At 42.9% G+C, this 144,179-nt stretch overlaps 3 protein-coding genes across 5 annotated transcripts; 1 reads left to right on the forward strand and 2 right to left on the reverse strand.

Moving 5' to 3' along the window:
• Positions 1–3,759: 3,759 nt before the first annotated feature.
• LOC112214567 (astrocytic phosphoprotein PEA-15) lies at positions 3,760–66,243 on the reverse strand. 2 transcript variants are annotated; one of them, XM_024373411.2, is made up of 4 exons: positions 65,742–66,243; positions 13,624–13,798; positions 12,512–12,667; positions 3,760–12,351 (listed from the first exon to the last, which is right to left on the reverse strand). In XM_024373411.2, the coding sequence occupies exons 2-4, from the start codon at positions 13,793–13,795 to the stop codon at positions 12,287–12,289; spliced, it is 393 nt and encodes a 130-aa protein (XP_024229179.1). In that variant the 5' UTR covers positions 13,796–13,798; positions 65,742–66,243; the 3' UTR covers positions 3,760–12,286. The 2 variants fall into 2 exon arrangements, with proteins under 2 accessions (XP_024229179.1, XP_024229177.1); XM_024373409.2 differs by lacking the exon at positions 65,742–66,243 and adding an exon at positions 13,963–13,984.
• Positions 66,244–103,186: 36,943 nt separating this feature from the next.
• On the forward strand, positions 103,187–133,368 carry casq1b (calsequestrin 1b). 2 transcript variants are annotated; one of them, XM_024373412.2, is made up of 12 exons: positions 103,187–103,732; positions 125,004–125,036; positions 127,691–127,784; positions 128,969–129,069; positions 129,387–129,498; positions 129,799–129,872; positions 130,180–130,310; positions 130,584–130,629; positions 130,859–130,913; positions 131,139–131,239; positions 132,134–132,208; positions 132,427–133,368. In XM_024373412.2, exons 1-12 carry the CDS (start codon positions 103,496–103,498, stop codon positions 132,706–132,708), a joined length of 1,341 nt encoding a protein of 446 aa, XP_024229180.1. In that variant the 5' UTR covers positions 103,187–103,495; the 3' UTR covers positions 132,709–133,368. The 2 variants fall into 2 exon arrangements, with proteins under 2 accessions (XP_024229180.1, XP_024229181.1); XM_024373413.2 differs by lacking the exon at positions 125,004–125,036 and having other exon boundaries at positions 103,189–103,732.
• A 5,970-nt stretch (positions 133,369–139,338) lies between these two features.
• LOC112214953 (endonuclease domain-containing 1 protein-like) lies at positions 139,339–141,814 on the reverse strand. Its single transcript, XM_024373983.2, has 2 exons — positions 141,447–141,814; positions 139,339–140,188 (listed from the first exon to the last, which is right to left on the reverse strand). Exons 1-2 carry the CDS (start codon positions 141,747–141,749, stop codon positions 139,676–139,678), a joined length of 816 nt encoding a protein of 271 aa, XP_024229751.1. The 5' UTR covers positions 141,750–141,814; the 3' UTR covers positions 139,339–139,675.
• Between the last annotated feature and the right edge of the window lie 2,365 nt (positions 141,815–144,179).

Here is a 144,179-nt window from a genome sequence, read left to right on the forward strand (position 1 = left end):
CTGCTCAATCCAAACTTACAACAAACTGATGGCATGACTACAAAAATGGAGGAGGCAAGTGGAAAAGGGTGAAGGTAGGGAACTTGTTTGCCTGACATATATTAAAGATACAAATTGGCTGAAAGGATTTGGCACATTCATGAATGCAATTTCAGAAATGGAACAGTTTAGGCCTATGTATTGTTTACACCAGTTAATAAATGGTTGCTTTGTTGTTGTATTTTAAACTAAAATGCTTGATTGAATTTCAAATCATGAATGACTCCTATGCTGTGTGATGAGAAGAACAAATACATTATTGATTGATACAGTAGCCTACATAAGTATTGAAAAATAGGCCTAACTAAGTTATGGTATTAATAAGACTAAACAGGATGTGCTCTTAGGCCTACAGCTCGATGGTGGTTAAACTAGTCTGCTAAACTAAGCCTACTAATGATAATGACCTATTACCTATTATTATAATGATGATCATAATGAATATAATAATAATAGTGTAACGCTCCGGGTGTCGTGGGTGTGGAGTCAGACGCAGGAGACAGAGAGTGCAATGCTGTGCTCTTTAATGCACAAACGCACCACAGGGTGCTCACAAGCAAACGGCCCCAAACACGGGGGACGAAAAATGTACAACTGAAATACACGACCAGGAACAAACACGTTCCTCTACTACAGAACCGAAGGTCACAATAATTAATCCCGCACAACAAACAGGCAGGCCGGCTGTCTAATAAAGCCCAACTAATCATTCACAAACAGGTGCTACCAATAAACATACAAGGAGGGGGAGGAAAGACAATCAGTGGCAGCTAATAGGCCGGTGACGACGACCGCCGAGCGCCACCCGACCGGGAAGGGAAGCCACCCTCGGTCGGACTCGTGACAAATAGTAATAATAAAAATAAGGATATCAAGGAAAAAGCAGGGTTATTATTATTATTATTATTTAAAAAATGTAAACAACACGGAATAAATTATAAATAATAGCAGAGAGGCTGGTCTAACGAATTTGTGAAATTTCTCAAAAACAGACGAGTTTGTGAAATTGTTTCTGACATGTTGTCTTGCCTGAGGCTTGGTGCTCACGTAACCAATAGTCTATTAAACAAATACTCAAAACATGCAACAGAAGCAGGATCTGTCTTATTTCTGTAGACATATATGGATGCTTTATAAAGCCTGTGTAACGGCTTTCTTCCGTCGAAGTAGAGGAGGACCAAAATGGAGTGTAGTTAGAGTTCATGGTGTTTAATAAGAGAAACTAAACATGAACACAATTACAAAATAACAAACGTTGCAAAACCGAAACAGTCCTATCTGGTGCAGAGAACACAAAGACAGGAAACAACCACCCACAAAGTGCCCACAGAATATGGCTGCCTAAATATGGTTCCCAGTCAGAGACAACGATAGACAGCTGCCTCTAACTGAGAACCAATCTAGGCAACCATAGACCTACAAACTACCTAGAAAGGAAACAGCCCCATAAACATACAAAAAACCCTAGACCGGGGAAAACACATAAATCCCCCATGTCACACCCTGACCTAACCAAAATAATAAAGAAAACAAAGATAACTTAGGCCAGGGCATGACAGCCAGGCATATTTAACAGTTAATTTGGGGTTTCCTCTCTCCTCGATTTTCTTTTACAATTAAGTCAATTGCTGTTTTCTTGTCTCCTAAATATGGATATTGAATAGCGATTGTCAAGGATGCACAGAAAGGGTACAACATCTATTCTAGCTCTTAAAAGGGCAGTAGCCTACCTTGGGCATACAAGTTTAAATTACAGCATTATTTATTCTGCAGTTATTCTATTGCTATGTAGATGTTAATAGTGTCTTCTGATTACAATTATTATGTCTCATATTTGAATGAAATGCAATCCAAAAGGTAAGCAGGTATATCTAAGCAGGCTGTCCGATAACACATTCTGATTGAATGGCTTGTCCTACACTTTGTAAAAACCCAGAATGCATGTTACAAAGAAATCTTGGTTCCTTTCTAAACATGGCAATGTGAATGCAAAGAGGACTAGGTGAAGTGAACTTGCAGAAGAGTCCTCATTCAAATGCAAGGGCAGTGTGAATACAAAAGAGAAACTGAGTTATTTTGCAATTATTTTTTTGTTTTAACCCAGTTCACTTTCTTGAGGACTGAGATCACTTATTTTAAAGAGGACTATATGTGAAATCACCCTTAGACTGATGGACTGTACCATCCCCATGGCCTCCACAATGGATCAGTCCACTCAGACAGGCACGAATCAGACAGGTGTCTTGTACATCATGATTTTTTACTTACTGTCTACTAGTTACGTGGGTTATTGTAAAATTCCCTAGTCTCTGCAGCTGAAAAACATCCACACAGCATGATGGCTGCCACCACCATGCTTCACCGTAGAGATGGTGCCAGGTTTCCTCCAGACGTGAAGCTTGGCATTCAGACCAAAGAGTTAAATCTTGGTTTTATCAGAGCAGAGAATCTTGTTTCTCATGTTCTAAGAGTCTTTAGTTGCCTTTTGGCAAACTCCAAGTGGGCTGTCATGTGCCTTTTACTGAGAAGTGGCATCCGTCTGGCCACTCTACCATAAAGGCCTGATTGGTAGAGTGCTGCTGAGATGGTTGTCCTTATGGAAGGCCCTCCCATCTCCACAGAGGAAATCTAGAGCTCTGTTAGCGTGACCATCAGGTTCTTGGTCACCTCCCTGACCAAGGCCCATCCCCCCCAATGACTCAGTTTGGCTGGGGGCCAGCTCTAGGAAGAGTCTTGGTGGTTCCAATCTTCTTCAATTTAAGAATGATGGAGGCAACTGTGTTCAAGGGGACCTTAAATGCTGCAGAAATGTTTTGTTACCTTTCCCCAGATCTGTGCCTCGACACAATCCTGTCTCGGAGCTATACGGACAATTCCTTCGACCTCAAGGCTTTGTTTTTGCTCTGACATGCACTGTCAACTGTGGGACCTTATGTAGACAGGTGCGTATCCTTTCCAAATCATGTCCAATCAATTGAATTCACCACAAGTGGACTCCAATCAATTTGTAGAAACATCTCAAGGGTGATCAACGGAAACATGATGAACTTCAGCTCAAGTTCGAGTCTCATAGCAAAGTGTCTGAACAATTATGTAAATAAGGTAGTCCTGTTTTTTATGTTTAATACAGTTGTAAAAATGTCTAAAAACTTGTTTTTGCTTCGTCATGGGGTATTGTGTGTAGATTGCTGAGGATTTGTATATATTTTTATCCATTTTAGAATAAGGCTGTCATGTCACAAAATGTGGAATAAGTCAAGGGGTCTGAATACTTTCCGAAGGCACTGTAAAGGCCAATTATTTAATTGTACGACCGCATTCTGTCCTCTATCAACACTTTTTTTAAAACCTTTGGTGCCAGCGAGAATGACATAGGAAAGTAGTCAAGACAACTAGCTTTATTGAGCCTTATAATCTTTGGATGGGTGTATTAGTACACACAGTCACTACAAAAGATACAGGTGTCCTTCCTAATTCAGTTGCCGGAGAGGAAGGAAACTGCTCAGGAATTTCACCAATCTGCAACAGATTAGCCAACAACACCCACCACTTGAAGTGGCGGGAAACAAAAGAGAAAGTGGCGACATCTCCCACAAAAATCACGGACATTTGCTGGTTGATAATATCTGGTTGAAAGTTACTGAGGTATTAAACTGTATTGAATTGCTTGAAAATCTAGCCAATTGACTAGGAAAGAAAAGATCACTCAAGACAAATCAGTAGGTTAGCAAATATATTTTAATATATAATATAATATTTATAATAATTTTAGCACAATGACAAAATGGCATCATTTCAGTTTAGTCTCATGTAAATCAGGACAAAAGCCACATCTGTAGGTCGGTATTTATTTTAATACATATTGTAATACCTTATATTTTATTTATTTATTTGTTGCTGTCATAAATCCTTTTTTTTTTCTTGGTCCTGTAAAATAAGAATTCTAATAAAATCTAACAGCATATAGCCTATGGCATCCAGTGGGAGATATGATAACAATGCAAGGTGTGGATGCAGTTGTAATAGTTTGCTTTCCAGGCCGAGTACATTGCAGGCATTGAATTGAATCAACCAATGGTTCTGTGCTACGTCATCGAGTACGCAGTAGGGCATTAAATTGCTATCATATGATGTGGCTAGTTAATTGTTAAACACCTATCCAGTCGTGAGATCTGGAAGATGTCTGCTATCTAGTCGGTTTGGAATGCGGCCATCCTCTTTACCACATGGTGAGAACAGAGCTTCAAGACAAGCAACTCCTTCAGACTGATGCAACATCCTGTCATTTTGGTAAGATTGAGACCATTTCATTGGCTAATCAGAGGAAACCTGACCTTTGACCTGCATTTATCAAATGTTTTGTTACCACGGAGATGTTGTGGTTCCGTTATGCTTATGAGTACTACAGTATGCAAGGTACCGCAGGTTGACTAATACTTTTGAACTTACTCACTAAGAACATAGTGGCCTATTGTGTTGTGGCTCAGTGAAATCAGTCTCAGTCTGTGATGTCATATTTAAACAGGTTCATAAATACAACACTTTCCAACACCCAGATATGATATGCAGTGATCCATTAAGAAATACCTTCTCTTACTTTTCTTCACGTCTGAGGGTCAAAATTATGAATAGGGGGACATGATCATGTATTTAGATAGGCTACTTCTTGCCTGCTTTAAACCCCTGGTGGAATTCCGCCAGAAATCTAAAGTTCCTTCATGTTAAAATCAAACGGTTAGATGCCTATATCTAGGCTACATCCCAATGACCTATCCTTCCACCCAAAGTGTGCACTTGTACACTTCCCTTCGCTGCTTTGAAAGGAAATAGCTGTTATACGAAATATGGTGGAAACTCCCTCTAGCTAGCCCATACCTAGCTACATAGAATGCATTTACGTATGTGTGGGAAGTAGTGACCAGTGTACACTTCAGAAGAAAGGCGATATTATTAGGACATAGACCCTAGTCTATCCTTAACCAAGCACAGGAACGTCATGACTCGTGACCTTACGATGATGACCTCTACTCACGTTGACGGGACCACACCACTGCAGTTACGATGATTAACACTGACCAGCGCCATATATTTAGAGTTCGGCCAACTGTTAGAACGCATAGTGATTTCAAGTATTCCATTTATCCATTCATGATGAGCGTTTGGATTGTAATTGTAATTCTAGATGTTCAGTTAGATATAGCATTGTTTAAAATGTCAGAAATTCAATGAACTCAATATTGCCAATGTAATAATGGGGAGCTAACATGACTGCCATATGGAATATAAGTGCATTATAGAAACACAATGTCCAAACTCTCTAAATATATGGCCCCGACACCGACCTGAGGGGAGTTCAACAATGTTAGAATACCTAGTAATAATCTCAATTGAACAATAAACATTCAAAACTGTAACAGTGAAGCCGCAAATAGCCACTTTTTAAAAAGTTTAGACCCAAAACAGACTCTTATTATGTTTGCTGCACACTACCTTTTTAAGCTGTTAATGTTAGCAAACGTTTGCAGCTGGCACAAACCAAATGGAACGTGTTAGCTTCTGTTAGCAAACATTCGCATACGGTTCGCCTTGTTGAACTCACCTCTCGCAGAGCACCTTAAAACACGGCACAACAAATGCTGCTAGCTAGTCTCTACTGCAAAAACACACACTGAAAATGGCTTCTTACTGCCGCCAAAAACGGCCTTCAACTTCCGTCTAAAATAAAGAGTCTCCATCCCGATATCCACACTAGCATACATACTGCTGCATTCTAAATAGTACGCCAGTGTGGATTTCGGGACGTAGCCTCTGAGAGATTGTTCAGTACACATACTGTACACTTGTTTTTATTATTCTGTCATGTTAACAGCACATACAAGCATCAGGATTTGTCAAGTCTCCCATCCGCCTCCCTAGCGGTTTTGCAACTAAACTATAAAGTTGGCACTTTTACTATATGGTGTGAAAGCTTGCTTCTTGTGCATATTAATGTAAATGTTTATTTGAAAATTGTCACGTCACATTTTGCTATTTAGTGCTAGAAGGTTGAATAGTCATGCATTAAAAATGCATGGTCACAATTTCAATTGATTTTTGCTCTTTCACTCTATCTGTCACGCAATGAACGTGAAAATATATATGTTTGTCAATGTTGTTTCTGCTGTACAAATATCTTCCAACTTCAGACATTCAAAATCCCCAACCTCACTAACTTCTTGCCAAGCACACAAAACTCCACATAAAAATACTCAACACAACCTCTCTAGCCTACTGTACAGCATCATGTGTGAGTCCTGAAAACATTCAACACCTTAAAAGGATAAGTTTGTCATTTTGCTACTTAATGTCGAATGGTTCCTTACCCTGAACGTAGTCTATGAGCCAGGATAAACTGTAATGGATAAGGAACCATCAAACATTAAGTTGTAAAATAATGAACTTATTCTTTAAGACCTTTGTAATGTATAGTTCACCAGCCACTTCAAATCCAACTCAGGCCCCAAATTCAATCTACCTTAGATAAAGGAAATCACAATGCAGGTTCACATACTATGTTAACACTGTTGGAATTGTGAGCGGCTAACCAGTTGAAACCTGTTAAAACCGATAAACTTAGCAAGTTGTTAGTCTCAGGGAAATGATTTGATTTGCAATTAGTGTAATTTGGGCCTGGGTTTTCATCTACTGCTACACTGCACTGACTCCAAATTCATCCCTCCTCTACCTCTCTATCACAACTGCAAATCAACACTTTTTTTCCACAGCTAGAAAAAAAAAGAAAAGAAAATGAACAGGAATGGAACAAACTCTTCTGAGTGAGACTTTTCTACCCAGCGGCCTGCTTTCAGATAGTTACATTTCACGGCACAACAAACAAAAGCATCTCTATCAAAAACAAAGACAATAATCCAATAAAAACAACCACAATGAAAAACAACAACAAATGACGTGAAGAGATAATCACAATGGATATCCTGTTGCAATTTAGCAACTGTCTGGATAACAGTTTGTGTAGTTGGCGTGTGTGTTGTAAAATACATCCGACGATAAGAAGACAAATGAAATACAATAATAGAATACAATCAGTTTTTTTTTTGAAGGAAGGATGGTTATATCTCCTAACTTAATAAAAACAACGAAACCCCTAACTCCATATTTAAAGATAAAAACATGGATAGAGATACAGAGATTAAAATCTAAATTGAAGTGTGGTCTCTGATCAATCCTTACTTAATATCAGATAAGTGACACGTTTTTACCCCATTTAGTGAACATATCAGAATACTTCAAAAATACAAAAACAAACAATACATTGGCATAAAATAAATTAATCCATTACGAAACCAACATATTGATATAAATTCATCATATATATGTACAACCTAATCCCCCCCCAAAATTGAAAAGTAAACATAGGAAAATTAACTACTGTAAAATCCCTTCCATCATAACTTCAGTATGTTGAATGTAAACGAAGGGATAAAGGGAAAAGTCAAACTCCTGTAGCTTGAATAGTTTGAATTTGAATTGTAGTTTGATGAGCTCTCTATAACGGTTAGCTTTGTCTTACGTCTTAAAATGATCATTAATTTTAGGTCTATTGTATGTCTTGGTTATATTGTTACATATATATTTGTCATATAGGCTATGTTTATTTTTTACTTAGATTTGATTATTTTTCTAATACACATTTTTTTGCAGCATTCTTTTGTAACTTGATATGTAATTGGTACACGGAATTCCAAATTGACATCATTTGTGAGTGATATGTTGTTATTATTTGTGCCAATGGCCACATAAAAAGCACAGCGATGTCATACACGTGACTTCTAACCAATAAGAAATATATCAAACCCACACCGAGCGCCATGGGTTGGACCCTATTTAGAGTTTTACCATAGATATAGAAAACTCGAAAGATAGGCTGATTCATGGGGGGGGTCTGAGGAAGACAAAGGGTAAAAGGGGGGAGAGAGAGAAAAAGGGTATGAAAAGGGGTTTTCATTACACCTTTTCACAGGAAAAGGGGTTTGCATTCTTAGTAACGAATATGGCAACTTCCTCATCGCTTGAATGATTTTTCTGGGTGTGAGTTGGAATATAGAATTATGTATATACAGTAGCTGCAACCAAACAAACATGGATAACCAAATACATATGTGTTTAGACATGAGAATAATTTGAATGTTGTAAAGTGAAGGTTGATCCTTATTGGTATCTGGCCATTGATTTGTATTATGAGTGTTTGTGTGTGTATGTGTGTAAGGTTTATCCATTTCTCTACTGATATTCTACCACACAAATGCTAACATGACACAGTCCATGACCTATAATGGAGTTCTGACTTGAAAAAATGGTCACTTGTACACAAACACCGAGATTCACAATTCCCTACATACTGTAAGCATGAAAAAACAACAACAACAACACGCAAGACAAAAACAAACAAGAAAACACCTCCCTTGCGATCCTCATAAGAATCTACACCAAAGAATTGATCAAAAAAACTAAAAACAATTCCCCCCCCAAAGTTTTACAGTAAGGACAATTCCTATGTTTATCTCCAGAACTCTGTAAGTGGTTAGTGCGATAGTAGGCCTAAGAGGATCTACAATGGTCGTCTGATGCAAGCTCCCCAGCAAGACGAGCACCTACCTACCTACCTACCTACCCTGTCGACCAGCACCCACAGATCATAGCGGTTAAGTACAACTGAGTGCCGTTGCCTGCAATACTGTACTCCTTCTCCCTAGCAACAGATCCAGGATCAGGTTAACCCAACCCTGATTATAACCATACTTTAATGCTGCCCCTAGCAACATATCTCGGATCAAATAACACATTTCAGCACAGGGTTTGTTAGCAGCAGCCACCGCTAACAAATAAAGTTAAATGCATAGGATACAAATCAGTTCCAACACTACGATAAACGGCGAGCTTTACAAAAACAGATCACAAAATCTGCGATCGAAATAAAAGGCTTGGTCATTGGCACTGGGGGGAGGGAAAGAGGGAATGGGGGGAGAGGTGAGGGTAGGGGTTATAGGAGAGAAAAGTGTTTTTGTTTGTTTGTTTTTTTCAGAGAAAGTGGTGGCCATTGTGCTGTGACTATACAATTATAGAAAGGTCTGTGTGTAAGTCTTTCTGAGCTCTTAGGACATCAGAAAAGGTTCCATTTGGCTCAAGAAACCCCGGGAGCCTTAAGCTCACACACAGGTGATCACTGTCCCTGCCTAGACCCTTTAGTTTAGCAGACATCTACACGGACCACTCGCGAAGTGCTCAGCAAACTTACAATATAGTCCACTTCTTTACGCGTGAGACTGAACTTGATGTGTGCGCCAGTGGAGGTTGCTGAGGGGAGGACGGCTCATGATAATGTCTGGAACGGAGTATAATGGAGTCAACGTGTTTGATGCCATTCCATTTACTCCAATCTGGCCATTTTTATGAGTCGTCCTCCCTTCAGCAAGTCTCCACTGGTGTGCGGGTGCAACCACACTTCAACACATACATTTTCACATTTGACACATTAGTTGTCACATACACCAATTCTGCTAAGGCTTCTTCGCAGGGATGAAACACAGTGTAAATATACGTAAATGAGTAATTATTTCATTTGAATCAACAGTCTTGATTTTTTATTTTTATTGATGTACAATGGCTGAGACAGCTCAAAATGTGTTAGGGATTAGGGATGAGATTATTCAGAGTGCAGTTGACTGTTGTGTGTTTATTGATGACTCATGCAGTATTTGGGCATTTCACAAAGGCGATTATGAGCAATTGACTGTATATCATTGATTTATATATTCTACTTTGTTTTCATGATATTGAGCCTGTTTTTTTTCTTTCTGCCATTTTGTTCTTTCCTTACATTTCCTTTCAGAAGCAGTCGTCTTCCCTGCTCTGTGATTGGTCAGTTGTTTTACGTCCTGAAAAACTATTCGGCTGGAATTCCGAGTGGCATTGTCTGAGCAGAAAGACAAATGTTTCTATATTTTGAAGATGGGACGACAAACGGAAAGTTGCCCACACCGACATTGCTTTCCTCTTACCGAAACATTTTGACTTACGTCGGTCCTTTTCTGTGATTTTGATACAGAACGTTCATGTAGATTGTTCTAAAACCATTATTGTGTCAACTGTAATAGCCTATACATTATGTTGATTCCTACTTAGGAAAGTTTGCCCTGTCCCTGTTTCGTTTTGTCGGCTGCTGACTCTCACTCCATCTCCCCACTGTTTGCGCACAGAGGAGGAAGAAATGCATTCGGAGAAGCACAATCATATGTTGCTCAAAAGGCTATCGCGAGAAAAACAAGCAACTACTGTTATTTTAGTTACAGAGAGGAGAGTCACAGCTTTCTGTGAGTATATCATGTACCTCTTAACAATGAGTTCACGGCCCTACTTTACAACCGCAGTAGGCTGTAGTAAGTATGGTTTTGATGCACCCGCGTAGCGGAGCCGAGTGCGCCATTTGCAGTGAATAGGCTTTACATCAAGTAGCCTAGTCTAGCGCTGGAAAGGTTTTTGTAGAACATTAGCCTGCATTTACTGATAGATTAATCAATTAGCCTCCATGGTTAAGTTCCCACTTCCTCAGGTGGTGAATAATAGTTTATACGCCAATATGCACATAGATATCGGCAAATTCTCTGAAGAGCCAATAATCTATCGGATAATTCTGGATCCTATTTTGACAGGTTGCACATCAAAATATCCATCCTGCATTTCCTTGATATGTTAGATGAAATAGCTTACTTTTTTAATCATAGGCTACCATCTCAGGTGTCTGACTTGGCACTGGAGAAAATTGTCTAGAGGCCCTGCCACTAAAGTAAAGTAACTGTCCAATAAACATTTTTGTTGCTGTTGTTATCGAGTAAAATAGTTACGTTTATAGGTAAACCTTATTGTAAAAGCGTATGATAAAACATATACAAAAATATTATATTGATCAACACCACATGAAGCACTATATTAACTATATAAAAAAAACATTTAAATATATTTTATAAGGATATAAAATATATTGTTCACTTTTTTTCACATCATATAGTTCATATACTGCTTCATAAAGTGTTTTAAGTTGATCAATATAATAATTTTGTATACGTTTTTACAATAAGGTATCTTTTTATAATAAGATTTCGCAGCAAAGGAGCATTAAATCTCTGTGTAAAATCGCAATGAGGGTAAATAAGTGTGACTGTTTAAGCGATAACATTTGATTAACGTTGAATTACCGAATACATAAACTTAATATCATAACCTTTTCTTCTTCGATAATTCCATGCTATGGCTGGTCTAAAGGCAAATATTGGCTTTTTTTTTTAAGACTATCTAACAAAATACTTTTTAAAATCCAATGATCTGATGTCATCCGAGTTTTGAATAAAGGGAATATGACACCTGTATTATAGGCGTCTTCTTGCTCAACTCTGATAAAGCAATGCATAATGCTAAGTTCTAACTTCCACTTAAGTCACATTTTCACTTAGTATCCCAATGCATGACTAAGTGAACATTGGACTGAAGTTAGGATTTGCCCCTTAGTGATATAGCAATTCAAGTGCACTGCAAGATTGACTGAATAATATGTTTGCACATCTACAGTATGTAACTAATGACAACAGGTTCATTCTAATGACCCAACACAGGAGATGTAACTACTGGATCTGATATAATGGTGCTTTTCCTGCAACATCTAGGTCGAACTGGAACGGTTCACTCACTCACTCACTCACTCACTCACTCACTCACTCACTCACTCACTCACTCACTCACTCACACTCACACTCACACACACACACACACACACACACACACACACACACACACACACACACACACACACACACACACACACACACACACACACGTACACACACACACACGTACACACGTTTTCTCAAAACAGTGTTACAGGAACACAAACTAACCCACACTTCTTTTAACAAAGAGGGCTAGGATTTTAGCTTTGGCTCTGTCTTTCTTTCTTTCTCTTTTTTGTTCTCTCCATCTTTCTCTCATCTTGAGCTCGTCTCCTCCTCCTCCTTCAGTCAGGGAAGAGGCGATCGCGGCAGACGTGGCAGCAAAGCATCGTGGCGATCTGATTGGTTAATTGGAGAGGGGCTGCTAGTCTCTGTGTCATGTGGTGTCTGTTAGTAGAACGGGGGTGAGGGGGGTCGAGATGGTTGGAGTGCCAGGGGTCAAAGTGCAAAGGTCAGGGGTGATGACCTCACACTTTTTTAGGGGGAGGGGCCAACTTGATGATCTCGTCTTCAGAGGGTTGGCGAATGATATCTGAGGAGAGAGAAAGAGAAAGAAAAAAGGGTCTCAGTAAAAGTTGAATGTTTTTTGGCAGAGGGAATGCGTGTGTGCTTGGTGTCACACACACACACACACACACACACACACACACACACACACACACACGCACACACACATACACACGCACACACACCTTTGTATTTCTTGGCAGAGGGGATGCGTGTGAGCTTGGTGTCGATCTCGTCGTCCTCAGAGATCTTGAGTACGGTGGTGCGATACTCAATGACCCGGGTCAGCAGGTCTGGTCGTCGTGAGATCTCAAAGATGTGCTCGATGTACGACAGGTTATCTATAAAAAGGGCAACATCGGGTGATATTTTTGAGGTGCAAAACAGCAAAGACCTGTGCAAGAATACTATTTGTAATATGAAAGGGATTCAATTTGAAGCGTTATAAGATCTTCGCTCGTTTGCGCCATGAAACAACCCTCCATCCCTCCCTCTCCTCCGTCCCCTTCCTCTCTCTCTCTGCGTCTCTCACACTGTGCCAGTTTGTCATTCTTCTCCTGGTCACTCTCCACTCCTAGAGCCCTATGAAAATCGGTGTTGTGGAGAACGTTGACGGAATCCCATTGAAACGGAATTCAACCATGTTCCAAAATGTATTGACCTTAGTAGGAAATCAACTACATGTATTGAACTTGTTTGAAAATGTATGAATTCACCCAAGTAAATCATAAGACATGAACAAAATGCATCAGTGGTTCGTAGTTTCCTGCAACTTCCCGAAAGGGCACAGGAACGCCGAAGTCTGTGTGCATGTGTGCGGTGCACTCATATACTTTGTGTAGCCGCTAGCGATGATGATGCTAATGATAACATCTTCTGGTAGAGATGAAAAGGTTTCCCAAAAAACCTTCTCAATTAAACTACAATTTAGCCTTATGCCTATCTGGCAGAATGATATCAGGATTATTTGCATCAATCCTGTGGCCATTTGTTTAGCAAACTCTGCAATCATGTGAACACTACAGAAGCTTTACTAACAAAACAACGGTCTCTGGCTGGTGTGCACATGAATTAAAGGGTAACTACACCCCAAAATCTAAATTCCTTCGATTTCCTGGTGTGGTTTAAGCATTGTTGTGGAGTTAAACTAAACGGAATCAGGCAAAAAATACAACAGATTTTATAGGGCCCTACACTCCCCTCCATCTCTCCCTCCCTCCCTCCCTTCCTCCTCCTCCTCCTCCCTTCCTTTCCCAAATGTTGATCTGGGAAACCTGGAAAATTCTCCCTCTCTCACCCTGTGCCAGCTTTTCGTTTTTCTCCAGGTAGTTGAACCACTCCTTGGAGGAGGTGATTGTGTTGCTCTGGTCCTCTGTGATGTCCTCCTTGCAGGCTGACTTGAGTTGGTCCAAGTCCTCGTTGGTGATGTTCTCAGACAGGTCACTGAGCAAAGAGCTGTACTCCGACATGGTCTGAGGGAGGGAGGAGAAGGGAGGGCAGGAAGGCAAAGAGAGAAGAGAGAGAGAGCTGTTAGCTAATTTTGAAACAGTGAACCTTAAACACATACTTTGCATCAAAGCATGAGCGTGTGGCTATATTTCTTTAGTGTGTAAATCTTCTTTTCTCTAGACATTACCCCTAACCACTGTCCTACAGCCAGTTGTATTTCCAACTCCCTTAAGCTTTGGGTTGTGTAATCTGAGCCTACATCTGTGGTTCGGGGAAACATCTCTCTAGAGAGGGAGCGAGAGAGAAAATGAGAGAAAGAGAGTGAGATAGATAGAGAGAGAGAGAGGGGGAAAGAGAGAGCGAGATAGATATGTAGATAGAGAGAGAGAGAAATAGAAATATGAGAGAGAATGGGAGATAGAGAATAGAAGAGTAAGATAAATGGGGGGCACAGAGTCAGTCCTTCTATTCTATTGGATCTCTCCGGTAAAGTCAGGCAACTCTGTAGATGGGAGGCTGGAACGTGGCTATACTTACTACTAAGCCACACAAACATCAATACACATCAATACACTGTATGCGTCCGTGACTGTTAATATGACAATATTTAGCTGTTGAGTGACACTGTGGTGCCGATGTGACAATGCACCTGATGAGATTAGCCTCTTTGTGAAAGAGTGTATTTGATGTGGGTGATCGAGTTTTGAGTAGCAGTGTGACAGTAACTGAGAGTTTTTCAAGTGTTTCCTGTGTGTGAGTGTGTGTGTGTACTGTATGTGTTGTGTGTGTGCTCTTGTACAATGGCATCTACCTACAATAAAACTGCACACTGCACACACATACAGCTGTCTTGCCTTGAAAAGGAGAAGAAGAATTATTGGTGGATCTCTCCGAACGCGACTTGTGTGTGTGTGTGTGTGTGTGTGCATATGTGTATCAGAGGAGGCTGGTGAGCGGAGCTATAGGAGGACGGGCCCATTGTAATGGCTGGACTGGAATAAATGGAACGGTATCAAACACATCAAACATATGGAAACCAGCGGTTTGACTCCGTTCCATCAATTCCATTCCAGCCATTACAATGAGCCCTTCCTCCTACAGCTCCTCCCACCAGCTCCTCTGATGTGTATGTATGATTAACAAGGCTCAGGCATGACCTAAATACTAGAAGTGCCATACTCTCTTCTACCAGGAGAGGGCAGTGATCCATATACAGACCCAATGGTGTGTGTGTGTGCGCGCATCAGCGTCCTGACAGACACTGTTATGCGGTCAGTTTGTGTCATTTTCCCTTAAATGATGAAGGTTATGATAGGGTGTGGGTGAAATGAACCTAGATCTGTGACTAAGGGAGAGCAATATAACAACAGTGTGTTTTACTGCCCCCCCCGCACCCCATCCCTCCAGCCACACATAGTCATTACCTCAAATGTCACATTCATCTCCCCTCAATTCAAAGCAGTTTTTAGTCAATAAAGAGAGAGTGTTGCGTGGGAGAATACACTCCTAGCCCTGGGTGAATGGAAAATGGAATGCAGTGCAGGTGTGTGTGTGTGTGTGTGTGTTTGTTCAGATGAGTGTGAGTGGGTGCGTCAATCTGTCTGTCCTCTCTGCCTTTCCCTGTAACCCTAAAGGGTCTCTCTATTGCAACCCAATAAACCAGCCCTGCTTTTGTGTGTGTGGAGAAATACAACACGAGACAGATTATCTATTCTATTACTTTCTAGTCTATTTCTCTCCCCCTTATCTCTCTCTTTTTCTCCCCATCTCACTCGCTGTCTCTACTCTCCATCTCTCTTTCTCTCAATGCCTCCTACCTCCCTCTCCCTCTTTCTTAACCCCCCCTCGTTCTCTAGGACGAGGCTGACACTGCTTCCACACATAGTAGGGCCACTGTCTCCCTCACATTCTCATGAACACAAACATGCTTTTGTCTGCTGCTCTCTGTCTCTCTCCCTCCACCCCTCCCTCTATCCCAGTGTGTGGAGGGTGAAGGTGGGAGAGAACGTCTGCTGGTATCTTCTGTCTCTCAACCTCCCTCTCTCTCTCTCTCTCTCTCACTCCCTCCACCCCTCTATCCCAGTGTAAGGAGGGTGGAAGAACGCCAGCCTAGCCCAGGCAGCCCCTCTCCCTCGTGAGTAAACTCCAAATCTACCCCCTGGCAGCCATCTGGCCTAGCCCCAAGCAAAACGGGTTCCAACAGTATTCAAAGTCATTTCAAATACTTTATATGTGCTTCATTGAGCTTAACTGGCTTCATGGACCAAGAGAATAGTCTCAAATCTGTAATCCCCACCCATCTGACACTAGGCAGGCAAGAGCAAAGTTATTGGAGTTTTGGAAAAGATTCTAAATAGTATTTGAACCCAGTTCTGGCTGCTCTAGAGCCGAGCACACCATATAGACTGTTCCTTTGACTAAAGAGCAATGCCACTGTGCTATTATCCACCTCGCCAACAAGACCTACTGTTCTCACACATACAGTTGAAGTCGGATGTTTACATACACCTTAGCCAATTACATTTAAACTCAGTTTTTCACAATTCCTGACATTTAATCCGAGTAACAATTCCCTGTCTTAGGTCAGTTAAGATCACCACTTTATTTTAAGAATGTGAAATGTCAGAATAATAGTAGAGATAATGATTTATTTCAGATTTTATTTCTTTCATCACATTCTCAGTGGGTCAGATGTTTACATACACTCATTAGTATTACATACATACATTAGTATGTATGTGGCGTCTATGTATTACATACATACATTAGTATTTGGTAGCATTGCCTTTAAATTGTTTAACTTTGGTCAAACGTTTTGGGTAGCCTTCCACCAGCTTCCCATAATAAGTTGGGTGAATTTTGGCCCATTCCTCCTGACAGAGCTGGTGTAACTGTCAGGTTTGTCGGCCTCCTTGCTCGCACACGCTTTTTCAGTTCTGCCCACAAATTTTCTATAGGATTGAGGTTAGGGCTTTGTGACGGCCACTCCAATACCTTGACTTTGTTGTCCTAAAGCCATTTTTCCACACCTTTGGAAGTATGCTTGGGGTCATTGTCCATTTGGAAGACCCATTTGCGACCAAGCTTTAACTTCCTGACTGATGTCTTGAGATGTTGCTTCAATATATCCACATCATTTTCCACCCTCATGATGCCATCTATTTTGTGAAGTGCACCAATCCCTCGTGCAGCAAAGCACCCTCACAACATGATGCATGGTGCAGCAAAGCACCCTCACAACCCCGTGCTTCACGGTTGGGATGGTGTTCTTTGGCTTGCAAGTCTCCCCCTTTTTCCTCCAAACATAAAGATGGTCATTATGGCTGAACAGTTCTATTTTTGTTTCATCAGACCAGAGGACATTTCTCCAAAAAGTACGATCTTTGTCCCTATGTGCAGTTGCAAACCGTAGTCTGGCTTTTTTATGGCGGTTTTGGAGCAGTGGCTTCTTCCTTGCGGAGCGGCCTTTCAGGTTATGTCGATATAGGACTCGTTTTACTGTGGATATAGATACGTTTGTACTGGTTTCCTCCAGCATCTTCACAAGGTCCTTTGCTGTTGTTCTGGGATTGATTTGCACATTTCGCACCAAAGTGTGGTTCATCTCTAGGAGACAGAACACGTCTCCTTCCTGAGCGGTATGACGGCTGCATGGTCTCATGGTGTTTATACTTGCGTACTATTGTTTGTGCGTGGTACCTTCATGCGTTTGGAAATTGCTCCCAAGGATGAACCAGACGTGTGGAGGTCTAGAATTTTTTTTCTGAGGTCTTGGCTGATTTCTTTTGATTTTCCCATCATGTCAAGCAAAGAGGCACTGAGTTTGAAGGTAGGCCTTGAAATACATCCACGGGTACACCTCCAATTGACTCAAATGATTAGCCTATCAGAAGCTTCTAAAGCCATGACATAATTTTCTGGAATTTTCCAAGCTGTTTAAAGGCACAATCAACTTAGTGTATGTAAACTTCTGATCCACTGGAATTGTGATACAGTGAATTATAAGTGAAATAATCTGTCTGTAAACAGTTGTTGGAAAAATTACATGTGTCATGCACAAAGTAGATGTCCTAACTGACTTGCCAAAACTATAGTTTGTTAACAAGAAATGTGTGGAGTTGTTGAAAACTATTTTTAATGACTACAACCTAAGTGTATGTAAACTTCCGACTTCAACTGTACATGTGTGCAAACACACAGGCAGGCACGCAGACACACGCTGTCAAGCACACACACACATACACACACACACACATACAATTGTCATCGAGCTGAAGGATACAGCGGCCAAACTATGAGGGTAAAAACATGCCTCACACGCCTATTGAGCCATATTTCTCACTGTGAGCCATGCAAGAGGGGGTAAAGTGAGAGCGATTGAGTATTCTCCTCTCTCGGTCCCCCGTTCTCTTTCTCTCTGACTCCCCTCCCCCTCACTTTCCCTTTCTTTCGCTCTCTCTCTCTAGCACCATCCCTCTATTCCAATAGCTACTCGACCTTTGGATGCCTATTTTCTATTGCTGGGTGAGTGAGGGGTGTGCTCGTCAAATAGAACTAAGGGACCTGTATGGTTCATTTGTGTGTGTGAATTTGTGTGTGTGTGTCTGAGTGGGGGGCCCGTCACTGTCTGGCTAAACAGGCGGCACCATACACACCGACACAGACACTACACTGTTGTAAGAATAATCACCAACCTCCCCTTTATTGCCCACACACACATGCACACACACACCACTACTACTACCACCACTACCCAAACTCCATTCACTCTTCACACTGCTGAAGTTGCCATGGAGACCAGGCCCTGCTTTGTCTTTCAGCCCGGAGACTGTTTCCTAGCGACCAGGGAAAGTTCCACTCTACCCCAGAAGCTCCTGGTGCGAGAGAAGGAAAAAGAGAGAGAGCGAGAAAGGGCTAGCGGGATAGAGAGACAGAGAAAGAGTAGAGTGTTGAGCTTTTGAATGTGACAACATGGTGCCAATGTGACAATGTCTGACTAATGTCAACACAGACTAACACACAGGCTCACTGTTTGACAGCTCCATGACAAATATATTTTTTTACTTAAACCGCACCTGTCAGGACCCGGTTACAAACCCGGGTCTCCGGTGTGAGAAACAGTCACTTAGCAAACTGAGCCACTAATAGTGGGCAGAACCCAGAAGATGAGGCAGACACAGCAGTACTGGAGACAGTGTTTTAATCAAGTAGAAGGAAAGTTCAGGCAAAAATATAAATCCACAACGTCAAAAGTCATTCCAGGAGAACAAAGGTAATCCTCCAAGTCAAAAAGGTAAATCCACAAGGTGGTAGGTACAGCAGAAAAAAGCCTCAAAAGATAATCAAAAATAAATAAACAAGAACAAAAACAGAGTACCACCACAAGAGAGTCCAACTGGAGCAACACATGTTCACAGCATCACTGGGGCTGGGTGCTAACATTCACACACAGAGCAAAGAACTGAGGAAAACTAAGGGTTTAAATACAATCAAGGGAAATGAGGCACAGGTGCAAATGAGGCACAGAGGGATGAGGCACTGGGGGAACCATGTGCTTCAAAGCTTGACCAGGCTAAAATGCGATCTTTACATGTAACCATGACAACCACGTTACAGTGAGCTGCAAAAATCACAAAAATGACAGGGATTTAGGAAGGGAATAAAATACCTCCATTTCTCTCTCTCGCTCGCTCTCTCTACCGCTATCTCTCCCTCTCAATCGACCTGTGTTATCTCCTTTTGTCTAATCTGCCTCTCTCTCTCACGCTCTCTTTACTCCCGCTTCCTCTGTTATGTGTTGCTCTCTGTCTGCCTCTCTCTCCCCCTTACACTATTTTGCCCCTATTTTGTTTCACAGGGCATGATGACATGGCTCCCTCCCTCCCTCCGTCCTCCCATCTCACTTTCAGTATCTCTATGCCTGCTTTGTTGTCTGTCGTTCTCTTGAATCTCTCACTCACTATTAAACCTCACTTCTCCGGTAACTTTTCGAAACTCAATCCCTCCATGCCAGCCCCACTTTTCCTCTCGACTACAGTGTTACAGTCACCTCGTAAAAATGATTGGCACCCTTGATAAAGATGAGTAAAAAAATACTGTCTCAAATAGATAATATAAATTCTGAGCTATATTGTATGCTCAAAAAACCTGGACAGTTCTATTATGGTATACTAATCAAATTGTTTAGAGAAAGAGATTTTGTTGAACAAGTAATCCTTTTTTATCTCAAAATGTTAGGTGTCAAAATGATTGGCACCGCTGGTTTCAATGCTTTGTGAAACCTCCCTTTGCTAGGATAATGGCACTTAGACTTTTGACAGTATATAATGTTTTTGAGATTGGAGAACACACTGGGAGGAATCTTAGACCATTCCGCCATACAGAATATTTCCAGATCCTTGATATCCTTCAGTGTACACATATGGACTGCCCTCTTCAATTCAAACCACAGGTTTTCAATGGGTTCACGTCCGGAGACTGGCATGGCCATTTTCAAAATGTTTTTGTTGTTGTTGTCAAATCACCATTTCTTTGTGGATTTTAATGTGTGCTTGGAGTCATTGTCCTGCTGGAAGATCCACCTGAGGCCAAGTTTCAGCCTCCAAGCAGAGGCAACCAGGTTTTCGGCTGAAATGTCCTGGTAATGGGTAAAGTTCATGATGCCATTGACCTTAACAAGTGCCCCAGGACCGATGCAAGCAAAACAGTCCCATAACATCAATGATTCATCACCATATGTTATAGTAGTTATGAGGTCCTTTTCTGCATATGCATTGTCCTTTAAATGCCAAAACCCACCGCTGGTTTGCGTGGCCATAGAGCCCTATTTTTTGTCTCATCTGACCATAGCACCGGTTTCAATCCAAGTGCCAATGCCGCTTCGCAAACTCCAGGTGTTTACATTTGTTGTTGTGCTTAACAGGCTTTTTCCCCCTAGCAACTCTTCCAAAGAGCCTATTGGCATGGGGGTGGCGTCTAATTGTAGTTTTGGAATCTTGGTGACCCCAAGATGCCACCAAGTTCTGTTATTCTCCAACTGTGGCCCTTGAATTTTTATTTGCCTCCCGAACCATCTTCCTCAGTATATGTGGGACAAGATACAAATGCGTCCTCTACCAGGCAAGTTTACCACAGTTCCAGTGGTTTTAAACATCTTAATTACTGCCCTAATTGCAGTATTCTTTTTTTGTTGACGTTGAATTTTTTTTATTTTTACCCATTGCCTGATTTATGAAAATCCACAACCATTTGTCTCTTTTCGTTTCCTTGCCTTTCACAATGGTGATGGTAGACAAATGGATTTTTACATGCGTATTACCTCATTTTATATCCCAGTGAAACAGGAAGCCATGGAAGGCAACAATACAGTTCCTTAAAGCGGCAATCAGCAATAGAAACAATAATTAAGCATCCTTCCCACCACATTTCAGTAAAAAGCTGAGGAATGGGGCTGGAAAAATGTAACCACTCTCAAATAAATGTTACAGAGCTATGGGTGCAAGGACTGACCATCCAGGATATTACAATTATAAGTTTAACCATGTCAGGCTATGTATATATATATATATATTTTTTTTTATACACTTACTTTATTTACAAACATTTTAGTAAAACAAGCTTATAAAGTGCATTTGGAAAGTACAACAATCTACACACAATATCCCAGAATGACAAAGCAAAAACAGTTTTGACATTTTGGCACATTTATTAAATCTAAAAAACAGAAATACTTTATTTACAGACCCTTTGCTATGAGACTCAAAATTGAGCTGAGGTGCATCCTGTTTCTATTGATCATGTTGAGATGTTTCTACACATTTTTTGCAAATTTATAAAAAATAAAAAACGGAAATATCACATTTACATAAGTATTCAGATCCTTTACTCGGTCTTCTTGGGTATGACGCTACAAGCTTGGCACACCTGTATTTGGGGATTTTCTCCAATTCTTCTCTGTACATCCTCTGTCAGGTTAGATTGGGATCGTCGCTGCACAGCTTTTTATAGGTCTCTCCTGAGATGTTCAAGTCCGGGCTCTGGCTGGGCCACTCAAGGACATTCAGAGACTTGTTCCGAAGTCACTCCTGCGTTGTCTAGGATGTGTGCTTAGGGTCGTTGTCCTGTTGGAAGGTGAAGCACTCTGGAGCAGGTTTTCATCAAGATTCTCTCTGTACTTTGCTCTGTTCAACTTTACTTTGATCCTGACTACTCTCCCATCCCCACAGCATGATGCTGCCATCACCATGCTTCACCGTAGCGGTGCCTGGTTTCCTCCAGACGTGACACTTGGCATTCATGCCAAAGAGTTCAATCTTGGTTTCATCAGACCAGAAAATCTTGTAGTCTGAGAATCCTTTAGCTGCCCTTTGGCAAACTCCAAGCAAGCTACCAAGCGGACTACAGGTGCCTTTTACTGAGGAGTGGCTTCAGTCTGGACAATCTACCATGAAGACCTGATTGGTGGAGTCCTGCAGAGATGGTTGTCTTCTGAAAGGTTCTACCACCTCCACAGAGGAACACTTGAGCTCTGTCAGAGTGATCATCAGGTTCTTGGTCGCCTCCCTGACCAAGGCCCTTCTCCCCCGATTGCTCAGTTTGGCTGTGCGGCCAGCTCTAGGAAGAGTCTTGGTGGTTCCAAATGTCTTCCATTTAAGAATGATGGAGGCCACTGTGTTCTTGGGGACCTTCAATGCTGCAGAAATGTTTTGGTACCCTTCCCCAGATCTGTGCCTCGACACAATCTTGTCTCAGCGCTCTACGGACAATTCCTTCAACCTCATGGCTTGGTTTTTGCACTGACATGCACTGTCAACTGTCGGACCTTATATAGACAGGTGTGTGCCTTTCCAAATCATGTCCAATCAATTGAATTTACCACAGGTGGACTCCAATCAAGTTGTAGAAACAGCTCAAGGATGATCAATGGAAACAGGATGCACCTGAGCTCAATTTCGAGTCTCATAGCAAAGGGTCTGAATACTAAAAACCTGTTTTAGTTTTGCCATTATTCAGGTATTGTGTGTAGATTTATGAGGAAAAACATGTATTTAATCAATTTTAGAATAAGGTTGTAATGTAACAAAATGTGGAAAAAGTCCAGGGCTGAATACTTTCCAAATGCGCTGTATTTTGGGTTCTGATTAGGTACGACAGTTGAACTAAACTCATGAGGAATTTATAAATTATATTCTTCAAGAATCATTGGGTACATATCATCAATTTATACGTCCAAAAATCGATGTAGCAACTGCTGATTGCCCCTTTAAGCTGAGATGAAAAAGTTAACCATTAATGCAGATTGGATTTTGTTTGATTTTATCGATAAGAATCTTTAGAGGTGCCCATCATTTTGACACCTATCTTTTTAAGATGCAAAATGATGACTTGTTAAACAAAATCTCTTTCTCTGGCCAATTATGTTTGTATAAAATGATATAATTTTCCATATTTTCTGAGCTTACAATATAGCTCAGTATTTGTATGATTTATTTTATACAGTCATGTTCGCTGATGTTTATGAAGGGTGTCAATCATTTTGGAGGTGACTGTAAACTGTCATGTCTTGTGACGCTACCCAAAACAAACACCCACCCCAAAACAAAGACAGGACACAGGAAACGACAGGGGACATCAAGCCTCTCTGCACGGTGTCACAGCACATCTCTGTTCTGTGTTGATGCACCCTGGTGATCCCTGCTGGGCTAACGTCTAACAGACCTACTCCGTCCAAACTACTATGCACCGGACTTGTGGTCAGCTTAAATTAAAATAAGACTATTATTTGGTTATACTACTGTATATTTGGTGTTGGTTTCTGTCAAATCTGATGAATGATTCTTGATTCATGAGTAATTCCTAACTTAGTCTCGGTGTCTAATTCAAATTCATCAGCGGTTTGAGTTGACTTGGGAATCAATTGGGCCATTGCATCCAACTTGGAATTTAAAAAATAACAATACATTATGTCTGAAACTAACAGCGATGCAATATTTCACTGGCTAAGTCTGTCTGTTCTCTGTTCTACAACAATACGGTGTAGCTCTTTCATGCAGTCAAAATACCTAGTGGCCTCATGGGTGGAATGTTATTAATATTTTTCATAATTTCATCATTATTTATTTGTTTACGGTTTTTTATGTCAAAATGTTGTTATACTGGTAGTGTTATACCCAAGAAGATTTGAGGCTGTAATCGCTGCCAAAGGTGCTTCAACAAAGTACTGAGTAAAGGGTCTGAATATTTATGTAAATGTGATATCAGTTTGTGTAGATTGAGGTGGGAAAAAACAAGTTAATCCATTTTAGAATAAGCATGTAACGTAACAAATTGTGGAAAATATCATGTGGTCTGAATACTTTCCGAAAGCACTGTACACCGTCATGTAACACTGGTCATTTTAATAATGTTTACATACCTTTTAACCCACTTTATATGTATATAATGTATTCTAGTCCAGGCCTATCCTATTTAACTATCCTATGTATTGCACTAAATACAGTACTAGTCAAAAGTTTGGACACCTAGTCATTCCAGGGTTTCTCTTTACTTTTACTATTTTCTACATTGTAGAATAATAGTGAATACATCAAAACTATGAAATAACACATATGGAATCATGTAGTAACCAAAAAAGTGTTAAGAAAATCTAAATATAATTTATATTTGAGATTCTTCAAAGTAGCCACCCTTTGCCTTGAGGACAGCTTTGCACACTATTGACATTCTCTCAGCTTCAACTGGAAAGCTTCTGATGAAGGTGATGCTAAGCTAGAGGACTGTTTCGCTAGCACAGACTGAAATGTTCAGGGATTCATTGGATAACATTGAGGAGTTTACCACATCAGTCACCGGCTTCATTAATAAGTGCATCAATGATGTTGTCCCTACAGTGACCGTACGTACATATCCCAACCAGAAGGCATGGATTGCAACAGTTAAAGGGTTGTGTCATACTGCGGCACACCTTGCGTGCTGCCGCAGCATTCTGTGGCACGTCATTTAATTGTCAGCCATTTTTTTCTGTTACTTCAAGTTATTGCTAGTTTGACCACCAGAGGGCATCCTTGAGAAGCATTTGATAGTATTCCGTATTGGCATTACCAGATAATTTAAAACCTTTTTTGTAATAACATAGTATTTGGGAGTGATTTTAAGAAATTTGGCTCAATTAATTTGATTAATATTATGGTGTTTCTATTCAGAGAAAAACGAAACCCTCTGGGTTTCCGTTAGGATGGAATGGAAAATATGGCGCTGTACAACGTGACGTTGGGAGTAGGCTACAGGATTGGAGGATTCTAAATTGTTTGCCTTCATTAGACAACTTTGTTCCAATATTTCTGTAAATCAGTGATATTTCTTCCCATAGTAATTCGTTATGGATCCATAACTAAATCAACATGGAGTATTTTTATCATTATTTTATTAACAAAATGTGTTTATTTGTTTTATTAGGCTACTGTGCAGTCTACAATACATACTGTAGTAAAACAGGTGGAGGTGGAGTTCCAGAGCTCACATGTGTGCCTGGCATGGATTGGGACTCCATCTCGTTCCTCGCCCTTTTCAATGCGTCATTCTACACCTGACTCTCCGCCAATGCCGCCTGACTCTCCGCTAATGAGTAGTGACTCTTCGCCAAAACCGCCTGGCTCTGGACCAATGCATCAGCTGTCGCCCGTATCTTTGCCCCCAGAGAATGTTTCTCTTCCTGATGGTCTGCCTTCAATGACTCAATCTCGGTCTTCAAAGTTTGAATCTCACCCATGAGCACCTTCATCAGATGAGCAGAATGGTACCGCCCTGAACCCTCTTCGATTACAGTGGCCTACGATAAAAACGGTAGATCAATTAAAAATTAAAAGTGACTCCAACACACAAATGCTGTGTATACATTTTAAGAATTTAGCTTAACTAACCGCTTTCTTGGCAAACATCTGTTTTTTACGGTGTGGCCTGTTGTCCAGCCCTTTGTCCACTGAACTACACGTATGGTTGTCGGCATGGTCGTAAGCTCTGCAAAAACACGTTCACGTTTTTAGTACACAATTCTCTATTTTATTACACAGTATGCCTACACATTGATATACCTTCTTTCTTTAAAAAAAATAAAAACGCTCTGAAACCAAAATACCTTTAGATTTGGTAATCCTGTCAGCTCCGGCTCATTTTCAAGTCCTCTGGTGGTTACAGTCCTAACCCTGGAACGGGTAGCACCATAGAAAGAAGCTGGCTTTGTAACGGTTCTCTTGGGGTGAAGTAGAGGCGGACCAAAACGTAGCGTGATTATATTGATTCATGTTTAATAAACAAAGATAAACAGTACAAAACAATAAACGTGGAAAACCAAAAACAGCCCTGTCTGGTGCAAAACACAGAGACAGGAACAATCACCCGCAAACACACAGTGAAACCCAGGCTACCTAAGTATGATTCTCAATCAGAGACAACTAATGACACTTACCTCTGATTGAGAACCATACTAGGCCGAAACATAGAAATACCCCAAAACATAGAAAAACAAACATAGACTGCCCACCCAACTCACGCCCTGACCATACTAAATAAATACAAAACAAAGGAAATAAAGGTCAGAACGTGACAGTACCCCCCCCCCCAAAGGTGCGGACTCCGGCCGTAAAACCTTAACCTATAGGGGAGGGTCTGGGTGGGCGTCTGTCCGCGGTGGCGGCTCTGGCGCGGGACGCGGACCCCACTTCACCATTGTCTTAGTCCGCCTCATTGTCCGCCTCCGTGGCTTCCTAACCATGGCAACTCTTCTCAATGGACAGAGGGGAGGCAGCTCGGGACAGAGGGGCGGCAGCTTGGGACAGAGTGGCGGCAGCTCGGGACCGAGGGGCGGAAGCTCTTGGCTGAGGGGCAGCGGCTCTGGGCTGAGGGGCTCTGGGCTGAGGGGCTCTGGCGGCTCTGGGCTGAGGGGCTCTGGCGGCCCCTGGCTGACTGGCGGCCCCTGGCTGACTGGCGGCACTGGCGGCCCCTGGCTGACTGGCGGCACTGGCGGCCCCTGGCGGCCCCTGGCTGACTGGCGGCACTGGTGGCCCCTGGCTGACTGGCGGCCCCTGGCTGACTGGCGGCCCCTGGCAGACTGGCGGCACTGGCGGCGCCGGGCAGACGGGTGGCTCAGGCGGCGCCGGGCAGACGGGTAGCTCAGGCGGCGCCGGCAGACTGGCGGCCCGGCGCTGGGCAGACTGGGCTCAGGCGGCGCTGGGCAGACTGGCGGCACAGGCGGCGCTGGGCAGACGGGTGGCTCAGGCGGCGCTGGGCAGACGGGTGGCTCAGGCGGCGCTGGGCAGATGGGGAGCTGGCTCAGACGGAAGCTCCAGCAATGCTGGAGAGGGGCTGGCTGGACTGAGGCTCTGGCGCTGGACTGAGGGGCGGGAGCTCTGGTAGCGCCCGAACAGGCGGGAGACTGGCTGCGCTGGAGAGGAGGAAGGGTCTGGCAGCGCTGGAGAAGCGGGAGACTCCGACAGCGCTGGAGAGGAAGGCTCCGGCAGCGCTGGACAGGCGGGAGAGGATGAACCGGAGAGACAGCCTGGTGCGGGGGGCTGCCACCGGAGGGCTGGTGCGTGGAGGTGGTGACGGATAGACCGGACCGTGCAGACGCACTGGAGCTCTTGAGCACCGAGCCTGCCCAACCTTACCCGGTTCAATGGTCCCGGTCGCCCTGCCAGTGCGGCGAGGTGGAATAGCCCGCACTGGGCTATGCAGGCGAACCGGGGACACCGTGCGCAAGGCTGGTGCCATGTAAGCCGGCCCAAGGAGACGCACTGGAGACCAGATGCGTAGAGCCGGCTTCATGGCACTTGGCTCGATGCCCACTCTAGCCCGGCCGATACGCGGAGCTGGAATGTACCGCACCGGGCTATGCACCCGCACTGGGGACACCGTGCGCTTCACAGCATAACACGGTGCCTGCCTGGTCTCTCCAGCCCCCCGGTAAGCACAGGAAGTTGGCGCAGGTCTCCTACCTGGCTTCACCACACTTCCTGTGTGCCCTGTGTGAAATTTTTGGGGCTGACTCTCGGGCTTTCATCCACCCCGCCGTGCTGCCTCCTCATACCAGCGCCTCTCCGCCTTCGCCGCCTCCAGCTCTTCTTTGGGGCGGCGATATTCTCCAGGCTGTGCCCAGGGTCCTTTACCATCCAACTCATCCTCCCATGTCCATTCCTCTTTTCGCTGCTGTTGCTGTTGCCCGTTACCACGCCGCTTGGTCCTGTTGTGGTGGGTGATTCTGTAACGGTTCTCTTGGGGTGAAGTAGAGGCGGACCAAAACGCAGCGTGATTATATTGATTCATGTTTAATAAACAAAGATAAACACGAACACTACAAAACAATAAACGTGGAAAACCAAAAACAGCCCTGTCTGGTGCAAAACACAGAGACAGGAACAAGCACCCACAAACACACAGTGAAACCCAGGCTACCTAAGTATGATTCTCAATCAGAGACAACTAATGACACCTGCCTCTGATTGAGAACCATACAAGGCCGAAACATAGAAATACCCCAAAACATAGAAAAACAAACATAGACTGCCCACCCAACTCACGCGCTGACCATACTAAATAAATACAAAACAAAGGAAATAAAGGTCAGAACGTGACAGGCTTGATGAAAACGATGTCCATTTCGTCTCTTTGGTCGCAATGTCATTTCTTTTAGAATAACAGCTCGTTTTTGAATGGTAACTGGTTTAAGGGTTTTGGGCGGGGTGAGGTAAGGAGGAAACATCACTCTAATTACAGTCAGAAGACAGTTGAAGAAACTTGCGTGGACTTATGGAAAGGCAAGGTAAGAAATGTTTTATATATATATATATATATATATATATTTTTTTTTAAATGATCAGAACATTAACCATGTGTGTTCGCTTGTTTTGTAGTGTTCTGTAGTTTCGACCCAATGATTTGTCTGACAAAACAAAGAACTTTGCGTCCTGCAAGCCAGGGCATGGATCAAAGCTGGCGAGACATTCGATAATGTCATCTTCACAGACTAATCAACCGTGGCCGTTGAGCAATTTGCTCAAAATTGCTACAGAAAAAAAGGAAGATCAAGGAAGCCGAGTCCCAAGCATCAGCTCAAACTCAATGTGTGGGTGGCAATTTCTCGCCAGGGACCAGGCCCATATTTGATTTTTGATGGTAAGTTTGGCTATTTACAAAGCAAAAGGTACATCAAATATTGTAGCCTACACCTCACGGACTGTTATGTGTTCCACAATAATTCACTCTTGCCTCCTTTTTCAGGTATCATGGGTTGAGATTTCTTTGTAATCAACAAGAGATATGCTGGACCCTATGTCAGAGAGGTGTTTCTGGGTACATATCGGTAGGATTTTAGCAATATTTTGTTAGGTTTAGGCCTATTTACATGTATATTTATATTATTTTACCTAATTTTGGTTGTTAGGCTAAATGTATTTTTTTCGTCTCCAATTGCAGACAATGACCCAAAACACACTGCCGCCCGGGTTTGCATTGCAAATGAGGGCATAAACTGGGTCAAGACGCCAGCGGAGTTTGTAGACCTTTATGTAGTAATATAAAGGTTAAATACAAATAAATAAATAAATAAAAGACTTACAACACCTTTGGTAGGTCTACAGTATATCTAAACATATTTTATTCATCTCTACATGTAGGTTTCCTGATTTAAACCAGATCGAACTTGTTTGGCATCAACTGAAAACATTCGTCAGTAACTCTGCCAATACGACAAGCACAGGTGAACTGGTCAAGGCCATCGAGATGTTTTGGCTTGAGAAATGAACGATACAACAAATGCATAGATCATCTCAGCAAGGTTTTACCTGTGGTCGTGGAGCTGGCTGGAAGTGCGACTAAAATGTACTTCATATAAACATCCGCATTTGAATGTCTTTTTTCTCGTTATTTTATTTTATTAACAAAAGCTGTTGTTTTGCTGTTTTGCGTTATAAATGTAACACTTCAGAGTACTTAAGCATCAAATACATTTCAAGTTGAGGGATTTCCCCAACAGTGGTCGGGTTATAAGAAGTATATTGTCCTGCTAATAGGAAACATTTACATGATGGGCAACACCTGCTACAGTTGTGAAAAACAATTGTTTGAAAACCTGTTTTCAAAACGCCTCCAGTTGTCCATCACTTCTGTAAATAAAAACACAGCATCTTGTTTACATTCTTTATTGTGTCACACATCATTTGTATCTACCTTTCCAATTACTTTTAGAGTTTGGGATTTACAAATGTGCACTTTTAATGATCAGTTACATCGTTTTATTTCGAACGTGCAGACTTTTTTTCTTTAAATGATTGTTTTATGTAGGATGCTACATTTTGGACCAGTTGCAATTGTAAGTAGGCCTAATAACAAAAAACCTACTTCTATTAGGCTCAGTTAAGTTATTTTATATAGGTCTAGACTCCGAAGAAATAGACTCCAATTAAGCCCTCTTGTTGTTTGTAAAGTCCAATTATAATGAAGATTATTATTGAAATGAATTGGTGTAGGTTTGTTGGTGTGTTGGTGTGCAACACTTGCATAACAAGTTAGCTATATTTTCAGCACCAGCCCCTGTTCACCTCCTATTGATTGCGCTGCAGTAGCCGGCAGTTTATTTTATTTTATTTAACCTTTATTTAACTAGGCAAGTCAGGGAAGAACAAATTCTTATTTACAATGAAGGCCTACCCTGGCCAAACCCGGATGACGCTGGGCCACTTGAGCGCCGCCCTATGGCTCACAGTCGGATGTGATACAGCCTGAATTCGAACAAGGGACTGTACTAAAGCCTCTTGCACCGAGATGCAGTATATATATATTTTTTGTTGTTGTTGAGAACATTAACCATGTGTAGGTAGATACGTGTGTAGGTAGATACGTGTGTAGGTAGATACGTGTGTAGGTAGATACGTGTGTAGGTAGATACGTGTGTAGGTAGATACGTGTGTAGGTAGATGTGGAAAGATAGATGCAAATGATTTGTTGCAAGTTGGGGAGGAGAGGGTGGGTTCACACCTAGCTCAAGTTGGGGAGGGGGGTTCACACCTAGCTTGTTTATTAGAAAATTCTTTAGTAAAGGTTGAATAGTCTATTGTTCAGCTCATAGCCCATCCTGCTAGCTTGTGAAAAACTAATAATAATACCCCCCCTTTCCACGTTAAAGATTCCAATTGATAAAGTGTTTTTAGCCACAATCGTCCCCAACCCCAATTAATACATTTTAGCACAGTCGATAGTGTGCTGGATTTCGGGCTAGAATGTTGAGGGTTCAAAACCTGCTCCCTGCTTGTTTCATTACATTATTATGTCAGTCTCAAAGCATTAGCCTGGATTGTTACTCCCATCTCGTTCTTCTCTCTCTCTTCCACGTGTCATTCAGCACGCCTGTGGGCGTACTGGCAGGATGTACTGTTTTTTAATTTGTATATATGAATTACAAATCAGCCTTTACTTAAATCATGCTTCTAGTCTGTTGAATCGTTACAATGTGTAGTCATTGATGTCCCAGGAGCATGAGTGGTAAACACTGTTGAAGTGTATATTTGTAATACATTCATGCAGACACAGCATCATTCAAATAATGGAGTTTGATACACCCGGTATTGGATATGACTGAAAAAAAACCTTGCTAAATAGCGATTTTCGTAAATTAACTTTATGACAAAAAATATGCACAATCGTTTGTCTCTACATTAACTAACATATTCCTCTCAATTGTAAATGTTTTGCTTGACTCGTTATGATGCTATAATTACTTACATTAGCTTCCCCCGTAATGTTTTGTCAGCCATCATTGCTGAAGAAAGTCACACCACTCGATATGATTGGTCATATAAAAACCTTGGGACCCAAATGCATAGTGAGGGCTCTAACTCCCCCTTGTGGTGGTCTGGAGCAATGAAGCCGTGACGCTGGGTACATCAAAATCCCGCGGTTTAAGCTCACAACTTTTAAAGGAGGAACCACTGTACCAGACAAGCTAAATTCCTTCTATACTGGCTTTTAGGCAAGCAACACTGAAACATGCATGAGAGTACCAGCTGTTCTGAACGACTGTGTGATCTCGCTCTCCATAGCCTATGTGAGTGAGACCATTAAACAGGTTAACATTCACACGGCCGCGGGGCCAGACGGATTACCAGGACATGTACTCAGAGCAAGCGCTGACCAGCTGGCAAGAGTCTTCACTGACATTTTCAACCTCTCCCTGACCCAGTCTGTAATACATACATGTTTCAAGCTGAACACCATAGTCCCTGTGTCCAAGAACGCCAAGGTATCCTGTCTAAATGACTATCTGTAGCCTTGAAATGCTTTGAAAGGCTGGTCATGGCTCACATCAACACCATCATCCTAGACACACTGGAGCAGCTCCAATTCACATACTGCCCCAACAGATCCACAGATGATGCAATATCTATTGCACTACATACAGCCCTCTGCCACCTGGGCAAGAGAAACACCTATGTGAGAATGCTGTTTATTGACTATAGCTTAGCGTTCAACACCATAGTTCCCTCCAAGCTCATCACTAAGCTCAGGACCGTGGGACTGAACACCTCCCTCTGCAGTTGGATTCTGGACATCCTGACAGGCCACCCCCAGGTGGTGAGGGTAGGCAACAACACATCTGCCATGCTGACCCTCAACACGGGGGTCCCTCAGGGGTGTGTGCTTAGTACCCGCCTGTACTCCCTGTTAACTAACAACTTCGTGGTCTCGCACAACGCCAACATCATCATTAAGTTTGCTGACGACATGACGTGCTTGGCCTGATCACAGACGACATTGAGAGTCAAATAAAGGTTAAATAAAAATTATTTAAAAAGGTTTGGCATGGGCCCTCAGATCCTCAAAAAGTTCTACAGCTGCACCATTGAGAGAATCTGGCTTCATCACCGCTTAGTATGGCAACTGCTCGGCATCCGACTGCAAGGCCCTACAGAGGGTAGTATGTGCGGCCCAGTACATCTCTGGGGCCGAACTCCCTGTCATTCAGGACTTCTTTAGCAGGCAGTGTCAGAGGGAGGCCCTAAAATTGTCAAAGATTACAGCCACCCAAGTCATAGACTGTTTTCTCTGCTACCGCACGGCAAGCGGTACCGATGCACCAAGTCTGGAACCAACAGGACGCTGAACACCCCTAAGCCATAAGGCTGCTAAATAGTTATTCCGGTAGCTATTGGTTAACTATTTAACTATCTTCATTGACCATTTTTGCACGAACTATTTTGACTCATCTCATACGCTGCTGTTGATTATCTATCTTGTTGCCTAGTCACGTTATACTTACATCTACCTCAATTACTTCGTACCCTTGCACATCGACTCGGTACTGGTACCCTGAGAATATAGCTAAATTATTGTTACTCATTGTGTATTTATTCCCTGTGTTATTATTTTTATATAATTTCTCCTTTGTTTTCTCTATATTGTTGGGAAGGGCCCGTAAGTAAGCATTTCACTGTAAGTCTACACCTGTTGTTTACGAAGCATGTGACAAATACAATTTGATTTGAATTAAGCATAGCATTGTCATATGAATGCATGCATGCGCCCACCCGCACACCAAATTAAGATGCGATCTCACCACAGGTGAAACACCACCCTTCAGGGCACGCCACCCCCCTCTCCTCTCCTCCTTTCCTCTCTTTCTCCACACGTTTAAAGAAAAAATCTCTCCCACATCTATAGCCTCTGACACTCTCTACCTCCCTCACATTCTCCCTGCCTTCCAACCGCCTCTACTCTCCTCCTCTCCTCCTTTCCTCCACTCCAACTCTGATCATCTCTCCCTCTCTCCCATCCATCCCTGCCTTTCAACTGCCTTCCTGCTCAGCGACAGGATTTAAAGCTCCATCCAACCAGTCTTTAAAAACAATATGTTCCCTTTCCCTCCAAACCCATTTCCCCTACAGTAGGACTGTGTTCGGGGAATAAAGAAGGCGTTAGGGAGAGAGAGGGAGAGAGAGAGAGAGAGAGAGTGTATTTGGCCATGCAAACTGCTGTGTAACCACTGAGCCAGTGTGTGTGCTGTCAGCTAGCATCAGTGTAAAAAGATTGTCGGCAGTAGGACGGGCATGTGTGGAGAAAAGAGAGGGATGAGAGAGAGAAAGAGACAAAGAGAGAGAGAGAGGGAGGAGTGAGAGAAACGCACGGAGAGAGAGAAAGAGAGCGCGTGGGGAGAGAGGAGAAAAGGAAAAGGGAGAAGAGACAGATAAAGAAAAGAGAGAGACTGGCCCCCCTGAGTGTAAATACCGGCCAGCACATAGGCATGGGTAGAAGAGAGGAAGAGGGAGTTGAGGAGAAAGGGAGTGGCTGAAAGCAGAGAGAGTGAACACTAATCTGGAGAGAGACGAAGCATAGCAAAGTGCCCGGGAATGTAGGCCACTGGCCCATTTCCTCATTCAAGGGAAAGAATTGGCTATGTACAGTATGTATATTTGTATGTGTCTGTGTCTGTGTGTGTATAAATAGTTGTCTTATTTTTAATATGTACAGTACATCGTTATTGTAACTATGGTGGAGAAATGACAAGATTACGTTATAATGCTGTAATTGCATCAAATGGTTGTTTTATGCAACAGAATAAGGAGTTGTTAGAACCCTCATCTATGCGTGTTCTACTGAGGATGGGCCTTTGGAAGATTTACAATGTCTTTGGGGATACCGCATTCCAGAGCATGAGATAATGTTTCTGTTCTATACGGTACCAGGGAGAGATGACCCCAGGGCCAGACCTTGGTCTCTACACAAATAGAACTGTTTTTACAGCAGATAGTGTCTACTGTGAATTATAAGTATCCTTCATACAATTCTTAACCTTGGGACCCATTCCATACATCTGTTGTTTGTCATGTAGCCTGAAGGGGGTGTATGTTGGCTATAAAAGACCTTTGTACTTTTGTCTCTGGGCTCTCAACGAATCATCTGAGTGTGATTCGTCGACCAGCCATCATTAACTTAGAGCACTCAATCGATTCACTTTATATGTGTGTGTTGTATTGACCTGCTCCCTTATTAATAAGTAAATAAAGATTTAGTTTAAGTATAACTCTGACTTGTGTGATAAGTTTGTCTCTCCTCATTTGATAGTAAGGAAATTAACCACCACATAACGATTATGTTCTTCTCTCTCTACCTCCTGCTGTTCCTGCTTTTTCTCTCTCTACCCCTTCTGTCTAGGTATCTCTTCTCTCTCGCTCTCTATCTTTCTTTGTATCATTTTCTCTCTCCCCCCTTTCTCTATCTCTGTCCTCTTCACTGTTTCCTTTCCTTGACCCTTTCTTCTTTCTTCCTTCCTCTCCCCTTCATAACATTGTCTGGTAATGTGATCTTTGTATCATACACACAACAAAAGGAAACACAAAGGATGTGTCCCAAATGGCACCCTATTCCCTTTGTCGACCAGTATCAAAGGTAGTGCCCTATGTAGGGAATGGGGTGCCACTTGAGACGCAGACAAAGACAGCTGGCCTTCTGATAGTCTAACCTCCCATAGGGCCTTGACAATATCTAAATGTGCCTTTCCTCTCTGAACAGAATGATAGTGAGGGTACACACACACACACACACACGCAGACACTTTGCAACAAAGTTGTAATCAACTGCTTCTCTACCATTCTCCCGAAGGAGAAGAGAAAAACGTGTGTGTCTGTATGCAGTGCTCCATTTGTGTGTGTGTCTGTGTGCGTGGGTGAGGTACATAAATTGGGAGGCCTCCACTGCTGCTCTTTGAAGAGTGAGTTTCTGGAGAACTATCCATCTGGTATTAGCTACTGCAGCTGCATTCCACACCACTGTCTCAGTGGAGAAACACACACACACACACCAGTAAAGGCTGCTGAGGGGAGGATGACTTATAATAATGGCTGGAACAGACCAAATGGAATGGCAACAAACACATGGAAACCACATGTTTGATGTACAGTCGTGGCCAAAAGTTTTGAGAATGACACAAATATTAATTTGAACAAAGTCTGCTGCCTCAGTTTGTATGATGGCAATTTGCATATACTCCAGAATGTTATGAAGAGTGATCAGATGAATTGCAATTAATTGCAAAGTCCCTCTTTGCCATGTACAGTAAATGAACTGAATCCCCCAAAAATATTTCCACTGCATTTCAGCCCTGCCACAAAAGAACCAGCTGACATCATGTCAGTGATTCTCTTGTTAACACATGTGTGCGTGTTGACGAGGACAAGGCTGGAGATCCCTCTGTCATGCTGATTGAGTTTGAATAACAGACTGGAAACTTCAAAAGGAGGGTGGTGCTTGGAATCATTGTTCTTCCTCTGTCAACTATGGTTACCTGCAAGGAAACACGTGCCGTCATCATTGCTTTGCACAAAAGGGCTTCACAGGCAAGGATATTGCTGCCAGTAAGATTGCACCTAAATCAACCATTTATCGGATCATCAAGAACTGTCACGCCCTGGCCATAGAGAGGCTTTTTATTCTCTATTTTGGTTAGGCCAGGGTGTGACTAGGGTGGGCATTCTATGTCCTTTTTTCTATGTTTTGTATTTCTATGTCTTGGCCTGGTATGGCCAATCAGGGACAGCTGTCTATCGTTGTCTCTGAATGAGAACCATACTTACGTACCCTTTTCCCCCACCTATTTTGTGGAAAGTTTTTTTGTTCTTCGTTTTGTCGGCGTCATTTTTAAATAAAGTTCAAATGTATGCTTACCATGCTACACCTTGGTCCAGTCCTTCAGCCAGCCTTGACAAGAACTTCAAGGAGAGCGGTTCAATTGTTGTGAAGAAGGCTTCAGGGCGCCCAAGAAAGTCCAGCAAGCGCCAGGACTGTCTCCTAAAGTTGATTCAGCTGCGGGGTCAGGGAACCATCAGTACAGAGCTTGCTCAGGAATGGCAGCAGGCAGGTGTGAGTGCACCTCCACGCACAGTGAGGCGAAGACTTTTGGAGGATGGCCTGGTGTCAAGAAGGGCAGCAAAGAAGCCACTTCTCTACAGGAACAACATCAGGGACAGACTGATATTCTGCAAAAGGTACAGGGATTGGACTGCTGAGGACTGGGGTAAAGTCATTTTCTCTGATGAATCCCCTTTCCGATTGTTTGGGGAATCCGGAAAAAAGCTTGTCGGGAGAAGACAAGGTGAGCACTACTATCAGTTCTGTGTCATGCCAACAGTAAAGCATCCTGAGACCATTCATGTCTGGGGTTGCTTCTCAGCCAAGGGAGTGGGCTCACTCACAATTTTGCCTAAGAACACAGCCATGAATAAAGAATGGTATCAACACATCCTCTGAGAGCAACTTCTCCCAACAATCCAGGAACAGTTTGGTGGCAAACAATGCCTTCTCCAGCATGATGGAGCACCTTGCCATAAGGCCAAAGTGATAACTAAGTGGCTTGGGGAACAAAACATTGATATTTTGGTTCCATGTCCAGGAAACTCTCCAGACCTTAATCCCATTGAGAACTTGTGGTCAATCCTTAAGAGGTGGGTGGACAAACAAAAACCCACAAATTCTGACAAACTCCAAGCATTGATTATGCAAGAATGGGCTTCCTTCAGTCAGGATGTTGGCCAGAAGTTAATTGACAGCATGCCAGGGCGGATTGCAGAGGTCTTGAAAAAGAAGGGTCAACACTGCAAATATTGACTCCACTGCATCAACCTCATGAAATTGTCAATAAAAGCCTTTGACACTTATGAAATGCTTGTAATTATACTTCAGTATTCCATAGTAACACCTGACAAAAATATCTAAAGTCACTGAAGCAGTAAACTTAGTGGAAATTAACATTTGTGTCATTCTCAAAACTTTTGACCACGACTGTATTTGATACCATTCCACTGATTCCGCTCCAGCCATTACCGTGAGCCCGTCCTCCCCAATTAAGGTGCCACCAACCTTCTGTGACACACACACACACACACACACACACACACACACACACACACACACACACACACACACACACACACACACACACACACACACACACACACACACACACACACACACACACACACAAATGCACACACACATTATAGACCTCATTACTAACAGACACTTCAACCCAGTAGTCAGCACAGTATCTCTGAATCGCCAATCTCAATTCATGGTCTATCTACAGCACCAGTCAAAAGTGTGGACACACCTACTCATTCAAGGGTTTTACTTAATTTGTACTATTTTCTACATTGTAGAATAATAGTGAATACATAATACCACATATGTAATCATGTAGTAACCAAAAAAGTGATAAACAAATCAACATTTATTTTATATTTGAGATTCTTCAAAGTAGCCACCCTTTGCCTTGAGGACAGCTTTGCACACTCTTGGCATTCTCTCAAGCAGCTTCATGAGGTAGACACCTGGAATGCATTTCAATTAACAGGTGCGCCTTGTTAAAATGTAATTTGTGGAATTTCTTTCCTTCTTAATGCATTTGAGCCAATCAGTTGTGTTGTGACAAGGTAGGGGTGGTATACAGAAGATGGCCCTATTTCATAAAAGTCCATATTATGACAAGAACAGGTCAAATAAGCAAAGACTAATGACAGTCTGTCATTATTTTAAGACAAGAAGGTCAGTCAGTCTGGAAAATGTCAAGAACTTTGAAAGTTTCTTCAAGTGCAGTCGCAAAAACCATCAAGCACTATGATGAAACTGGCTCTCATGAGGACCGCCACAGGAAAGGAAGACCCAGAGTTACCTCTACTGCAGAGGGTAAGTTCATTAGAGTTACCAGACTCAGAAATCGGCAATTAGCTGCACCTCAGATTGCAGCCCAAATAAGTAACAGACACATCTCAAAATCAACTGTTCAGAGGAGACTGCGTGAATCAGGCCTTCATGATCGAAATGCTGCAAAGAAACCACCATTTAAGGACAGCAATAAAAAGAAGAGACTTGCTTGGACCAAGAAACACGAGCAATGGACAATAGATCGGTGGAAATCGGTCCTTTCGTCTGATGAGTCCAAATTTGAGACCGCTGTGTCTTTGTGAAACCCAGAGTAGGTGAACGGATGATCTCCGCATGTGTGATGTCCACCGTGAAGCATGGAGGAGGAGGTGTGATGTGTGGGGATGCTTTGCTGTTGACACTGTCGGTGATATACTTAGAATTCAAGGCACACGTAACCAGCATGGCTACCACAGCATTCTGCAGCGATATGCCATCCCATCTGGTTTGCGCTTAGTGGGACTATCATTTGTTTTTCAACAAGACAATGACCCAACACACCTCCAGGCTGTGTAGGGCTATTTTACCAAGAAGGAGAGTGATGGAGTGCTGCATCAGATGACCTGCCCTCAGCAATCATCCGACCTCAACTCAATTGAGATGGTTTGGGATGAGTTGGACCGCAGAGTGAAGAAAAAGCAGCCAACAAGTGCTCAGCATATGTGGGAACTCCTTCAAACCTGTTGGAAAAGCACTCCAGGTGACTACCTCCTAAAGCTGGTTGAGAGAATGCAAAGAATGTGCTGTCATCAAGGCAAAGGGTGGCTACTTCGAAGAATCTAAAATAGATTTTAATTTGTTTAACACTTTTTTGGTTACTACATGATTCCATATGTGTTATTTCATAGTTTTGATGTCTTCACTATTATTCTACAATGTAGAAAATAGTAAAAAATAATGAAAAACCTTTGAATGAGTAGGTGTGTCCAAACTTTTGACTGGTACTGTATATTTCTGAATCCATACAGGGTATCCACAGCAGGATGTGTAAGACTTTGAGCAAAGTGTCTGTGTATGTGTGTGTCTGTGGGTGGGTGGGTGTGTGGGTGTGTCGGGCATACTGATGCCCACGGCCGGCTGGCACAGCAGAGCGGTAGCTGTTGTATAAGACAAGGGATCAAAGGTCAAACAGAAACCATGGGAGAAATCCAACAAACAGACCAACTAGCTTTCTCCTCACACACGCACACACAGAGATGGGAGGGAGTAAGAGGGAGAGAGAAAGAGAGAGAGGAAGGGAGAGACAGAGGATGAGAGAACAATTTAAATCAGAGGAGGCTGGTGGGAGGAGCTATAGGAGGACAAGCTCATTGTAATGGCTGCAATGGATTATTTGGAACGGAGTCAAACGTGGTTTCAATATGTGTGATGTGTTTGATACCATTCCATTCATCCCATTCCAGTCTTTACAATGAGCCCATCCTCCAATAGCTCCTCCCACCAGCCTCCTCTGATGTACTTAGCATGCAGTAGTACACCAACACACAGTGCTGTGTTTCCTTCCTTTTGCAGATAACCACCCCTCTGAGTACAACAATGAGATCCTTGTCATCCCTCTCTTTCCTTCCTCATTTCCTTCCTTTAGCCCGCCTGTCCCCTCCCCCAACCTCCTTCCTTTCCTTACTCCTATAACCTCTTTGTAACTCCCACCACCTTTCTCTTCTTCCTCCGCCCTCTCCTTCTCTCTCACCCTCTCTCCAATTCTCTCTCTCCACCTTCCCTTCCTTATGTTTACTACCTTTCCAAAGGTTTCATTGGGCTTACGGTGTCATGCACGGTTGTCTTGGTAACCCAGCTGTGAGTGACCAACACCTCCTGGCCGGTCGTCGGGAGCAGCGGAGGGAAAAAACAGCAGCTGGATTCACCATCGGTATTAAGAAGCAACTCATCTTTTCAGTTCACCAGTCTCTCTATCTCTCTCTCTCTCTCTCTCTCTCTCTCTCTCTCTCTTTCTCCCTCTATCTCTCTCTTTCTCTCTCTCTCTCTCTCTCTGTCTACATGCCTGCCTTTCTCTCTTTCTCGCCCTCTCTATCTCTCTCTCTGTCTCTCCCTCTCTCTCTCTCTCTCTCTGTCTACATGCCTCCCTTTCTCTCTTTCTCGCTCTCTCTCCTCTACCCCTCCTCTCGCCAAACCTGTCTCTACCTCTTTCTCCCTTTCTCTCTTTAACTCCCTCTCTCCTCTACCCCTCCTCTCTCTCTCCATACCTCTCTCTATTTCTTTCTCCCTCTCTCTCATCTATCTCCTCACCTCTCTCGGTGGGCATGTGTGTCTTTTGTATGTGTTGAATATGAATAAACTGTATTTACATGTATTTACGTATATGCATATGCACAGTGCATAAGAGCTTGCAGCCTCATACCCACGAAGGCTGTAATCGCTGCCAAAGGTGCTTCAACAAAGTACTGAGTAAAGGGTCTGAAAACTTATGTAAATGTGATATTTCCGGTTTTTATTTGTAATACATTTGCTAAAAAAATTTAAAACCTGTTTTTACTTTGTCATTATGGGGTAATGTGTGTAGATTGATGAGGAAAAACAACAATTGTATCCATTTTAGAATAAGGCTGTAACTTAACAAAATGTGGAAAAAGTCAAGTGGTCTGAATACTTTCTGAATGCAATGTATATGTTAAAGTATGAATATGCATAATGTCTTACTGATATGTGTACGTGTGCCTGAAAGTATCCAATAATCTACTGTATTCATCAGTGAGCTTGTCTGTGAATGTGTACTGTGCTCTGCCTGGTTTAATATAAATGGCAATCACCTTACTGTAAAGGGAATGGGGTGCTATTTGGGTTCTAAACGAGAGAGAGAGAGAGAGAGAGAGAGATGGAGGGATGGGGTAAATAGGTTAGTGGAAAATGGCCAAGGGGTGAACTGACTTGCCTAGTTAAATAAAGATAAATTAAATAAAAACCTTAATAAAAACTACCCAGACAAAATAGGATTTTAACCCATCCCCCACTCTCACTACACTTAACCATGAAATATAATGATTAAAATCCTTCAGAAATTCACAAGATGTTAGTTAAAATACACATTTTAGTCGTTGTCTCCAGGTTTTCACTCAGTCCTGTTAACCTGACACATTCCCCCCTCTAAAAATGTGGGACATTCCACAAGTCACATGATCAACAGGAAGTAGCATCACTTGAGCATCATTTTTTTTTAAAATTAGTTTTGGTAAACCACTTGAAGGTGCTAAATGTTCTCATGCTATTAGCATTGATGCAATGTGGCTACATTTCATGCATTTGCTAATGCTATGCTGAAAACTCAGGCTAAATATGAAGGGTAACAGGACTGAATACGAGTAACAGGAGTGAGAGGTTCGAATGAAATAGCCATTTGAAATTTGGATCTGGTATATACATTGATTAATACTATTCTCTTGATTTGAAGTTTTACAGTTGGAATTACTGAAGGTGCTTTCTGTTTTACAATGTGAACACATTACTTACAGGGAGCCAACCCGACTAAGCGCTGCGGAGAAGCAGCGGCGCTCTCGCGTTCGACGCGATGCCGTGCCCAGAGAGGAGAGAGAGATACTTCAAAAAGGAACAGCAGAAATACTGGGAGGACATAGCATCAGGCAGGAAGTGGAGAGAGACTTACGACAGGATCAAGTCCAGGAAAGTAGCCCTAAAGCACTTCACCACACCTCCAGAGAGCCCCCGGCTTTCACCAGACAGAGCTGATAATCCAGAGCCAAGCACTTCCGGGTCAGGATGAGAGTTAAGCTCTAGTGCCAAACTAGAGACTTTCTAAGAAAAGGCAAGTTTTTGTTCATTCATTTTTTTTGCAATTCTATATGAAATGCAATTGTATGTCGTGCTTGCAAGTGAATGTTGTGTTTTATATGCAGAAGAATAGTATTTTCAGGTTAATATTAGGTACTGGTCGTCAATGTGGAGATGATCAGCTTTTTGCATTTGTTGTCTGTCTTGCCTTTTGTAGAGGAAGATGGAGAACCCATACTGTGCAGAGGCAGGAGCCAGACACACATGCTGCAGGGGGAGGAGCGATACTCACACCTTCTCTCTCTTTCCCTCTCTCCACCGCCCACCCCACCCCGCACACACAAGCACGCACTCACATACATGCACACACACTCATGGAAAAGCACGCACACACACTCATGCAAAAGCACGCACACACACTCAATGCGAAAGCACTCACACACACTCAAGCAAAAGCATGCACACACAATTGTTACTGCTTTTATATTGTTATTTAGACTAAGATCTTTTTTTTTGCCAAATATAATGACCTCTGTTTTATCTTTGTTTAATTTAAGGAAATTCTGTGACATCCAGTTATTCTCACACACACCAGCACTCATTCCTGTTACTCAGTGCTCATTCCTGTTACTCAGTGCTCATTCCTGTTACTCAGTGCTCATTCCTGTTACTCAGTGCTCATTCCTGTTACTCAGTGCTCATTCCTGTTACTCAGCGCTCATTCCTGTTACTCAGTGCTCATTCCTGTTACTCAGTGCTCATTCCTGTTACTCAGTGCTCATTCCTGTTACTCAGCACTCATTCCTGTTACTCAGCGCTCATTCCTGTTACTCACTCAGTGCTCATTCCTGTTACTCAGTGCTCATTCCTGTTACTCAGCGCTATTCCTGTTACTCAGCTCATTCCTGTTACTCAGTGCTCATTCCTGTTACTCAGTGCTCATTCCTGTTACTCAGCGCTCATTCCTGTTACTCAGCGCTCATTCCTGTTACTCAGCGCTCATTCCTGTTACTCAGCGCTCATTCCTGTTACTCAGCGCTCATTCCTGTTACTCAGCGCTCATTCCTGTTACTCAGCGCTCATTCCTGTTACTCAGTGCTCATTCCTGTTACTCAGTGCTCATTCCTGTTACTCAGTGCTCATTCCTGTTACTCAGTGCTCATTCAATTTACTCAGTGCTCATTCCTGTTACTCAGTGCTCATTCCTGTTACTCAGCGCTCATTCCTGTTACTCAGTGCTCATTCCTGTTACTCAGTGCTCATTCCTGTTACTCAGTGCTCATTCCTGTTACTCAGTGCTCATTCCTATTACTCAGTGCTCATTCCTGTTACTCAGTGCTCATTCCTGTTACTCAGTGCTCATTCCTGTTACTCAGTGCTCATGTGCTCATTCCTGTTACTCAGCGCTCATTCCTGTTATTCAGCGCTCATTCCTGTTACTCAGCGCTCATTCCTGTTACTCAGCACTCATTCCTGTGACCCAATGTTCATACCTGTTATTTAATTGTTTTTTATTTAAAAAATAAAGACAAACCACTTATTTTTCAATTATGTTTGGTCCATCATTTAAACAATTGTTTGATGAATCACATGATAGATTTTTGATCAAATTTAGGTTGAGGTCTCCCTTAAAAAATGGCTTTGTGTTTTAAAGGGAAATACATTTCACCTGCATATGTTGACTTTTTAGCTACAGATATATATTTTTTGAACATGTAACCAATTATTACCTTTAAAATAACCACTTTATTGAGGGAAAAACAAATGAACTAGTTGGCATGACTTTTAATTGATATTTACTATTAGATACAGTGCTGAAAAAAAGATAAAGAATGAAGTTTAATTTTGAAAAGTTACAACATGCAAATGGCACCGATTCGGCGGAATGACCCACAGACACACAGTCTCCATGTGTGCCAAATTGCATCCTATTCCCTATGTAGTGCACTACTTTTGACCAGGACCCATAGTAGTACCTTATATAGGGATTACAAACATACACACATTTTAAGGAGACGAATAGCCAGGTCTTCAGTCATTCTTTAATCCTCTAAATAATCCTGTGTTCGGAGGGCTAAACAACAACATAAGTAGTCTTCCGCACCTGGTAAACACTCAAATTAGAAGTCATTAAGAACTGCTTACTAGCTGTAAGCCACTAATGTTTACGGTAGCATTAGCGGCTAACGCGAGTAGATAGCATCAGGAGGATTATGAATAGTTGCAAATTAGAAGCAAAAAGTGCAGGTTAGTATTAGCTAGCGTCATAAATTGCATGAATTCCTAGCATTTAGACTGAAGGCATCGCATATATACTGTACGGTGGAATTTGTTTGAATGATTGTGTTTTGTGTAGTGCATTCACAATAGCCTCCTTCTAACAAAGAATCATGCTGACGTTCACTTGCATTGTGAGGGACTAGCATTGAGCTATAGCATCACTGCCAAATCAAAAGCACCTATTGAATACACATAGGCTAATTATCTAGTAATTATCTTATTGTTTTCTCATGATTTGTTTGGGTCTAGTTGTGTTGCTGTCCTGGGGCTCTGTGGGGTCTTTCTCTCTCTTCCTCTCTCACTCTCACTTTCTCCCCCTTATCTCTCTCTCTCTCCCCCCTCTTGCCTCTGTCTCTCTCTCCCCCATGTCTCTGTCCCTCTCTCCCCCTCTTGCCTCTGTCTCTCTCTCCCCCTCTTGCCTCTGTCTCTCTCTCCCCCTCTTGCCTCTGTCTCTCTCTCCCCCTCTTGCCTCTGTCTCTCTCTCTCCCCCCCTCGCTCTCCCCCTCTTCCCTCTCTCTCTCTCTCTCCCTGTCTCTACCTCTCCCCTCTCCCCCTCTTGCCTCTGTCTCTCTCTCCCCCTCTTCCCTCTCTCTCTCTCTCTCTCTCTCTCTCTCTCTCTCTCTCCCCTGTCTCTACCTCTCCCCTCTCCCCCACCCCCTCTGTTTATCTGTCCTAGATGACAATGTATTGCATCAGACAGACACTGTCTGGAGGAAGAAAAAAACAAAACACCATGCACCATGCACACCATGCACCATGCACACCATGCACACCATGCACATCACTTCTATCCCAAAATTCACTGCAACAAATGTAACTTTTTTTGTGATCAACTTTTTATTTATACTGAACGAAAATATGGACGCAACATGCAACAATTTCATTGCTTTTACTGAGTTACAGTTCATATGAGGAAATCAGTCAATTTAAATAAATAAATGAGGCCCTAATCTATGGATTTCACATGACTGGAAATACAGATATGTATCTGTTGGTCACAGATACCTTAAAAAAATGGGCCTCAGAATATCATCACGGTATTTTTGTGCATTCAAATTGACATTGATAAAATGCAATTGTGTTTGTTGTCCGTAGTTTATACCAGCCCACACCATAATCCCACCGCCACCATGGGGCACTCTGTTCACAATGTTGACATCAGCAAACCAGCCAGTCTGCGGTTGTGAGGCCGGTTGGACATACTGCCAAATTCTCTAAAACAACATTGGAGGCATGTTATGTTAGAGAAATTAACATTAAATTCTCTGGCAACAGCTCTGGTTGACATTCTTGCATTCAGTATGCCAATTGCACACTCCCTCAACATTTAAGACATTCGTGGCATTGTGTTATGTGACAAAACTGCACATTTCAGAGTGGCCTTTTATTGTCCACAGCACAAGGTGCACCTGTGTAATGATCATGCTGTTTAATCATCTTCTTGATATGCCACACCTGTCAGGTGGATGGATTATCTTGGCAAAGGAGAAATGCTCAGTAACAGGGATGTAAAATATATTTGTGCACAACATTGAGAGAAACAAGCTTTTTTGTGCGCATGGAACATTTCTGGGATCTTTTATTTCAGCTCATGAAACATCGGACCAACACCCTACATGATGCTTTTATATTTGGTTCAAGTGTAGTTTTGTCCTTTTTTTCCAGAGGGAGTACAGAAACAATTAAATAAATGCACACAAAGATAACCCGAAACCATTTCCCCCTCAACTAATTTCAGATAATATTACAGTAAATGATGTGGCAGAATATGTGTGATGGAAGATTAGTATTTTTATCATTATAATCTTTATGTGAAGTATGTGTGTGTATGTGTCTGTGACTGTGAATGTTGGTTGACATACATGGAATGGAGTACTATAGTGCTGTAGTATGAAATCTAATCCAAATGTATTTCAGTATTATAATGCCTTAATTAGTGGCTCTGCGTTACGCTAGATAAAAATATCCTTCTGCCTCTGGGTGCAGGGAAAGGGAGAGAGACTAACAGAGAGAGGGAGGTGGAAGAGAACGAGAGAGAAAGAGGTAGAAGTGGAGAGAGAAACGGAGAAGGATAAATGCATTGGTAAAAGGAAGGGTGTGTGTGTGTGTGTCTCTCTCTCTCTCTCTGTGTGTGAGTGGGAGAGAGAGAGAAGTGTAAGTGTTTGCCCCACTTAATCATTCGTGAGTTTTCACTGCCGTGTGAGTGAGTGTGTGTGTGAATCATGTGTTTATGACGTCATTTCTCAAGACATCCTGTTGTGAACCAATTGTCAAAAAAGATATATCTTTACTCCCGTCTTTCCTTCTATCGCTTCCTTTCCTCCTTTATTTTCTCCTCTCCCCCTCTGTCTCCACGATGAGACAACACATAACAGCAACGTTTCCTTCTGTCAACAGAGAATGAAATAACTGACAACTACTGCACTAATTAGGGATAGACAGAGCTAGATCCAGAGCCACCCAAGTGACAATGTGACACCTTAGACTACTACTGCTAATGAGAGCTAGATGGAGCGAGAGATGGAGATTGAGAGAGAGAGATTGAGAGAGCGAGAGAAGACAGACACACACACACTGGCAGACACACAGACGCAGACATTTTGAGGACATCTTGCCCTTAAGCCTGCTCAGATAGACATGTTGATAGGTCTTTTATAATCAAGTAAACCAGACAAGTCTGGGGTTATGTCTGGTAGCTCCTAGGCTGCATACCAAATGGCACCCTATTCCCTTTATAGTGCACTACTTTTGACCAGAGCTCTAGTCAAAGGTAGTGCAATATGTAGGGGAAAGGGTGCCATTTGGGATGCCGCCTAATGGGGTGTGGGAGTAGGAGATGAACACACAGGAATCAAGGAGACAAGAGGAGAGATGCCCGGAGGGTAAGAGAGATATACACTACCGTTCAAAAGTTTGGGGTCACTTAGAAATGTCCTTGTTTTTGAAAGAAATGCATTTTTTTGGTCCATTAAAATAACATAAAATTGATCAGAAATACAGTGTAGACATTGTTAATGTTGTAAATGACTATTGTAGCTGGAAACGGCTGATTTTGTAATGGAATATCTACATAGGCGTACAGAGGCCCATTTACAGCAACCATCACACCTGTGTTCCAATGGCACATTGTGTTAGCTAATCCAAGTTTATCATTTAAAAAGGCTAAATGGTCATTAGAAAACCCTTTTTGTAATTATGTTAGCACAGCTAAAAACTGTTGTCCTGATTAAAGAAGCAATAAAACTGTCCTTCTTTAGATTAGTTGAGTATCTGGAGCGTCAGCATTTGTGGGTTCGATTACAGGCTCAAAATGGCCAGAAATGGTATGTCATTTACAACATTAACAATGTCTACACTGTTTTTCTGATCAATTTTATGTTATTTTAATGGACGATACATTTGCTTTTCTTTCAAAAACAAGGGCATTTCTAAGTGACCCCAAGCTTTTGAACACAGAGAGAGAAAGAGAGAGAGAGAGAGAGAGAGAGAGAGAGAGAGAGAGAGAGAAAAGAAAGAGAGAGAGAGAGAGAGAAAGATACAATGGAGAACAGAGAAGCAGAGAATATTGGGTATTTAGCGTGTGGCCTAATGAAAGAGAGTAGTGAGCACTTGTCACATGCTATACATGTTTTTAATCAGCTCTCAAATGTCGAGAGACACTCATTTCCTGGAGCCACATTGAGTTAAGGTTAAAAGGTCATCAAGTCAACAGAGTGGAGGTCAATGATCATCCAGCATCAACAAGAGTATTTCTTAGTATTCATCAGCATGTGCAGGTGTGCATGTGTAATTGTGTGTGTGGTGTGTGTTTCAGGTTTGCGTAACTTGAGTGTATGAGTGAATGGATGCGAGCACAATGATTCAGCTTTGTCTGAATTTATAGGAGACTTAAATCCAATTCTTCCTCGCTTTACTGAGGGCTGGGTACACAGCCTAGTCTTAGACAGGACACACACACACACACACACACACACACACACACACACACACACACACACACACACACACACACACTTAGGTAAGACCCACACACACACACACGTCAAACCTCCGACAAGTGTTAAACACACACACACACACACACACACACACACACCTTCCACATAGTCTTAGGTAAGACCCTCCACTGTTTGACGTCAAACCTCCGACAAGTGTTAAAGGAGGTTCATTCTTTCATTCCTTTCATCACGTTCCCGCTCTTCCAACACCTCTTCTGTTTGCCTCTCCTCCCTCTCCTCCCTCTCCTCCCTCTCTTTCTCCCTCTACACCCTCCCAGTTAAATTCAAAGGGACTTTGTTGGCATTGGAAACAAACAGTGCATTCGGAAAGTATTCAGACTCGTTCAGTTTTTCCACATTTTGTTTACCGTTACAGCCGTACCCTAAAATGGATGAAATTGTTCTTTTTTTTCTCATCTATCTAAAACAACTCAAACAAAACAGAAATACACGACAGAAAAAGAAGGGACAGCTCATCAGAAATCAGCTGGATATAATTGAAGGATCCATTGACCCTAACCACTTCTGGGAAAATTGGAAAACACTGAACAATCAACAGCACAAAGAGTTTTCTAATCCAAAACGGAGATGTGTGGAACAACCAGAAAAAACATATACATGATCAAATACAAATCTTAGAATCAACTATTAAAGACTACCAGAACCCACTGGATTCTCCAATTACATTGAATGAACTATAGCTGGTCCTGGGTCTCTGTTCACAAACACAAATACACCCCACAGAGCCCCAGGACAGAAACACAATTAGACCCAACCAAATTATGAGAAAACAAAAAGATAATTACTTGACACATTGGAAAGTATTAACAAAAAAAACAGAGCAAACTAGAATGCTATTTGGCCCTAAACAGAGAGTACACAGTGGCAGAATACCTTACCACTGTGACTGACCCAAACTTAAGGAAAGCTTTGACTATGTTCAGACTCAGTGAGCATAGCCTTGCTATTGAGAAAGACCACCATAGGCAGACAGGCTATGTGCACACTGCCCACAAAATTAGGTGGAAACTGAGCTGTACTTCCTAACCTCCTGCCAAATGTATGACCATATTAGAGACACATATTTCCCTCAGATTACACAGACCCACAAAGAATTCGAAAACAATCCCATATCAGCAGCAAGATTTGTGACCTGTTGCCACAAGAAAAGGGAAACCAGTGAAGAACAAACATCATTGTGAATACAACTCATATTTACGTTTATTTATTTTCCCTTTTGTACTTGAACTATTTGCACATAATATGACATTTGCAATGTCTTTATTCTTTTGGAACTTTTGTGGGTGCAATGTTTACTTTCCCCCAACTATGCAAACCTGTATGTGGGACAATTTTAGGAAGCACTCCTTTACAAAACAGAGACACACACCCTACTTTCTAAAATCCTCCTATGGAAGAGATACATAGATTATGTCTTTGTGCTCTGGGAAGGAAGTCAGCAGGAACTAAATTAATTCCAAACTCTACTAAACGAGAGCTCTGAATAACTCAAACTCACCATGCAAACTGATGAGAGAAAAATAAACTACCTGAACTTATGGATTATCAAAGAGAGTGATGCATTACACACAGACTTATACACAAAGCCCACAGATCGCAATACCTTGCTGTGTGCAGATAGTATGCATCCCCTTCCCCTCAAGAATGGACTACCATACAGCCAGTTATGCAAGGTTAAACGATTCTGTGTCCTCCAGACTGATTTTGACAGCAATGCTTTAAAAAAATGAGAGGCTACAAAACTCTCGATGCTGCAAATGATGTAAATATCTAAAAAAATCAAGAGAGGAATTACTTAAAACTCAACCAGAGAAAAACACTCAGACACTCTTGACACCCATTGGGTTAAATCCGGAAGAGACGTCTCAGTTGAATGCATTCAGGTATCCCCCCTGTCCCTTTCCAAATGGGAACTACAAATGTGGCTCATGCGCAAAGTGCAGTAGCACTATAAAAACATCCTTCTTCAGACACCCACGTGCAGGTCGGTAAAAATCCCTGTTAGGGCTGTCATCTCATGCAAAACCAAGGGAGTAATGTATCTCATCACCTGTTCATGTGGAAAAGCCTACGTAGGACAAACGAAAAGACAATTAAAACAACGCATAGCTGAACACCGCAGCTCAATCAGGTGTAAGAACATTGACTATCCAGTAGCAGCTCACTATGTTGACGCTGACCATCCCATCTCCTCCCTCAAATACACAGGCATTGAGCATGTTGCTCTACCAAGGAGAGGAGGTAACATCGAGATCCTAATACTACAAAGGGAGGCTTACTGGAGATCCGATCTCAAAACATTGACCCCGAGTGGTCTGAATACTGACTTTGATCTCAGGCCCTTTTTATGTACAATTCTCTCTTTCATGAACTTTTTTTAAAGTCTTATGAATGTATATATTCTTTCTACAGCTTATCGGCGTATACCTAATATGTTCACCCGATTGACGATGCCTATTATGCATTAGGGTTGAACCAAAAGATTACATGTAACAAATATGAAATGAAATAGGAAACAGTTAAATATGTGAAATTGAATTAAACAATAGTGTATGTTGATGCTAATATTATGTACAACATTAAATTACGTTTCCACATGATAACAATAGCCTAATATATTTAATATGCCAAAAACGTCTTCTTTTTTTTAACAGTTTCACTCAATTCATTCTAATTAACCTAATCATTATGACACACCCCTCACTACTGTCATTGGTTGCACTAATTGCACTGTGTGTCTACGTAACCTCTTTCGAGTATTCATGACGTTACCCTGAGGAAGGCACGGTGATGCCGAAACGTTGGTGATTTACCCAATAAATGACTGGGAGTTGATATATGGAGTGTGTGGCTCTCTTTATTTGATGTTGTTTATAGTTTATTCGCCGTTAGTCAGCTCCTCCACACAAAATGATTGTTCTGGGTGTGCGCCAGCTCATGTTCTTTATTGTAATGTTTACTGTATTTCTAAACATTACAAACAATGTTTGTATTGTTTATTTCACTTTTGTTTATCATCTACCTCACTTGCTTTGGCAATGTTAATAATGTTTCCCATGCCAATAAAGCCCTTAGATTGAATTGAGAGAAGGACAGAGAGAGAGAGAGAGAGAGAGAGAGAGAGAGAGAGCGAGCGAGAGAGAGAGAAAGGAAGAACGAGTGCTATAGCTTGGCTGACAACCTCTCACAGGGTGAAAATCAACAACATAACATTCACACTGCTGTCAACAGCCTAACACACAACCAATATTGCAGCCTCCTACACATTCAAATACACACACTGCAATATGCAAACAGGTGCACAAATCCACTCACACAGTTAAGCACGAATGCTTAATGAAGAAAATGAAGAACACGTAGACTGGAAAAATGCTGTGTGTGTGTGTGTGTTGACCCTGTCCAGGTCGAATGGTTGTGCTAGCTCTTGTATCATATGAGGTACCGTTTGTAACATGCTACAATTTTGTCCAAAAGATGTATCCCATGCCAAAACATATGAAAGGGATACTTTAGGATTTTGTTATTGAAGCCCTTTATCTACTACCCCGGAGTCGGATGAACTCACGGATGCCATTTTTATGTATCTGCATCCAATATGATGGAAGTTATTGTTAGTTTTGCAAGCCAATGCTTGCAGTTACCATAGACTTTGAGTCACTGTGCTAACGCTACTTAGCAGTTACGCTAATGCTAGTTCGCAAGTGCCTTCAAACTGCATGCAGAGACAAACATTTTATCCACAAGTTCATCTGACTCTGGGGAAGTAGATAAAGGGATTCATTGCCAAAATCCTGAAGTATCCCTTTACTTCTCTCCATTGGTTGGTTTAGCGTGAGAGTGTACAACATGGCCATTACTGTTACATTCACACCCCATAGGGCGCTGTATCTTCGCTAGACCAAGTGCCCCTTAATAGGCAAAATTGCCTCTGGTAATGTCCTCCAATCTTGCTCCAGGAATCCAGTTCACACACACACACACAGGAAGATGAAGATTGGATGATTGACTGAGTGTAATTTTCTCTGAATCATATTGCTTCTTCCTCCTCCTCCTCACTGCTGCTGGTTCCGCTAATGGAAAATAGCAAAGTGTGCACAGGCAAGTACACTCACACACACACACACACACACACACACACACACACACACACACACACACACACACACACACACACACACACACACACACACACACACACACACACTCATGTGAATCATGATGTAAAGTGTAGAATCACACAGTGATGCTGCTTGGGAGTGAAGTCATTCTCTAATTGATTGTTTATCTCTGCAACATACTGCTTATATACACACAGACTGAAACGCTAAGTGTGGGTTTGAGCTATTACAATATAGATGTAGATGAACTAGAAGGGCATGGGAGGGGTGGTCAGTGGCTCAAATACAGCTATTATAGTATAAATACACTGCTCAAAAAAATAAAGGGAACACTAAAATAACACATCCTAGATCTGAATGAATGAAATATTATTTACATAGTTGAATGTGCTGACAACAAAATCACACAAAACTGATGAATGGAAATCAAATTTATCAACCCATGGAGGTCTGGATTTGGAGTCACACTCAAAATTAAAGTGGAAAACCACACTACAGGCTGATCCATCTTTGATGTAATGTCCTTAAAACAAGTCAAAATGAGGCTCAGTAGTTGTGTGGCCTCCACGTGCCTGTATGACCTCCCTACAACGCCTGGGCATGCTCCTGATGAGATGGTCTCCTGAGGGATCTCCTCCCAGACCTGGACTAAAGCATCCGCCAACTCCTGGACAGTCTGTGGTGCAACGTGGCGTTGGTGGATGGAGCGAGACATGATGTCCCAGATGTGCTCAATTGGATTCAGGTCTGGGGAACGGGCGGGCCAGTCCATGCCTTCCTCTTTTAGGAACTGCTGACATACTCCAGCCACACGAGGTTTAGCATTGTCTTGCATTAGGAGGAACCCAGGGCCAACCACACCAGCATATGGTCTCACAAGGGGTCTGAGGATCTCATCTCGGTACCTAATGGCAGTCAGGCAACCTCTGGCGAGTACATGGAGGCCCCTCAAAGAAATGTGCGGCCCCTCAAAGAAATGCCACCCCACACCATGACTGACCCCTCGCCAAACCGGTCATGCTGGAGGATGTTGCAGGCAGCAGAACGTTCTCCATGGCGTCTCCAGACTGTCACGTCTGTCACATGTGCTCAGTGTGAACCTACTTTCATCTGTGAAGAGCACAGTGCGCCAGTGGCGAATTTGCCAATCTTGGTTTTCTCTTGCAAATGCCAAATGTCCTGCACGGTGTTGGGCTGTAAGCACAACCCCCACCTGTGGACGTCGGGCCCTCATACCACCCTCATGGAGTCTGTTTCTGACCGTTTGAGCAGACACATGCACATTTGTGGCCTGCTGGAGGTCATTTTGCAGGGCTCTGGCAATGCTCCTCCTGCTCCTCCTTGCACAAAGGCGGAGGTAGCGGTCCTGCTGCTGGGTTGTTGCCCTCCTACGGCCTCCTCCATGTCTCCTGATGTACTGGCCTGTCTCCTGGTAGCGCCTCCATGCTCTGGACACTACGCTGACAGACACAGCAAACCTTCTTGCCACATTTTGCATTGATGTACCATCCTGGATGAGCTGCACTACCTGAGCCAGTTGTGTGGGTTGTAGACTCCGTCTCATGCTACCACTAGAGTGAAAGCACCGCCAGCATTCAAAAATGACCAAAACATCAGCCAGGATGCATAGGAACTGAGAAGTGGTCTGTGGTCCCACCTGCAGAACCACTCCTTTATTGGGGGTGTCTTGCTAAATGCCTATAATTTCCACCTGTTGTCTATTCCATTTGCACAACAGCATGTGAAATTTATAGTCAATCAGTGTTGATTCCTAAGTGGACAGTTTGATTTCACAGAAGTGTGATTGACTTGGAGTTACATTGTGTTGTTTAAGTGTTCTTTTTTTTTTTGAGCAGTGTATATACCACAAAGAAGGGAAGATAAGGTGAGGTCACCTATCTTTCCCCACATTGACATCATCAGATCTGAGTGACACTATCCCCTTTAAGCCAATGGGTAAGAGTGACTGCCATGACTTGAATGATAACTTCCTCCTCTCTAGGCTTGGGCAGTATCCAGATTGTCATATCGTCATACTGTACTTTTACATTTCCCAGGATTTACGGTATTACCGGCATAGCACACAAGGGGGCGCTAAAACCTCAAGAAAAGCCCATTGGGCCTCTATTACCAGAACACAAACAAATTTAGCACAAACTAATAGCAAAATCACCGTTACCTAAATTCTAACCAGCAAAAATAAACAAACTAATTGCAAAGACAGGAAAATCCAGCCCATAAAGTTATACAAGCATAGCTAGTAGCTAACGAATGCCATTGTTGGTGAGCGTGGACATTGCAAAGCGAAAGTGAACGAGAGAAATTATGCAAATGAACAAAGATGAGAAGCATTCTTTTCCGAAGGAAGAACACCATGTGTACACGGAGCCGATGTGAGAAGAAGAAGAAAAATGCTTAGTAGGAAGCAGAGGGAAAAAATGGCAGCTGTACAGATAACTCATCCAGAACTCTGTGACTTCAGGCAGAAAGCAATTATAAGATATCCGATGGCAAACATTTAGTAGTGAATTGCATACAAGTGTAACTTCATCACCTTATGTGCACCGCACAACAGAGACTTGCCGATAGATATCGAATGCTGTGGACTCACCAGCTCCCGCTTTCTCCCATTGTGCTACTTACAAACAAACATGTGACTGGCTCAACTGTTCTGGGGAACTACGGTAAGCTTCATAATGTATTCCTAACATATTGCACAAGTTGACTGCAGGTAATAACTTAAAAAGTAGCGACAAATATTTTATTTTATTGAAAAACCTCAAAGAAATAGTTTCAACGGTATTGACGGTATTTTCCAAATACCCCGATATATGGTATATGGTGTATACCGCCCAAGCCTCCTGCTCTCCTCTCGTTTGGTCTCTCCCTCTCTTTTCCGAGGATGTCTGTAACTGTAGATGACTCAGACGCGCTCCTCCTTTTCCCTCCTTCCCCGCCTCTTCTGAAAAGATGCACTCCTTTCCCTCCCTCCTTCCCCTATCCCTCCTTTCTTCCCTCCTTCCCCTCTGAAAGAAAAGTAAAGCAGTGTAACACGCCTGGCTGTAGTGGCCGACAATAATTTTATTGCCAAACTGTCTTCATTAAGGTATAACTACAAACACTAGTCACTAGTTTATATAGTTTGAAAGGACACACACACGCACACACACACACACACACACACACACACACACACACACACACACACACACACACACACACACACACACACACACACACACACACACACACACACACACACACACACACACACACACACACGTGTCTGCAATCCTGGCTTGACTTCATTGGTTGATTTACAGACATAAATAGAAGATATAAAAAAGCATGAATGGATAACATACGATCATAGATACAATTTGGCTATATAGGACTACAAAATATTATTTGCAATGGGTAGCAAAAACACAACAATCACAAGAATGGCTTCAGATCAAACTCTACGTTGAGACCGAAGGGAGCAAGAGCCTTTCAATTGAAGATCCAGGCGGCCTCTCGTTTTAAGAATAAATAATTGTCAAGGAACCACACCCGCTTGCCACTAAACATACAGACCTATAGGATCAGGTTACCCATTAGGAGCCGAGAATCAAAAGCGACCCTGGATTTGTTGGGTATAGAACATACAGGATGTCATTACATAACCACCAGCTGACACCTGAAACCTTGACGTCTGCTGAACTGGGATCAGGTCTTGCAGCAAATAGCCCATTATCCCTTGTTTCGCAACACGTTACGGCTGACTCAGAATCAATGGAAAACAGCCTGAAATAAAGACACAAACAGGTGCCTTCCCCCTCCCCACATACACTCATCTGGCCCAGCCCTCGTTCAGTAACCGTTTGGGCATCTCACAAAGTGCTTGAACCCTCACCATCACCCTTCAGCTTCCTCTTTTCCTGCAGTGTCTTTCCCTCTCTTTTTCCCACTGTCTTCATCTCTACGGTACTGAAAGTAGGAGGCTTTTGTTATTCTCGTCAAAACAAACAGGAGATAATACAATGTCAAAGTCAAAGCCGCTGTCCTGTCCTGTCCTCCCTCTGATTTATTTAATTAGCCAAATAAATCCCCAATACAAAATGTCGGCCATTTTCCTTCCATCCTGTCGCTGGGTTATTTTCAGACAGCAGAGCTGAGCAGGGTGACTATAATCAGGACTTTGGCCCACATTCAATGGGAAGTAGACTGTGTGTGTGTGTATGTCTCTCTCTCTCTGTGTATGTGTGTGTGCGTGTGCGCGCGAGTGTGTGTGTGCGTGTGTGTATTTCCAGTGTAACAGACAAACGGCAGCTGTTGATAAGCTGACAGGGACTGAGCTCGTGGTATATACACTAATCCTTCTGCACATGTGTTTTAGTAACCAATATTATTAACTGGCTTTACAGAATAAAAACACTTGTCCAAACACATGACATAACACACAGTCAACACAATGTAACATGTCTGACAAAGTGCCTCAGATGTAGGATCTTAATTTGATCACTCATTTGGTGCTGCAAATGTTCCTGCACAGAAAATGCAGTACCTATAGGATAAGGAAAGAGACGACACAACAGTGGTAGGCCTGACTACCAACAACAACGAGACAGCCTACAGGGAGGAGGTGAGGGCCCTGGCGGAGTGATGCCAGGAAAATAACCTCTCCCTCAACGTCAACAACACAAAAGAGCTGATCGAGGACTTCAGGAGACAGCTGAAGGAGCACGACCCCATCCACATCGACGGGGCCACAGTAGAGACGGTGAAATGCTGCAGGTTCCTCGGCATACACATCACTGACAATCTGAAATGGTCCACCCACACAGACAAGGCGCAACAGCGCCTCTTCAACCTCAGGAGGCTGAACAGATTTGGCTTGGCCCTCACAAACTTTTACAGATGCACCATTGAGAGCATCCTGTCGGGCTGTATCACCGCCTGGCACGGCAGCTGCACCATCCATGACCGCAGGGCTCTCCAGATGGTGGTGTGGTCTGCCCAACACATCACCGGTGGCACGCTGTCTGCCCTCCAGGACATCCACAACATCTGGTGTCACAGGAAGGCCAAGACGATCTTCAAGGACCTCACCCAGCCGAGCCATGGCCTGTTCACCCAGCTACCATCCAGAAGGTGAGGTCAGTAGAGGTCCATCAAAGCTGGGACCGAGAGACTGAAAAACAGCTTCTATCTCAAGGCCATCAGACCGTTAAATAGTCACCACTAGACGGCCCCCACCCAGTACCCTGCCCTGAACTTAAGTCACTGTCACAAGACAGCTACCACACGGTTACTCTACCATGCAACTTACATAGGGCTGCTGCCCTATGTACATAGTCATGGAACACTGGTCACTTTAAATAATGTTTACATACTGTTTTACCCACTTCGTGTGTATATACTGTGCTCTAGTAAAGTCCATGCTACTTAACTATTGCTGTACATATCCTATTCTTCAGATATACTACATATTCTATCCATATACTCTCCATATTGCCTATAAATCCCATCACATATTTATATATATATATTTCTTCATTCCATTCCATTACTTTTTAGATTTGTGTGTATTGTTGTGTATAGGGCTGTTGCGGTGACCATATCAACGCCACACCGGCAGTCACGAGTCATGAAGGCAGTTAAATTCCACGTGACCATTTAGTCACGGTAATTACAGAGCTGCTGATGATCATTAGTAGCCTACCAAACTTGCTAACTGCCTGGTACTCAGCAATCTATTGTCCCTTTAATCACTCTGGCATCAATGCAAATGTATTCGAAAATCTAATCAAACACTTCACGAGAGCCCATGAGCTCATGTTGCCCAACACTTCAATAGGCTATGCAACTGGGCGAGAAAACAGAGTGATGGCCTCTATATTTATTTCTCAACTTTCCTAATATTAAGCTTATATTTACAACAGCTACCTGGCTGGCATGAAAATAAACCAATGTGCTGTTTAAGTGCATGGATTACATGTATGTTTTCCACTGCCTCTGTTTCGATACAGGTGCATGATAATGGTACATTCTAAATCAAAACAAATTTCACACATATATTAGTTAGTATATGTAAAGGCAAGATTAAATCAAGAATCGTCTGATGGGTGGCAATATTAGCCTGTCACTTGTGAATTATATGTTACCACTTGTGAACGATGCCCAGCATAAGAAACAATGCCTTTTTTTGGCAACTTTTTCAAATCATATTCGCACACCTCATGTAGCGTAGCCCATAGGCCTCTATGTTTTCATAAGATTTGTATCGCAACTAAACTGGCAAATAACTTCTTAAAATGAAGCACATTAATCCGCTTTACAAGGGGTGTAGAGCCAAACTGGCATATATAAGCAGCGCCCGAGTTTCAAGTTTGGGGAAGATAATTTTCACCATAAAAACGCACCTTTATAATAAAAGCATTACATGCATAATTGCATTTGAGGTCACTTTTGATAATGGTGTTTTCCTTTAATGGAACATTTGCTCTTATAACCTACTATACCATGTGCGCATTGCTGCGCTTATAATGTGAAGAAGTAGCTTAATAGTTTATCAACATTTTAAGCTAAATGTTCTGATCTGTTGCATCAGCCACATTGCGTAAAACATTTTTTGATGCTAGTGGTTAAATTAATTTGGGATCTATCGCATCCCACAATTGTCCCAGACTATGTTTGGAATATTTAATTTCTCACACAGAATAGAATAGGTCGACCTTTGTACTACGGGGGATAGTAGCTTGACATAGACTAGTGCTTTTGCTGTTCGTTTGGCCTTCTCATCTTGTTGGCTGATGAACAGTTCTTACAATATCTTCAATATGTACCTCGGAATTGGATAAGGGCGCACGCAGCTGCGTCCCGATGTGTCTGTCTTCACTTGTAGCCTGTGAGAAAGACCCAATCACATGAAGGAGCGCGCAGCACTCAAGGAGAAGGGCACAACGGCCCCTGGCCGCAAAAGGCATGGATTTTTTGGGGGGGATGCATTACGGCCACACAAAGGGGATGCCGCCGTGAAATTCTAGGCATTATCAAGTGCTTGTCAAATTGTGAATGAGTGACTGATGTAGTGTGTACAGCCTGTGCAAAAAAAACAAAAAACAAAGCAGAGCTCATGCCTTTTAAGCAATGTTTTCAAATCATCATTAGAGTCGCATCATGCAGCCTTATAATGTATTAAAAATCTAAACATACAGCGCAACGTTTGTAGAACAACTAAAGTTACATTAATAGCTCTAGGAATATTTCTTTGTCAACTTCTCAACACAGAATAGCCGCATGTGCGCACTCCCTCAAATCGTTTGGAGATTGTATTCTATTTCATTCAGCTTTGTTCAATTGTATTCTTCATACTATAAAATAATGCCACGCAATTCTAAGCAAATCTTGTCTGCTAAATGAACTAGTGTAGCCCACAGCCATTTGGCAGAGCCAGATCAGGACCTAACATGAGGACAACTCAGAGAATGCTATTCTTTTTCTTCATATCACGCATCTTTTGACCTGTCTTTAATAAATGATGGATTTATTGTGAAGGTGTAGACTATATTACATGGATTTTATTCATCTTTTTTCAAATGTAGATGTTCCAAAGGTCAGCATCAGTGTCTTGTAGGCTATGTGTGGAAGCCAGGAGATGCTAAATGTGTTTATGTTATAATTCACGGTCAATTACCGTGAGACCGACAGTTATTGGCTTGTCAATCACCGGTCGATGAGATCTCGTGACCGCCACAGCCCTAGTTGTGTGTTGTTAGATATTACTGCACGGTTGGAGCTAGGAACACAAGCGTTTCGCAACACCTGGAATAACATCTGCAAAATAGGTGTGTGCAACCAATAACATTTGGTTTGATTAGGTATCTTCATGTGGATTACATAAGCAACAGCACAGCACAAGGTCAAACCCATATGCATGCACACACTGACACACACACACACACACGGACGTGCGTATGGACACACATGCATGCACGAACGCATGCGAGCACACACGCACCGACCGAGTGTGTCTCTGCCTGTCTTTTCATTGTGTTATAGCCGGGGGAATCAAGTTAACATTGTTATCTGGCACTGAGCTTCACAACAAGCCACGAAGTAATGGAAGTCTTTTTTCACCTTAGCTTTATAGAAGGGAAACTGATGAAATATGAAGCTTGTGTGTCTGTGCAAACCTTAACTGATGGAGAGTCCCTGCCTGGCCAAGACCCAAATGGCTGGATGGATGGCTAGATTCATGTCTTACTGAGCAAAAATAACGGCGAGAAAGACAAGGGATAGAAAGAATTGAAAACAAAAGACTTTGGGATTTTGTTTGTGTGTGTGTGTGTGTGTGTGTGTGTGTGTGTGTGTGTGTGTGTGTGTGTGTGTGTGTGTGCTCTTTTGGGGAATACAAATCTCTTAACAGCACCCAGGTTTGGTGATATCCACAGTGCCATGGTAACATTCACCCACTTCCATCCATCCATCCATCCACCTCTCTTTCTTTCCATCTGACAGCACACACACTGGCTCCTTGGTTACATAGTGGTTGGCATGGGCAAACTCACGCTCTCTCTCGCTCTCTCTCACACTCGCTCTCTCTATCTCTCCCCCTCTCTCTGTTTCTGTGTCGCACTGTCTCACTCCCTCTCTTTACCCTGTCCATCCCACTTGATCATCTCAACAGCAGATGAAGAGGCAGAGCAACAGGCACAGACCACACTCACTGCCTAGAGATGCAGACTTTATCTCTCTCTTTAAATTTCAATTCAATTATATTTGCTTTATTGGCATGACGTAACAATGTACATATCGCCAAAGCTTACTTTGGAGATTTACAATATTAACATAATTGAAATAAGAATCAATATTGTTAATGGGACAACAGTAACAACAATAATCAAGGGTCAAAATAACCATTCATTTAACAATGGCATAAAGGACATGTGCACGTTTTTCGGTCTGTCAGACACGGTCCCTCATTTTATGTCAGGCAGCAATGTCATGCGATGCCAACCCACAGCTCTCTGCATCCTCCCCCAACAGGATGGGAAATATATTCTCATCAGAGAGATCTTTGAAACCTTGAATAAGAGTTCCAAATTTGGGGAAGTGACACTAATTGTTTCATATTTTTTACATTTTGTCAGGAAATGCAGCTCTGTCTCGGGTTCTGCTGTGGTGCAGTGGTTGCATAGCCTTTCCTCTATAGGGAGCCAGGTTTTTCCTGTGTCTACCCTTCTCAATGGTAAGGCTGTGCTCACTGTACCTTGTCAAGATTTTTCTAAGGTTTTGATTAGTAATCATGGTCAAATAATTTGCCACGGTGTACTGTCGATTTAGGGCCAGATAACACTGCATTTTGCTTTATGCTTGTGCTTGTGTTTCCCAATAAGTAATGTAGTTTTATTTTGACTGTCTTGTAATTTGGTTTATTTTGATTGATTAGATGTGTGTAGTAAGATACAGAACAATTGACTGCTGGTACTGAATGACACACACAGGCCACCATACCCACCACAGATACGGGCAGGAGGAGAGGCAGAGAAAACCAACACACACACAGCTGGACTGATCAGACTGAAGGTACAGATGTAGGATCTTAATTTGAGCCAGTATTCTACAGCAGGACAATAATCCTGCAGCAACAGGAAATGTGAATTATTATGTGGATTATAATTAATGGAAAATGTTGTAGGGGTTGATACATTTTTCATTATGGAAAATCAAGTCTGACATTTTAAAGTGGAAATTACAAACTTTAAAAGCCTTTCTAACCTTTGAATACACTACAAGTTTGTGTTTGCTGCTGTGCAGGAACATTCTCTGCAACAAAAGAGTGATCAAATGAAGATCTTACATCTGTATGAGGAATCTACCAAAAATGTAGTGGGTAGAAGGAGAAATTAATAGGGAGGACAGACAGACAAACACGATAGAGATAGACAGAGATGGAGAGCGAGAGAGAGAGAGAGAGAGAGAGAGAGAGACAGGCAGACAGAAAGAGAGGCAGACAAACAGAGAGACAGGCAGACGGACATGCTAGCATCTAAAGTAAAGAGTGAGACAGAAAGAGAAAGAGAAAAGCAAAGATGAAGAGTTAGAGGTGCCTCTTTCTGTCGCACACAACGATATCACCACACACACACACACACACACACACACACACACACACACACACACACACACACACACACACACACACACACACACACACACACACACACACAATACCTCCATCTGTGCACTCAATCATCCTTCTCCAAACACAGCAGTCCAATCGAATCAAGTCATATCAAATCAAATCACGGCTATTGAGACTTTTCATCTGGAAGCAGAGAGTGGATTACATATAGGAGGGGGGATTGGGGGGGCTGCTGGATGTGTGTGTGTGTGTGTGAGCGCGCAAGCGATTCCAGGAAGATTCCATAATCCATAACAAACCAGGAATAGTGTAGTCTACATTTGGGCTGTGTCCCAAATGGCACCCTATTTCCTATACTGTATAGTCCACTACTTTTTACCAGGGCGCTGACTGCATGGAAGCGCTGCAGCATAGCAACTGTTGGGATGGGTTAATCAGGTTTTTGTGCCGACCCAGCTTAGAGCTGGGTGAGGCTTAAGCCCTCCTCTCAACCACACCACTGGGCTGCCAGACAGTGGATGGTTGACCTTGTGAAAGAGACAGCGAGAGAGAGAGAGGGGGGGATTTGTGTGTGTGTGTGCATTCGTGTGTGTGTGTGTGTGTGTGTGTGTGTGTGTGTGCATTCGTGACATAATGTTCCAGAACCATGGTTTGAAAGAATTTTGGGAGGCACTCCAATTCCAAACTCCCAAAGTTACCTACAGGGTTCAAGTTCAGCACAACACACCACCGACAGCAAAATGATGCAACACAGCACCCACCCTCGAAGGCATAGTTTCCTCTACATCTGGAACTGAGTGAGAAGAACGTGTAAATATTCTGGAGATTTTCACAAGCACATCCCGACTCCCTTACTGTCGTTTCCAAAATACGTGCTGAGACTGCAGACCTCAACACAGAAACACTGCTTAAATGACATGTCTTACATCGTAACATGACAAAGCATTTCATGTGATAGTTCCCTTTGCTTCAGGTACAGAGCGAGACATTCCTGGTTCCACAATTGACTCAGTCAGAAAATGCTCAACAGTAAAGAAAGTTCTGCTCTGATAAGGGAGTCAAGAGAACAGCGGAGTGTGTGTCTTGGACGTGGGCGGTAGAGGACATTGAGACAGCTTGCTTTTTGGTTTAATGATCCCCCCCCCCTCTCTCTCTCTCTCTCTGTCTTTCTCTCTCTGCCGGGCCGGAATGGCTCTCCCATTTGATATATCGATTTTTTTTTTTTGCTCGGCGGACAAAACTGTTCAGCACAGCAGAAATGTGCTTCCCCTTGGCTACGTCCTGTCTGTGTCTGTGGGAATGTATGCGGTCGAGTGTTTCGCCAGTCTCTGAGTCAACACAAAGGGGTTTTCGGGAAGACAAACTATTTCAAAACCTCCAGCACAAAAACGAACGGGTCCTTTTTTAATAGCACAAAGCAGAGTAGCTTTCTTAGTGTGACAGTTGTAGTCGTGGTATCTTCCTACAGAATGACTTGAAACAATGTAAATATAGTCTGGTGCCGAATCGGTGTTTTTAGCCAACTCCTCTGACTATTGTTGGACTAGTACACACTCCGTTTGTACAACAGATGTACAACGCGTTTATTACATCGACTGACATACAACCAATATTTTTGTCTGGGTTTGGTTGTTTAAAAAAGTTTACTCAACCATTGTGTGCGCACTGCACACAGATCAGGAGACTTGTGGAAGTGGTCCTTGGTATATTTGGAATGTAACTTGTGAGAGAAAAGGCAGGGACAGGAAATGCATGCAGTGGCAGCTGTCACCCTGTGCCTAACACAGTTTACACTGTTTAAAAGGCTAAACTGATTTTAGATCAGATCCTCCTCTGAGACGCTTGATACAGCTCCAGCTCCAGTAGCCTAGTAGTGCAAGGGTTATTGTACACCAAATCACTGACAAAAAGGACAAGGAAATAGACTAAAAACAATATATTGATGACAATACATTAGTAATGCATTAGTAATTAACCAACAATAATGGCAATATTAATTATTACCATTATTATTATTATTTCATTATAGTACTGTCACTAATAACACCATTGTTGTCTCAATCATCAACCTGATTCATTACAGTATAGCCTAACAGTAGTTTTCAGCAAGCAGTCTATATGGTCGTTCGCTTTCCCCCAATTGCTCACTCCTGCACACATTCGTGCATGGTGATGCTGGGCTCGGCGCAGCGGTCGGGATTAAGGATGATATGTGCTCAACATTTTCCTCATGTCCATTATTCACAGTCATGATGAGGCACGACTAAACACCGACACATTAGCTAGGTCACAGGTTGTTTAACAGCATCGATTATTAAGCTATTGTTGAACCACTCTCCGATATTGAACGCCACAGAACATTCCAGATAAAGTGGTTAGGGATGTCAATGTAAAAAAAAAAACGAATGGGATTAGGCTACACAGCAACATTGAGAAAGCAGAAGTGACAGTTTACACAATATCATCATAACGATGAATCAATACATCGAGTAAATGAAATGGTCCTTGAAGGATAAGACATTCGCCTATAATGCTAATTCATGGGTTAAGCAGTTCATTCAAGTCGGGTTCTCTTCCTGAGCAACGTCCCATCATTCATTGCCGGCATCGTTCACTTGTTGGGAAGTGGGTTATCATCCAAGACAAAAGACAACCCAACAACCAAACGAAAGTCATATCATGTGTTTTGAAACACAAAACTATACATGTTATGGAAGTAGGGTTTATGGTTCATCATGTAACGGAATTCTCTGATGATGGTGCCAAAAGAATGATAAATCAAGTAGTAGCATACAACCATTATTATATCATTGAATAATGACAAATTCAAAAAGCAAAAACTGAAAAAACACACTCGCATTCAATGACACGCCAACATTATAACCTCCCATACAAATAGTGAGTGAAGCCAGGATATTAAAAACATGTGTTGGCTTACCCCGGGCTTTGTGTAGGCTATGAGTCCGCGAAGAGAGATGCCCTGTTCTGTGGGTGAGATAGTGTTCACTTCTCTACCAGTTATCAAAATGTGATTTGTATTCGATTGACGCACAATCTCGCTGCAAAATCGGCTTCTTCACTCAGCTCCTCTATCCAGAATGTAGGCTAGTTGGTTTAGGATGTTGTCAGCTCTGGGACGCCGTCTAGTGATGGATCTTATTTTATAAACATATAAAAGCAATTGTTATGGCGAAATTCTATTGGCTAGTGTGGATAAGTGCTTTGTTTTTGTTCCAGGCAAGTTCTATCCGTCCGTCCGGTTGTCTGGATACACCGTTTTGCCGGTTCGTTGATGGAAACGCCTTTTCTTTACTCTCTCTCTCTCTCTCTCTCTCTCTCTCTCTCTCTCTCTCTCTCTCGGTTGTCGTTCCCGGTCACACGCGCTGTCTGATACCGTTGTTTCGCAGACACTCGCGCACACACATTTTTCCAAGATGATGTCACCGCGCTATCCGGTTTGCAAATCCCACCTCCTTTTCCACCCCTCGGTCCCTCCTGATCCCGCTGCTCTCCATCACTGCCACACCCCCCGACACGTTATTGTCCTCCAACTCTTTTTCTCTTGTTTCCTCCGATGTAACATCCAGTGTGGCATCGGAATCGCGAGCATCACAATCATTGGCATCTCTCTAGCCAGGAGCGCGAGGTAGATGACATTGAATTCTCTAAACTGAGGGAATAGGTTTCCTTGTCACAGTAAAAACAAGCCCAAATTTTATATAATTTTCGCTCCACTCTGATGCAGTTGTGTATTCAACGACGGGCCTACTATATTAGGTTAGCCTACTATATTAAATTGACATGTTGTGGTTGGATGGTAGTGGGTCAGAGAATTAGAAGAGAGATAGACATAAAAGAGAGACGGAGAGAAGGGATAGCAAATGTTATTATTATTATTTTATTTAAAATAAGTGTAACTTTAAACCCAGACATGCCACACTCACAGCCGTGTTTATGGTTTAGAGGTGTTCCCTATATAGTACACTACACATTCAGAAGCCCTGATAAAAAATAGTGCCCACAGGGGCCAACTTTGGTTTAAGAAGTATGTGTGTGTGGGGGGGGGCATATATATATGAATTATAAACTGGATAGTTCTATCCCTGAATGCTGATTGGCTGACAGCCGTGGTATATTGTATAACACGGGTATGACAAAACATTTATTTGTACTGCTCTAATTACATTGGTAACCAGTTTATAATAGCAATGAGGCATCTTATTGTTCGCGCCTAAGAACAGCCTTTAGCCGTGGTATATTGGACATATATGACACACCCTTGTGCCTTATTGCTTTAAAAAAAATGTTTTATCCAGTCGGATAAACACTCCAAACAGCCTACCCGGCCGCTCGGAGGTGTCTGCAAGGTCCTAAAGCACACTTTTGCTTTGTTTTGTTTCACATTCCAATGATAAAACTGGTGGGCACAAAAATGCAATTTCAGACTGTGGGGGACAAAGTGAAAGCAGAAGTGACAGTTTACACAATATCATCATAACGATTGATCAATAAATCAGGTAAATTAAATGGTCATTGAAGGATAATTCATTCGCCTATAATGCAAATTCATGGGTTAAGCAGTTCATTCAAGCCAGGTTCTCTTCCGAGCAACGTCCTATCATTCAAACCAAAAATAATTGCCGGTTTTGTTCACTTGTTGGGAAGTGGGTTATCATCCAAGACCAAAGACAAACCAACAACCAAACGAAAGTCATATCCAGTGTTTTGAAACACAAAAGTATACATGGGGGGGACATACTGTTGAAGTCGGAAGTTTACATACACTTAGGTTGGAGTCATTAAAACTCATTTTTCAACCACTCCACAAATTTCTTGTTAAGAAACTATAGTTTTGGCAAGTCAGTTAGGACATCTACTTTGCGCTTAACACAGGTCATTTTTCCAACAATTGTTTACAGACAGATTATTTCACTTATAATTCACTGTATCACAATTCCAGTGGGTCAGAAGTTTACATACACTAAGTTGACTGTGCCTTTAAACAGCTTGGAAAATTCCAGAAAATGATGTCATGGCTTTAGAAGCTTTTGATAGACTAATTGACATCATTTGAGTCAATTGGAGGTGTACCTGTGGATGTACAGTTGAAGTCGGAAGTTTACATATACCTTAGCCAACTACATTTAATATCCGTTTTTCACAATTGCTGACATATAATCAGAGTAAAAATTCCCTGTCTTAGGTCAGTTAGGATCACCATTTTATTTTAAGAATGTGAAATGTCAGAATAATAGTAGAGATAATGATTTATTTCAGATTTTCTTTCTTCATATTCTCAGTGGGTCAGAAGTTTACATACACTCAATTAGTATTTGGAAGCATTGCCTTTAAATTGTTTAACTTGGGTCAAACGTTTCGAATAGCCTTCCACAAGCTTCCCACAATAAGTTGGGTGAATTATGACCCATTCCTCCTGACAGAGCTGGTGTAACTGAGTCAGGTTGTAGGCCACCTTGCTCTCACACGCTTTTTCAGTTCTGCCCACACATTTTCTATAGGATTGAGGTCAGGGCGTTGCGATGGCCACTCCAATACCTTGACTTTGTTGTCCTTAAGCCATTTTGCCACAAATTTGGAAGTATGCTTGGGGACATTGTCCATTTGGAAAACCCATTTGCGACCAAGCTTTAACTTCCTGACTGATGTCTTGAGATGTTGCTTCAATATATCCACATCATTTTCGTTCCTCATGATGCCATCTATTTTGTGAAGTGCACCAGTCCCTCCTGCAGCAAAGCACTCCCACAACATGATGCTGCCACCCTCGTGCTTCACGGTTGGGATGGTGTTCTTCGGCTTGCAAGCCCCTACCTTTTTCCTCCAAACATAACTATGGTCATTATGGCCAAAGAGTTCTATTTTTGTTTCATCAGACCAGAGGACATTTCTCCAAAAAGTACAATCTTTGACCTCATGTGCAGTTGCAAACCATACTCTGGCTTTTTTATGGTGGTTTTGGAGCAGTGGCTTCTTCCTTGCTGAGCGGCCTTTCAGGTTATGTCAATATAGGACTCGTTTTACTCTGGATATAGATACTTTTGTACCTGTTTCCTCCAGAATCTTCACAAGGTCCTTTGCTATTGTTCTGAGATTGATTTGTACTTTTCACACCAAAGTACGTTAATCTCTAGGAGACAGAACGCGTCTACTTTCTGAGTGGTATGACGGCTGCGTGGTTACATGGTGTTTATACTTGCGTACTATTGTTTGTACAGATGAACGTGGTACCTTCGGGCGTTTGGAAATTGCTCCCAAGGATGAACCAGACTTGTGGAGGTCTACAATTGTTTTTCTGAAGTCTTGGCTGATTTCCTTTGATTTTCCCATGATGTCAAGCAAAGTTTTCTTGAGTAAGGCAGCTCCAAAATGCAGGTGTTTCAGCTTAGCTCAGTGCCTTCTGTGGTGGTGGGGCAAGCCAGCAGAAAATATGAGCATTGCGCTGTGATTGGCTCAGTGTTCTGTCAATCATGGGGACAGTATGTCATTGCCAAGTTGAAGTCCTTAGTAAGGGTAGACATCCAAAATTTCAGCACTTTGGGGCCTGTCGTAGAGTTATATTACAAGTGCTCTTCAAAGAAGGCTCAATTTCATTGGCCACATATAAAATTACATCAAATCACGTTATATGTACAGTAGCTTTGATTGGACTGATCATGTCAACATCTTACTTTCAAAGTCTTAGCTAGCAGTCATCATCATGAATTAAGTCGACAACCTACTGGCAAATCCTTTTTAATCCTTGTTATATGAAGAGAAATAATGAAGAAAAATTATAGATAAAACGTATCGATGCTCATCGGTCATTGTACATAAAGATTACACAACAAGTTGGAAATCTCAAATTCAACAATGAGTCATTTGGAAGGAATCAGTGGCTAACTGCAAGCATTGCAAAGCAACCACTAACGTTAGCCTGATATTCAATGTAGTGGCCGTGTGTTTTTTCTCGAGTTCCCACCATACAGTGCCTTGCGAAAGTATTCGGCCCCCTTGAACTTTGCGACCTTTTGCCACATTTCAGGCTTCAAACATAAATATATAAAACTGTATTTTTTTGTGAAGAATCAACAACAAGTGGGACACAATCATGAAGTGGAACAACATTTATTGGATATTTCAAACTTTTAAAAAAAATCAAAAACTGAAAAATTGGGCGTGCAAAATTATTCAGCCCCCTTAAGTTAATACTTTGTCGCACCACCTTTTGCTGCGATTACAGCTGTATGTCGCTTGGGGTATGTCTCTATCAGTTTTGCACATCGAGAGACTGACATTTTTTCCCATTCCTCCTTGCAAAACAGCTCGAGCTCAAGTGAGGTTGGATGGAGAGCATTTGTGAACAGCAGTTTTCAGTTCTTTCCACAGATTCTCGATTGGATTCAGGTCTGGACTTTGACTTGGCCATTTTAACACCTGGATATGTTTATTTTTTAACCATTCCATTGTAGATTTTGCTTTATGTTTTGGATCATTGTCTTATCTCCGTCCCAGTCTCAGGTCTTTTGCAGACTCCATCAGGTTTTCTTCCAGAATGGTCCTGTATTTGGCTCCATCCATCTTCCCATCAATTTTAACCATCTTCCCTGTCCCTGCTGAAGAAAAGCAGGCCCAAACCATGATGCTGCCACCACCATGTTTGACAGTGGGGATGGTGTGTTCAGGGTGATGAGCTGTGTTGCTTTTACGCCAAACATAACGTTTTGCATTGTTGCCAAAAAGTTCCATTTTGGTTTCATCTGACCAGAGCACCTTCTTCCACATGTTTGGTGTGTCTCCCAGGTGGCTTGTGGCAAACTTTAAATTACACTTTTTATGGATATCTTTAAGAAATGGCTTTCTTCTTGCCACTCTTCCATAAAGGCCAGATTTGTGCAATATACGACTGATTGTTGTCCTATGGACAGAGTCTCCCACCTCAGCTGTAGATCTCTGCAGTTCATCCAGAGTGATCATGGGCCTCTTGGCTGCATCTCTGATCAGTCTTCTCCTTGTATGAGCTGAAAGTTTAGAGGGACGGCCAGGTCTTGGTAGATTTGCAGTGGTCTGATACTCCTTCCATTTCAATATTATCGCTTGCACAGTGCTCCTTGGGATGTTTAAAGCTTGGGAAATCTTTTTTGTATCCAAATACTTTAAACTTCTTCACAACAGTATCTCGGACCTGCCTGGTGTGTTCCTTGTTCTTCATGATGCTCTCTGCGCTTTTAACGGACCTCTGAGACTATCACAGTGCAGGTGCATTTATACGGAGACTTGATTACACACAGGTGGATTGTATTTATCATCATTAGTCATTTAGGTCAACATTGGATCATTCAGAGATCCTCACTGAACTTCTGGAGAGAGTTTGCTGCACTGAAAGTAAAGGGGCTGAATAATTTTGCACGCCCAATTTTTAGTTTTTGATTTGTTAAAAAAGTTTGAAATATCCAATAAATGTCGTTCCACTTCATGATTGTGTCCCACTTGTTGTTGATTCTTCACAAAAAATTACAGTTTTATATCTTTATGTTTGAAGCCTGAAATGTGGCAAAAGGTTGCAAAGTTCAAGGGGGCTGAATACTTTCGTAAGGCACTGTATATCCAGAGAATGACAGACTTTGATGACAAAGGTGAGTCCAAAAATGTCTTGTATGCTGCTGCATAAATTATGTAATATCCAAGGGAGATATGTATACTGTAGCTAAGAAAGTAATACTAGGCCTCCCGGGTGGCTCAGCAGTCCTTTGTGGGCACCAGAGAACCTGGGTTCACGCCCAGGCTCGCCCAGGCTCTATCGCAACCAACCGCGACCGGGAGGTCCGTGGGGCAATGCACAATTGGCCTAGCGTCATCCGGGTTAGGGAGGGCTTGGCCGGTAGGGATATCCTTGTCTCATTGCGCACCAGTGACTCCTGTGGTGGGCCGGGTGCAGTGCATGCTAACCAAGCTTGCCAGGTGCACGGTGTTTCCTCTGACACATTGGTGCGGCTGGCTTCCGGGTTGGATGCGCGCTGTGTTAAGAAGCAGTGCGGCTTGGTTGGGTTGTGTATCGGAGGACGCATGGCGCATGACTTTCGACCTTCGTCTCTCCCGAGCCCGTTGTAGCGATGAGACAAGATTGTAGCTACTAACTATTGGATACCACGAAATTGGGGAGAAAGAGGGGGTAAAATAAAAAAATAAAAAATAAAGTAATAAGTGTATGTTGTGTAGTAAGCTGCTAGTAGCCCATGTGTCTCACTCTAATAATTTGGTCTATTTTCACCAACGCGGTATTGTGAACACATCATTCGTGGCCCAGTGTGTGCTTGTTTGCCAACTTTTTTACAGCTTTGACAGTGCTACTGGTAGTAATGGCTTGGCTTGCATGTGCAAATTAAGCACAGACAACATTCTATCATAAAATTGTGTTACTTGACGTGTCAAATTAAAAGCTTATTTAACACGTCAAATAGTGTTATTTGATGTGTATCTTTTTTGACACGCAAAGACCCAAACGGCGTTCAATGTGCCCCACCCTAATAATTTGGTCTATTTTCACCTCTTAATTTTGCCTACTGTTCTAACTTGGTGGTGCACATGTGGCCTATAACCAGTTTTAGAGAAATGTAATCATCGAATATTGTAAGAGCTTTCATTGTCTGCTTATATGCCCCCTTTATTTATCCTACGGTTCTGACTTGTTGTACAGGGAGTACGCTGTAAGAACGGCCCATGTTCTGAATTCTGTCACTGTACATATCAAAAGTGCTGAACAAATAGGTATATTGACCACGTCCGTTGTCGCTCACTCATTAATGTCTTAATCGAAATTACGGATTGCCTCTTATCCGCTTGCCGTCCCCTTATGCCATAGTTTGTACATCTCAATTCTCAGTAGAAACCACATTTGTTTAAGCAGGTCAGCTATATCAGCTACGTTTTTTTTAAAGGCAGTAAATGAGGCTGAATGAACTGTTTCGCTGCCAGAAAAGGCTCCGCTGAAAGCCAGGTGTAGCAGTGGTAAGGTGTTGGGACTCTGCTGTTGGCCCCAACAGTTTGTGGGCACCGTTTGTCACGGTTAAAGTTCGATTAATGTATTGTTTAGTGTTGTGTTGTGCAGTGGCTTTGCTGGCATGCATCCCACTTTTTTTTTGCCCCACCAAGATTTACATGCTAAAATCGCCACTGGCAATAAGTACAAATGTTTTATCCTAAAGATATATCTCAAGTTGAGGGAATAATAGTCCCGTTGTGGGTGTGTATTCGGCAATACCATACAAGATGAGGAGAGGACTCCTTTGTGTTTGTGTGTGTGTGTGTGTGTGTGTGTGTGTGTGTGTGTGTGTGTGTGTGTGTGTGTGTGTGTGTGTGTGTGTGTGTGTGTGTGTGTGTGTGTGTGGATGTGGCATAATTCCAAAAACGAGTCTTGAAAAAACAATTTAGTCAACTGAAATAAATAATTAACAAACCTGTTTGAAAAACAAAAATTATACTGCAACTATTATCTTTGACTCCAAAACTAATAAAATAAAATAAAAAAACATCATGAATGATGTCCAGTTTTAGTTCTTTCTATTTTAATTCCTGGGCTTTTTTTGTAATGGGGTTTTAATTTTCAAGTTTCTGAATCTGGCAAGTACATGCTGCCAGGAGATGGCGATATTTCAAATAGGCCTGCCTTATTTAGCATCACTATCACTAGCTATCAAGTCACTCTCGATCAGGGCTGCCCAACCTTCTACCTGGAGATCTACTGTCCTGTGCGTTTTCAGTCCAACTCTAATTTAACAAACCTGATTCTACTCACTAACTGCTCAACAAGATCTATATCTATATCCCTCTAGTGGTGTGGGGGCTGTGCTTTGGCAAAGTGGGTGGGGTTATATCCTTCCTGTTTGGCCCTGTCCGGGGGTGTCCTCGGATGGGTCCACAGTGTCTCCTGACCCCTCCTGTCTCAGCCTCCAGTACTTATGCTGCAGTAGTTTATGTGTCGGGGGGCTAGGGTCAGTTTGTTATATCTGGAGTACTTCTCCTGTCCTATTCAGTGTCCTGTGTGAATCTAAGTGTGCGTTCTCTAATTCTCTCCTTCTCTCTTTCTTTCTCTCTCTCGGAGGACCTGAGCCCTAGGACCATGCCCCAGGATTACCTGACATGATGACTCCTTGCTGTCCCCAGTCCACCTGGCCGTGCTGCTGCTCCAGTTTCAACTGTTCTGCCTTCTTATTATTCGAACATGCTGGTCATTTATGAACATTTGAACATCTTGGCCATGTTCTGTTATAATCTCCACCCGGCACAGCCAGAAGAGGACTGGCCACCCCACATATGCTCTCTCTAATTCTCTCTTTTTTTTCTCTCTCTCGGAGGACCTGAGCCCTAGGACCATGCCCCAGGACTACCTGACATGATGACTCCTTGCTGTCCCCAGTCCATCTGACCGTGCTGCTGCTCCAGTTTCAACTGTTCTGAATTATTATTATATGACCATGCTGGTCATTTATGAACATTTGAACATCTTGGCCATGTTCTGTTATAATCTCCACCCGGCACAGCCAGAAGAGGACTGGCCACCCCACATAGCCTGGGTCCTCTCTAGGTTTCTTCCTAGGTTTTGGCCTTTCTAGGGAGTTTTTCCTAGCCACCGTGCTTCTACACCTGCATTGCTTGCTATTTGGGGTTTTAGGCTGGGTTTCTGTACAGCACTTTGAGATATCAGCTGATGTACGAAGGGCTATATAAATAAATTTGATTTGATCTTAGCTAGCTTATTCAGATATGCTAAATTAGGGTTGGACTGAAAAGCTACAGGACAGTAGATCTCCAGGAAGAGGGTTGGGCAGCCCTGCTCTTGACAGACAGTTTGCCTCCCACAATGTACCTATATTCCAACATACACATCCTTACAAGTACCTAGACAGAGAGGAGGAGTCAGCACAGGGAAGACTGTCACTGCCTTATCCGGTGACGTCACCGCATATCCGATTGTTGCCCTAGTGTGAACATCCCTGCCGGAGATGAAGTAGTAGCTAGCTAGCGATATGGTTCTTTTTAATGAGTGCATTTCGCAAGTGGCTAGTTTGCATAATCTACCTTCACTAAAACCACGGAAAAGGTTTTGCCCGAAAACTTTGGTTTCCAATCATTCGGAGATGTCTGCCTCATTGACTGTACACTATATGAATGGACCAAGCCATCAATGACGTCACACTATTCATTCTTATGTGAAGACTCAATGGCTCATTTGAAGCTCAGGAAGTCGGTTTTAGCTTGGTAAGATGGCGTCTCATGGGGGGGATTCTCAAGACATGACATACCGGTAGCAACTAAATTATCCTTGTAACTCCTTATGTGTGCGATTTTAAAATAATCGGCCCAAGGACATACATCTGGTGTAATAGAATAAATGATTGGTACCATGATTGTCTTCGATTTGTTTATTATTTACAAGAATATTGAAGACAAAGATTGCCATTTTCCCACTGACTATAATGGGGATCCTTCTTTCTGGATACAACAGCCTGCAGTACCCCGGGCAGCCTTGAACTTCATGGAGGGGGCAGTCATTCTCCTCTGGACTGGCTATAGGCTTCGGAAAGAGTTAGATTTTTCAGGCTTGGCCCAACCTACCCAAACTTGTGTTTTGTTGGGAGAGTTGTCTGTCTGAAGAGGACCATCCCCAGAACAGAAAATGTCCAAGAGAATCTGACATCCTCCCCAGACCTAGTGCTGTTGCTCTAGGTCAGGGATTTCTGAGATGGCTAGCTATCACTAGCTAACAGGAAGAAATAGAACCTACAACACATACATGCCTCCTAGCCTCCCATGCAGAGGGTACTTTCTGTCCCTAACACTAAAACTGAAACAAAAATAATATAAAAACGAAACAGAATTTTTTTTCATCAAACTTAAACTGAATCAAAACTAGTAAATCAAGTCAGAAAACAAACTAAGACCAAACTGAATTTCACATAAGAATTAATAGAAATAAAAACTAATATAAAAACACAAAACCATTATAACCTTGGTGTGTGTGTTTGTCTGTGTGTTTGTATTTTTATGTATTTGTTTTGCATAGTGCGATGGGTGTCCGTGTGTGTGTCCGTGTTTGTATGTGTGTGTGTGTGTGTGTGTGTGTGTGTGTGTGTGTGTCTGTGAGTTTGTATGTGTGTGTGTGTGTGTGTGTGTGTGTAGTTGTTCGCCCCCAGGATAGAGTCTAATCGGGAAGTTCTCGTTTCCCATCACAAGATCAGCTTGTTTAGGAAAAATAACAAAAAAGGCTCTCAGAGACAAACACACAGACAGACAGACAGACAGACAGACAGACAGACAGACAGACAGACAGACAGACAGACAGACAGACAGACAGACAGACAGACAGACAGACAGACAGACAGACAGACAGACAGACAGACAGACAGACAGACAGACAGACAGACAGACAGACAGACAGACAGACAGACAGACAGACAGACAGAGGACCTCTTCAAAGCAACCCTCCCTGAGGGGCCATGCTCATCAAGGCTGGCTGAGAAAGAAGGAAGGGAAAGAAATAAAAATAAAAATATATAAATATATTTGATACAAAGAAAAAAAAATGTAAGAGAGATAGCGGAGAGGAAGATGAAATGGTTTTAGGGTAAACTAGATTATGAATCATATGTACAGATTGCTGTTGTAGATACAACAGTATTTTTGTTGTTGTGGATGCTGAAAGCTACTGTACAATATAGCCTAAACAAATTTCTTCTAGTCATCTGATGGCCAGAGAACGATAGAGAGAGAGAGAGAGACTGTGTCTGAGTGTGTGCTTCTGTGCGTGTTCTATCCCTGGGCACTGGCTGTGATGTCGCTGAAAGGAACGCTTGTTGTAAGAGAAGGGGGAGGGGGAAGAGTAGACAGAAAAGAGAAACAATGAAAATGCAGAGTCATTCTGCCCCTCTCTTTCTCTCCTTTTAAACCCCCTGTCGCTTTCTCTGGCTGACACTGATCTGACAGCACTGAGTAGGAACTGGACAGTAGTTTGTGTGTGTGTGTGTGTGTGTTACTGTCTAAGTACCTAGACTGGTCTTTTTTAGATAACACACATCACTAAGTACTAATTGGACATCAATAACAAGCATAAGGAAGTAAAGACTGCATGCTTAATATTGACATGTAATTAGTACTTAGAGATGTGTGTTCCAGTGGTAGGCATGGCAACCCCTGCTCCTGAATTGCCTTCTGAGGTACTTCAGCTTTTTGAGTTGACCTTTTTTGCTTTAAACCCTGGTAGACCATGTTCAATAGGTGGAATATATCCAGTCTGTCCGTTTCAGGGAGAATGTGTTGTTCAGAACTTGCCGTTGAAAAACGTAGCAAAATGTTTTAGCCAACTGAGCGGAACCCATGCAGGTCTGAGCTGTGGTTCTTTAGTTACCTCCATCCTTCCACATCCATTTGTGTCCTCCCTAGTGCTGTGTGAGAGTCAATAAGGCCTGGGCCTTTATCCACGAAGCATCTCAGAGTAGAACATTAGTCGTATTAAAGTGTGGAGAATAAAGATGTTGTACTCCTATTAGAGGTCAACCGATTAATCAGAATGGCCGATTAATTAGGGCCGATTTCAAGTTTTCATAACAATCGGAAATCTGATTTAAATTTTTTTTTTTTTAACTAGGCAAGTCAGTTAAGAACACATTCTTATTTTCAATGATGGCCTAGGAACGGTGGGTTAACTGCCTTGTTCAGGGGCAGAACAACAGATTTTTACCTTGTGAGCTCGGGTTCGTTTTTGCAACCTTACGGTTACTAGTCGAACGCTCTAACCACCTGCCTTACATTGCGCTCCACGAGGACTACCTGTTACGCGAGGGTAGCAAGAAGCCAAGGTAAGTTGCTAGCTAGCATTAAACTTACAAAAAACAATCAATCCTCATATAATCACGAGTTAACTACACATGGTTGATGATATTACTAGTTTATCTAGCGTGTCCTGCGTTGCATATAATCAATGCGGTGCCTGTTAATTTCTCATCGAATCACAGCCTACTTCGCCAAACGGGTGATGATTTAGCACTGTCGTTACACCAAACCTAACCATAAATATCAATGCCTTTCTTTAAAATCAATACACAAGTATATATATTTTAAACCTGCATATTTAGTTAATATTGCCTGCTAACATGAATTTCTTATAATTAGGGAAATTGTGGCACTTCTCTTGCGTTCTTTGCAAGCAGTCAGGGTATATACAGTAGTTTGGGCCGCCTGGCTCTTTGCGAACTGTGTGAAGTCCATTTATTCCTAACAAAGACCGTAATTAATTTGCCAGAATTGTACATAATTATGACATAACATTGAAGGTTGTACAATGTAACAGCAATATTTAGACTTAGGGATGCCACCCGTTAGATAAAATACGTAACGGTTCCGTATTTCATTGAAAGAATAAACGTTTTGTTTTCGAAATGATAGTTTCCGGATTTGACCATATTAATGACCAAAGGCTCGTATTTCTGTTTGTTATTATGTTATAATTAAGTCTATGATTTGATATTTGATAGAGCAGTCTGACTGAGCGATGGTAGGCAGCAGCAGGCTCGTACGCATTCATTCAAACAGCACTTTCGTGCATTTTGCCAGCAGCTCTTCGCTGTGCTTCAAGCATTGAGCTGTTTATGACTTCAAGCCTATCAACTCCCCAGGTTAGGCTGGTGTAACCGATGTGAAATGGCTAGCTAGTTAGCGGGGTGCGCGCCAATAGCGTTTCAATTGGTGACGTCACTTGCTCTGAGACTTGGAGTAGTTGTTCCCCTTGCTCTGCAAGTGCCTTTTATGGAGCGATGGGTAACGATGCTTCGAGGGTGGCTTTTGTCGATGTGTTCCTGGTTCAAGCCCAGGTAGGGGCGAGGAGAAGGACGGAAGCTATACTATTACACTGGCAATACTAAAGTGCCTATACAAACATCCAATAGTCAAAGGTATACGAAGTACAATGGTATAGAGAGAAATAGTCAAATAATTCCTACAATAACTACAACCTAAAACTTCTTACCTGGGAATATTGAAGACTCATGTTAAAAGGAACCACCAGCTTTCATATGTTCTCATGTTCTGAGCAAGGAACTTAAACGTTAGCTTTTCTACATGGCACATATTGCACTTTTACTTTCTTCTCCAACACTTTGTTTTTGCATTATTTAAACCAAAGTGAACATGTTTCATTATTTATTTGAGGCTACATTGATTTTATTGATGTATTATATTAAGTTAAAATAAGTGTTCATTCAGAATTGTTGTAATTGTCATTATTACAAATAAAATGTTTTAAAAATCGTCCGATTAACCGGTATCGGCCTTTTTGGTCCTCTAATAATCGGTATCGGTATCGTCGTTGAAAAATCATAATCGGTCGACCTCTAACTCCTACACTTCTGGGTATATGATCGATCCATAACTGATCTAGACCTACATCCAACAGTATCTCTTATGCCTTTGACAATTATTTCACAAGGACTATTTCACATGATATGCCTAAATACTTATAACAAAAAGGCTAATAAATAAACATGTTTTTTTTTATTTATTATTTAATTAGCTATGAAGGATACCTGGAGAAATTCGGACCTCTCTGAAATGAAAATGGATTGCCCTCCCTTCAGTAAAATATATTTTTACCCGAACACTTGAGAAATAAACTAGTGTTTATGTTGAAACATAAAGTGGATAGCAGAGAACATGACTACTGTTTACCTTCACTCCAGGGACAGACCAGAGCCTTTAGACATGCAGTTTTAGTAACTGTTCTGTGTTTTGTAAGCATTAGGCTACATGACAAAGTAGCTAGAGGTTGTGGATTCACATTCCACCGCAGACAAGGGTAGGGGTAAAAATATATCCATTATAATAAAAGCACTGCTTGAATCTATCATCTTATTTGTGGTCTGATAAAAATAAAAAACATTTTTATAAATGTGCGTTTAATGCATTTGACATGTCAATATTAAGCATGCAGTCTTTACTTCTTTATGCTTGTTATTGATGTCCAATTAGTACTTGTGATGTGTGTTACTAAAGAAGACCAGCCTAGGTACATAGTCAGTAAGACACACACACGCACACACACACACACACACACACACACACACACACACACACACACACACACACACACACACACACACACACACACACACACACACACACACAAACTACTGTCCAGTCCCTAATCAGTGCTGTCAGATCAGTGTCAGCCAGAGAAAGCGACAGGGGTTTAAAAGGAGAGAAAGAGAGGGGCAGAATGACTCTGCATTTTCATTGTTTCTCTTTTCTGTCTACTCTTCCCCCCTTCTCTTACAACAAGCGTTCCTTTCAGCGACACCGCAGCCAGTGTCCAGGGATAGAACAGAATAGTTTTTATTTACATTTTTTACTTGTACCCCTTTTTCTTGATATCCAATTGGTAGTTACAGTCTTGTCCCAGGGCTGCAACTCCCCTAGAGACTCGGGAGAGGCGAGAGCAATACATCCTCCAAAACACGACCCTGCCAAGCCGCTTCTTGACACACTGCTCGCTTAACCCGGAAGCCAGTCGGAGGAAAAACCCTCCAGCTGGCGACCGGAGTCAGCTTGCACCACAAGGAGTTGCTAGGGTGCGGTGGGCCAAGGAAATCCCAACCGGCCAAACCCTACCCTAACCCAGACGATGCTGGGCCAATTGTGCACCACCTCATGGGTCTCCTGGTCATGGTCAGCTATGACACAGCCTGGAATCAAACCCAGGTCTGTAGTGCTGCCTCAAGCACTGCAATGCAGTGCCTTAGCCCGCTGCGACACTCGGGAGGCCCTAATAAGAATCTTGAAATACCACAACAGAGCATGACAACGAATGAGTGCATGTTGATTTCTATATTGGCTATTGTTAAAATAGAGGATAGTCTGGAACAGTGCTGAAGTTGTCTATCAACGGTAAAAATGTAGTGCAAACAGAACCAGTACAACTGAAGTATCTAATCATCAATGAATTAGTGAAAAATACGTTTTTGTTTTTTTAACACAGCAGCTGCATAACATCAGGTAGGCATATATTCACTTGTAACTATTTTTAATTCGTGGAAACTATCCTTTTCTAATTTATTATATTTTATTCGATGACATTGTTGTTAGAAAATAGATTTGTGTTTAGGGCATGGAAATATAAGCGCATCTCCTAGGCTAAATTAACAAACTAGGCATGCATAGCTCACCACATGATCTTCAAACCAAAGACTGGACAAACTCGTGTTTCTAAAACTGAATTCTAAGGCACTGTAGAATGACTGTATAGCCTAATAAGGAAGTTTTTGTTTCATTATTATTTCAATTTCATTTTATACAGCCTAAATGCAAAGTGTATAGGGATGTTGTTGAAGTGCTGGTGTTGATGTGTTGTTGAAAAGCTGAGTGCTCCTGCCAGCCTGTAGTGTGTCACAAAGGCTTCCCAATTAATTTCTGAAATGGCAGGGTATAGCCTGCTCCTGACTGATTTAGAGTTAGTACGTTGTTGAAATATTCAACGCCAATTGACAGTGACAGAATCACACATTACTTCCCAAGCAGAGTGCATTGTTTTGTCTCCTCGGCTATAGAAGGTTGCAGCATTTGAATGTTATAGCGTCAACCCAAATATATCCCATATCCATTGGAGTCACGTCTTTCCCCTGCATTTTACAGCTTGTTTCTAGCATTGCAGCCTAAAGCATCGCTATAGATCACTTTATATAATCAGATCCATCAAAATAAAATAAAAATCTTCACCTAACAAGTGGTAGGCCTATGCTTTTACCCATTTTCTTTAACAAAAGCAACAATACCCTCACACCCCCCCCAAACGGTGAGCTGATATTCCCTTTTTATCTACAGTATGTGGAGTACAGAGGTGAGGTAGTCATTTAAAAATCATGTTAAACACCATTATTGCACACAGTGAGTCCATGCAACTTATTATGCGACTTGGTAAGCACATTTTCACTCCTGAACTTATTTAGGCTTGCCATAACAACGGGGTTGAACACTTATTGACGCAAGACATTTCAGCATTTCATTTTTCATTCATTTGTAAAAATGTCTAAAAACATAATTCCACTTTGACATTATGAGGATTGAGGGATTGGTGTGTAGATTGATGAGGAAAAAAACCCAATTGAATCCTTTTTTAAATAAGGCTGTAACTAAGTCAGGAATACTTTCCGAAGGTACTGTATCTATTGTAGGCTAGCCTATATTATTTTAGCCATGCTTTGGAGGTGTGTAAAACCCCCTCCATGATGTAGACTACACGTGTCCATGCCCATCATGAAACCAGAGATGAGAACATCAGTGAATACCGGTAAACCTTGTGTTTAGAAGTTATTTTCCTGTAACAATTGCTTGTTACATTTTTAAAACCCAAATCCCTCCTTAGGCTACCCGTATCCTCGGCCTACTATAATGAAGGCTGGTTCAATAGCAAGCCGTCGTCTTTTTTCTTTTCTTGCCTATTTTAGGAGATTATACAATTTTACGTACATTTACTGTTGTTGTTGAAAAAAACGACCAGATTGCTTGTTTTTCATTGAATTTCATTCAAATGAAACTTAGAATGATTCACGCTATCCTGGTTTTATGGTGAGAACATCCTTGGTGCGTATGCAATGTCACCTCTAGAGAAATGTGATTTATACAGTATATAAAACATTCAATTTGGGAGCAGTATAATTGTGAGTGGACATTCTCCCTTTCTGATGAATCGCTGGAATAATATATTCCAGCGATTGTGAAAAGTTTGGATGTCTTAAAACACTGCATAGTCTACGTTGTTTTAATATTATAAGGACCCTACTCCATTTTCCTCTGGGTAACAATTGTGTACATTTTGACCACTCTCTTATTGCAATTGGTTATTCCCCATCATTTGCAACAATAGCTACAGTTGAAGTCGGAAGTTCACATACTGTCACGGGCATTGGAAAGAAGAGGACCAAGGTGCGGAGTGGTGAGCGTACATACTTTTAATAGTAGATGTCACCAACAAAACAATAAACAATACCAAAACAAACCATGAAGCTTAAGGCTCTCTAAGGTCAGGGCGTGACAGTACCCCCCCTCTGGACTGGAGGCCATCTCTGGAGGCTCCGGACTGGAGGCTCCGGACTGGAGGGCCTCGTTGGAGGCTTCGTGCCATGTCTCACCACTGGAGGCTTCTTGCCATGGATCATCACTGAGGCTTCTTGCCATGGATCATCACTGGAGGATTCGTGCCATGGATTATCACTGGAGGCTTCGTGCCATGGATCATCACTGGAGGCTTCTTGCCATGGATCATCCCTGGAGCCTTCGTGCCATGGATCATCACTGGAGGCTTCGTGCCATGGATCACTGGAGGCTTTGTGCCATGGATCATCACTGGAGTGGAGAGACACACAGGAGTCCTGGCTCTGGGAGTAGACACAGGACTCACCAGGCTAGGGAGACATACCGGAGGCCTTGTCCTTGGCCAAGGCACCGGATACACTGGGCAGTGGAGGCGCACTGGAGGTCTCGAGCTAAGAGCCTGCACAACCCGTCCTGGCTGGATGGTGACTTTGGCCCGGCACGTGCGGGGCGCAGGCACAGGACGCACTGGCTGTGCAGATGCACTGGAGACACCGTGCGCAGGATATCCTGGGCCGTAGAGACGTACTGGAGGTCTGGAGAGCAGGGCTGGCACAATCCGTCCTGGCTGGATGCTCACCCTAGCCCGGCAGATGCGGGGAGCTGGGATGTAGCGCACCAGGCTAAGAACGGGTACCGGAGACACCGTGCGCTCCACCGCATAACACGGTGCCTGACCAGTACGACGCCCGCCATGGTAAGCACGGGGAGTTGACTCAGGTCTCCAACCTGACTCTGCCACACTCCCCGTGTTCCCCCCCTCAATTCTTTCGCCTCTCAGCTTTATCTGCTTACAATTCCTCCCATGGACGGTGATACTCCCCTAGCTTGCCTCCAGGGTCCTTTCCCGTCCAGAATCTCTTCTCATGTCCAGGAGTCCTGAACACGCTGCTCCTCCTTACCACGCTGCTTGGTCCCTTGGTGGTGGGAAGTTCTGTCACGGCCGTTAAAAGAAGAGGACCAAGGTGCAGCGTGGTGAGCGTACATACTTTTAATAGTAGATGTCGCCAACAAAACAATACCAAAACAAACCGTGAAGCTTAAGGCTATGTGCCATCAAACAAAGTTAACTTCCCACAAAGAAAGGAGGGAAAACGGACTACCTAAGTATGGTTCCCAATCAGAGACAACGATAGACAGCTGTCCCTGATTGAGAACCATACCCGGCCAAAACAAAGAAATACAAAAACATAGAAAAAAGAACATAGAATGCCCACCCAAATCACACCCTGACCAAACCAAAATAGAGACATAAAAAGCTCTCTAAGGTCAGGGCGTGACACTTCCTGACTGATGTCTTGTGATGTTGCTTCAATATATCCACCTAATTTTCCTGCCTCATGATGAAATTTATTTTGTGAAGTGCACCAGTCCCTCTTGCAGCAAAGTACGGCCACAACATGATGCTGCCACCCCTGTGCTTCACGGTTGGGATGGTGCTCTTCGACTTGCAAGTGTTGGCTCCACTTTTCTGGGCACCGTTATTTACTTAACAAATAAGGAATACTTAAAATGTGCACATATAAAATTAAGATATTTTAATTAGAATACAGCCGTAGACAGAAGTCAAAGATCAACATACATCGCAGCCGGCCACGACCAGGTGCATGTTGTTTCCTCCAACACATTGGTGCGGCTGGCTTCCGGGTTGGATGCGAGCTGTGTTAAGAAGCAGTGCGGCTTGGTTGGGATGTGTTTCGGAGGACGCATTGCTTTCGACCTTCGTCTCTCCCGAGCCTGTACGGGAGTTGTAGCGATGAGACAAGATAGTAACTTCTAACAATTGGATACCACGAAATTGGGGAGAAAAAGGGGTTGTTTTTTTTAAATAAAAAAATTAAAAGATCAACATACAATTTGTCTCTCCTGAGTTCTGCTCCGAACAAAAGAAAGACAGCATCGTATATCCCCGGGATCACACCTTATCCTATATCAAACCCTGCATGTGCAGCTAAAAGAACAAGTTATTCTTAACACAAGCTTTCTGAGAACATGTCTCAGCGGTATGCAAATCTCCCCTTGTTTCAGAGAAAAACAGACGCTGTCTTTCTGTGTCTCGCTTATCACCCTCAGTCCCTCTTCTCACCTTTTCTCACAGACATGGGGCTGCGGGTTTTGGCAGAGTGCTAGACACATACAGAGGCCTCAATATTCAGCTATACAGTGAGTATAAGTACAATGGCATGTAAGCAAATTAATAACAACATAATCAATGGTGAGGGTCTTTAGAAGACCCCCAAAATCAACTTTAACCTTACACAAGCCTTCCCTTTTTTCCTCAGTTCTATTTTTGTTTCATCAGACCAGAGGACATTTCTTCAAAAAGTTCGATCTTTGTCCCCATGTGCAGTTGCAAACCATAATCTGGCTTTTTTATGGTGGTTTGGAGCAGCGGCTTCTTACTTGCTGAATGGCCTTTAAAATTATGTCTATATAGGACTCATTTTACTGTGGATATAGATACTTTTGTACCTGTTTCCTCCAGGATCTTCACAAGGTCCTTTGCTGTTGTTCTGGGATTGATTTGCACATTTCGTACCAAAATACGTTCATCTCTAGGAGACAGAACACGTCTACTTTCTGAGCGGTATGACGGCTGCGTGGTCCCATTGTGTTTATACTTGCGTACTATTGTTTGTACAGATGAAATTGGTACCTTCAGGCATTTGGAAATTGCTCCCAAGGATGAACCAGACTTGTGGAGGTCTACAATTTTATTTTCTGAAGTCTTGGCTGATTTCCTTTGATTTTCTCATGATGTCAAGCAAAGAGGCACTGAGTTTGAAGGTAGGCCTTGAAGTACATCCACAGGTACACCTCCAATTGACTCAAATTATGTCAATTAGCCTATCAGAAGCTTCTAAAGCCATGACGTCATTTTCTGGAATTTTCCAAGCTGTTTAAAGTCACAGCCAACTTAGTGTATGTAAACTTCTGACCCACTGGAATTGTGATACAGTGAATTATACGTGAAATAATCTGTCTGTAAACAATTGTTGGGAAAATGACCTGTGCCTAACCGACTTGCCAAAACTATAGTTTGTTAAGAATAAATTTGTGGAGTGATTGAAAAACGAGTTTTAATGACTAAAACCTAAGTGTATGTCAACCTCCAACTTTTTGGGGTCGACATTTAGGGAAGTTCACATAAAAAAAGATGCAACAATTCCATTTAACCATCTTGTGTCGATGAAAACATCTGGAAATAATGATGTCACACCTATAAAAAATTTAAAAATCCACAAAAACCTAGTGTTTCGATTACCCAATCAGACTAACTGCTCATTAATAAATTGGCGACAGCCTGTATACCCTCCCACCTGTCTGTTCCATGTCACAGGTGGCCCACGAAAGCCAGCATGGATAGAATGCAATCATTGACTAATATTTGCCATATTCTAATACTTCTCATGTGCCAACATATCGCCCAGGCGCCGTGCCATGGTGAAACTTGCACTCCTGAAGGTCTGAAATAATTGGATGGTGAAACTTGCCAGCCAACTAGAAAAGGCGAAGCAATTCAAGCATTCTTGAAAGTCAGGAAACTTTTTTTTCTGTAAAAAAAACCTAAACAATTATAGTTGAAAAATATTGAATTTGCAAGACAGGCATTTAGAATGAAATGTGGAGCTTTATAGTTAGGCGGAGACATCACGTACCTTCAAAATTATTTGTCAATCATAATTTATTCAAAAAACACCATTGTCATCATAATTTGTTGCAATAAGAATGGATAAAAATATTGTCGATCTTTAGAAAATGTATCCTATATCTGCGGTTTCCATTACACATGTCGCAAATACTTTTTTTGTGACATTGCTTTTGCTGAATAAACCTGGGTCAATGGAAACTTGCCTAATGTCAATGAGCGTCATCAATATCTTTCCTTTGCCGTACCTCAAACTGTCATGATTACCTGCTGAGATAAACTTTTATGAGTTGATTTCACTCCTGGCTCAGAGTTTGCCTGGGCAGTGTCTTAACATCATCCTTAAACTTACTCTGAGCTTGGATTTGTTTTTTTAAAACAGATTAAATCAGCATTCCCAAGACCTTTTCTGAGATGCTTTGTGGATACAGGCCCTGGTCTAACGTCGCTGTCTCAAATACAACCCTATTCCCTATGTAGTGTACTACTTTTGACCTGGGGCTCGCAGGGCTTGGGTACATTGTTTTCTCTCTCACTTTATAGGAAATAGGGTGCCATTTGGGAGACAAGCCCAGGTCTAAGGTCTGAGTGTGACACTAATTAGTATCTATTACCAGCAGCTCATTAATGAGGCCCCTCCCCCGGGGTAGTCAATTTTCTTCTACTACTTCTATGAGTTGGAAAACAAACTGAAAGGGTGCATACTGCCACCTGTAGTCTGTTTTTTGAACAGGTATAAAGCCAAGGTTGGTGATTTACTGCCACCTGCACTTATGGAGTTGTGTGATCCTTCCTTAACCCATAGGAAGTCGCACCCAGTTGACTACTTCAAAATGGTGAAAGTCCTCAGTGGAGCTGCCAATGCTAAAACTGGCTTTTAGGGCACGTGAGTTCTCTGTACATCTCTATGGGTTTACCTCATTCATTTAGATGGGGTTCAGGCAGAAACTGAGGTTTTGTTTGGAGCTGCTAGTGAGTCGGGTGAAGCTAATTGTACAGAAAGTGAGAATAAGTGGGTTACAGTGGTGAAGAAAAAGGGAAACAAGAGAAGTAAAGCTGTGCTGGAAAATAGGGAAGCACCTAGACTCGTTTTTAGTCGGAGTCAGGGTTTTGGATCAATGCCACTTAGGAAATCTGTTTAACGTCTCCCAGAAAATCTGGAATGTGTCGAAGGAAAGTGTGGAGTCGGTGAGAGTCACAAGAAGTGGTCTTATTTGGATTTTTTTTTTGTGTCTGTGGAGCAGAAGAAGCGTTTTAAGGCAAAACGATATCGGAGTGGAATGTTTCCTGCATGGATTTTCGTAGCAGGGCGCCTATTGAGGGGTTTATTTCTGTGGTGGCGGAAGAAATAAAGGCAAAGGCTATAACTGAAGACATTAATGGAGTTGTTGGTGCTTATTATCTGTGCATAGTCATTTTAACTCTACCTACATGTACATATGGCCTCAATTACCTCGACTAACCTGTGCCCCCGCACATTGACTCCGTACTACTACCCCCTGTATAAAGTCTCCCTGCTGTTATTTTACTGCTGCTCTGCAATTATATAAAAATAAAAAAACGTATCTATTTTTTACTTAACACTTATTTCTCTTAAAACTGCATTGTCGGTTAAGGTTTTGTCAAAAGCATTTCACTGTAAGGTCTACACCTGTTGCATTTGGCGCGTGTAACAAATACAACTTGGTTTGATTTGCACGTCGACTGACCTGTATGGTGGATGGCGAAACATGAGCCTGAATTCTTGGCGTGCCCTGTTAGTGTGAGGGAGAATGAGGTGGCAAGGGTAAAGTAGTGTCCAGTGTGTCTCCTATCTGGAGGCGGTGAAAAGATTGGAAGGAACGAGTGGCGGGGACGAAAGGGAAAAGGGGGGTACCTAGTCAGTTGTACAACTGAATGCCTTCAACTGAAATGTGTCTTCTGCATTTAACCCAACTCCTCTGAATCAGCGAGGAGCGGGGGGGTCCTTAATCGACATCCACGTCTAAGCAGTGGTAGTGGAGCCACCACGACCAGTGAAGGTTTCTCATCAACCAAGGGATAGTGAAATGCTACATGTTTAAAAAGGTGGACTTTGTATTATTTATTGTAATGGTCATAAGCTGTACAGCACAAGCGGAGAACAAGTCTAAGAAAATTGGAATCATTGCGAAATGCTGCTGAATGTTTTTTTGGGTCTTCGTGATTTCACATCCGAGGCGGTGCAAGAAATCCTGTCGGTGAATGTATCCCCATCACAGGCCCCTGAGTAGGGATGTATTTTGGAGTGGACTGCGATTGAAGTGTGATGGGCTTTCTTAGTTGACGTGTTTAATTTTGTACGATGTTGTTTTCCCCCCTTTCCCGAAACGTTTTCCTTTTTTCCCCCCCGGTAATGCTCCATTAACATTGGATGCCAAAAGCCGTTAAACTCCATCGAAGAAGAAGATTAATTTAGATGCCAAAATGGCTGCAGTGTCAGTTTGGCACAGGCAGAGGGAGAAGATCCAAAATGGCTGCAGTTTCAGTTTGGCACAGGCAGAGGGAGAAGATCCAAAATGGCTGCAGTTTCAGTTTGGCACAGGCAGAGAAAAAAACGTAATGGTGGGTTGCAAAACTAGAGCCAGTTAAATTAATGTTCTGTTTCTTTGTGATTTGTTTAATTGACTTTGTAACAATATACAAAAACAAATGACAATACAAATGCATGTTACAGTATCTTTTGAGTGTGAAATAGCTGCTTGGAGTTCATTCAAGGTTGACTAGAATAGAGGAAAGCATTGACATTTGAGGAACTGAAGTGACTGGCTGATTGGACAAAGATATTTTCCACAGAAAGAGACCTCTGAACTGTTCTTTGGTTAAAGAACCTTCTGCCTCAGATCTGGCTCTTTAGAGGTGTGTGTGTGTGTGTGTGTGTGTGTGTGTGTGTGTGTGTGTGTGTGTGTGTGTGTGTGTGTGTGTGTGTGTCTTTAGTGTGTGACATAGTTACATTGACTGAGGCAAATGTATTTCATTCAAGGACGACACACACACACAAACACACACACACACACCTCCACCAATCATCAACACCAACTGTTCAATTGGAGCCTTGATTTTTTTCATTCTGTCAGGTTCTGCAGTTACCAAGCAACATGTTATCCCCGAGTCCCAACTGTCAAAGAATCTTTCCATTTTTACAGTTGCTTTGTTCCAAATGGCAACCTATTCCCTATGGGCCCTGGTCAAACGTAGTGCAGTCTAGGGTGCCATTTAGGATACAAACAGTGACTAACACTGTCATATTATTGTCATCCTGAAATATGAAATATAATGTAAATACAGTGCCTTGCGAAAGTATTCGGCCCCCTTGAACTTTGCGACCTTTTGCCACATTTCAGGCTTCAAACATAAAGATATAAAACTGTATTTTTTTGTGAAGAATCAACAACAAGTGGGACACAATCATGAATTGGAACGACATTTATTGGATATTTCAAACTTTTTTAACAAATCAAAAACTGAAAAATTGGACGTGCAAAATTATTCAGCCCCTTTACTTTCAGTGCAGCAAACTCTCTCCAGAAGTTCAGTGAGGATCTCTGAATGATCCAATGTTGACCTAAATGACTAATGATGATAAATACAATCCACCTGTGTGTAATCAAGTCTCCGTATAAATACACCTGCACTGTGATAGTCTCAGAGGTCCGTTAAAAGCGCAGAGAGCATCATGAAGAACAAGGAACACTTGTTTTTGATTTGTTAAAAAAGTTTGAAATATCCAATAAATGTCGTTCCACTTCTTGATTGTGTCGCACTTGTTGTTGATTCTTCACAAAAAAATACAGTTTTATATCTTTATGTTTGAAGCCTGAAATGTGGCAAAAGGTCGCAAAGTTCAAGGGGGCCAAATACTTTCGCAAGGAACTGTATGTGTCAGACTTGGGTTCAAATACTTTTTGAAGTCAAATACTTTGAGCGTTTGGTCTAGTCTGCCTGGAGTGCCAGATTAGCAGGATCTTTAGTTCGAGGACTATTGGTCCATTAAGCCAAGCAAGCTCAGTCAAGCACAGATAAAGTATTTGAATTGCTTTCAGATAGTATTAACCCAGGTCTAATAGAAGGCTTCTACAAGGATAGTGATTTTGATAGCAATACAAGGCAGTCAAAATCGTCTGTATTCCATCACACGCAATACCCTTTTCAAAATCTCTGTAGAATGACAACGTAATGCTCTACAGGCTGTGTGTGTGTCTGTGGCTGTCTTCCACACTTTTCTGCCCTTTCTGGTTGCCTGGACACCAGTGCAAAAGGCTGGCACAGGTTTCCCGAACCCATTTGGTGAGCTCGCAGCAGAAGAGAATGAGACACACACACACACACAAACACACACATACACTACTTAGCAACGTTTAGGCTAGCATACGGACCGTGGGCGAGCCACAGAGGGGGAGTAGGCACTAAGGCCATTACTGTCCCAGCAGGTTGTTTATTTGTGAGTGCGTGTTTGTGTGCGCTTGCGTGTTTGGTATGTTATATTCTGTGTTCCTGTTTGCTTTCAGAGCAAGTTATGGAGGTCTGATTAGGGGCTGTGGTGGGATAAGGAGAGGGTATGCGGGTTAAATGATCTGATGGATCTGAGGTTCAAGCAGACATCAATACGGAATGTTCTGAAAGGTGTGTCTTATTTTGTATCTATGTGTGTGAGAATGCAGAGCATTTTTGAGCTTGCGTGTGTGCAAATGTGGGTGTATGGATATGTATGTGTGTGTGTGAATATACAGTATATGCGCACGCATGTGTTTGTGCGCACTATACACAGTCGCTGCGAGTCTTTCAGTGTGTCTCTACTGAGTGTAATTACTGAGATACATAGCAAGCCAGAGAGACAATTTATATTTTCTTCATAATAATTTTTGATTCCCTCATAGATTCAAAACTGCAATGTCTGTCTAAAACACATTTTATGGATTTTTCCTCATTTTCTGTTTCTTACCCTCGCCCTCTTTCTCTCTCTCCCCTTCTCTTTCTCCCCATCTCTCTTTCCCTCTTAATCTCCCTGCCTCTCTCTTTGTCTTTCTCTCTCTCTGTATTCCTGCCTCACTCTCTTTTCCTCTCATTTTCACCACACCTCCCTCCCTCCCACCGCTAGCACTCATTAGCACTATAAGTCGAAGTGTCACATTCCCAGTTCCCACCATGCATCTGGTCTTAAGGAGGTGACAGGATGTACAGTACGCGTATCATACTGTGCATTTCACAAGGCTTGATTTAGAAGAGCAGAGTACATGTATTCACTTATTTAAGGATAAATAATTTTAGATCACCTTGCATTGTTTTGGTATCATAGGTTATTATAACTTTAATATAGTATAGGTTGATTGCTTCGCTTATATTTTATCATCCACTTTATTTACCTTGTATACCTCCAAGATTGGTGACTTGACTATCACATTTGTGTAAACAGTGCCATCTCCTCTGTCTTCATTTGTTTGACAGTGTTACAGTATAACTTTAGACCGTCCCCTCGCCCATACCCGGGCGCGAACCAGGGACCCTCTGCACACATCAACAACAGTCACCCACGAAGCATCGTTACCCATCGCTCCACAAAAGCCGCAGCCCTTGCAGGGCAAGGGGAACCACGACTTCAAGGTCTCAGAGCAAGTGACGTCACCGATTGAAACGCTATTTAGCGCGCACCGCTAACTAAGCTAGCCGTTTCACATCCGTTACACTCACTCCCCTTTTGACCTCCTCCTTTTCCGCAGCAACCAGTGATCCGGGTCAACAGCATCAATGTAACAGTATAACTTTAGACCGTCCCCTCGCCCATACCCGGGCGCGAACCAGGGACCCTCTGCACACATCAACAACAGTCACCCACGAAGCATCGTTACCCATCGCTCCACAAAAGCCACGGCCCTTGCAGGGCAAGGGGAACCACTACTTCAAGGTCTCAGAGCAAGTGACGTCACCGATTGAAATGCTATTTAGTGCGCCCCGCTAACTAAGCTAGCCGTTTCACATCCGTTACAACAGCAAACACAATTTACAATGACCACTGCAGCCTACCATTTGACAGACTAGGAGAACCAGACTAGGTGGGAGCGAAGGAAACTGTGTGCTAGCTTAGACAGCTAGCCCTACGGAGTACCCCGGGGGAAAGCAGGATGGGGCGACACTGTGTGCTAATTAGCTAACTAGCAAACTAGCACACTGTGTCGGTAGTACACAGTGTCACCCCTGCCTCCCGCCTGCTGTATACCAGAGTAGCTAGAGGTAGATGGGGGCGACACCGGTAGACAGTGTCCCTGGTATCGCCTGTCGGGCACGGTTTTCTCAGGTACACAACAGGCAGGCTTGACACTATGTGCTAGCTAACTAGCAAGCTAGCACATGGTGTCGCTAACGAGCAAGCGGTGTTGCTCCACTAATGGGATGATCTAGGGAACGCCCTGAATTGTGGGCTGCAGTTGCATACTGTTGAACATTTTGGGCGACTTGACCAAATTAACACAGTCAAGCAATCTCCATAGACAGAAATTGTCAGTAGAATGGCCTTACATTTCCGGTCACAACTTGCAGACTTTCTGTGCGTTTTGTTGCCAACCTTACTTTGCTACCTGGCAACTTTACGTTTTTAACTTTTTAATTACCATTTATATTTTTAGTTTTTCCCTCACTCAACTTTTTTTTCATTCAACTTTTTCACTCCGGACACTTTATCTGGACATGGTTCGTCAGGACTTCCAACAGCCGAAGCTAAGTAGTAACATTAACACGATGCCTTCTAATTGCAGTCGCTCTACTCATAATATACAGGAGAACGATCGCCTTATGGCGAGGATAGCTGTACTGCAAGCCCAGCTTCAGACGTAAGCGTTAGGCAAGGGTAATTTCAGTGTAGGAAAGAATGAAACAGTGTCTGTGCCACCAGAAAGTACAGATAGTAACATTAGTATAAATCTCCTCACACGGTCCCCGCAGCCGGACAACTTTCTCATGGCTTCTGGAGGGAAATGCTGTATGAATGCTCAACCGGTGTCGCTCATTCAGCCGACAGAAACTTTTAACCGGTTTTCCCCATTAAGCAGCTAGTCGGAGTCTGAGGCCGAGCCTTCTCTTGTCTCTACTCCTCCCGTTACGGGGTCTGAGACACCGAAGCTTCCCACCATACGCTCTGACAAATTGAAAACCCTAGTCATTGGCGACTCCATTACCCGCAGTATAAGACTTAAAACGAATCATCCAGCGATCATACACTGTTTACCAGGGGGCAGGGCTACCGACGTTAAGGCTAATCTGAAGATGGTGCTGGCTAAAGCTAAAACTGGCGAGTGTAGAGAGTATAGAGATATTGTTATCCACGTCGGCACCAACGATGTTAGGATGAAACAGTCAGAGGTCACCAAGCGCAACATAGCTTCAGCGTGTAAATCAGCTAGAAAGATGTGTCGGCATCGAGTAATTGTCTCTGGCCCCCTCCTAGTTAGGGGGAGTGACGAGCAAGCTTCCAGAAAATTGGAACGGAAATGGCGCCACACCAAACTGGAAGTCTTCCGACTAGCTTGGAAATACAGTACTGTGTAGTTTCGAAGAGCCCTCACTATTGCTCATCCTATTTTTCCAACTTATTTGAGGAAAATAAGAACAATCCGAAATGTATTTTTGATACTGTCGCAAAGCTAACTAAACAGCAGCATTCCCCAAGAGAGGATGGCTTTCTTTGAGGAAAAGATCATGATCATTAGAAAGCAAATTACGGACTCCTCTTTAAATCTGCGTATTCCTCCAAAGCTCAGTTGTCCTGAGCCTGCACAACTCTGCCAGGACCTAGGATCAAGAGAGACACTCAAGTGTTTTAGTACTATATCTCTTGACACAATGATGAAAATAATCATGGCCTCTAAACCGTCAAGCTGCATACTGGACCCTATTCCAACTAAACTACTGAAAGAGCTGCTTCCTGTGCTTGGCCCTCCTATGTTGAACATAATAAATGGCTCTCTATCCACCGGATGTGTACCAAACTCACTAAAAGTGGCAGTAATAAAGCCTCCCTTGAAAAAGCCAAACCTTGACCCAGAAAATATAAAAATCTATCGGCCTATATCGAATCTTCCATTCCTCCCAAAAATGTAAGAAAAAGCTGTTGCGCAGCAAATCACTGCCTTCCTGAAGACAAACTATGTATACGAAACGCTTCAGTCTGGTTTTAGACCCCATCATAGCACTGAGACTGCACTTGTGAAAGTGGTAAATTACCTTTTAATGGTGTCAGACCCTAGACCTTAGTGCTGCTTTTGATACCATCGATCACCACATTCTTTTGGAGAGATTGGAAACTCAAATTGGTCTACACGGACAAGTTCTAGCCTGGTTTAGATCTTATCTGTCGGAAAGATATCCGTTCGTCTCTGTGAATAGTTTGTCCTCTGACAAATCAACTGTAAATTTTGGTGTTCCTCAAGGTTCCGTTTTAGGACCACTATTGTTTTCACTATATATTTTACCTCTTGGGGATGTCATTCGAAAACATAATGTTAACTTTCACCGCTATGCGGATGACACACAGCTGTACATTTCAATTAAACATGGTGAAGCCCCAAAATTGCTCTCGCTAGAAGCCTGTGTTTCAGACATAAGGAAGTGGATGGCTGCAAACTTTCTACTTTTAAACTCGGACAAAACAGAGATGCTTGTTCTAGGTTCCAAGAAACAATGAGATCTTCTGTTGAATCTGACAATTAATCTTGATGGTTGTACAGTCATCTCAAATAAAACTGTGAAGGACCTCGGTGTTACTCTGGACCCTGATCTCTCTTTTGACGAACATATCAAGGCTGTTTCAAGGACAGCTTTTTTCCATCTACGTAACATTGCTAAAATCAGAAAATTTCTGTGCAAAAAAATTAATCCATGCTTTTGTTACTTCTAGGTTAGACTACTGCAATGCTCTACTTTCCGGCTACCCTGATAAAGCACTAAATAAACTTCAGTTGGTGCTAAATACGGCTGCTAGAATCCTGACTAGAACCAAAAAATGTGATCATATTACTCCAGTGCTAGCCTCCCTACACTGGCTTCCTGTTAAGGCAAGGGCTGAATTCAAGGTTTTACTGCTAACCTACAAAGCATTACATGGTCTTGCTCCTACCTATCTTTCCAATTTGGTCCTGCCGTACATACCTACACGTACTCTACGGTCACAAGACGCAGGCCTCCTGATTGTCCCTAGAATTTCTAAGTAAACAGCTGGAGGCAGGGCTTACTCCTATAGAGCTCAATTGTTATGGAATGGTCTGCCTACCCATGTGAGAGACGCAGACTCAGTCTCAACCTTTAAATCTTTACTGAAGACTCATCTCTTCAGTGGGTCATATGATTGAGTGTAGTCTGGCCTAGGAGTGTGAAGGTGAACGGAAAGGCTCTGGAGCAACGAACCGCCCTTGCTGTCTCTGCCTGGCCGGTTCCCCTCTCTCCACTTGGATTCTCTGCCTCTAACCCTATTACAGGGGCTGAGTCACTGGCCTACTGGTGCTCTTCCATGCCGTCCCTAGGAGGGGTGCGTCACTTGAGTGGGTTGAGTCACTGATGTGATCTTCCTGTCTGGGTTGGCGCCCCCCTTGGGTTGTGCTGTGGATCTTTGTGGGCCATACTCGACCTTGTCTCAGGATGGTAAGTTGGTGGTTGAAGATATCCCTCTAGTGGTGTGGGGGCCTTATCCGGGGGTATCATCATATGGGGCCACAGTGTCTCCTGACCCCTCCTGTCTCAGCCTCCAGTATGTATGCTGCAGTAGTTTATGTGTCGAGGGGATAGGGTCAGTCTGAATTTAAGTATGCTCTCTCTAATTCTCTCTTTCTCTCTTTTTTTCTCTCTCTCAGAGGACCTGAGCCCTAGGACCATGCCTCAGGACTACCTGGCATGATGACTCCTTGCTTTCCCCAGTCCACCTGGCCGTGCTGCTGCTCCAGGTTCAACTGTTCTGCCTGCGGCTGTCCCAGACCTGCTGTTTTCAACTCTCTAGAGACACCAGGAGCCGTAGAGATACTCTTAATGATCGGCTATGAAAAGCCAACTGACATTTACTCCTGAGGTGATGACTTGCTGCACCCTCGACAACTTCTCTGATTATTATTATACGACCATGCTGGTCATTTATGAACATTTGAACACCTTGACCATGTTCAGCCAGAAGAGAACTGGCCACCCCTCATAGCCTGGTTCCTCTCTAGGTTTCTTCCTAGGTTTTGGCCTTTCTAGGGAGTTTTTCCTAGCCACCGTGCTTCTACACCTGCATTGCTTGCTGTTTGGGGTTTTAGGCTGGGTTTCTGTACAGCACTTTGAGATATCAGCTGATGTAAGAAGGGCTATATAAATACATTTGATTTGATACTGAAGTGACTTTCAACGTGGCACTGTTATAGGATTTCACCTTTCCAACAAGTCAGTGTGTCAAATTTCTGCACCGGTCATCTGCTAGTGCTGTTATTTTGAAGTTGAAACGGCTCAGCCGCGAATTGGTAGGCCACACAGGCTCACAGAACGGGACCGCCAAGTGCTGAAGCGCATAGCGTGTAAGAAGCATATTTCCTCAGTTGCAACACTCAACATTCTCTGGAGTGATGAATAATGCTTCACGATCTGGCAGTCTGACGGATGAATCTGAGTTTGGCAGATGCCAGGAGAACTCAACCTTCCCCAATGCATGGTGCCAACTGTAAAGTTTGGTGAGGGAGGAATAATGGTCTGGGGTTGTTTTCATGGTTTGGGCTAGGCCCCTTAGTTACAGTCAAGGGAAATCTTAACTCTACAGCATACATTGACATTCTAGGGACCATTCTGATTTTCCACCTTTGTGGCAACAGTTTGGGGAAGGCCCTTTCTTGTTTCAGCATGACAATGCCCCCGTCCACAAAGTGAGGTCCACACAGAAATGGTTTGTCGAGAGTGGTGTGGAAGAACTTGACTGGCCTGCACAGAGCCCTGACCTCAACCCCATCGAACACCTTTGGGATGAATTGGAACGCAGACTGCGAGCCAGGCCTAATCGTCCAACATCAGTGCCCGACCTCACTAATGTTCTTGTGGCTGAATGGAAGCATGTCCCCGCAGCAATGTTCCAACATCTAGTGGAAAGCCTTCCCAGAAGAGTTGAGGCTGTTATAGCAGCAAAGGGGGGACCAATTCCATATAAATGCCCATGATTTTAGAAAGGGAGGTTCGACGAGCAGGTGTCCACATTATTTTGGTCATGTAGTGTATTTCACAGCAGTTTTGATGGTACAATGATTCTCTACACTGTACATTGCTTGTTTTGTCACATAAACTGAAATAAAGCGAATTATTTCAATTTTAGCAACCAGGGAATGGGGGAACGATTTCTGCATATTGCACCTTTAAGATGCACTGAATGCCATAATATTATGCTATTAATTGCCTGTATATGCAAAGCAACTGACTGATAATCATAGTGATTGAGATGTTTCAACATGTGCGGTGCCATTACTGCTATGGCCAGAGGAGGGTGCTGTTTTCCACTGAGGTACACTACGGTCGTCATTGCCTAGGGGGATTGTCCTAGCACACACACACACACACACACACACACACACCACAAACATTCATGCACGCATGCACATGCAGGTTTGGTTGTCGACCGTCAAATATATACACACACTCACACTCTCTCTCGCTCTCTCTCTCTTTCTTGCTCTCTTTCTCTCACACACCACCAATAAAATAGAAGTTATTCCAACCTTCATTTAACTTCCCCATATACTGTACCTACCACCCTTCTGCCCCTGTCTGCCTGGCATCTAAATAGGCACAAACTGTATGAGCCAGCATATGACATGGAGGAGGAGAGGATCAGGTTGCAAACTGTTATTAATAACTCTCCTCTCCTTTCTACTTGGTAAACTAAAATCTGACATGCTCTCTCTCTCTTTAGCTCTCTTTCTCCAGCTCTAGCACTCTCTCTCTCTTTAGGTCTCTGTCCTTATTTCTAGCTCTCTCTCTGGCTCTAGCACTATCTCTCTTTAGCTCTCTCTCCTTCTCTCTAGTTCTCTCTCTCTCTGGCTCTAGTGCTCTCTCTCTCTAGCTCTCACTCCTGTCTAGCTCTCTCAATCTCAATCTCTTGCTCTAACTCTGTCTCTAGCTCTCTCCCCTTCTCTCTAGCTCTCTCTCCTTCTCTCTAGCTCTCTCTCCTTTTCTCTAGCTCTCTCTCCTTCTCTCTAGCTCACTCTCTCTCGCTCTCTCTGGCTCTAGTGCTCTCTCTCACTCTAGCTTCCTCTCTCTACCTTCACTGTCTCCAAGATCCCCTAAATATATATACACTCACTTGTGCATATACTGTACCTAGGCTACATGTGTACACACACACACAATACTAGCTAACATATTAATGAGTGTACGAACAGTAGGAACACCCACTCTTTCCATGACATAGACTGAGATCCCTTATTGATGTCACCTATTAAATCCACCTCAATCAGTGTAGATGAGGGGAGAAGACAGGTTAAAGAAGGATTTTTAAGCCTTGAGACAATTGAGAGATGGAATGTGTATGTGTGCCATTCAGAGGGTGAATGGGCATGACAAAATATTTAAGAGCCTTTGAATGGAGTATGGTAGTAGGTGCCGGGCGTACCGGTTTAAGTGTGGCAAGCACTGCAACGCTGCAGTGTTATTTATTTATTTCACCTTTATTTAACCAGGTAGGCTAGTTGAGAACAAGTTCTCATTTGCAACTGCGACCTGGCCAAGATAAAGCAAAGCAGTTCGTCACATACAACAACACAGAGTTACACATAGAATAAACAAACATACCATCAATAATACAGTAGAAAAATCTATATACAGCATTTGCAAATGAGGTAGGATAAGAGAGGTAAGGCAATAAATAGGCCATGGTGGTGAAGTAATTACAATATAGCAATTAAACACTGGAATGGTAGGGTGTGTAGAAGATGAATGTGCAAGTAGAGATACTGGGGTGCGAAGGAGCAAGATAAATAAATAAATACAGTATGGGGATGAGGTAGATTGGATGGGCTATTTACAGATGAGCTATGTACAGGTGCAGTGATCTGTGAGCTGCTCTGACAGCTAATGCTTAAAGCTAGTGAGGGAGGTGAGAGTCTCCAGCTTCAGCGATTTTTGCAGTTCGTTCCAGTCATTGGCAGCAGAGAACTGGAAGGAGAGGCAGCCAAAGGAAGAATTGGCTTTGGGGGTGACTAGTGAGCTATACCTGCTGGAGCGCGTGCTACGGGTGGGTGCTACTATCGTGACCAGTGAGCTGAGATAAGGCTGGGCTTTACCTAGCAGAGACTTGTAGATGACCCGGAGCCAGTGGGTTTGGCGACGAGTATGAAGCGAGGGCCAGCCATCGAGAGCTTACAGGTCGCAGTGGTGGTTAGTATATGGGGTGATGTTGTGATTGACAGAGTCGCAAGCCTTATCCAGGTCCATGATTACAGCTGCACAGTAATGTCTCTTATCGATGGCGGTTATGATATCGTTTAGGACCTTGACCTTGGCTGAGGTGCACCCATGACCAGCTCTGAAGCCAGATTGCATAGCGGAGAAGGTACGGTGAGATTCGAAATGGTCGGTAATCTGTTTGTTAAATTGGCTTTCAAAGAACTTAGGAAGGCAGGGTAGAATAGATATAGGTATTTAGCAGTTTGGGTCTAGAGTGTCTCCCCCTTTGAAGAGGGGGATGACCGCGGCAGCGTTCTAATATATGGGAATCTCAGACGATACGAAAGAGAGGTTGAACAGGCTAGTAATAGGGGTTGCAACAATTTCGGCAGATAATTTTAGAAAGAGAGGGGCCAGATTGTCTAGCCCGGCTGATTTGTAGGGGTCCAGATTTTTCAGCTCTTTCAGAACATCAGCTATCTGGATTTGGGTGAAGGAGAAGTGAGGGAGGTTTGGGTGAGTTGCTGTGGGGAGTGCAGGGCTGATGACCGGGGTAGGGGTAGCCAGGTGGATAGCATGGCCAGCCGTAGAAAAAGGCTTATTGAAATTCTCAATTATTGTGGATTTATCGGTAGTGACAGTGTTTACCTCAGCCTCAGTGCAGTGGGCAGCTGGGAGGAGGTGCTTTTATTCTCCATGGACTTTACAGTGTCCCAGAACTTTTTTGAGTTTGAACTACAGGATGCAAATTTGTGTTTGAAAAAGCTTTCCTATCTGCCTGTGTATATTGGTTCGTAACTTCCCTGAAAGTTGCATATCACGTGGGCTATTCGATGCTAATGCAGAACGCCACAGGATGTTTTTGTGCTGGTCAAGGGCAAATAGGTCTGAAGTGAACCAAGGGCTATATCTATTCCTGGTTCTAAATTTTTTGAATGGAGCATGCTTATTTAAGATGGTGAGGAAGGCACTTTTAAAGAATAACCAGGCATCCTCTACTGATGGGATGAGGTCAATGTCATTCCAGGATACCACAGCCAGGTCGATTAGAAAGGCTTGTTCGCTGAAGTGTTTTAGGGAGCGTTTGACAGTGATGAGGGGTGGTCGTTTGACCGCAGACCCATTCCCGATGCAGGCAATGAGGCAGTGATCGCTGAGATCTTGGTTGAAAACAGCAGAGGTTTATTTGGAGGGTGAGTTAGTTACGATGATATCTATGAGGGTGCCCGTGTTTACAGATTTGTGGTTGTACCTGTTAGGTTCCTTGATAATTTGTGTGAGATTGAGGGCATCAAGCTTAGATTGTAGGAAGGCCGGGGTGTTAAGCATGTCCCAGTTTAGGTCACCTAGCAGCACAAGCTCAGAATATAGAAGGGGGGAAATCAATTCACATATGTTGTCCAGAGCACAGCTGGGGGCAGAGGGTGGTCTATAGCAAGAGGCAACGGTGAGAGACTTGTCCCTGGAAAGGTGCATTTTTAGAAGTAGAAGCTTGAATTGTTTTGGTACAGACCCGGATAGTAAGACAGAACTCTGCAGGTTATCTCTGCAGTAGATTGCAATACTGCCCCCTTTGGCAGTTATATCTTGGTGGAATATGTTATAGTTAGGGTGGAAATGTCAGTGTTTTTTGTGGTTTTCCTAAGCCAGGATTCAGACAGGGCTAAGACATCCGGGTTGGCAGAATGTGCTAAAGCAGTGAATAAAGCAAACTTAAGGAGTAGGCTTCTAATGTTAACATGCATGAAACCAAGGCTTTTACGGTTACAGAAGTCAACAAATGAGAGCACCTGGGGAGTAGGAGTGGAGATAGACACTGCAGGTCCTGGATTAACCTCTACATCACCAGAGGAACAGAGGAGAAGTAGGATAAGGGTACGGCTAAAGACTATAAGAACTGGCCGTCTAGCACGTTCGGAACAGAGAGTGAAAGGAGCAGGTTTCTGAGCACGATAGCATAGCATTGGAAGACTATCCATATAGAGGCTTTTGCCTTTCTAGTTTTGTGTTTTACTTGCGTTTCTTAATTTTCTATAGGAAATGTAATAACAGTCACAGAATGCCCAGTAAAGCATTGAAGATTGCTCTTCTTCTTGTCCATCATGGGAACCTACACTCTTAGAAAAAAGGGTTCTGAAAGGGTCCTTCATCTGTCCCCATAGGATAACCCTTTTTGGCTCCAGGTAGAACCCTTTTTGGGGTTCCTTAAGATGTTAAAATGCTCATAGATGACCAGCAGGGTCAAACAATAATCAAAGTGTTTATTGAGTTATAGAGTCAGCACCCCAGGAGTAAATGTCAGTTGGCTTTTCACAGCCAAGCATTCAAAGGTCGAGAGAGAAAGAGAGACGAAACAGCGAGTCCGGGGAAAAGGTAGCACGTCCGGTGAAAAGTCAGGGTTCAATAGGCAGAATTGAAGAAACATGATCAGCAGCACAACCAGGTTGACTGGGAACAGGGGAAGCCAGGAGTCATCACCATAACTCTGAATGTACAGTATTTCAAGGCCTTTACGCTGTGCCAAAGAATCTGTGCCATCCTGTCTGTTTGTCTGTCTAGGCACTCAGCTATGCACGGCACTGGCAGACTACAGTCGGGCCGACCTAGTTCGACATCTATGTGTCTCATGCCGTTTATACTCTGTGCCACCCTGAATATGCCTTTCTCTGTCTGTTTCTCTCTGTCTGCCACCCAGCTAGGCACTGGTAGACAACTACCAAGTTCAACATAATCACCAATGTGCATCATGCCCTATACTCTGTGCCTATGACATTATGCCCCATTCCCAATATGCCCCATTCTCTCTCTCTCTGTCTCTCTTTGTCTCTCTCTCTCTTTGAACTTGCAGGCTACAGTACACCTCCATCAAACCAAGCTCATCGACCCTCAGAATTCCATGGTGGCCATCTTGCTCACACCGTTTGTGTCAGTATTTTTAGCCGTGGTCAGGGTCCCCTACAAAACTTAATATGGGAATGGAATCCTCTCTCTCTCTCTCTCTCTCTCTCTCTCTCTCTCTCTCTCTCTCTCTCTCTCTCTCTCTCTCTCTCTCGCCCTCCCTTTGTAGCCATGGTATCCAACAGGTGGCCATGCGATCCAAAGATAGCCCCTCCCACGTTTCCATCCATTTGCTATTTACTAACCCCCTCAAACCCATTGTCACCAAGCCCCCCCCTCTCACTTTCTCTCCCTACTTTTTGGTTGCCCACTCTCCCCGGGTTGCAGCCTGCTTCTCTCTCCCTCCAACTCGCCCTCGTCGTTGGAACCCCACCCCTCACTCACCCCCTTGGACGGTAGTGTCTGAGCCCGCATGTAAAAGGGGGGGTTCAACACTCCGACCTGCTCTTCTCTGGCCGGCGTCGAAACGAAGTGGACCTTGTTCCTAAGTGGCGTTTTTTATTTTTTATTTTAGGAACAACGCAAAAATATATTCTTCCGCAACATTAAACAATTCAGCAATTGACGTCCAAGTCGTGGGAGACCTGAGTGGGGGGAACCAACAATAACCTGGAACAATGAAGTGGGGTTGGGTGTTTCTGGGGGCCCTGCTCTCTTTGGGGAACATGTCCTGGGGAGAGAAGGGTCTGGAGATCCCTGAATATGATGGGAAAGACCGCGTCCATGATCTCAATGCTAAGAACTACAAGTCTGTGATGAAGAAGTACGATGTCATGGTGATCTACTACCATGCACATGTGGAGAGCAACAAAAACGCCCAGAAAGCATTCGAGATGGAGGAGCTCGCCCTGGAGGTGGGTCCTATGGAGGGAATGGATGGAGGAATGGAGGGGAAGAGGGAGTAAGGATGAGTGAGATGGAGGAGTTGACCCTGGACGTGGGTGTTGGGACAGCATGATGAAATTGAGGGATAAGGGGAAAAGGGGTTGGAGGGATGAAGGGTTGAGGGAGAACTTATGAGGGAGATGGAGGAGAAGATACGTGAGGCTAGATAACATGACCTCTGATGTGGGGCAAAAGGATGATGAGAAAGGGGGCGAGTGGATAGAAGGAAACTGAGGGATGAGAGAATGGAGGGAGGGGCAACAATGAGGGAGAGAGACATAGCATAATTTGCACTGCAGTTACATTCTAGGAAGCCAGCAGCATCATCAACCCAGGGGGAAATGGAGGGAAGAGGGGATGAGGGAGAGAGAGAAAGAGACAATGTGGCCGGGGAGAACACTACACACTGAGAGATGCTAAAAAAAGCACCTTAATAGAAAATATAGTCTGTCTTTCCTAAGAATATTAGGTGCCTGGTTAGTTAGACTGAACCAGGATGTGGAGCACTCCAAATGGTTGGGCCTTGGACACGTCACGTTATTGGTTGTTGGAAAACAAGAGTTGAAACTGGTCTGGTCTGGTCTGGTCTGGTCTGGTCTGCGAAGCTGAGTCCTAAATCCATAGGTTTTTTGCTTCGGGGGTTCTCTGGGCTATTTAGTTCTGCTTGAGGGTGTCCAAGCGGCTTGTGGGTGTATGAGACTGTGTGCGTGCGTACAGGTACAGTATGTGGGTGTAGTGGATGAACTATCAAACTGCTGAATTCAAAGAGGATCAAAATTAAACTATGACATCATAACAACAACCGATATCTACCCCCTGCAGTTCTTCTGCACCCTGCACTGCACGCCCACAGCAGATCAGGGTAAGTCCGGCTCTGTATGTATTAAGCGTCTCAAAGAAGGAGTGCTGATCTAGTATCAGTTTTTTGATCATAGTCTATGAGATTACATGGACAGGAGGGACCTGGGGCTATTTGTATCAAGAGTATCGAAGTAAGAGTACTGATCTAGGATCAGGTCCCCCTTATCCATGTCATCTTATTCATTGTGATCAAAAAGGGGAAATGTATCCTATATCAGCACTCGTACTTTGAGATGCTTGATACATACAGTGTCTTCTTACAGGTCTAGAGTAGCGCTAGCTGTCATAACTACAAATAGCCCTGGACAGGGATGGCGTAGTTACCAAGAAGGCGAAGAGCCTTCCGGGGAGAGACAGAGAGACATATATCACAGCTCTAACTTCTATCAGTGCTTTCAATGCTCTCCCTGCACCATAATACACAAGGCTAGGCCGCAGGTGAACATCTTAACCTTTTACTGCAGTGGGCTAAATCAGGGTCACACAGAGTGTTTCTTGGTAGTCTTAAACAAATCTACTTTGAGACAAAAGTACACAGCTCACACATATGGTTATGAGCTTAAAAAAAAGATATCTGTACCATGTCAGATATAGAGTTGAATTGTGTTACATTTTTAGTTTGCATCTCAATATTACACTTTATATAAATCACAGAAGACTGAAATATAACAAAATCGTTTGACATAGAAACAACGGATTTTCAGCGTTTAAAAAATATGTGTTTATTAATTATGAAATTATGAAAAATATGAATAATATTCCAACCATGAGGCCACTAGGTCATTTGACTGCAGGAACGGGCTACAACATCGTTTATGTACCTACCACACTTTGAATACGATAGATTGACTACAAGCGAGTGTGTGCCCATGTGCAGCCATGTAGCTGAGTTGAGTAGTGTGTGTGTGTGTGTGTGTGTGTGTGTGTGTGTGGGTGTGTGTGTGTGCACGTGTGTGTGTGCGTGTGTGTGTGAGTAGCTAGACTGCTGAGTTGCTGAGTAGCTTGACCCCTCACTGTCTTACTGCTGACTCCTGGTCAATGTGGAGCGTTAGTTAGCCAATCAGAAACAAGCTTTCAGGGGTCTAAAATACATACTGAAAATAGCATTTCCACCAAACAGGATATATTAATTATTAAATGCACCCTGACAAAATCAGATGTAATTGGATTTTTAAGAGTACAAAACTCAATATCCCCCAGTATATAAAAATATGTGAATGGTTTTATTGCAGGAAAGACCCAATATCTCAAGATACTGATCAGAGGACTGGTCCAGCACGACGGTTTGTGTTGTGCGACTTGCCCTGATGCAATTCACAGATGGAAAATATCGTACGATTTCACTTCAACCCTGTAATGTTCAGCAACGCTATTGGACAGATGAGTAGGACAAGGTGTGTAATCCAATGTCCTCTATCCGTAGTAATGAGGCTCCTGAGCTGCCATCTCCTCATGGATGTGTCAAACCATAGACAGTGTGGATGACAACGATTCAGCCACATACAAATGACAGCAGTCCCCTAATTTCTAGATGTATCTTGCTTCTTTAGACAGAGCGTCGTTGAGGTTGTGGCGGTGTCTGCATTCAAAAGCAGAGCTTATGTGAACAACTGGATGAAACGGTAATCTAGAGGTTTTGGGTGACATACAGTAATTGTTATGAGTGTTGAGGGAGAGAGATAGCAAGTTAAAATCCAGATGCACCAGAAACACTGATGGTTGAAGAGATTGAACGGGATCGTAAGCGCGTAGAAATTCATAACGTACTATACAAATTGGAATTTGTAACATATCAAACGAATTGCAGAATTAAAAAATGAGTTACTGATTTAAAAAATAATAATAATAATTAAAAGCTTGTGAGTGCTACTTTCAAAACGAGTGCTACTTTCAAAACTACTGGCTGAAATTATACAAAAACTCTGCTGCGTCACTTTAAGACAGATAGCCTGAGCAAGATCACAGTCCACATAGCATGGCGAGAAAGTAATCCTCCTCGGCATCTTCTTCTCTGAGAGGTCAAAGGTCAGAACGCTAGCCTGTGTCTCCCCGGCCAGTCACACCTGAAATGTCACCCCTCTAAGAGTCAGATTACTGGAGTCAGATTATCTCTCTCTCGGTCAAAGACAAGATAATGGAGATGAAGATGATATATCAATATGCGGTTGGGCGTTGATTTTGGAGATGTATCCATTTTGGGGTTTGCTTGAGGCTTTGGGGCGGCAGGTAGCCTAGTGGTTAGAGTGTTGGACTAGTATCCAAAAGGTTGCAAGATTGAATCCCTGAGCTGACAAGGTACAAATCTGTTGTTCTGCCCCTGAATAAGGCAGTTAACCCACTGTTCCTAGGCCATAATTGAAAATAAGAATTGTTCTGAACTGACTTGACTAGTTAAATAAAGGTAAAATAAAAAATTGTATGAGGTGACTTGGGTGTGAGAGAGTATTCATGCTTGTGTTTCCTCACTCTCTCTTACTATATGTGGTCTTGCCCTGATATTGGACCTGTGTTGGTTTTTGGGTTTACGTGACGCTAAGGAGTGCATGAGGCTACTTGAGGATGATTTGGGTGTGGGAGAGTATCAGTGTTCATGCGGGTGCAGTTTGTGTTTATGAGGTGTAATAATAACAAGTCTGATTGAATGATTTGTGTATTTGCAAGGAGGAGATGAGAGATGCAAAGAGAGAGAGACAGACAGAGGGGGAGAGAGAAATAGAGAGAGTTCTTTGTTCTCAAGGAAAGTCCCATGTCATGTAGCCTACTGTAGTTTGGTCCAAATCGCAGCTGTTTGGTCACTATGGAGATTTGTATTAATCTGAGTCAGTCAGTGACTCATGCTAGCTAAGCTAGCATCGCTGCATTAGGCCTAATAACAGTGACTCATGCTAGCTGCCATTGCTGTACTGTACTAGGCTCAATCAACAGACCCCCAACTAACAACACAAACATTAAGGAACGTTCCTTTAAGAATCGCATTAGGTTTTCATAGGAATGTTCCAGTGATGTGCAAGGACTGTTTCCAAGAGACTATTTTATCGAAGTTACCCGGAACCCAGAACATGGTTACCATGTTCTCAGAATATTTCATATTAATGTTCTGGACACTTCTCATGGGAATGTTCCTGTGTCCAGTTTTCTGAGGGATAGGAGAATATTCCATCAACGTCACACCAAACACACACAAAACGTGGTTACCATGGTCTTAGAATATAAGATATTAATATTCTAGACAAGTTTCATGGGAATATTGCAAGAACATTCCTGTGTCCAACGTCGTTTAAAACATAGGACATTCTGTTGTGGTCCCCCTGAGGTTTTTGTCGTGTTCCCAGCTTCTTTCAGGTACGTCCCTAAATACATTTTTTAAGATGCCGCTTGATGGTCCCTTAGAAACGTTTCTTTACAGACCACCCCTTGTTACTGTTGTCGAGCCTATCAAGGCCCTGATTGGTGAACCACTGATCCATTCACAGATGTTTGTTGGCAAGGATAGGGACACCCAAACAGTGCTTTCAAACATGCAGCGTTTTCAACGTACATATTTGACATATAGTACCTTCAGAAAGTATTCACACACCTTGGCCTTTTCCACATTGTGTTGTGTTACCGCCTGAATTCAAAATGTATTACATTTAGATTTTGTGTCACTGGGCTACACACAATGCCCCATAATGTCAAAGTAAAATGATGTTTTTAGAATTTTTTACAAATTAATAAGAAATTAAAAGCTGAAATGTTTTGAGCCAATAAGTATTCAACCGCTATGTGATGTCAAGCCTAAATAAATTCAGGAGTAAATATTTGCTTAACAAGTCACATAATAAGTTGCATGAACTCACTCTGTGTGCAATAATAGTGCTTAACATGATTTTTGAATGACTACCTCATCACTGTACCCCACACATACTGTACAATTATATGTAAGGTCCCTCAATCAAGCAGTGAATTTATTGGTAGATGGGTAAAAAACAGCAGACATTGAATTTCCCTTTGAGCATAGTGAAGTTATTCATTACACTTTAGATGGTAATTAATAACTGCAGCAGACAGTTAAGCTTTTATGGCTCACTGGCTTTGAACAGGGGAATAGTGAAAAATAGATGCATCTATCAGTAGTGAAGTCCAAATGATAAGTTTTCACAGGTCAAACGTGGGGTGTAGTTTTGGACTCTTCTTTGGGATAGGTATAGAGCTAGCCTGACATGAAATGTGATATGGGGCAGCGGGCTTAAATCATATTTTGACCAACAGGTAAAATACTATGTTAATTGTGTAGGTAATCCTCCAAGAAAACCAATGGTTCAATCCTCATGTCTCTATTGCAATCTGTTCAAAGGTTATTGGTTTTCTACCCCTGTTGGATGGCCAGAGTTAGGGTGACTAAATCAATGGGGGCCAGAGAAAAACAGAGGTACAAAAATCATAAAGCATTGTGTCGTTTAGGCTGGACGCTATGACGGAGAGTAATGGCTACCTGGCAGCCTCACTTTCCCGTTGAACTCATCATCTTTCTTTTCGCATGTACAGGACACATAAAAACAATATAGAGGTAGGATAGATATTGATTTTGAGTCATGACATATTTTAGTATAAGCTTTTCATAATAATACAAGATTCCTGTTTTTAAATTTTTTTTTAGAAGATTTCTCTCAAAAACAAACTGTATCTCTGTGAAATGTCACTGGAGCACTGAGTGAGCATACTGCAAGCTTTTTTTTTTTACTTTCAAAGCCTTTCGCATTTATTTCAGTTCAAAAACCGTTGCACACGGTGTCCCTCAACGGCTAAGATTGATTGGCCACCCCTGAAGCTACCTGTGGATAATACTACATTAGCCAGTTCCTCTACATCTTTCTTGCATGACTAGCTGCATCTTCTACAGTACCATGTGGAATAGACATTCCCTGTAGTATCGAGCTGAACGTTCAGACCATCGTTATGGCAACCGTGTCACTCTTCTGGCACCATGCTGTTGATGCGAAATAACATCATCACTGCTCATTAGGCAGCAACACCAACAACAATACTTGTATTACTGCCAGTTCTCATGAGAGTAGTGATGTAATGCAAGCCCAAAGCTACTAACTAACAAATTAAAAAGGTTTTAGAAGTGGTTGAGTACAACATTTGGGGATGATTACAATGTTACAAAGGATAAAGTATCCTATGGTTAAGTTTGGATAGTGTGAAGGTCAAACTGTGCGTCTTGGGCTTCATAGTTTGCGATTTATTTATTCTATTCAATCCATTACTCTTAATTGTGCTCATTTAATTTGAACACAGTTTCATGGTCCTGCTCTTCCTTATAGCCCTCCACTGTATGCTCCATACTTTTGAGTAAGATGGCGCCGGCAGATATGGCAGCTCTGCTTCTAGCGCCTAAGCAACTTTGCAGTATTTTGTTTTTGTGTGTGTTATTTCTTACATTATTAGCCCAGACTTTTTTTTGTGTTATTACATACAGCCTGATTTTTTGGGGGGATATCAGAGCGGCAGTAACTTACCAGCATTAAAACCAGGAATACGACTTTCCCGAATTGGATCCTTTGTTCGTACCCCCCAGGGCAATTAAACTTATTCCAGAGGCTGCACCAAAACACAGCCGGCGGAGAAGAGGTTTTCGGAGTGGACTTCTAGTCCAACTCAGGAGGCGTGCACACCATCCACCGCTTCCGAGTTTGTTACTCGCTAATATTCAGTCTCTGGATGATGAAGTAGATGAGCTCAGCGCGAGGATCTCCTTCCAGAGAGACATCAGGGATTGTAACATACTCTGTTTCACGGAAACATCGCTCTCTCGGGATATACTGTCCCCGTCCATTCAGCCATCTGAGTTCTCAGTACATCGCACAGTCAGGAATTAAAGAACTCTCCGGGAAGAAGAAAGGCGGGGGTATATGTTTCATGATTAACCACTCATGATGTGATTGTGATAACATACAGAAACGCAAGTCCTTTTGTTCACCCCTGACCTAGAATACCTCACAATCAAATGCAGACCATATTACCGCCCAAGACAATTCTCTTTGGTTATAGTCACAGCAGTGTATATTCCCCCTCAAGCCGATACCACGACAGCCCTCAAAGAACTACACTGGACTTTATGCAAACTGGAAGCCACATATCCTAAGGCTGCATTTATTGTAGATGGGGATTTTGAGGAAAACACTACAGAAGTTCTACCAAAACATTGACTGTAATACTTGTGCTGGTAAAACATTGGACCACTGCAACTCAACTTTTCTAAATGCCTACTTCGGCAAATCTGATCACGACTCCATTTTGCTCCTCCCTTCCAATAGGCAGAGAGTAAAGCAGGAAGGTCTAAGGTCTATTCAACGCTGGTCTGACCAAACGGAATCCATGCTTCAAGATTGTTTTGATCACGCTGACTGGGATAAGTTTTCCCTCCGTAAGGCAATCAAACAAGCAAAACGTCAGTACAGAGGCCTGATTACCAACAATGACAAGACAGGCTACAGGGAGGAGGTGAGGGCCCTGGGAGAGTGGTGCCAGGAAAATAACCTCTCACTCAACGTCAACAAAATACAGGAGATGATCGTAGACTTCAGGAAACAGCAGAGGGAGCGCGCCCCTATCGACATAGACTGGACCACAGTGGAGAAGGTGGAAATCTTCAAATTCCTCAGCGTACACATCACTGACGATCTGAAATGGTCCATCCACACAGACAGTGTGGTGATTAAGGCGCAACAGCGCCTCTTCAATCTTAGGAGGCTGAAGACATTTGGCTTGGCCCCTAAAACCCTCACAAACTTTTACAGATGCACAGGGCTCTCCAGAGGATGGTGCGGTCGGCCCAAAGCATCACCTGGGGGCAAACTACCCGATGTCACAAGAAGGCCAAAAAGATTCTCAAGGACATCTACCACCCGAGCCCTGCCTGTTCACCCCGCTATCATCCAGAAGGCGAAGTTAGTACAGGTGCATGAAAGCTGAGACCGAGAGACCGAAAAACAGCTTCTATCTTAAAGGCCATCTGACAGTTAAATAGCCATCACTAGCTGGTATCCACCCTGTTACGCAACCCTGCACCTTAGAGGCTGCTGCCCTATATACAAAGACTTGGAATCACTGGCCACTTTAAAAATGAACACTAGTTACTTTAATAATGTTTAACTAATGTTCACATATGGCTTTATTCATCTCATATTTGTATACTGTATTATATTCTACTGTATTTTAGTCAATGCCCGTCTGACATTGCTTGATCTCATACTTATATATTTCTTAATTCAATTATTTTACTTTTAGATGTGTGCATTGTTCGGAATCGGGAGCAAGGAGAAGAAGATAGTTTAAGTTATTGAGACACACCCCAAGTAAGGAGGGCACATTCATTCATCACAGCCACAGCGGCAATGGTGGGGCTATGATACCTCGGGGACACACACTCACACAGGTAATTACAGCACATTCGAAAAGTATTTAGACCCCTTGACATTTTCCACATTTTGTTACGTTACAGCCTTATTCTAAAATTGATACAAAATTATATAATTCTCATCAATCTACACACAATACCTCATAATGACAAGGCGAAAACAGGATTTTAGACATTTTTGCAAATGTATAGTACCAGTCAAAAGTTTGGACACACCTACTCATTCAAGGGTTTTTCTTTATTTGGACTATTTTCTACATTGTGAATACTTCAAAACTATGAAATAACACATACGGAGTCATGTAGTAACAAAAAAAGTGTTAAACAAATCAAAATATATTTAGTAGTAGCAACCCTTTGCCTTGATGACAGCTTTGCACACTCTTGTCATTCTCTCAACCAGCTTTACCTGGAATGCTTTTCAAACAGTCTTGAAGGAGTTCCCACATATTCTGAGTACTTGTTTGCTGCTTTTCCTTCAATCTGCAGTCCAACTCATCCCAAATTACTTCAATTAGGTTGAGGTCGGGTGATTGGGGAGGCCAGGTCATCTGATGCAGCACTCCATCACACTCCTTGGTCAAATAGCCCTTACACGTCCTGGAGGTGTGTTGTGTGATTGTCTTGTTGAAAAACAAATGATAGTCCCACTAAGCGCAAACCAGATGGGATGGTGTATTGCTGCAGGATGCTGTGGTAGCCATGCAGGTTAAGTGTGCCTTGAATTCCAAATAGATCACTGACAGTGTCACCAGTAAAACACCATCAGACCTCCTCCTCCATGCTTCACAGTGGGAACCACACATGCGGAGATCATCCGTTCACCTACTCTCCTTCTAACAAAGACAAGGCGGTTAGAAGCAAAATTCTCAAATTTGGACTCATTTGGACTCAGACCAAAGTACAGATTTCCACCGGTCTAATTTCCATTGCTTGTGAGTCTTAGCCCAAGCATATCTCTTCTTATTTATGTCCTTTAGTAGTGGTTTCTTTGCAGCCATTCGACCATGAAGGCCTGATTCACGCAGTCTCCTCTGAACAGTAAATGCTGAGATATGTCTGTTACTTGAATTCTGTGAAGCTCTTCAATTTCTGAGCCTGGTAACTCTAATGAACTTGTCCTCTGCAGAAAAGGTAACTCTGGGTCTTCCTTTCCTGTGGTGGTCCTCATGAAAGCCAGTTTCATCAGAGCACTCAAAGTTTTTTGCAACTGCACTTGAAGAAACTTTCAAAGTTCTTAAAATTTTCCGCATTGACTGACCTACATGTCTTAAAGTAATGATTGGCTGTCATTTCTCTTTGCTTATTTGAGCTGTCTTTGCCATAACATGGACTTGGTCTTTTACCAAATAGGACTATCTTCTGTATATCTTCTGGCTCAAATGCATTAAGAAGGGAAGAAATTCCACAAATGAACTTTTAACAAGGCGCACCTGTTAATTGAAATGCATTCCAGGTGACTACCTCATGAAGCTGGTTGAGAGAATGCCAAGAATATGCAAAGCTGTCATCAAGGAAAAGCGTGACTACTTTGAAGAATCTAAAATCTAAAATATATTTTGATTTGGTAAACACTTTTTGGGTTACTACATGATTCCATATGTGTTATTTGAAAGTTTTGATGTCACTATTATTATACAATGTAGAAAATACTAAACATAAAGAAAAACCCTTGAATGAGTAGGTGTGTCCAAACTTTTGACTGGTACTGTATTAAAAATGTAAAACAGAAATACCTTATTTACATAAGTATTCAGACCCTTTACTATGAGCCTCAAATTGATTTATGGTCAATTCAATTGATTGGATATGATTTGGAAAGGCACACACCTATATATATATAAGGTCCCACAGTTGACAGTGCCTGGCAGAACAAACCAAGCCATGAGGTTAAAGGAACTGTCGTTAGAGCGCAGAGAATGGATTGTGTCGAGGCACAGATTTGGGGAAGAGTACCAAAAAATGTCTGTAGTATTGAAAGTCCCCAAGAACACAGTGGCCTCCATCATTCTTAAATGAAAAAAGTTTGGAACCACCAAGCCACCTGGCCAAACCGAGCAATCGGGGAGAAGGGCCTTGGTCAGGGTGGTGACCAAGAACCAAATGTTCACTCTGACAGAGCTCCAGCGTTCTTCTGTGGAGATGGGAGAACCTTCCAGAAGGTCAACCATCTCTGCGGCACTCCACCGATCATGCCTTTATGGTAGAGGGGCCAGACGGAAGCCACTCCTCAGTAAGTGTTACATGACAGCCCGCTTGGAGTTTGCCAAAAGGCACCTAAAGAACTCTCAGACCTTGAGAAACAAGATTCTCTGATCTTATCACACCAAGTTTGAACTGTTTGGGCTGAATGTCAAGCTTTACGTCAGGAGGACTCCTGGCACCACCCTTATGTGAAGCATAGTGGTGGCAGCATCATGCTGTGGGGATGTTTATTAGTGGCAGGGACTGGGAGACCAGTCAGGATCGAGGGAAAGATGAACGGAGCAAAGTACAGAGGACCTCAGACTTGGGTGAAGGTTCACCTTCCATCAGGACAATGACCCTAAGCACACAGCCAAGACAACGCAGGAGTGGCTTTAGGACAAGTCTCTGAATGTCCTTGAGTGGCCTAGCTAGAGCCCGGACTTGAACCAAATTTAGCATCTCTGGAGAGACTTGAAAATAGCTGTACAGCGACGCTCCCCATCCAACCCGACAGAGGTTGAGAGGATCTGCAGAGAAGAGTGGGAGAAATGCCCCAAATACAGGTGTGCCAAGCTTGTAGCATCATTCCCAAGACGACTCGAGGCTGAAGGTCGCTGCCAAAGATTCTTCGACCAAGTACTGAGTAAAGGGTCTGGAAACTTATGTAAATGTGATATTTGCAAACAAAAAGATTGATGGTGGGGGGGGCAATTGAATCTATTTTAGAATAAAGCTGATATGTAACAAAATGTGGAAAAAGTCTAAATACTTTCCAAATGCACTGTATTTATTTATGTGTGTGTATGTATATATATGTGTGGTTGTTTTTGATTCATCCCATGTGACAACATGTGACCGGACAACAACAACTTTATTAATATCTTGTTATTTAGTTTGATCATTTTAGAACTTCTAGAACTATAGTTCCTCCCTGTGTTTTTGTACGCGAGCAGGTGTAACGTGTACGCTGGGAGTCGTGAAGCAAGTACAGGGAGTGAAAATGTAATAATAAATAAAACATGGAAAGAAACACGAATTGCGTACAGACATGAAACCGAATCAGAATCAATAACGCCCGAGGAAAGTTCCAAGGGGAGTGACAGATATAGGGGAGGTAATCAGGAAGGTGATGGAGTCCAGGTGAGTCATGAGGCGCAGGTGCGTGTAACGATGGTGGCAGGTGTGTGTAATGATAAGACAACTGGCGACGTTCCAGCCGCCGGACGAAACCAACCAGAGGTACAGTCCCAAGGACCAGGAGCTGGCCGGTCGCTTCTGCTGAGGCACAGGAACATGTAGAGCCGGCTGAGGCGCGGGAGCCTGACAAGCCGACTGAGGCGCGGGAGCCTGACGAGCCGGCTGAGGCAACCCCGTTTGCTTCGGCAGTGGCATTTGGAACCGACGTCACCAGTAAAATAAAAAAAAGATCCCTGTTACTTCGCCTTGGTGAGGCGTTATTCTGTAATGTGTACACTGGGACTCGGGAAGCAAGTACAGGGAGTGAATTTCATGGCGAAGCTATGCTACTATCAGTCATAGAAAGTTTATTGTGTTTACTCTAACACTAAAACGAGCCCTAAATGTAACCCTTCTAAGTGGTTACATATAAACAGATATGCAGTTTGTCTTCATAGTTTGGACATGTAGACCTCATTCCATGGAGGGCTGAGTGTCTGCAGGTTTTTGGTTTCTCCTGTCAATTAAGCCCTAGACAACAAGGTGTGGGGAGTTCCTTACTAATTAGCTAACTTAATTAATTAATCAAGTACAACGGAGGCGCGAAAACCCGCAGACACCCGGCCCTCTGTGGAATAAGTTTGACACCTGTGATCTATAGGGTACCACAAGTAAAATGTGACCTAAATAGGTTCCACAGCATAGGAGGTTACACACTATCTAGAACCTAGAAGTGTCCTTCAAATGTCCCGATAGGAGAACCCTTTGAATAACCCTTTTTTTTATCCAGGTAGAACCCTTTCGGTTCCAGGTAGAAACCTTTTGGGTTCCATGTAGAACCCTTTCCACAGAGGGTTCTATATGGAACCCAAAAGGGTTCTACCTGAAACGAAAATGGATTACCCTATGGGGACAGCTGAAGAACCCTTTTAGCAACCCTTTTTTTCTGCGAGTGTACTATTAGTCATAGAAAGATGTGTGTGTTCATGCAATGTCGTCTTTCTTTATTGGGGTCCCCATTACCTGACAACATGGTGACAGCAAGTCTACCTGGAGTTACTATCAGTCATAGTCAGTCAGTCATAGTCATCATTACTGTGTTTTCGTAATGCCAATTGACCCTTGCACTATCCTCACACCAACCAATCAATAAAGACACAATGGATGCATCTCAACTGGCACTCTATATAAAGGTGCTACTTAATCATTATACTTATGTAACCGATGTGAAATGGCTAGCGAGTTAGCGGTGCGTGCTAGTAGCATTTAATCATTGACGTCATTTGCTCTGAGACCTTGAAGTAGTTGTTTCCCTTGCTCTGCAAGGCCAGTGGCTTTTGTGGAGTGATAGGTAACGATGCTTCGCGGGAGACTGTTGTCGATGTATTCAGAGGGTCCCTGGTCCGAGGCCAGATTTGGGCGAGGAGGGGGGCGGAAGCAATACTGTTAAACTCACACCATCCAATGATCACACAGCACTGTGTAAACATGGTAAAACTGAGTAATCACGGCTTTCTATGTCTGATGGTAACCTATCCCATTTAAGCATGTTCGATGAAAGTGACACTTTCCTGCCAAATGACAGAACACCTCATGGTGATAGAAACAAATACTTGTTTGCAAATGTTGACTGCAACAACATGTGTCCGAACTCTGATCCTGGATTGATGAAATACTAGGATGGAAGAAAACAAACATACCCCTCCTACCTCTACGCAGTTTCTACCCTCTATTGAGCTTTCCCTGCACTAAACCTCAGTCCTAGCGATTTGTACAATGTCTGGTCAATTCTAAAAAAGAAAGAGCAGGATATTGGTCTCAGGCCCTTATGAAGTCTTTATCCTCATACATCAGTCAGTTTTCCCACTGCACTACAGCACACCCCAGTTTTAAAAAAAAAAAGATGTATCCCCTTTTTCGTTATTATCCTATTGTGATCTTGTCTCATTGCTGCAACTCCCCAACAAGCGCAGGAGAGGTGAAGGTCGAGTCATGCGTCCTCCAAAGATTACCCGCCAAACCATGCTCCTTAACGCCGGCCTGCAAGCCGCACCAATGTTTTTGGAGGAAACACCATTCAACTGACGACTGAAGTCAGCCTGCAGACACCCAGCCCACCACAAGGAGTCGCTAGAGCGTGATGAGCCAAGTGAAGCCCCCCCTGGCCAAGCCCTCCCCTAACCTGGATGACGCTGGGCCAATTGTGCGCCACCCTACGGGACTCACGGACATGGCCGGTTTTGACACAGTCCGGGTTTGAACCCTAGCCTGTAGTGATGCATCGAGCTCTGTGAAGCAGTGACTTAGACTGGTGCCCCACTCGGGAAGCCCCCCACCCCACTTTTGTAACCTAGCAGATAATCAGACTCCTATCCCCAGATTCTGGACACACATACACACAAATTCTACAGCGTTGGCTGTAGCAGACAGCTATGGGGGTTCTGTACTATACTTGTCAGCAAGTCTCCAAAGCCTTGCCAAGAAAGTCCCTGATAAAGCCAGAGAACCGGTCGTCCAGCTGCTCTCTCTCTGTCTGTGTGGAGCTACATTTAACCTACCTACCATGCCATCTCCACTAACACATGGTGCAGTTGATGGTGGCGACTAGGTTGCTGAGCTTTAGTTGATTTCTACTGTCTTCTCTTTCATTCAGAGCCTACGATGTCTTTAATGTCTCAAAGGGAAGACATTTTCATTGTTGTGCTTCCATGAGGTGAATTTGACCTCAGTGCAGGTTCCTTGAGGTTGTGGTTCCCAGATTTAGTCACAAGTGACAGGCAACGTGACACACTGTTGCTCCATTGTGTTTGTACTGTAAGGACTAGACTCTAGAGGACACACACACACACATGCACAGACACACACACACACACACACACACACACACACACACACACACACACACACACACAACGTTGCTGTCGTGTTATAATAGCCTGTGCTTCATGTTGTGCCTAATGATTAATAGATGACCCTCTGCTCTCTCAGTAGGCCTCCTGAATGTTGGAATGTATTTTCATATCTTATTCATAGGAGAGGTAATGTCAGGGAAAGAGGTGCAAACACGCACGCAGAGAGGGGCAGTATTTCTGATCCCTCAACATAACTGTCATTTTATGTCATTTGCATTTTAGTTTGATACACTAGTCTTTAGAGTGTCTTGTATTTCTAACAAGGTACATGTTTATGTATATTTTACCCATCTCCGCATGCACACACACACATGAAAAGACAAACTAGGAAAAGAAGTGCCTGGTTAAAGTTTAAAACTCACATTTTTGAGTTTTGTCGAGCACACGGTTTGCATTTCCTGTTTTATCCCCTCGGGCTAGAACTAGAGAGAGAGAGCCAAAGTAGGAAAGGCTGTAAGGGTTGTCACTTGTTGGTGTCGTGGTTACTTTGGAGTATAAACATTATAAACACCTGTTCTTTCGCGTATCATGTGGTTACGTCTTGGGCTTAATATATCAACTATCTGGGGCACCAGTGGAGGCTGCTGAGGGGAGGACGGCTCATGATAATGGCTGGAACGAAGTGAATGGAATGACTTCCAACACATGGAAACCCTGTGTGTTGATGTATCGGATACTAATCCGCCTAATCCACTCCAGTCATTACCACGAGCCCATCCTCCCCAATTAAGGTGCCACCAACCTCCTGTGTTGAGCACGTTTGGAGTGATACACAATAAAAAGTACAGATTGTAAAATAAAGGAGCTGTAGTTCTAAGTAGTATTGTAGGTCCTGGAGTTTTGGCAGTTCAAGTCATGTGGTCTGGAAAAACTCATGGTCCCACCTATAAGTAGTAAAGTTGAACCGAGTTCTGTGCATTATTTGACTTCTGACATCTGGTTAAAACAGCCAGAATGATGTACTCCAGGAGAAGGGACCGTTTCTGATCAATCTTTGCCACAAAGCCTCACTGATCTCTCCGATTGATTTATCCTGCTTGGCTAAACAGCAGCTGATGCCTGCAGAGTGATGTGCGATGCGATGAGAACATTGGCTGGTTCCTTGTGTGACATATTTGCAATGGAGTTCAAACTGTATAGGGAGCATGAGTCACTCACAGTCACTGTGACAGACAGACCTGCTTAACTCCTCCACACTCCTCAGCTATCTACCAGGAGATACTGTAGTATGTGCTGGTGTGAAGTCCGACAGGACTTGGAATGGACATTCAATATCATGCAAAACTGGTGTGATAGGTTATTAAAGGTGCATTTGTAACTTTCAATTCGTTTGAATTCCACAGTGGAATGAGATAGGACTAATACAAAAATAGCCTAAATTAGGCCAAGACCGCAACAATCATCAAAACCCAATACCTACTACAAAGAACAGGGGCAACACTTTTGACCAGAACTAAAAGTTTCAGAAATCACATATTTCATACCCGGACAGCTTTTTTATTACATATATGTAGGGCATTTGTTTATTTTAGGGCATTTATTTTAGCCACACCTAGAGTATGCGACTGTAGCAATGTGTATACATCTGTTGTTTAACTCTTTAATGCCCACCCTGCTCAGTGTTGTTGGAACATGTCGGTGTAGGCTGTAGGGACGTCCTGGTGTGTTAAAGCTACATCGTCACACACAAACACAAACACAGGCACACAGGCACACACACACACACACACACACACACACACACACACACACACACACACACACACACACACACACACACACACACACACACACACACACACACACACACACACACACACACACACACACACACACACACACTGGTGTTTTACAGTTACGCCCATTAATTATTGACACTATAGCTGGAAGCGGATGCAATAGAACAGGAAGGCTACAGGAAATGGGGAGAAGAGCACTCTGAGTTTCTTTGTGTCTCAGGGTACAAAGATTGAATTGTGAAAAGCCTTTGTGATATTTGGGGTGTGACGTTGAACTGAGGCTGAGTAAGAGAAGCTCTGACAATACAGCAGGTTGAGACGGAGTGAGAAAACAGACATGGTGACCAAATGGGAGATTCTACATCTTGGTAAAAACGTTGGATGTTACTTATAGCTGTGCAGATGGTTCTGCGTTTGAATGATGAGGATGGTTTGTAATTTGAATAAAGCTGCGAAACGTTGCAACAGTAGTCATAGAAACAAGGACGGATGCACATGCAGCCATTCCCACACACAAGCTACAACCTCCTTCCTCCCAACACACACACACACACACACACACACACACACACACACACACACACACACACACACACACACACACACACACACACACACACACACACACACACACACACACACACACACACACACACACACACACACACACACTCCTTTCTCACTCTATATACTGGCGCAGTCAATAAATAACCATACAGACTATCCCCGTTAGTGGCTCACAGGTGAAGCACACACAGATGTGTGGTGACTCATCGAACAACGTGCACTTACAACCACACTGGCAGCGTAAAGATACTATACAGCTCCCAGAACAGTTTTACTGCACTGCCACACAGCAAGGTTGAAGTGACCTGATAGAGCTACAGCTGTACTGTAACCATGAGTTATTTTAGCTTATGGACATGATATGAATGCATGATTTACAGGAAATTACGGATCTACGATACTAGCTGTGTTTTCCATGCACTTAGTCCGTCCCTCATTCAACCATAGAATATGAATGAGGTTGCCTCTAAACATTGATACAGAGGCTGACACTTCTTCAACCCGCTTAAGGATGATTAAAAGTTGGGTAATCTGATCCAAGATCTGTGATTAGGAGGAACTTCTTCACCTGTGGCTGGACAGTGAGAAGTCACACCTTCTCTTGGCACATACATCAGCAGAGCATGGTGGAGAGAAAAACAGAGAGGTTGTGTGAGAGAGAGACAGACAGAGAGAAATATTGAGAGAGAAAGAGAGAGTGCTAAAGAGAGAGGTCACAATGAGTTAGATATAAGCTGCAGTCAGAGACAAACAGAAAGTGAGACTAATCTCTCTGTGAGGAGATGATTGATAGTCTGACAGACTAGAGTGAATGTTAGTCATGTATTAGCTATCCTTCTCCCTCCCTTCTCCTCCCTCCTGTCCCTCCCCCTCCCATATGTATCAAAGCTTAACATTTTCTCCCGTCTCCTTCCCCTCCCTCCCTCTTTCTCTCCCTTCTCCTCCCTCCATTTTCTCCGGTCTCCTCCCCCCCCTTCACGTTTTCCCCGGTCTCTCTCTGTGCTCCCCAGAAGGCCTTATATAGCTGTAGGACTGTCTTGCCCAGCTCCTCACCGCAACGCCAGTTCAGTTTAGTCTCAGTCTCTCTTATAAATACCCCTGCTCAGACTAATATGGAAGTGCCTTGGCGGTATCGGATGGATAGCCTGTGATGGAGGAGGAGAAGTTGGAGGGGGCTGTGGAGGGGGGGGGGCCTTTAGGGGGGCAGGTGCCTTAATTTTCTGCAAAAACACAGTCATCACACATTGTAGGCTAAGCAAGCTAGAAAAACAGATTAAAGAGGGCTGAAGCGTGTAGTGCGTAAAAATGGTCTGTTCTCGGTTGCAACACTCACTTCCCAACTGCCTCTGGACGCAACGTCAGCACAAGAACTGTTTGTCGGGAGCTTTATGAAATGGGTTTCCATGGCTGAGCAGCCGCACACAAGCCTAAGATTACCATGCACAATGCCAAGCATCGGCTGGAATGGTGTAAAGTTCGCCGCCATTGGAGCAGTGGAAACACATTCTCTGGAGTGATGAATCACCATCTGGCAGTCCAACGGATGAATCTGGCTTTGGCGGATGCCAGGAGAACGCTAACTGCCCGAATGCATAGTGCCAACTATAAAGTTTGGTAGAGGAGGAATAATGATCTGGAGCTGTTTTTCATGGTAGGACTAGGCCCCTTAGTTCCAGTGAAGGGAAACTTCAACGCTACAGCATACAATGACCTTCTAGATGATTCTGTGCTTCCAATTTTGAGGCAACAGTTTGGGGAAGGCCCTTTCCTGTTTCAGCATGACAATGCCCTGTGCACAAAGCAAGGTCCATACAGAAATGGTTTGTTGAGATTTGTGTGGAAGAACTTGACTGGCCTGCACAGGGCCCTGTCCTCAACCCATCAAACACCTTTGGGATAAATTGGAACGCCAACTGCGAGCCAGCCTAATCGCCCAATATAGGTTCCCGACCTCACTAATGGTCTTGTGGCTGAATGGAAGCAAGTCCCCACACCAATGTTCAAACATAGTGGAAAGTCTTCCCAGAAGAGTGGAGGCTGTTACAACAGCAAAGGGGGACCAACTCAATATTAATGCCCATGATTTTGAAATTAGATTTGCGACGAGCAGGTGTCCACATGCTTTTGGTCATGTAGTGTGTCTTGAACCACTACTGGAGTGGGCTATATCAGCTAATCATCTCTAATGTGTCAATACAAGCTAGTCTTCACTTTATTTAAATTTGTCCTGCTAATGACAAGCAGTAGAACTGCAGTTGCCCCTTTCCCTCACTGTGACTCCACACATGCTAGCAACTACAAAGTAACTTACTACTGGCGGTATTTATTTCAAACTCACTGCTGTGAGCCGGTGGGTAGCTCATGCATGCTACCAGGACGCAATGCACTGGCGCGTTCGCGGTGGCAGAAGGGCAGGGGATGAGACTTTTTTCAAGATTCATGAGTTCATAAGAACTGATCTACTTTAAACCTCTACAGGATCGGTGGGTCCCCGGCGGGACGGTTGAGCCAACGTAGGCTAATGTGATTAGCATGAGGTTGTAAGTAACAAGAAAATTTCCCAGACATAGACATATCTGATATTGGCAGAAAGCTTAAATTCTTGTTAATCTAACTGCATTGACCAATTTACAGAAGCTATTATAGTGAAAGAATACCATGCTATTGTTCGAGGAGAGTGCACAAAATGTATTAATAAACCAATTAGGCACATTTGGGCAGTCTTGAGACAACATTTTCAATGGTTCATTGGATCAGTCTAAAACATTGCACATACACTGCTGCCATCTACTGGCCAAAATCTAAATTGTGCCTGGGCTGGAATAATACATTATGGCCTCTCTCTTGCATTTCAAAGATGATGGTACAAAAAGTAAATACAACAGAATTGATGTTTTTTTTCTTTGTATTATCTTTTACTAGATCTAATGTGATATATTCTCCTACATTAATTAAACATTTCCACAAACTTCAAAGTGTTTCCTTTCAAATGGTATCAAGAATATGCATATCTTTGCTTCAGGTCCTGAGCTACAGGCAGTTAGATTTGGGTATGTCATTTTAGGTGATTTAAAAAAAAAAGGGGCCGATCCTTAAGAGGCAAGCAATTTGTCGCATTTAAAGTTACAAGGGATAAGAGACTAAACATTTTATACAAAGTAATTCCTTTTTTTTTTAAACGCCACCAACAAAAGTGCACTTTGTCCTTAGGAGGGCAAATACTGTGAATATGGGCCCTGAACTATAATCTTTCAGTCTGTTGTTGAAAGAGCAGTTGCCCTCATTCTGAATCTCAGTTGTCTGTTGAAGTTGGATTATTCTGTACTCTGCGTCTTGACCTGTCAGCATATCTGTGTACTATTGACAGTCCTGTATGGTGGAAGTATTCTGCAATCTATATACTGTCCTGTTATGTCATGACCAAATGTCCTAATATACACCGAGTCTACAAAACATTAGGAACACTTGCTCTTTCCATGACATAGATTGACTAGTTGAATCCAACTAGCTATTATCCCTTATTGATGCCACTTGTTAAGTCCACTTCAATCAGTGTAGATGAAGGGGGAGGTGCAGGTTAAATAATGATTTTTAAGCCTTGAGAGAATTGAGACATGGATTGTGCTTGTGTGCCATTCAGAGGGTGAATGAGCAAGAGTTAAGTGCCTTTGAACGAGGTATGGTAGTATATGCCAGGCCCTGCGGTTTGAGTGTGTCAAGAACTGCAACGCTGCTGGGGTTTTTATGCTCAACAGTTTCCCGTGTGTATCAAGAATGGTCTCAACACCCAAAGGACATCCAGCCAACTTGACCCAATTGTTGGAAGCAATGAAGTCATCATGGGACAGCATCCCTGTGGATCGCTTTCGACACCTTGTAGAATCCATGCCTTGACGAAGTGAGGCTATTCTGACTGCAAAAGGGGGTGCAACTGCCATACTAACTTCCAAAAATGAATGACGACGTAATTCAATTGACAAGCATAGTAGTGGATTAGTATCCAGATTAGATCACACTATTAAAAGTACTATTGTGACTAGGCACAATATGTTAGTCTGGATATTGGGACACGTGCACTCGGTGTTATGCTTAGTTTAAGGTCTTTTTTTTTTACAGTCCTGTTCAATGAGGGTCTTGATATAGTCTTGTAATAGTCTCTGAAGGTGAATGACTATGGCCAGGATTCAGTCCAAAACCCATTGTCGACAATGCACCTTCTAAAGGCAACTTCCAGACGTTCGCGGAGATTGCATTCACGGTAGCTCTGCGGAAGTTGGCTCAAGGGTAAATTACCTTTAAAGTCAAGTGCAGTGTGCTTGTCAAGGATGCACCTTTGATTGAATCGCAGCCTATATGTGAATGTCCTGTGCTAAAGCAAGACTTCTCTCTACAGCTACTCACCAGTCCAGCCGCCCTGACGTACCAGGTATGTTCAGGCCCTGAAAACACCCCTCTAGAAAGCTGCTGCCCTACAGCAACCCCTCAGCAGCTTTCTTTCAATGCTCTGTGACTGTGTGTGTCCCAAATGGCACCCTATTCTCTAATTATTGCTCTACATTTTACCAGAGCTGTAGGGCCCAGGTCAAAAGTAGTGCACGATATAGGGAATAGATTGCCATTTGGGAGGCAGACTAAGATTGTGCACAAATGGACTGCAGTAATGAATGTAATGTTGCAAGTAAAGATGTCCTATACTCACCACAGCTGAGAAAGAAATAAGCAAAACAAATGAAATAGGTTATAGCTGGTCTAACCCCTTCATTCATTTGTTCTTTCATTTGTTTGTTCATCCATCCATCCATCCACCCATCCATCCACCCATCCATCCACCCATCCACCCGCCCGCCCACCCACCCACCCCCACCCACCCACCCACCCACCCACCCACCCACCCACCCACCCACCCACCCACCCACCCACCCACCCATCCACCCACCCGCCCACCCACCCACCCACCCACCCACCCACCGACCCACCCACCCACCCGCCCGCCCACCCACCCGCCCACCCACCCGCCCGCAGACTAAGATTGTGCACAAATGGACTGCAGTAATGAATGTAATGTTGCAAGTAAAGATGTCCTATACTCACCACAGCTGAGAAAGAAATAAGCAAAACAAATGAAATAGGTTATAGCTGGTCTAACCCCTTCATCCCTTCATTCATTTGTTCTTTCATTTGTTTGTTCGTCCATCCATCCATCCACCCATCCATCCACCCATCCATCCACCCATCCATCCACCCATCCACCCACCCGCCCGCCCGCCCACCCACCCACCCACCCACCCACCCACCCACCCACCCACCCACCCACCCACCCACGGCCACCCACCCACCCACCGACCCACCCACCCACCCGCCCACCCGCCCACCCACCCACCCACCCGCCCGCCCACCCACCCACCCGCCCACCCACCCGCCCACCCACCCGCCCGCAGACTAAGATTGTGCACAAATGGACTGCAGTAATGAATGTAATGTTGCAAGTAAAGATGTCCTATACTCACCACAGCTGAGAAAGAAATAAGCAAAACAAATGAAATAGGTTATAGCTGGTCTAACCCCTTCATCCCTTCATTCATTTGTTCTTTCATTTGTTTGTTCATCCATCCATCCATCCACCCATCCATCCATCCATCCACCCACCCACCCGCCCGCCCACCCACCCACCCACCCACCCACCCACCCACCCACCCACCCACCCACCCACCCACCCACCCACCCACCCACCCACCCACCCACCCACCCGCCCACCCACCCACCCAATCCTTTAACAAATGTTTGCAAAACAGAGATGCTGGCCGCACTTGACAAGAGAGCAGAACTTGTACCATTGGCTTTACTGTTAACCAAAGCAACATGATAGCAGCCATCTAGGTTTAGCGGTCATCTTGCTGCCAAATTGAGGGTTGCTGTGGGAGGCTGGTTTGGCTGAGGTGGAGTAGAGGCTTGTGCCGAACCATGACATGGCTCGAAAGGGTGTAAATATTGCCCAGCTGACCGTTTCCCTGAGTTGGTGTTATCTGAGCTGGACATATTAACAAACCGTTTGTTATGGATATTGGCTGCTTTTAAATTATACATATTCCGCAATTAAAGAGTACAATGTTTTTTCTACTGATGAAATGTGTTTCACATATTGCCATGGATTGGTGGCGTCTAGTGGATAAGAAGAGAACAAAATGTGTGTGTCTCTGTGGGTGTGCGTGCGTGCGTGCATGCGTGTGTGTACAAGTGTGTGTGTGTGTTAGTGAGTTTGCGTATGTAGGCAATAACCCCACAGTATGTGAGTTTACTTTCCCATAGCCTGAGCCCTTCTCCTTTCCACTGCCCACTGCACCTGTCGTGACCACGTCTCTACCCGTCGACACACTCACACTATGTCCCATACCACCCCCTCCCCCTCCCCCTTTTCATTACTCTGCCCTCTCGTTGGCCGGGCTAGCTGTCCGTCAATGGGTCCAGTTTCACACAGATTTAGAAAGTGCAAGGCAGCGCTCTAAAGCTGTTGCTTTTAAGGCCTTGAAAGTAGGAAGAAATACCATGGGATGGGGGGTGGGAGTGGGGGGTCCTTACACAGAGTATGTGGGAAATATATTTTTCATTCAGGCAAGCGGAGTGCAGTGCGGTCATATGTGTCTAGGGCTGGACTGGAGTGCTGAGCACCCCATTCTTAAGTGAGGTCACGGCACAGCTTTAAACATAGACTACAGGTATAAGTTTAGCCAATACGAACCTCTTTCAAGCTGAACAGGCGGGTTGGGGGTGGAGGATTGTGTTGGCTCACACACATATCTACTCAGTTCTAAATCAACCCCATGCCCCTATAGGCACTTGTGTAGATCTGAAATGATAAGATAGGCATAAGCAATATGGCGAAGATTCCACTTAGCCTATCAGAGGGCAAGGTTGAGCTACTAAGATATTGCTAATAACTATCAGATCTATTCAGGATTGTTCAGTGCGCAAACAGGGCTAGTGATCTATTTGAAATGGAGCGATAAACAGACGTTAGGAGGCGGGCTCTGATACTGCTCAGACTGCTCTTACACTCTCTTTCTTTCTCTCTCTTCTCTGCAGCTTGCAGCCCAGGTTCTGGATGATCTCGACGACGAAGACATTGGATTCGGCCTTGTGGATGAGAAGAAGGACCTCTCTGTCGCCAAGAAGCTGGGTAAGACCGCACTCATCTCTTGACCCCTTTTCCTCATCATTAAAACGCCAGCTCTTCGGTCTGACTTCGCATTGGAATCCTGATCTTTCCTGCCCTCTTCTGCCTGAGGAGTGGTATCACTCCCGTTGGAATAGACTGAAGTAAAGACAGGCATGGCATTTACAGTATCTTGGGGCCCAAAATACAGGCAATGTTTTAACGTATATTTGCAGCTTAAACTTGAATACGGAACATATTATATGAGTTTTTCCTGACAAGGAATGTTCTTGGCCCTAGTTGCTATAGTCATGAAAAATGCTGTTCATGATACGTGGTTAGGAAATACTCAGGGCCCTAGAGACCAGACACATACAGTAAACACCTCGGTATCACCCACAGGACATCATTCAGCCACCAGAGAGCTGTAGTGGTCTGAAAACATGCCTAGCAGAGATCTAAGGCTCGAGCAGAGATCATCCCTAGCAGAGATCTAACTGGCTGCTTCTCTACACAACCTATGTCTCTTTGTCATATACATCTTATCCTTTTCTCATACTGCCACGCCCCTGGGTGAATATAAAAGTCAAAGAGGGTCAGTCACCGCTCTGCAAAGAAACAATAAAAGCATTCTACTTCAAGAGGGAGGCATTCACATGATGGTTATACTGTGTATGAAAAAAGAATACATTGTTTTACAAGCGAGGTCAAGTCATGCAACTGTAAATTGTAAAGCCTACTGGGGTAGAACTTGGTTCAGGCAATAAACAACATTGTCTGGATGGAATTCATTCAATCACAGATAACGTCGTTAACCACATTGCAGGTTTACTCTGAATTTTTTGCACTCTATTTTAGTAAGGCCAAGTGTGGTTTCAAGCCCATATTCAAAATCCAATGAACAAATCCTCTGCAAGAAGAATGGCTTGCAGTTACCAACTAACTAGCCCCATCGCTTCCCTAGCCCCAATTTCTGACCTCCTAGCTAGAAATCCTTACCTGTCGCCCACTAAACTTCAGCCCCTACCCAGAGTTCCTAACCTGTCCGCTAAACCCTAGCCCCTAAGTAGAGTTTCCTAACCTGCCCACTAACACCTAGCCCCTACCCAGATTTTCTAAACTGCCCCATTCCTCCCCGAGCCCCCATCAGTTTCTTAGTCCCTAGCCCCTAAAGAAAGTCCCTAACCTGTCCTTCTCTTATATCCCAGGTCTGGATGAGGTGGAGAGCATCTATATCTTTGTCGATAATGAGATAATTGAGTACGATGGCGAGCTGGCCGCTGACACCCTGGTGGAGTTTCTCTATGATGTGAGTAACTATAACAACATTATATAGTTATTTGGTTGTCGTCACTCTGTGTAAACCCCAAATTGTAATTACAATGCTGAACATTTGGCATTATTACAATCTATTTACTAATGTAATTTCATAATAATATCAATACTTAGAAATATTGTTTGAAAAAGAGTTTAATTTGTCAAAGAAGGCAAAAAATGATTGCCTAATACTATATACATTGTCAATGTCAAATCTCTTCTAATCCGCTCCTCACGTAAATCTTCTCTCTTCTCTCCCTCTTCCTTCACCTCTCTTCTCTCTCTCCCCATGTCGCTTCCACTCTGCAGGTGATTGAGGACCCTGTGGAGATCATTGATAATGAGCGTGAGCTCAAGGGCTTCCACAACATCGATGAGGACATCAAGCTGGTCGGCTACTTCAAGAGTGAGAAATCCCCCCGTAAGTACAGCCAATCACCTCTGCAGGAAAGACCCGAGAAATCATGACTAAAGTTGCTTGGATATGAAAAGCTAGCCTGGTAACATAACTGTTTGTGCTGTCCTGCTAACTCCTGTGGTCATTGTCACACAATTGGCACAAACAGATCTGGGATCAGTCTAATGGGATGCTAGGCACAACACCTACAGTGTATTTGTGAACCACATACAGGTACTCGATGCTGTATTCTGACAATTTCCTCTTATCAAGTATGTCAAGGGGATTCTCACATTAGGTTAATGTTGTTTTTCTCTTTTACAGACTTCATTGAGTATGACGATGCTGCCGAGGAGTTCCACCCCTTCATCAAGTTCTTCGCCACCTTTGACGCCAAGGTATGGAACCACAGAGGGCTGAATTAGATTCTTATATTTCTAAACTCCATTCTGGAAAATTGTCATTGATCCCATTGCAAACGGACCCTTCTTATGCTGTATCATTTTTTGTTTTTTCAAATTGAATACATAAGTTACCAAAATGCCTTCACGTTTTAAGTTAAGTCAACTCAATAAATTAAGTGGAGTTACATTACAATTGAAGTTACATCACAAGAAACAACTTTCGTCCGTGAGGTAACTCAACGTTTTAAAATTCAAACACAAATTATTTACAGCCTAATTAATGGTCTTTGTCCCCATCCAGATTGCCAAGAAGCTAAAGATGAAACTGAACGAGGTTGACTTCTATGAACCCTTCATGGAGGAGCCAGTGACCATCCCAGGACAGCCCTACTCCGAGGCTGAGCTTGTAGACTACATCGAGGAGCACGACAGGTGAGTTTGGCCCTACAGTACAGCTGACGTACAATGCAAAGCTGGAAGTCCCATGGTAGGTTATGAGGAGATTTACTTCACACAATGTAGACAAAATGCGGCTCAAACTACATTACTTGTTTTTCCTGGCCACTGTGCTCTTGCTTCTGCCTTTGCTTGCTTGCTCTTTAGGGTCTAGGCCCGGGTTACTGTAACAGTACTTTGTGAAAACTGATGTAAAAAAGGGCTTTATAAATTAATGTGATTGATTGACTGATGTCATTCTCCTTCCAGGCCCACTCTGAGGAAGCTTGAGCCCCACAGCATGTACGAGACCTGGGTAAGATTTCTTCACTCACTATTGAACTGGAACTATACAGTAAGCCTACTTTTCATGGAGATGTACAGTAGGCCAGAGTCTCATCCCTTTCTTTCTTTCTTTCTTTCTTTCTTTCTTTCTTTCTTTCTTTCTTTCTTTCTTTCTTTCTTTCTTTCTTTCTTTCTTTCTGTCTGTCTTTCTTTCTTTCTGTCTGTCTGTCTTTCTTTCTTTCTTTCTTTCTTTCTTTCAGGAGGATGACATAGATGGAGAGCACATTGTTGCCTTTGCTGAGGAGGATGACCCTGGTAATGTACATTGCATTAGTTGAAAGTAAAGCTGAAAAAAAAAACGGAAGTGGGAACTTCTGTTTTTCAGGCGTCATTCTACAGCTGCTACATGTGCGTTATTTTAGGTCATAAAAGGATTGCTAGAAAATAGTTTGAAAGGTTGAGAATTAAATTGTCTTTCAATGAGGAAAGGTAGCATGGCGGGGAAAAAACAGCAGTACCTGACCTTTGACCTTTCCCCAGATGGTTATGAGTTCCTGGAGATCCTAAAGGAGGTGGCCCGTGAGAACACTGACAACGCTGACCTCAGCATCATCTGGATTGACCCCGACGATTTCCCCTTGGTAAGACCTGAAGAAATCGGATGCATATGTGCCTGGGCAATGGAGTAAACGGAGCAGCTGCAGACCCACTTTAAAAATAGGGATTCAAAAGTATGCTTTTGCACACCTACTTTTTTAGCAAAAAATGATCATGATCTATTGGGTAATTTGACATTTAAAACGCAATCTTCGAAAATGTATGCGACAGTATAATGATTTGTGGTTTTAAGAACCAAAACGCAATTAGATTATGTATGCCGTGCCGTTCTTTGTTTCTATCACAGGAGCTTGGTGCCACCTAAATTGGAGAAGACGGGCTCGTGGTGATGGCTGGAGAGGTATAAGTGGAATGGTATCAAATACACAAAACATGGTTTCCATGTGTTTGATGCCATTCCATTCGCTCCGTTCCAGCCATTATTATGAGCCGTCCTCCCCTCAGCAGCCTCCACTGGTTTGTAATCATATTCATTAAAATTAGGCCTAAACAATTATGAAATATGCAGGCTGAATATGAGTAGCTCTCAAAAACATGTATTGGGTATGAAATAACTGTTATGAAAGAAAATATTGGAGACCCCTGCTCCAGCCTAAACCAAAATATTTGTTATTCTATTGTGGATTCTGGGCAAATAAATTAATAATACGTTTGCAATATTATTTTTATGTGAACACAATCTATGTTTTTGTTCAATGCCCTACCAGATAACTGTACAAAATGAAGTGCAAAGTTCTAATTCAAGTCCTTATTGGATAAAACAATATTATTCCTTCCATCTTGATTTCCTTTGCACATTGTCATGTGTTATCCTGGCCACATCCTGGCCGCAAGACCTACGAAACATAGCAGGAAAATGATTTTCAAAATTCTGCATTTCCTTAGCCTTTTTCTCTTTATTTCCTCCTCTCCTTTAGCTTGTGCCCTACTGGGAGAAGACATTCGGCATTGACCTTGGTTCTCCTCAGATCGGTGTCGTGGATGTAGAAGATGTAAGTCTAATATTCTCATCCTTCCTGGTCGCTCTGCTGTCTTTAGTACAGTAATCTCATTATGCTGTTTCATCAAACTCAACTGTACCTTTTCCTCCTTGCTCCCTGGGGATTGTTGCTGGTCTATTTTCAGTCTCTCGTTAGCTTCAATGCCTATTTGCCTTTAGCCTATTTTAGTGTCCATCTTGTGTGTGTTCTCACTGTGTATTCCCTCTCAGGCTGATAGTGTGTGGATGGAGATGGATGATGATGAGGACATGCCCACTGCTGATGAGCTTGAGGACTGGATCGAGGACGTGCTGTCTGGAAAGATCGACCCAGACGATGATGATGACGATGATGACGATGATGACGACGATGACGATGATGATGACGATGATGATGACGACGACGATGATGACGACGATGACGACGACGATGATGACGATGATGATGACGACGATGATGATGACGACGATGATGATGACGATGATGATGACGATGATGACGACGACGAATAAATGATCGCTTGCCATCCTTGGGTTTACTCGGCTTTAACCAACAGTGGCCAAAAGCCGGCACCAATATTTAGTTTCCTAACATCTCGTCGTTAACACATGCTGTGTCTCTTCCTGTTTGCTTTCTGTATCTCTTTCTCAAATCCCTGGTCAGATAGTCAAGTGACACACCCAAAGGGCAACACCTAAATCAATTTCACTGGGTAAGAAAAGACACGAAAGCAGGGGGAAGTTTTTGTCTGTGAAAAAAAGAATGGGTTGTGGTTGAATTGTAAGTTCTGTGTTCTTTGTTGTATGAAATGTTTGTCTCTCGGGGTTATAACTGTCTGTGTGTATGTGAGAACTAAGCTGAGGAAAACTAGCATGTTTGACCTTGTTTTGTTTATCTCGTTTAGCACTAGTCAGGGATGCCCCCTTTCCCCTTCCTCCTTTATCCCATTTTTCTGTATTCTGGAACCACTACATGTTTTCTACTGGTAAAGAGAAGCAACAACCAACTTATTGTACCATTTTTTAAAGAAAAGGAAACTTAACCTCTCTGAAACGTCTTAAGAATAACATAGTTTGAGAAAGTGATAAAGATCTTGGAATTCACAAAAAATGCAAAATCATTTGATTGTTTCTGGTCCGATATTGGAAAAAAAGAAAATATTTAAAAATCCATTCTTGTTGTTTGTCATACTTTCTTAATGAATGTGAATGTGTGTGTGTGTGACCAACTATCAAACAAATACATTTCCAATTCATAACAATTTCTAAACTACATAACTGTGAACCCATAAAAAACGAATTCATATTGATGATGATTACAAATCAAAAACAATCCAATTCAAACATTTGAGAATGTCAGAGAGACAAGACTATGTAAGCTTCATATTTCTGGGCAAAAATAAAAGGTGCAAAATTCCCACAACAGCAAACATTTCATGAATCTGGCTCAGAGAGTATGTTACTGCCGTGATGACAGGAGGCATAAAACACATGGTATACAGGTATGTGTTATGATATAGCACACATAGAGTATGCATTATGCTTGCAGTAACTTAACTGGCCATGGTGAGGCAGCTTTCCTATAAAGTACATTACTGAGTAAGACTATAAAATACATTCCGTTGTCTTGATAAAACCTGAACTCTCCCAGGTTCGCTACATGGTTCTTGTTGGAAGGTTCAACTGACTGATTCCACAGTAACCAGAGGAGCTACAGTATTGTATGTTGACTCTTTTAAAATCTCAGATGGCCATTCAAATCAAATCAAATCAAATGTATTTATATAGCCCTTCGTACATCAGCTGATATCTCAAAGTGCTGTACAGAAACCCAGCCTAAAACCCCAAACAGCAAGCAATGCAGGTGTAGAAGCACGGTGGCTAGGAAAAACTCCCTAGAAAGGCCAAAACCTAGGAAGAAACCTAGAGAGGAACCAGGCTATGTGGGGTGGCCAGTCCTCTTCTGGCTGTGCCGGGTGGAGATTATAACAGAACATGGCCAAGATGTTCAAATGTTCATAAATGACCAGCATGGTCGTATAATAATAAGGCAGTTGAAACTGGAGCAGCAGCACGGTCAGGTGGACTGGGAAGAGCAAGGAGTCATCATGTCAGGTAGTCCTGGGGCATGGTCCTAGGGCTCAGGTCCTCCGAGAGAGAGAAAGAAAGAGAGAATTAGAGAGAGCATATGTGGGGTCCTCCAGTCCTCTTCTGGCTGTGCCGGGTGGAGATTATAGTATTTTGGTAAATGGGTACTTGGTATGAATCCTTTTTGACAGTAAAAGGGGTAAACTGTATATACAGCAAAATTCTCTCTCTCTCTCCCTCTCTCTCTCTCTCTCTCTCTCTTTCTCTCTCTCTCTCTCTCTCAATTCAATTCAATTTAAGGGCTTTATTGGCATGGGAAACATATGTTAAGTAAAGTAGATAATAAACAAAAGTGAAATAAAAAATACAAACTAACAGTAAACATTATACTCACAAAAGTTCCAAAATAATAAAGACATTTGAAATGTCATATTATGTGCAAATAATTAAAGTACAAAGGGGAAAATAAATAAACATAAATATAGGTTGTGTTTACAATGGTGTTTGTTCTTCACTAGTTGCCATTTTCTTGTGGCAACAGGTCACAAATCTTACTACTGTGATGGCACACTGTGGTATTTCACCCAATAGATATGGGAGTTTATCAAAATTGGATTTGTTTTCAAATTCGTGGTGGGTCTGTGTAATCTGAGGGAAATATGTGTCTCTAATATGGTCATACATTTGGCGGGAGGTTAGGAAGTGCAGCTTAGTTTCCACATTTTCCTCATTTTGTGGGCCGTGTGCAGATAGCCTGTCATTTCTTGAAAGCCAGGTCTACCTACAGTGGCCTATCTCAATAGCAAGGCTATGCACACTGAGTCTGTAAAAAGCTTTCCTTAAGTTTGGGTCAGTCACAGTGGTCAGGTATTCTGCCTGTGTACTCTCTGTTTAAGGCTAAACAGCCTTCTAGTTTGCTCTGTTTTTCTTAATTCTTTCCAATGTGTCAAGTAATTTGTTTGGGCCTAACTGTGTTGCTGTCCTGGGGCTCTATGGGGTGTGTTTGTGAACAGAGCCCCAGGACCAGCTTGCTTCGGGGACACTTCTCCAGGTTCATCTCTCTGTAGGTGATGGCTTCGTTATGGAAGGTTTGGGAATCACTTCCTTTTAGGTGGTTGTAGAATTTAACGGCTCTTTTCTGGATTTTGATAATAATTAGCGGGTATTGGCCTAATTCTGCTCTGCATGCATTATTTGGTGTTTTACGTTGTACACAGGGGATATTTTTGCATAATTCAGCATGCATTGTTTCAATTTGGTGTTGGTCCTATTTTGTGAATTATTGGTTAGTGAGTGCACCCCAGACCTCACAACCATAAAGGGCAATGGTTTCTTTAACTTATTCAAGTATTTTTAGCCAAATCCTAATTGGTATGTTGAATTTTATGTTCCTTTTGATGGCATAGAAGGCCCTTCTTGCCTTGTCTCAGATCGTTCACAGCTTTGTGGAAGTTACCTGTAGCGCTGATGTTTAGGCCAAGGTATGTCTAGAGGGAATTTGTATTTTTGTTCTTGGCAACAGGACCTTTTTTGGAACACCGTTATTTTTATCTTACTGGGATTTACTGACAGGGCACAGGTCTGACATAATCTGTAAAAGATCTAGGTGCTGCTGTATGCTCTCTTTGGTTGGGGACAGAAGCACCAGATCATCAGAAAACAGTAGACATTTGACTTCAGATTCTAGTAGAGCGAGACCGGGTGTTGTAGACTGTTCTAGTGCCCTTGCCAATTTGTTGATATATATGTTGAAGAGGGTGGGGCTTAAGCTGCATCCCAGTCTCACCCCACGGCCCTGTGGAATGAAATGTGTGTTTTTTGCCGATTTTAACCGCACACTTGTTGTTTGTGTACAATGGTTCTTCCTTTAAAAGTTTTGAGCTTATGTCGCCACCATTAGTGGTAGATGGTGGCATCCTGTAATTGCACCACACTATCACAAGGGGGAGTTCGAACACTGATCTATCGGTAGTCTAATCTGTGGCACAAATTGACGATCTATTCGTAAATTAATTGAGCTGTTTTCAATCTGAGAGCCTCTCTTCTCTGGCACTAGAGTCCTGCATCAGGAAACAACAAAAAAAAGTGTTGATGATCCTGGAGTTAAGAGAGAACTTGGGAAAATATAATGGGGGAATTACACTTCACATGTGGACTGATGATTTTCAAAAAATAGGCACTGTGGGCTTTCGTTTCTCTCCCTCTAAAAACAGAAATAAATAATTCTATATAACAAACTGGCTTTATTTACCACAGTGTGAAAGACTGATAGCCCCTCTATATGAAGTGAGTTTCTGAAACACGGAGTCCTTCTTTGTTGATGTGAAGAAGAAACGGAATGAAAGAGTCCATCGAGGGTTTGTCAGCATAAAGCTGAGTGACACACTCATTCATGGCTTTGGATCAAAATAAATAAGTACCAACATTCTTTCTGATTGTCTTTAATAAAGAAATGTTTTGACTGTTTGACCAAGTTAATCTGCTCATGTTGTGTGTGTTCAATTATTTTTGACATTGTGGTTACTCTGAAGAATGTAAACAAAATGTATCAGAATTGATGGACGCCTAAGGGGAACGCAGGAGTGAGAGGAGGTCTGAAGACTGTTTTTCAGAGAGGATCCGAAGCCACTAGAGCTCGCTCGAGAATCATCAACGATGGGTGAGTCGGATACACCGGAACCTATGCGACTGGGAGGTGCTAGATTATCGCCTAGGGAACGTTCAAATAGGCTAAGCTCCAAGAGTTGTCTGTATTGCGGTGCTGCGGGGCATTTCATTGCTTCCTGTCCAGTGAGGAGACCTAAATCATTAGTAGGTACAAGTAGACTGGTGAGTCAGACTGGGAATTCTCTAATTCCAATTACCCGTACCCCTTTTGCTGTTATTCTGCGCTGGGGAGATCATTCAAAATCTTTTCGGGTGCTCATTGACTCTGGGGCTGATGAGAGTTTCATGGCTGCTACCCTGGTATCAGAACTAGGTATTCCCACTCAACTCCTCTCCGTTCCCATGGATGCCAGTGCACTGGACGGCCATTCCATTGGCAGAGTCACGCACAGCAGAGTTCCCATGACTCTGCGGATATCTGGCAATCACAGTGAGTCAATACAGCTTCTTCTCATTGAGTCCTCTCACATCCCTGTTGTTTTGGGATTTTCTAGGTTCCAGAAGCAAAATCCCGATATTGAGTGGACCACGGGTTCAATCCTGGGTTGGAGCACGTTCTGCCATTCACACTGCCTAAAGGAGGTGCAGCCTTCCCCTCAACGTCTGCCTCCTGGGTTAAGTATGGCCTCGGATCTCTCTGCCGTTCCCACAGAGTATCATGGCCTCTGGGAGACATCAAAACTATGAAATAACACATATGGAATCATGTAGTGACCAAAAAAGTGTTAAACAGATTAAAATGTATTTTATATTTTAGAATCTTCAAAGTAGCTACCCTTTGCCTTGATGACAGCTTTGCACACTCTTGGCATTCTCTCAACCAGCTTCACCTAGAATGCTTTACCTACAATCTTGAAGGAGTTCCCACATATGCTGAGCACTTGTTTGCTGCTTTTCCTTCACTCTGCGGTCCAACTCATCCCAAACCATCTCAAATGGGTTACGGTCGGGTGATTGTGGAGGCCAGGTCATCTGAAGCAACACTCCATCACATTCCTTCTCGGTCAAATAGCCCTTACACCGCCTGGAGGTGTGTTGGGTAATTGTCCTGTTGAAAAACAAATGATAGTCCCACTAAGTGCAAACTAGATGGGATGGCGTATCACTGCAGAATGATTTGGTAGCTATGATGGTTTAGTGTGCCTTGAATTCTAAATAGATCACAGAAAGTGTCACCAGCAAAGCACCCCCACACCATCATACCTCCTCTTCCATGCTTCACAGTGGGAACCACACATGCAGAGATTTCATGTGGGCTTTCAAGCATGAACTGCTCCTTTCAACTCCTGCCACAACATCACAATTGGGATTAGGTCTGGACTTTGACTATGTCACGCCTGCTCCAGCTTCCCCTCTTTGGTGCTCGAGGGCACCAGGCTGCCCTTCATTACGCACACCTGTCACCATCATTACGTGCAGCTGTGAAACACTGGACTCACCTGGAATCCATTACTTTGTTGATTACCCCCTGTATATCTGTCTACTCCTCACTTTGTTCCCTGTGTCAGCATTGATGTCAATATTTTTCCCCTGTCCAGACGCTGTTCCTGTTCTGTTTCATGTCTGTGTTTCATTAAATGTTCACTCTCTGTACCTGCTTCTCGTCTCCAGCGTTGACCCTTAAATACTAGGCCATTCCAAAACTCAAAATGTGGTGCTTTTTAGCCATTTTCATGTAGACTTGTGTGTTTTGGATCATTGTCTCGCTGCATGACCCAGCTATGCTTCTTCACATACGGATAGTCTGACATTCTCCTATAGAATTCAGTGATACAGAGCAGAATTCATGGTTCCTTCTATTAAGGAAAGTTGTCCAGGTCCTGAGGAAGCAAAGCATCCCCAAACCATCACTCTAATACCACAATGCTTGTCCGTTGGTATGAGGTTCTTATTGTAGAATGCAGTGTTTGGTTTTCGCCAGGCATAATGGTACCCATGTCATCGAAAAAGTTTACTCAAGTTTGACACAAAGCACCCGGAAGCAGCTGGAGGATCATCAAGACTTGGAAGAATGTTCAATGGACAGGTGATTCAAAAGTATAACTTTTAGGATGACACACATTCAGTCTACATACACATCACAACTGCTGCTACCAGACTCTTATTATTATTGCTAAATAGTGCACCATTTAAACACTTGCCCCCCAATCCCCCCCTTCCCCAAAACACGTGTATATATTGGACTAAAAATAGTGCCTTCCTGTATTATACTTATGCTAACCTATTTATTTTATTCGACTGAGCCATTTACTTTATGTTCATATTCTAATCTTTCATTATTTGTTATAGTTGTTGCATTGTCGAGAAGGAACCTGCAAGTAAGCATTTCATTGGACGGTGTATACAGTACCACGTGTATCCTGTAAACATGACTAATAAAACTTGAAACTTGATAGTATGTCAATTGACATATAAAGGAATTTAATCTACTGAACGGTACACATGATGTCATAGATAATAAAATGTTAATGATCATTTACTGATATTTACAGAATATTTATCAAGTTTTTATGTTAAATATGAATTTACATCAAATCGCATCCTTGTCATTATCTAAGTCAACTAATTCACACATATTGGAGGTACAGCTGTCTTATTATGATGAACATTTGGTATTTTATTTAACAAAAATACAATTTGCATGTGTTAAAAACAGTAAAATGTACCATTGTTACAATTATAGTGTTGTTCAAGATTAAATTAGCATTAGCTAGCTGATATAGCATTAGCATCTGCCTTGGAACACATAGAAAGGTGAACCATAATATCCAGGACCACTGAGTCTAGTCTCCAGATCTTTCACAGTCAGCGTTTGCACTCTGCCATTGTTATCAGGACCAACATACCCTGCAGACTCTGTAGTGTGACTCTTTCTAATACAACAGTATGCGCTCCAGTAGTACTTAGCCACTTTTACACCATCACCTATCTGGGTATCACCAGGCACTACACCTGTGACCACATAGGCCTTGGAGCAGGCGTTATTCAGTAATTCAGCGAGGTCCTCTTCATGTACCCTCCACTGGCCCCGGTTGAAGCCTGGGTCTTGGGGTGCGGCGTTGGTCAGGGTGAAGGTGGCTAACATGGAGGAATGGGTGGAGGTGTGATGGACGGGGTAGAGGTGGCCCTTGTCGTAGCCAGATCTCTCGTAGTCTTGGTTCAAGGCCTGGTGATCACCCCTATTGTTGGACGGGATATGGTTCAGTCCACTCATGCAGAGGTGACTACCACCATCGAGCTGTGAGAGTCAAGAAAAGTAATTGATTACAGGCAACACATTTTCTTATCAGTCTGTAGATACCTTTGGCAAAGGGAAATTCATGAAGTTTGAATTTTACAGCGATTTGCCTGACGTGCACGTAAAACTTAAAATACAAAATATATACCATTGTTCTGTCTCTGTACCTTGTTGGTGAATGCACAACATACAGTGTGTTTCCTAACAAATATATAGACATTAATATATAGACATTTAGGTTACACTTTACTTGAAGGGGGTACATTCAAGACATTAACACCTTCATGGGTATTGCAATATCATTCATAACAAACTTCCTAACACATTTATTCAACATCATTCATAAGGAGTTTTCAAAAAAGAATAGTCCCTTCAAGTAGATCTTTATGTATGTATTTAATTTTTATAACCACAGTACCCAACCTCCCAATATACCATAAAAACATGTTTTTGGCATATCTTGGCAGAGAACATGCTGTATACCTAGTGCTTCAGAACTCGCTCTAGGCCAGGTACTCTGTTTACGTTTCAGATCCGCCTTCTCCCGGATAACACAGAATTGAACACAATAATTCATGATGATTCTAAGGAATGTTTACCCAGTGGCATTCTACCAAATTGAAAGGTTATCAGAGAGGATGTACAATAGTCACTAATCGCTAACCCTCTGCTAACCCTGTGCTGCTCCCAACCTGTTAAGTATGTTGACATTTATTGTCATGAATATTGCCCTGGAGGCAGAATTGAGCAATTTTCGCTGCAAACTCAGAATTGGCTATATTGTAAAATTCATGAAAACATAAATGTGCTTATTGGTCTTAATTTAAGGTTAGGGTTAGGCATTAGGGTTACTATTGTGGTTAAGGTTAGGGTTAAGGTTGGGGTAAGGCTTATCATCAGATTTTATGACTTTTATGCCAGCTAGTGACAACTCTGCAGAGCTGCCTCCAGTGCATGAGTCATCCCAATAAATGCCAACCTGTGCCTGTTACATTATTATGTGTCAGAGGGTTGGGTACCGTGGCCGTAAAAATAAAAATGAACATTGTAAAATGGATAAATAAAAATCTAATTTGAAAACTCCTTTTTGAATGATATTGAATAAATGTGTACTGAAGGTTGTTATGGAAAATACTGAAACACTGATGAAGGTATACTGCCTTATGTACAGTATACCCACTTCAAGTAAACTGTTACAAACATGTTAAGGTGTGAAAACAAATGTTATACATGTCAGTAAATACAATTCTGTACCTACCTGAGGTTCGACATACCAATAGTCCTTTCGTTCAATGTCTGCATGTTGAAGCTCATAGGCAGAATACACAGGAATCTTATTGTTGGTGTCGTAGAGTGTGGCATAATAATATTGCAGTTTATTATTATTGTCCAGGAGACACTGGCATATTTGCTGGTAGCGATTATTGTTTGTAGGATCACTGAGAACCGTAGGAGGAACATGGTTCAGAAAGAACTGACTGCATTTTACGAACGAGGTTACTTCCCCCTGGGAGAACAGAGGAAACAACAGCAAAACAAAAACTTCACACCGGAGCCCCATGGTGAAAGACGTTTGGTCAGCACTAGTGGAGATAAAATGGTGACTGGGCTGGGGTTCTCTGGTGAGAAGTACCACAGGCTTTCCACTTACACTATATAAACAAAAGTATGTGGACACCCCTTCAAATTAGTGGATTCGGCTCTTTCAGCCACACTCATTGCTGACAGACGAAAGTCGATCACACAGCCATACAATCTCCATAGACAAATATTGGCAGTAGAATGGCCTTACTGAAGAGCTCAGTGACCTTCAACTTGGCAACTTCATAGGATGCCACCTTTCCAACAAATCAGTTCGTCAAATTTCTGCCCTGCTAGAGTAGCCCCGCTCAACTATAAGTGCTGTTATTATGATTTGGAAATGTCTAGGAGCAACAACGGCTCGGACGCGGATTGATAGGCCACACAAGCTCACAGAACGGGGCCGCCGAGTGCTGAAGCGCGTATAAATCATCTGTCACACACACCCGAGATCCATACTGCCTCTGGGAGCAACATAAGCACAATAACTGTTCGTCTGTAGCTGCATGAAATGGATTTCCAAGGCCAAGCAGCCTGGAGCAGTGGAAACACGTTCTCTGGAATGATGAATCACGCTTCAACGTACTAGCAGTCCGACGGCCGAATCTAGGTTTGGCGGATGCCAGGAGAACGCTACCTGTCTGTATGTCTAGTGCCAACATTAAAGTTTGGTAGAGGAGGAATAATAATGGTCTGGGGCTGTTTTTCATGGTTCGGGCTAGGCCCCTTAGTTCCAGTGAATGGAAATCTTAACACTACAACATACAATGACATTCTAGATGATTCTGTGCTTCCAATTTTGTGGCAAAAGTTTGGCCAATTCATCCCAAATTCATCCGAAATGTGTCGATTGGTTTGAGGTCAGGATTCTGTGCAGGCCAATCAAGTTCGTCCACACCGATCTCGACAAACCATTGCTGTATGGACCTCGCTTTCTTAGCCCTTTCCTGTTTCAGCATAACAATGCCACCGTGCACAAAGCGAGGTCCATACAGCACTGGTTTGTCGAGATCGGTGTGGACGAACTTGATTGGCCTGCACAGAATCCTGATCTCAAACCAATCGAACACCTTTGGGATGAATTTGGGATGAATTGGCCGACTGGGAGCCAGGCCTAATTGCCCAACATCAGTGCCCGACCTCACTAATGCTCTTGTCGCTGAATGGGAGCAAGGCCTCGCAGCAATGTTCCAACATCTAGTGGAAAGCCTTCCCAGAAGAGTGGAGGCTGTTATAGCAGCAAAGGAGGGACCAACTCCATATTAATGCCATGATTTTGGAATGAGATGTTCGGCGAGCAGGTGTCCACATACATTTGGTCATGTAGTGCATGTTTTCCTGCACGTCCTGATACTGTCAAGCCTGGAAGTTCCCCAGGGTCAACATTATGGCTAAATTCCAGGCTGATTACCAGTGGTGTAGTGTTGCCTGGATATACTCAAATTTTGCCAAACATTTTCCAAAGGCGCCCTGTGTGAAAGATTCTATGAGAGACAGTGACATACACTCCAAATGACCTAAAATTATAAATCCTATATTGGTCTTTCACAGTCAGGCCAACCAAAGCGGTACTGTGCAAATAGTCTAATAGTAGGCTTACCAGTGAAACAGATAAATGAGGCTGTCAACTAAGTCAGACATTTTTTCACATGATTCAGATTTTTCCAAATTTTTTCAGGTTTCCACAAAAATGGTTAAACCACATTCGGAGACCACTTTTGAGCTCTGGTTAAAATAAAATACATTTCGATTTTTTGTGTGTAGTTAACCTCTAATTCAAGTGCGCAGGCACCTAGCACTTGTTTGGTTAGCGGTGTTTGAGTTGGAGTAAAGCAAAACAATTGGCCACTGGTAGGCATAGGTGTAACGGCTCTCGTTTGTAGAATGAAGAGTGGACCAAGGCGCAGCGTGGTAGGCGTACATCGTCTTTTTATTGATGACACCAAAACAAAATAACAAAGACACCAAAACAAAATAACAAAGACACCAAAACAAAATAACAACGACACCAAAACAAAAGCACACAGTTCTGTAACACTAAGAAAACGAAACATAAAACATAATCCCACAAAACCCAAAAGGAAAATGACAACTTATATATGCTCCCCAATCAGAGACAACGATAGACAGCTGCCTCTGATTAGGAACCACACATGGCCAAAAACAAAGAAATAGAAAACATAGACTTTCCCACCCGAGTCACACCCTGACCTAACCAAACATAGAGAATTAATAAGGATCTCTAAGGTCAGTGCGTGACAATAGGATACTTTGTACAGTAGCTAGTTAACATTTAATTCAGAGGGTTTTTTAGAAAGCCTTCCATCTACCATAAGATGGTTAGACCTATCATCAGCGTCGCATATTTTTCCTGTTGTTTAATTGTTTGCAACCTGGACATTATACTTCA

Source organism: Oncorhynchus tshawytscha, linkage group LG15 (assembly GCF_018296145.1).
Source record: "Oncorhynchus tshawytscha isolate Ot180627B linkage group LG15, Otsh_v2.0, whole genome shotgun sequence".
Classification (NCBI taxonomy): domain Eukaryota; kingdom Metazoa; phylum Chordata; class Actinopteri; order Salmoniformes; family Salmonidae; genus Oncorhynchus; species Oncorhynchus tshawytscha.

Bases quoted from the DNA above. Each gene is read 5' to 3' on its own strand.
- casq1b (XM_024373412.2), top strand. From the start codon at position 103,496: ATGAAGTGGGGTTGGGTGTTTCTGGGGGCCCTGCTCTCTTTGGGGAAC. The intron at 129,873-130,179 runs GTATGGAACCAC...GTCCCCATCCAG, and splicing joins TCGCCACCTTTGACGCCAAG to ATTGCCAAGAAGCTAAAGAT. The intron at 130,311-130,583 runs GTGAGTTTGGCC...TTCTCCTTCCAG, and splicing joins TACATCGAGGAGCACGACAG to GCCCACTCTGAGGAAGCTTG.
- LOC112214567 (XM_024373411.2), bottom strand. From the start codon at position 13,795: ATGTCGGAGTACAGCTCTTTGCTCAGTGACCTGTCTGAGAACATCACC. The intron at 12,668-13,623 runs GTGAGAGAGGGA...CCCTTTTTATAG, and splicing joins AAACGAAAAGCTGGCACAGG to ATAACCTGTCGTACATCGAG. The intron at 12,352-12,511 runs GTGTGTGTGCGT...CTCTCTCCTCAG, and splicing joins CTCTGCCAAGAAATACAAAG to ATATCATTCGCCAACCCTCT.
- LOC112214953 (XM_024373983.2), bottom strand. From the start codon at position 141,749: ATGGGGCTCCGGTGTGAAGTTTTTGTTTTGCTGTTGTTTCCTCTGTTC. The intron at 140,189-141,446 runs GTAGGTACAGAA...TGACTCTCACAG, and splicing joins ATTGGTATGTCGAACCTCAG to CTCGATGGTGGTAGTCACCT.